The following is a 144,179-nucleotide window of genomic DNA, read 5'->3' on the forward strand; positions in this document are numbered from 1 at the left end:
TAGCAGAAAGAATGATACATTGAGGTTCTAAGATAAGAAAGTGTCATTTTTCCCTGTAAAACAAAAAAATAATATAGGTGGTTAACTAGGCCTGTGGTCCAGAAGACCATCGAGGAGCCAAGCTCAATTTCCCAAATGCCCTATATCACTGTTTAAGTCACTTTCTCAGTCATATGTTAGGAAAATTGAGGCTAAGGGAATCAAACCCTTGACTACAGTAAGTTGCTCATAAAATAATCATAGTCTTTATTCTCTGTGATAATTGCCAGACTTAATTTTTTGTACAAACACTGGATTTTGCTGTTAGTGAAGTACTGTCTACCATGACACTGTAGTATACTGGCCCTTTATTTCATTTTATGTTCTTTGTCTGAGTGGTTTTAATATACTTTTTCTCTATTGTTGTGCCTAATTACTATAACTATAATTTATCATGGAAGACAGTGCCAAAGCATCATGGGAAAGTAATACACATATGTCCAAAAAGATGATGAGAGTCTTATATGGCATGTCACTTTTACAGTATTGCATCTTCAAGGTGAAGAATGGTACATGGGTTGAGGGTTGGCTTAATGGTTAAGGTGTTTACCTCACAGACGCAAGATATGTGGTTGGATTCTCACTTTGGGGAAATTGGCTAGACTTAAAATGGCCTGCAAGGACAGCTAGCCAAGTACTTGCTTATGAACCTATGAACACATATATGTATTTCCTGGGTGTATGTTCAGCTGAACATCAAACCCTATCCACTGAACATTCATTCAGTGAACGTTCATTTCATTGATGGGAAAGTAATCAGTTGGCTACCACTTCTCTGTGTGTACCATCACAGTGTTTTAAAGCCACCCAGGTGGGGGGCTTTGCCCCCACACCACTAACTATATATACCAACTCCAAGACTGCACTACAGTGGGGAAAGGGCAGACCAGGAAGTGGTGGCCAACTAGTTGCTTACGCTGTCAATGAAATGAACGTTTGCTGAATGAATGTTCAATGGCTAGGATTCAATGTTCAGCCGTTTGATGGAAGTTCCATTCGATGGTTGAAAATAGACCCATATTTCCTGATATTATCATATTCTGAGAAGCAGAACTGCACAATTCCTGGTTTTAAAATCAAATTTACTGGAAGGAATTTTGAAATTATATGTCATCTTTCAAAATGTAGTCCCCCTCCTCTCATTTCGAGTCCAATATCCTAACCTTGAAAGAACATAATTCTAGGCAGCATACTTTTTAATAATGGAAAAATAAAATATCTTGAAATAACATACTTAAGCAAATATATGCATACATAAAACAGTTTAGCTAGCCTAAATTTCTGAAAAGAGTTTGTAGACAATGAAGAATGTTCCATTGTAGTCCTGTTTGGTTATGGGACAGACTATCAAGAATCTTATAGCTGAATTTTTCTCTTCAAACATCTCAATAAACAGCTCAGCAAATGTGTCAAGCACTGTCAGTCATTAGGGAGGACAGGTGTCTACAGGATTAAAGATGTGCCACTTCCTCTGATATTCTGATCTTGGTGCTAGTAAATAGTAGGGGGATATGGGGAGGGGGCTTGGTCTTCTACAACAACACTTGTTAGTTGTCCAGTCTGTTGACTGTATGGCTAATAAGTCACAATGTGGGATCTCGACTTGTTGGCTTGCTGGTGGGCTGATCATCTTCTCAGCTTTAAGTAAAGTAACTTGTGCTTAAAGAGGTGGCCGTTGGCATAATGGACCAGATTCAAATTATTCTGCCATTTAGAGTTAGATACTCCTGAGCTGAAATCGACTCATTGCAACTTTATTTCTAGGCCTCACATTACAGAAGTAGGTGGTCAGGCCTTTCTTCCATAGAGATATTGCTACTGCTGCCCAGCTGTGACCCGACCAAGTTTTGCACTCAGTCTACCAGTTGGTAATCTTGCACCTTAACCTCTGTGCTATCAGGCTAGTGTTTATCTTACCATAGTTTGGGCATGCATTTCAGAGTTTCAGAATTTAGTTGGAAAATGAAGTGAATTACCTCTTTCCTTATTTTGAATGCTTTTTTTCATGTTGTCTGCGTGTTTTATATGGTTCTGATTAGTACAGTAATGACCCTAATCTTGTAAAAAATGAAAAAAAAAGATGCAAGAATGCAGTGCCTTACAGTAGCAGAATGATATAGCCATTGCACCATACAGACTAAGGAAACATAGTTTACTGTTAGTGGCCTCCACAGTCCACGTCTGTGACCCACCTGTACCCACCTCGATTATATTTCTGGTGTGCAAATAGACAAACGTTGTTGAATTAAAATTTCTTGTTGAAAACAGCTGCTCTTGAATTTAAATATATGATAGAAATATTTTGAGAGAAAGCCTTTCTTAACTCTAATCTTACATTATTGAAAGTTGGTGCCCGGTGTGAGAACTCAGAACTGACTGCTGCTCTGACTTTTATGTATTAGTCGATTAACTGCTTATGTTAGGCAAGCATTATTTAAAAATGAAGCGAGCAAATGAAGTTAAAATGATGTGTAATAGTTCATTCTGTGAGCAGAACAGCTTTTCATTAGATTTTAAGTTTCCACTAAAGGTTGTTTTAACCTACTTTTTGAAGCCTTATTTGCATGGGCTTAAATATGAATGATATGGTAATTAGATGCTAATAACCCACTTGCCTCATAGCCCAGAAGGGTTGCTTCTTCAAAGGCAGCCTTTTTATTTCAAATTCTCATTGTTAGACCTAACCAGGCACACTTCTGTTTCTGTCATTATTCCAGAGCATGACAAATGAGCAGAATATATGATGCACAGGTCTGGGAGTACAGAATAGAGCCGACGTGCTGTGATATGAATAGCAGCTAGGTACAGAGCTTCACAAGTTAGTAAGAATTTATATTTCTAAATCTTGTGGGCAGTATGGAAAATTACCTTCTTTGTGACAAACATAGGCCATTGCTGAGGTAATACAAGTACCGAATCTCATAAGATGTGATAAGTGAAAGTTATCCAGCCAAGTTCTTAAATGGCTTTTGTCATTCCAGGTCTATTCTAACAGTGATCCAATTGCCGGAATTTTGTCACCTGTCATTTGTACTTGATGCTTGCCTCTGGCAAGTTCTGATTCAGGGTCTTCTAGTTTTTGGCATGATTTGAAATTATGAGAAAAATTATTTATAGCATTGGAGATGAATTAGATCTGTCCTCGGGTTCAAATCATCTTCACTTCATTCAGAGACATGAATAGTGGCTTAACAGTAAAACAGCTACATAGTCACATAGGCCTGCTGTCAGCTTTCTTACTGTACACAACACGTATGTCCCATATTTGGGACCTAAGGTTTAGTGATGGAGGGCAGATGATGTCACAGTTTGTACCAGAAATGTCTGTTCTGGCAGTCGGCACAGAGGAATGTCTGTTCCAGCAGTCGGCACAGAGGATAAAGCTCTGTTAATGATCTGTTTCTTGAGGTTCAGTTGCCATTGTCTAACTGTGTGACTTTGAGCAAGTCCCTTAACCAGATGTTGCTCCTGGGCTGAGTCTGAAAAGGGTCTATGGAGAATCTGTGCTGTACCCTGGAAAACAAATACAAATAAAATAAATGCGTAGTCCTTTGGAGATTGAAAGCAAAGGCAAATATGAGACTCCTGCATCAGGTTTTCAATCAATCTGCCATGTCAGTGCCCTAACAATCACTCAGATCTGGTTACATTTTGATGTTATGGGTCATTTTACTGCATCAGGCAGAGCAGGGAAGTTGTCAAGTGTCTGTTGTAACTACACATTACAGTGTCACAATGTGACACCGTCCTGGATATGGTGCATGACCAGAAGATGGAAGCGAATTCTGATCATACTGCTATCTTTTTTTTTAATATTTCCTAATTTGTATAAGATGGGTATTAGAATGACACCTTTGTGTACATGACTCACATGTTCTAGCCCATAATTTACCCAAGCCCGGCTGTTGGCAAAGAGGATTAAGACTCTAAGCTGTTTTTGACAATGTGATTCATGTGGTTCAGGGTTTAATTCTGTCAGCATCCATTTGCCTAACTGTGACACTGAACAAGTCACTTAGCTTGACAATGCTTCCAGGCTATGTCAGAAAAAAGTCCATGTGGATCAGTGCTTTACCTTTGTTAACAAACACAAATAAAAGAAATAAGCAAATAAAATTAAAGGTGAAGGCTTTACTTGGGTGACAACACATCCCTATGGCAACCTCGTTAAATGTACATTTAGAAATTATTGAATATCTGTGCCAGGGCTAAAATTAATACACCTGCAAAAAGGGGGCAATATTTTTTTTTCAGAATTGTACTCCAGTGTCGTGTCTGGAATGATGAAGCCCCTTCATTCCAGATAGTGCATATGTTGGGACAACATACTTTTTTCAATACCGAAAACAAGTTTTGATATGACAGTTGTTGTTTGTCTTTCAGCTTTTCCCAGTTAGGGGGTCACCACAGCGGAACTCCGGTCCGCTAATGATTGGCAGTAGATTTTAATGAACGCCGAGGTGCCAGCTCGATGTCCACCCTTCAACGAAGGCACGCCCATTTACGCATGTCTTTTGAATGCCCATCCAACCATGGGGAGGACATGCAGACTCCACACAGAAGGTACTCCCCGCACTCCAGCTGAGAATCGAATGGGAGAACCTCTTGCTGTGAGGCAACAATGCTACCGCTGCACCACCGCATGACAGTACTAAGGAAAAATCACATTCTGAAAAAATAATTTCACAAAATGCATAACTTGATAAAATAAAAGCATCGTAAATATTTTGTGGTATTTTTTTTAATTTAAATTCTAGCACATCTTATTGCGCAAAACTATCACAAAAGTATACATTGCTACATGGTATGTGCTTGGCTACACCATTTGATAAGATTATGTATGCAGCTGAGAACGAATCTTATTCATATGTGATAGACTGCAGCAGCAAACACAGCTTCCCTTTTTAGCATGCTCTCCTCACCACCAGATGTGGAAATGGACTCTTACAGCAAGTAGTAACATTAAAGGGCTTCCTCGCCTTTAGATCTCTCTCTCCCTATAGCTGGTTTCTTCAGCAGTGCATTCACCTATTATAAGGAAACATCTAATGCAAGCTTCCAGTGCTGATCATATACAGCAGGGCATAAGCACAGTACCCTTATCTGTATAGTGGTGTTCCATATTTTCTCTCTGTATCCTGGCTACATCAGTTAAGAGAACTATGGGCCCAACTCCAAAGGACTTGCTGTTGGTGTAAATGACTTACTCCTGTGTAAACCTTACATCCAAGTAAGTCACTTAAACTGATGGAAAGCCTTTTGGAGTCTGGCCGTGCAAAGTGAGAAGTAGAATATTTTGGGAAGGGGGGTGGAGAGCAGCTTGCACTCCTGTTGGAACAGTCTGCTCCAAGGTTCTGCAGCTAGTTTGCACGCATGCATGTCCCACCTTAGTTCAGGCAGCATTCTTGGTTGAAATGCTAGATTTCTGGGCTGTTGAAGTTTGCAAAATTATTCCTTATAAACAGCTCCTTCAGCTTCTACCTTACCTCTTCAACATGCATTTTGAGTGATTTGTGAAATCGGTGCAGTGCATAACTTCAGGCACTGGACTTTTGTTATCTGTGGTATTTTGCAGGTATATATCTTTAAATATCTGTGACATGACAGGCAGGAAAGGTGTGTCATGTGGTACACCTCTTGCTATGAAGATAGTAACAGTAAAGATCTTATGGCATCTGGTCACACAACCAAGTTGTCAAAATCATTACAGAGCATTCTAATAGAAATTACAAAGATTACATAATATCAGAAGTGAAACGTTTAGTTGTTCTTGAACACTTAGGATTCAAATGTTTGACCTGAAAATGTACAGTGTACTTAACATTTCTGGATGTTGCCTGGAAAGACGCCTTGAAACCATTTAACCCTTTCACCTTTAACAAGAGGAAAAAGAAAAAAATATGAACAAAATTGGAATAGCTCACAGATACCCTGTACAATTATGAAAATAGCTGCATAGAGACAGCTACACCTACCCAAAATAAATCTAGGACAACCTCCAAAAACAAGACACTCTTGGGGAATTCCAGTGTAAATATATTGCGTAACAAAGAATTTTGTTTAAAAACAGGAAGTGCATCAGCAGTAAGTTATAAAAACTCCCTCATCAATCTGAACAACAATGTAGGGCACTAATCACATCCAACAAAGCCAAATTTCAAATAAAAGCAGCCTCCCAAGCTAAGGACAAATATAAAGCTTTCTTTAGTTATGTCAGCGACCTTAAAGGTAATACCCAATAATGTGACAGACTTGCAGTGAATGGCACCACCAATTCACAGCCAAAGGATAGAGCAAGTCTGCTGTGCACTAAATTTAGCTCCAATTTTATCCCAGTATCACTTCCAGTAACCACCCCTAGGAAATACCTTCCACAATTTCTCTACCAATAATATCCCAGGATGTTTCTTGAGTAGTATGAAACATGACCTATCTGGCCCAATAGAATCTCTATTTAATCATAGCCTCCAGAATGGGTTTCTACCATATGAATGGAGGACTGCAATGGTTATCCTTCTACCTTCTACAGACCTGGAGAACTACAAACCAGCAAATCTGTCTAGACTCGTATGCAAGGCCATGGATCTGATAAATAGTGACAAAGGAAACCTTGAGACACTGGATCCAGCACAATTTGCTTTTGTGAAAGGCAGGTCATGCCTACTTAATCTGTTGGACCTCTTCAAGTAGGTCACTAAGGCTATACATGAGGGCAAAACAATGCATAGTGCCTACCTCCACCTGGCCAAAGCATCCAGCACTATATTTCACTCAGGTGTTGTAGATAGACTTGTAAAATTAGACAGAAACCCATATATCTCCCAATGGATAGCCAGCTGTCTCACTGATAGGACACAAGAAGTTAGGATAGAGGCATCCATCTCCATAAAGTTGCTAGTCCCACATGAATCTGTGATGGGGCCTCTCCTTTCTGACATCTCCTTTTCTGAAGTTAAGATGGACATCAAAGGCCTCTGGCTAACCAAGTCTGCAGATGACTACAAACCAGGAGTGGTCATTGAATCCCCTAAAGAGACAGATACCCTTCAAGAGGGACTGAGACACAGGGAATAGATGCCAAAGCTATGAACTAAAACTAAAACTAAAACTCAATGTGAATAAAATGCATAATAGTACCCTCTGGAGAGACAAAAACTCCTACAAATTACCACATTGATAATACATCCCTAAAAGTAGACATCAGTGGTCAGGGATCTTGGAACGCATGTTGACAGTAACACTGACCTTTGACCACTATATGTCTACTATGGTGAGAAAATCATTCTATGCTGCAAAACATACAAGTAACAGCTTGGCATCCAGGTCCAAAAAGGTAGTTCCACTATACTCAACTCTCATTGGATCAATTGTCAACTGTAATGTGCCATTCAGCATGTACTTAACTAGGCACTTGCAACTACTTGAGAGACCACAAAGCTTCTTTACAAAAAGAATACAGGCAGTAAACAAAAGTTTTTATGCAGACCATCTCAAAGTCCTATTCTGTTATGTGTTCTGTTATAGACTGTTTCTCAGTGATCTACGCCTAGTCGACCAAGCATTCTCTGATCCCACACTTACAGATTTGTTGCAAATCTGCAAAACAAATAGCATCAGAAAAACCCATTCTAAGGACCTAAACTTCACCTGCAACATAAACTGGACATGTTGGAGGGACAAGTAAGTGTCTCAAAGATTACCCCTTCTCTGGAACAGGCTTCCTAACCATGTGAAGCAAAGCTCATCCTTAACTCAATTCAAATGTAATTTGGACCAATGGATGGAAAATCACAAATTCCCATGGTCTGGCACTTATGTCCCTAATGGACGGGGGCATCATGTGAAAGCTTTATGTGTACAAACCAATATTGTAACTGTAAAATAACTTGGGGATTGACTCTTTAGCAACATTTTGGTAAATTTGGGGAAAGTTTGGCTAGACTTAAAATGGCTCTTGGTCCAAAACCCTAGTAAGCACCTATGAACTTATAAAACCAGTACTATTATGAGACCAGAAGAACATCTGCCATTGAATTATTATTTCTTCTTTGCAGCAGATTAATGTTCAATGGAAACTGTTAAGTGTTTATAGTCCTAAGCTAACAGAGACACTGACTGCCACATTAGTGACTCAAATAATTAATTAAATTGTATGATTAATTGATAAGAGAAAGACAGATCTGTAGTGTAGAAATTTTTGACAAAGGGTAGGCAGATAATTAGCTAATAAGCTAAAGCAGTGGATGTGTGTAGAGTAAATGACAAATATGTAATTAAATTCATTCATGCATGTAGCACCTTATGGTATATATTTCCATTTGACACTCATAGTTCCTTGTAACATTGTAAGATTATTAGAAGCGGACATCCTTAATGAAGTGGCTTGCCAAGTAGTAATATGTAACTATGTGAGATGGCAAATTCTGAGGAGCAAAATGACACTGAGACTGGTGGTCTAGGGCATACCGCAGTAAAGATAGTATCTGTTGATTTTCATGTACTATGCATGTTTTCACATATGTAGTAATAGTCTCAGAACTGAATGAGCTATGTGTTATTGAGGGTCTGTAGTAGGAAATCTGATGGTAAGAGACAGAAAAGGCCAATATCACTATGAATGTAAATTGTGCTCTACTGGAGATATCATTAGCTGTTTATTAACTTTTGTAAAAACGTGCATAAGCTCCATATTTTCATAAATTTTGCCAAATCCATGTGACTTACAAACTATCAAAAAGTGTCAGCTAAAAACATAAACGATACTGAAGAAAGTTATTACTGACACTTGGTATGCAACTTGTACAGTTTCAGAAGGATCCGGCTACTTCTTTATTTTCTTGTTTGAAGGGGAGGATGGGGTATGGTTTAAATTATTGATAGTTGCGTGTTGCCACTCTCACATCTAATAATCAATGTTGCTGTGATGCCTGTGCACCGGCCTAGCAATCAGGGAGCCTCAATATTCATCACCAACACCACTGAGAGGCATCCATATAGGGAAAGGACAATAAATACACACATTCCTGGGGTAGGCTGGCACAGGTTCTCCAGCTGTGCCCTTTATACCCAGACTATATGGTATAAATCACTGCCACCACCCACTAATATTTATCAGCTACCAAAAGGCCCTTATGAAAGGGTGTCCAATTATATTGTGCAATATTATTATCCAAATGGTAAGTGCAACTGAACAGTCAAGGCTTAATGCATTGACTTGGCCAGTATTACTATATACATGCTTAAATTATCTCTACACCAAAACAGCCACAGTTGAAAGGTTTAAAAATATTTAATAATAAATAGTAAAACACAAGACAATACTTCTTACTACATAGTGCTAGTCAAGAGTACAGAGATCACAGAGAAATACTTAAAATAATGCAGTAGAAAAGTTCTAACATCAATGCAGAAAAACACTTAGTCTAATCTTCCTATTTCCTAGCTATTTCTAAGAGAAACACAGTTCTAAGATAAACTTACATATAGAGCAAGGCAGTGCTGGTGATGTTGGATGTTCTCAAGACAAATCGTCTCTGATTGTCTCTCTTTAAATTGATAACACAGTGCTGCTTTACATTACATCATTCTTAACAATTTTCTTTTTTGTCATAAAGTTAGGGGTTAATAGCCCTTTTGATCTTGCAGCTGGTCAGTAAGCCAGAGCAATAAAATAAATTATGCATGTAAATTCTAGCCATTAACTCTGGCCTCAAAACAATAGGCAGAATGCCTCACTCTAGACATCTCGGCTCTGAGTTTTAGATCAATTAATTTTACCATGCTTGACTTATCAGCTTTCTTACAGCAGAGTGCACTGTTGTTACATTTTTTCCAGTTCAACATCCAATACAGTCTTTTCATATGTAAGAGAACAAGCCTGTGCCTGTGGCTTCCATTAATATTTACAAATGACAGAATTATCTACAAAATTCTATCTAGCTAGTCTGGCAGCCTTCACTTATCTTCACATTTGCCATAACAAATGATCACACAATAATAAAACATGACCAATAGATATTCAGGTTGCTTTATTCCATCCTGGTATCTTGGTCACAATGACCATCGAAGGAATGGAGGTTGTGGTGACAGTGGTACCAGTGTAGAATAAAGCTATATGAACTTCTGTTTGTCTTGCTTCTTCTAATGCTCCTTCCTGCTACATCTTTACTGATCTACTTACAACCTCTTTGCAAGATATGTTACCTTAACTCTCTTTTTCTTTTTTGCCTGAATACCTATCCATGCATATAGTGGAATAAATCTTGCAGTTGGTCCTGTTTTTTGTTTATTGTGTTATGCACAACACTTTCATTATTCTTTTTGCAAATTATAAACATCCTTTGTCAGTTACCAAGGACTTCAAGATTACACTGAATCAGAGAAAGGTAAACTAAATTTATTCTCTTTACTCTGCATTTGTGCAGCCACATAGATAATGTATTTGGTGTTCAGGGTAAAGGATGCGTGGGGGGAAACTTTTCACATTTGGAAGTGCAGGGAAGGGTGCCTCCCCCTTCAAAATGCTTAAGAAGCTTTCACTATGCCTTTATTTGGTGCAGATAACCGAGTACTGGAACAGTGTGGCTGGTAAATTGGGTGTTAGCCAGACTGTTTTTTTAAAATAGAGCTCCTATTTCCTTGTTGAGATTACTTCTGTAATTATGCCAAGAGGGAGAGCATTGAAGATACCAGTATCAAATATTACTGAAGATACCAGTATCGAATATTACTGGATGATATATTTTTTTATTTTTTAACAACTGCGTAAATGCTTTGCACTCCCTAAAGTATTACACTATAACATGGTGGCGCACAGATATAAACAAAGGGTGATATGTGTGTGAGGGTACACTATTCCATGAAATATCCCATCATGTATTTTACATGGCTAAGCTAAATAATGTCTAAAAACTGCAAGCATCTTCTAAGTCACACATCATCTACCCACTTTACCTTAGTTGACAAGAAGAAATATGCAAACTGTTCCTAATGAATTAGTGCATCTTTCAAAATCATAACATTTATCTTCCTCATCTTTTATGCTATATAAATCTCTGCTTGCCTGTGTGTATTTGAAGTCCTTATGATCCTTCCAGGTTACAGGTACACTACAAAGCCAGGATATGGTGTATTATATTAATGTGTGCTTTTATTGTTATGCTATATGGTGATTTGTACTTTTTAGTCATTAGTACATCTGCATATAAACAGTATGAAGTTTCTGATAGTTTTTTCTACTTTTATTTATGTATTTATTGATGTATACATATATGTATGTATGTGCACATGGAATATACATGCTATGGGTCACAGATAAAGGAAGAAATGCTTTATAATCTCCATAGATCTGGTAAAATGTAAATTTTCTATAACCAAATTTAGTTCTATATGGTCAATGCATATCTCTGCTATGCCAAACAAAAGAGGGGTGTCTTTGCTGCCCACTCAGAAGTTTGACTGGGAATATAAGCATCAATGGAGAGTGACAGGTTATCTTGCAGTACTCAGTCAAACTCACAGCAAGGTGCTTTAATCATTACTATATGATAACACATGCATTTATAAACATCACAACAAGTTGAGGGTTGAGTGTTCTGGGATTAGTGGACAAATGGCATCTACTAAATCAGTGCAGAATGTAGAATGTTGGCTATTGATTGGCCTGTGATTTCTTAAAATGCCATCAGTGGTAATGTGACTGAAATCACATCAGTATTGTGCACTTAATTCCTTCCCTATATCAGGATACCTGGCAAGTGTTTCTTGTGTGAGTGTGTTTATGAATACATACACATACGCATATACATGAGTATATTTCTATATCTATCTTTATATAGATAGATGTAGATATCTGTATATATTTATATGCACATGCATGTAGATTGGTGTGTATATTACATCTAGTCAACCATTGTAGCTAGATGACATGTGCATATAAGTTTCTGAGCATGTACGGGATCAGTGCCATTTTGTATAGTCATTCAGCATGAGTGCTAGCTTGAATGGAGATGCATATGTGAGTGTGTTAGAAGTAATGAGTCAGTCAGTAAGCATATGAAGTTCAAAGTATATGTTCCAGTTACAGCTCCTGATGAGTTTATGTACAGTAAATGACTTGAACCCATCTTGTGCCTTAGTGTCTCATCTGAATACACGGGATATGTGACATGGTGTCAGAAGTGGGATCTAAAGTTGAAGCAGCTCGCAAAACATGTGGCACACAGAGGTGGAATAATAGACAGGAGTGAACTCTCAAACAGTTTAGCAGTTATTCAAAGGTACGTAAATTTGTTTTAAATGATTTTTAGTCGCCAAACATGTGGTATAGCATTCAAAATGTTTAAAATAATTAGTTATTTGAAATGTCTGAAATAGTGACATAATGATTGAAGTGTTTGAAATAATTTCTGAAGTATGTTTGAAAAGGCTATAACGTCCAATTTTTTTCACAATATATGACTTTTTTACAGTAACTAAGATTTTTCAAAGTGTCCAAAGTGTTGTTATGGCAGAGGGATTTTGTCGACCTGAACTGCTAGCGTTTGATGATAATATTGATGAGAATTGGAGAGTGTTTGAACAAGAATATGATATTTTCATACAGGCTGCATTTTCTGATAAAGACGCATGTATAAGATAATTTATACTTGTCAATTTAGCTTGCCAAGTAGGCACTGAGTGAGAACATTAATTTGTGTATGCACTTATTGTATATGCAGGGGAGGGGGAGATCTGACATAATTTGATAAAGTCTGAAATGTGGGAAGACCCTGAGTGCTTAAAATGTAAATTCAGGGATACATGTAACCCTCAAATGAATACTACAATGGAAAGGCACAAATTTTACACAATAAATCAAAAGCTTGGTGAAACTATTGCAGCATACATTTCCAGCTAAAGAAATAAAGATAAAACATGCAGATTTGGTGATCTAAGAGATGAGTTGATAAAATAACAACTTGTGTGCGGTGTTATAATGATGCAGTGAGAAAGATTTTCCTTCGAGATAGTAAATTAACATTAAGCAAAGCCATTGAGATTTGACAAATGCATGAGATTACAGAAATGCATATAAATATGCTCACGAGTGAGAAAAGTATGTTTGCAGTGTCTGCTAGTGTGAAGTGCAAATGTTGATAGTGTTCAGCAACAGAAAGTTAAGATTGAAAAAAAATATAAACTGAAGAGGGCCACTCCCATCCTCATTGTTAACTGTCTCAATTGTGGAGGCAGTCATGAGCCTAAACAGGAAAAGTGTTTAGCTTTTTGTCAGCAATGTCACATATATAAAAATTGGAATAATTTCAAAACACTTTGCAAGTCTAAAGTTTCACAGACTTATCTTAAAAGAAAGTATCCAAAGAGGCAAGTAGCTCAGATAGAGACTGTAGCAAACTCTGAGGGCTGTGAGCAAACTTTCTATGTCAATGGCATCTCTGTCATCAATGAAACAGTTAACATAGTAGATTATCAGTTATCAGCAGAGGATGAAATATTTTGTACTGTACAAATTAATGGGAAACCTATAGCACTTAAAGTAGACACTGGATCAAAGTGAAATGTTATATCAGCACAAATGTTTACTAAAGTAAACAGCTGGTGAGAAACTTGATTGCATTTCTACACATATTTCACTGCTGTAGCCATGTACCCTTTTATACTTTTACAGAACTTTGTCATAGTATGTTATATTTCTTTTTCATCACATTGTTATGAACCCATCTTGAGAAAACCTTTATCCAACACCCCCCAGGACAGGAATATTGATTGACCACATGTTTTGTATGGTCTTACATCATTTCTTGGATGCTGGTGGCATACACTCTATTGTTAAGAACAGTTGGTCCAGGGTTTCTGATATTGTTCCCTAGTCTTAATAAATTTGTCACCATGCTATCTTTTGTATACACGTCATTGAACAATATTGGTACCTCTCCTGAGCACAGGATGGCCATTCCACCCACCTTTGGCAGCATGAATAAGTGTGGTCCATGTAGCCTGTGTTGTTGTGTCTTTGAGCGACCACACATGGTTATTCTGAGCCATTCCGTGGTTATTCTTTTCCAAAGCAGATATACCTGTAGCATGACCATGGTGGTCTGTGTGGTTCTTTGTTCTGCATAACCTGGTTTTATATTGGAAAAACTGAGAAAAGGTTACAGAAAAGAGACTATGAACATTTACATTCCATCAAAAGTGATGCTGAAAATAATTTTTTATTTAAACATTCTATTTCCTGCAAGGATTTTAAAAAGTTAACTTTTTGTCATATCGGAAAAGCTCTTCCATATCAATGTGTGGGGGTTTGATTCTCAAACTACCTTACTATGTTGGGAATTGTCATGGTAACTGATGTTTAACGTGGCTTGAATGAATATGTCTCTCTTACTCCAGATTTGAATAGAAGGTCTGACAAGTTGAAGCATTAACACTTCCAGCCACACTTACATTTTTAGCATATTTAAGCTGGTTTTACATGGATTTTTTTTTATTCTGATGATGATCTTATAATAGGAACAAAAGCACTAAATCATTACATTTTGTCAAGTACTACTTGTCGCATGTTCCTTTTTTATTTATTTGAGTTTCATACTTGTATTTGTTCAGAAAATGCATATCGCTACAATTATGTTGTTAACTTTTTAAGTGAATTAGAGTAGTCCACCTTTTACCTGTCTCTGATTTTGTTTCATATTTCTGTCCTGTCCCCATTAACTTCTTTTTCTGGTAAATCACTAAGAATTACAGTCTGTCAATAATGCAAGTCATTAGAGTTTTATAGTTTTCATTGTCTAGAAAATGCACGTCCATGCTAAACCTACTGTTATAGGTTATTGGGTAGTTACTAGACGTACAATCCAGGAGACCATTAACAAGAGCCTAGGTCCAATTCCTAATTGCCAAAATGCACTGTCAGGTTAAGTGACTTGCTCACTCTCACACAGCAGGCAAATAATGGCTGAGAGAATCAAACCCTGTGACACAGGAAGCAGCTCATTTACAGATGAATGTATGTTGCTTATGTGAGTGTGAACTTTTTCAATGAGTTGTCTAGCACTTACAGCCATAGCCGGCCTTAGGCATAGGCCAACTAGGCGGCCGCCTAGAGTGCCGCTTTAGTAGGGACAATTTTCCAGTATTTATTTGGTGTAGGTAAACCAGGATGGGGGCACTGGGTGGTGTGCTGGGGGGTGCCATGGTGCCCTTTTGCCTAGGGCACCAGTTGACCTAAGGCCACACCTGCTTGCAGCTTTGAGAAGTTAAACTGCTGCTTGCAGTCAGAAGTACAAGGTTTGAATCCTTCTCCTCCATTTGCCGCCTTTGTAACTTTGAGCAAAATATTTAGCCAGACAGTGCTCTCAGGTCTCCCCTGCAAAGGGGCACTTCATCCAGTATGTTTACCTGGTTAACAAATAGATAAAATAAAATAATATCTAAAATGTGTCCCTCCCATTATTTACTTTTATATTTATCTCATTTGTTTACTGGGATAGTCCGACTGGGGAGAAAGCTCTCTGATTACATTACAGACACAAGGTCCAGGGTTTGATTCTCATGTGAGGTAATTGGCAAGGCTTAAAGTGGCCCACAAGGGCATTTAGCCTAGTACTAATTTGTGAATATCTGTGAATATCTTTTTCAGCAAGGCTCAGGAAGAAAAACTCCAGAAAAGTTTAAACATTACTTTAAGAACACAGTAAACAGTGGTATACAAGTAAACAGCAAATATACAGCATTTAACCAGAGTATCATTAATTATTAGCAGGAGCATCTAAAGCGCTACAATACATATTTAGTAATGAACTTGGTAGATGGAGAGAAAGGGGAAATGGTGGAATAGTATTTTGAGACTTGAGAATGAATGTTTTAGGATAGGTAGAAGGAATAAAAAGGGGAGACAGTAGACAAGAGATTTTGGACCAATAACTAAGGGTAATGTGTTTGGAAACAGGGGAAAATAAGGGGAGGGATATTATTTTTGGCTTGGTCAAGAATTCTTGAACAAAGACATTGAGAGGTATTTTAATTTGTTCCTTGTAAAATTTCTGGCTTTCTGGCAAATTGTTGAGAATTGCAGTCATTAAATAATGACAGGCATGTGAGTTTTCCATTTCGGTATCCTTCAGAAAACGCTTCATCATATATCCTTCAGAAGACACTTGTGCAATTACAGACACACACACATGAATGCAGAGAAGGCTTCTGCTTGGGCACTGTTAGAACCACAGAAGTGAAATGAAAGTATTAGCTCTCATTTGAGATTAACCCAAGACCTCCAGCCATCCTGAAAGGGCAAACTCAATTCCATTAGTCCAGTGGTTCTTGATGGTCCAGTTGCAGTGATTCTAACATGGTTTGTGGACAGTCTCCAGTTTAAGTCCCAAATGAACCTGATATTTGCCTTTCACTTCTGTGATTTCAGAAAATGCTCGCTAATTCAAAGCTCTTTATTCTAGCAACTTTCTAAGTAAATAAGAGCAAACGTTTTTAAGTCTGCCTCTCATTTTGTCTTTTTTCTGATTCTTGAGCTAAGAAGTTGAGAGGGCAGAGAGGAGTTGCAATAGGTTATACTGTATGATCCTGAGAACACTGAGCAGATACATTTCTAGACCATAATTTATAAATGTATTCATTCACTTGCCCTCAGTCAGATATTGAGGTGTAGAGTCATACAAGTGGCTATAACTGGTGTGTATGTGTATGTGTGCTCATACACACGTGCATGTAGAAGATATAGTTTTCCCTACTTTTTTCCTTAAATTTATGGACTGTCCTTCATACAATTTGTGACTTTCTGTAACTGTAGAGGCTAAATAATAACAAACACGAGTTTCAGCCTTCATACCTTTCAAATAATGCATGTGAATGCAAAACCTGCTATACCAGCAGCTTTCTAAGTATGTAAGACCAATTTTTAAAATGTCTTCCTAGTTTGGGGTGTTCATCTCAGATTCTTGAGTTAAGAGGTTGGAAGAACATGGAGGTGTGTAATGCATTACATAGGGTTGCCACCTTTGGAGAGCGCATAAACCTGAAAAACCCCACCCTTTGATCTGTCCATTACCTCAACCATTTCCGTAAGAATTCTGCACTTCTTCCCTTTCAAAGTTAATAATCATGGTAAATTAACAAATGTATGTGCTGCATATGTAAAAAGATATTAGCGATACTGTTTTGGCAAGTGATATGCTTTATTACAGCTATTAAAATGGATAAGCATGGAGGTCTAAAAATTATAGGTTTGTAGCTTCATAAGAGATTACTAGGCTAATGTCCCTAGGGCCTTTACAAGCCTAGCCATGTAAAAAGCCCACGCACCCTTATTGACCATAGTTCGGTGGCCATTCTTATCAGAGCAATTCTGTGATTAGCATAGATTGCCATTGTCCATGAGGGGCATAGGAGCCATCCCCCAGGGTGAATTTGTGATCACCCATCCAGTTGTCAAGATTGAGCTTGAATAGGGTCATTGAGGGGCTCTGCTTCAGATGGAGTAGGAACTTATTCCAGAAGAGTGGCAATCTCTGGGAGATATATCTGTCTCTCCAGAATGTTCTGTTAATGTCACAGGCTATGTTGAGATCCCTGGAGTAAGTTATTTGTCCCATTTGATTTGCAGATGTGCAGCATTTCCATTAGGGCAGGCCTGAGACTGCTCTGTAGGCCAGGCACAGTTAATCTCTCAGCAGCCTGTATGATACAGAGTATAGTGACAGGGCTTTCAATCTTTCAGTGTATGTCATGTTTCAGAGGCCTGTTGGTTAGAAACCTCTGTGGTCTCTCCAGTTGCTGCAATTCTCTAATGAGATAAATACAGAAAGGAGCATTTTACTCAATTAATGGTCTGATAAGGGTCGAGTACAGCAGAGTTATAACCACTCCAGTCTTGGGTACGATTCCCTTATTTATGAGATGTGCAACATAGAATGCTTTTCTTGCCACTACTGACATATGGTGATCAACGTTTAGGTTGCTATCAACCTGTGTTTCAAGTCACATACCACTGAGTTTGAGGTTTGCTTTGTGTTAGTCTGCGAGTTTGGCACCATTCATTTTTCTGTGTCAGCCCTTGCTGTAATATATTAACATTGTTGGGGGACTCTATGATTTCACCCAGTTTACAGTCATCTGCAGATTTGGTAAGCCACAGGCCATCTACATTCATCTGGATTTCAGAGAAATAGATGGCAAACAGTAGAGGGCCCAGCACAGATCCTAATGGTACCCCACTGGTAACTGGTCTACTGGTGGAGGTGGTCTCCTTAAGTTTGACAGTATGCATTCTGTCTGTGAGCCAGTTGGCTATCCATCTAGTATTATACTGGTTAATCACCAGCTGGAAAAGTTTCTCTATGATACCTGAATGGTGGATTGTGTCAAAACCCTTGGCTAAATCAAGATAGGTGGTATGTACTGTTTTGCCCTCATCCAGGGTTTTGGTGACATTCTCAAAGAAGTCCACTAGGTTTAATAAGTAAGCTCTACTCTTGATGAAACCAAACTGGATTGGGTTAAGAGTTTGAAGGTTGCTTATGTCCTTGTGAATAAATTCCATGATGATTCTTTCCATGGCCTTTCAAATAAGGCTGGTAAGGCTTATGAGTCAATAGTTGCCAGGATTAATTGATGGGACCCCTTTGTGTAAGGGATCACTCTTGCTCTTCTCCACTCTGTTGGGACAAAGCCAGTTCTCAGGCTGAGATTAAAGATAGTACTGAATGGTTCTGCTAGGTCATGTTTTACATTAATTAAGCAGACTGGGATTTCTTCTGGACCCATACAGAACATGTTTTTGGCCTTGAACAGTGCTTGTGTGACCGGTTCTTTGGAGATACTTGGTAGAGGACTGGTATCAGGAATGCTTTGGGGAATGTCTGGTGGGGACAGGGGGTGATGTTATTGCCAAATCTATTGGCTACCAGGTTGGAGATATCCTCAGGTTCACTGGGAGTGGTACCATCCACTATAAGTTTGGCACACATCTGGGCATTCTCTTTTAGGTTTTGTATGTAGCCAAAGAATGCCTTGTGATTGTCTTTAGCTAAGGATACTAATTTAGCCTTGTAACTCGACTTAGAGGACTTAATAAGATACCTGATTTGCTTGCTCAAGCAAATATATACTATTAGTATATATTATATAACAATAATAAATATAATATATAATAAATACAAGTAACAATATTATTAGTATTGTTTTTTTTCAAACACCTCTATAGAATTATCACTTGACATAGGCAAATTTGCATTTGTATAAAAGTAATCAAACTATAGAAACATAACAAACATTATACTTCATATATATTGTTTTATATCATATAACCTAAACAATATTACATCAATTATTCAATTCCTGCTTTTTTTTTAAACAAGAAACATCTTTATTAAACCATCACTTACTACATAGGCAATCATACATTATACATCACTTATAATCTACCCAATTTTTCTCACTCAAACATTACATAGCTCATTTAAGTCCTGCCACCGTTTAAACCGCATTCCTCCCTTGTATGTATTGTTCCCACAATTCCCATTTATTTCCTATGTAGTTTGTGTCTACCCTTTTCTAAAGGTCTCAATTCCAGTTGTTTTATCTCTGTTACTATATTCACTACTTCCACTATAGTTGGTTTAGATTTTGATTTCCGTTTTCTAGTAATTGCTTTTTTGGCAGCCACCATAATTAGACACAGCTAGGCCTTACCATGTCTAGGCAATTTCAATTCTGTATCATGGCTCAGAAAAATCATCTCCCTCATCAGACCAGTCTGTCCATGTAGCATTTCTGACAGTGCATCCAGGAGGGAATCCTTAAAGTCAGCCAACTCACTACACTCCCAGAAAATATGTTCCCAGTTACCTCTTTCTTCCCCTTCAGACCTGCAACATTTACTATCTACCTGAGGAAAAATTCTCTTGAGTCTACTTAGGGTATAAAAATATCTATGTAAACATTTCCAGACAAAAATCCTAAATCTTCTAGATTTTGTTGCATATTTGCGAGGCATACACACATCCTCTCACTGTTTCTTTGCCAATTACTTATCCAATATCTCTTCCCAATCCTTTCTAACCTCCTCTGATTGATTCTTATAGTTATCGTGCAATATTTTATATGCTCTACTAATTATTCCTTTCTTAATGGCAGCTTCTCTTCTTGATTCTATTAAAAACTCTACCAGTGCTGGTTTTTCATTTAGCAGACCCCTATTTCTTTCTCTTTGCATATACTTTGATGTCAATCCCTGATAGAGAAGTCAATCTCTAACCTGCAGTCCAAATAAATTCTTGTTTTCTTCCCAGTCTATTATTTTCCCTCTCTAGTTATTTTCTCCCAATACTTTGATTCCTTTGTCAGTTTTCTCCAGTACATTTTGGCCCCCTCTTGCCTAGCATCTGTATCCCTAATTGCAGCCATCCCTATAGGCAGAATCTCCTTTCTCCATTCCCGTGTTGGTTTAGTTCTTAGAATACTTTCTGCTACTTTATGAATATAATATTCTGCATGAGTATTGCTGTTCTCCTTAAAAGCCTGCATCCAAAATCCCAGTCTTTCCTTCTTTCTTGAGCTTTCCCCGTGTTTCATCATCATCCTTTTCCACTTTGAATTATAGTTTTCTGTTTGTGCTATGTCTATATACATACAAATACATTTATACACATATTTCAAGCATGGGCATTAATGCCCTTCTAGCCTGCCAATACACCAAAACACTTATTCTCATTATAAGTGTTCAGGCTGTTCTTAAAATTATCTAAACTAGTACAAGTAAGGGCCCAGGACAGAGCCCGGCGGAGCACCCTGACTGTAACCAAGGATTTCACCCATCAGGTTGCTGTAAGATACTTGTCATGTCCTATTTGTAAACCATGCAGCTATCCATCTTATCAAGAGTACATCAATGCCTAGTTGTACTAATTTATTGATCAGTGGTTTGTGTATCACCCTGTTAAATGCTGAAGTTAAATCTATATAAATTACGTTACAGCACACTTTTTCATTCATAGCTACTCTTATATTGTTTTAGAACATCATGTTACAGATGGTAATAGATCTGTTTTCAACATAGGCATGCTGATATATGGTTTCAAGTCCCAGCCTATCCAGTTCTGACAATAACTCGTCCAATATTACCTTCTCCATTATTTTTCCACAACATGAAAGTAGAGTTAAGGGTCTATATGACTCTGGGTTTGTTCTACTTCCCTTTCCCTTGAAGATAGGTTTAATAAGTGCATGTCTCCAATCTCGAGGAATCTCCCCATATTTGTACGACCTAGTGAATAATAGATATAATGGTACTGTAAGTTCTTGCTGAATGTTCTCAGGTCATTGCTACTAATTCTGTGTCCTCCCTGTGCTTTGTTTGGATCCAGTTTGTGCAGTTCTTTTTCAATATAATCTAATTTGATTTCAGTATCTGGGGTTACCTGGATGTTACTAGAACAACTTATCACCCCTTTTGTGGAGCCAAGCTGTTTTGCATAAGATTTTGTAAATATATCTATAATCTGTTGTGTCTGAGAATGAAGTTTAGAATCTGCACACAGTTTATTAATTTGAATGTCTTTACTCCTTCCACATCTTATGTATCCATAAAAAAGTTTCCTATTATGCTCAATATCTTTATATAAATGTTCTTCATATTGTTCTTGATCTTGTCTCACACTATGCTTAATCTATTTGTCCAGCTTGTTTATTTCAGTTTTCAAAGTTGTAGTTTGATCTCTCTTCCATTTCTTATATTTTTTATCTCTCATCTTAATCAGATATCTTGTTCTTATGGAAATATATCCTCTGGATGTTGTATGCCAAGACTCTGATGTTACATTTTTTTTTTTTTTTTTGCACTCAAACAATTTTTCTCTCAAAACCTTCCACATTCCATCTGCAGTTTTTCCACTGAACACTTCAATCCAGTTATTTTTGCAGTGACTGTTTTGCTTCCATATAATCTGTAATTAACCTACTGTGCATTGGTTTAGATTTCATTTTGGCAGAATTATCTAGCAACAAATTAACCTTTATAACCCCATGATCACTGCACATCAATGATGGTAAAACCTAACTTGAAGTAACAGTAATTTATTTAGGAAGACAAACAATGCAATGTCTAGTATGTTCCGTCCCCTGCTAGTTTTTTTTTTTTTTTTTTTTTTTTTACAGTCCAAAGTAATTGTTGTTCCTGAATATATGTCGTGAATAATTACCTTGCTAACATTATTGAATCAATATTATTCCAGTCTATTAATGGTACATTTAAGTCCCCAGCTAATATTATTCTTCCTCCTGTGTTTCAAGCAAGAAATGTATGAATTCCTCTAGGTCATCTGCACTTGACTTTGGTGGTCTATACACTCCAACAATTGTTATATGTTCCAGGGTTGTCTTTATTGTCACAGTTGCACAGTCTATAGCATTAGTGTTATCATTGAACATGTAATAATCACAGGTCTCATAATTATCTTTAATTCCTATCATAACACCGCCACCTGATTTTTTGTCAGAATGTCTGTTACAGTAAAAACATTTACACCCTGACAGAACTGGTTTACAGTTATTGTCCTTTAACCATGTTTCACAAACAATAACAACATCAATGTTGTGGGAACGTAGCAAATTTTCCAATAAAAAAATTAATTATTAATGCTCCTAGCATTAACAACCACCAGAGATGCATAGTTGCTGTGAACTGCTAAATTTTCGACCTGGCAAAAATCCTGCCTAGTGTTTGTCAAATATTGCAAAATATCTGCTACAAAAATTTTCTTCCCTGATCTTGACAAATGCATGCCATCCTGTCTGAACATGTGTGCCCAAAATTAGGTTTGGATGTTCTACACATTTCCATTTTTTAAAACAGGACATTTTTTCCATGTCGATATTTATCCCAAAAATCTTTTCATTCACAGTGACCTGACTATTCTTTCTATAGGTGATTTGTGAAAAATACATCCTAACACCAGTACAAGCTATACTATCTAAGGGGGTTGTCAGTTCCCTACTAACAGTGGGAGAATCCTTGTGGATGACATCATTAATACCAACATAAATAAAAATGGATCCGTACTTCCTTACATCAAGGCATTCCAAGGCTTGCCTCATATCTTCTATTTTTGCTCCTGGCAAGCATAACACTATTTAATGTTCATTATTTTTTCTGCAAATATAAGTATTAGGTGCTGCGGTAGCATTGTCGCCTCACAGCAAGACGTTGTCCCGTTCGATTCTCAGCTAGATCGTCTTCTGTCTGGAGACATGCATGAATGGGCATGCCTTCGTTGAAGGTTGTGCATCAGGGCTGGTAACTCGGCATGTAAAACTCCACTACCAAACATTAGTGGACCAGAGTTCTGCTGTGGCGACTCCTAATCGGGATAAGCCGAAAGACACAACAAGTTCCTCTAATACTTGAATCTCCAATTACAAGAATATTTTTGCTGGACAGCTCTGAAGAATCTTTAGTTTCTAATACAGTGATATCTGCTCTATCAATCATTATGAAGGTTAGATCTTCATCACCATTAGTCTTATTAATCCCACTGTTTTCATTGTGTATTAAATTCTCATCCAGCTGCTATTGTAAATCCATAGCTTGAGCCATGCAGTCAACATCTGTCTCTCTCCTCTTTTTCTTCCAGTAATGTTCTTCAATCCTTCCATGTTTAATTCCTTTTCACCAGCCCCTTGCCTCTCTTTTCTACCTTCTCTGTTGGAAAAGTGATGCCTTTTTCTGTAGACTGAAGGTTTTCTGATAGAAAAATATCATCATTCCCTGTAACCTGTGTGCTACATAACAAAACCGTATCCTTTTTACTACGTATTCTCTCTCCTTTACAGTCATTAATCAGTTTCTTTTTCTTCCTTGTTATTTGTTGAGAACTTCTTCCTTTCATTTTTTTTGTTTCCTTCTAAACAAACTGAATCCTCAGATTGCTGAATACTTGCATCCAGAATTCGAGAGTTGTCAGTGACATCAACTTGTTTCATAGGGGTTGAATGATCTTTGCAGACAATAGATTCATTTCCTAAATGTGTTTTATTTGTTCTATGCCTAACATTATTTTGATCACCGGTCCAGTCAATATATGAAACAACATTTCTCCAAGCTATATCAATTGCACAAGTGCAATCATCATCATTAAGTCTAGATTTACTTCTAACGGTGGTAAGCAAATCATCCAACTTTTGACACGAGGAACGCAGATCAACAGTGTTATCTGCTGTTACCTTTAAATATGCATAACATTTCTTACACTGTGCAAGATATTTGTGCATTAGCAAATTGTTAATTGCGTACTCGTTTAAGGAATCCATATTCAGCTTCAACTGAAAAGAATAATCAGCAACCGTAACCGGAGAATTCAGAGAGAACTTAAATCAACTTCGATGACAAACAAATCACAACAGCAGTATACAACTAAATAATAAAGTATAGTAAAGTTTTTCTCACCATTCAAGTTCTGCAAATCATACAAAAGTTGTAATTCCTTTACATAGTAGCTTCTGCTCACTATCAGTCACAGTTGCACTTCTTTTTTAACAGTTGTTGTTTGTCATTCGGCTTTTCCCGGTTAGGGGGTCGCCACAGCGGAACTCCGGTCCGCTAATGATTGGCAGTTGATTTTCACAAATGCCAAGGTGCCAGCTCAACATCCAATCTTCAATGAAGGCACGCCCTTATGCATGTCTTTCGAACGCCACCCAACCGTGGGGAGGACATGCAGACTCCACACAGAAGGCACTCCCCGCACTCCAGCCGAGAATCGAACAGGAGAACCTCTTGCTGTGAGGCAACAATGCTACCGCTGCACCACTGTGGCAGTCTGTAAAGATCAATAAATCACAAACCCAAGGTAGGATTGTTTAGATATATTCAGGAGTTTCCTCTCTGCAGTCTGTGTGAAATTATAGCTGTCTAGGGCCCTTAGGGTGGCTAGAGCTTGCCTATCTAAAACCTATCGCTTTCTAACAACCAGCAGTGAAATTAAAGGTAAAACAAAATATGAATCAAAGTAAATCTTGTTAACAAGCTATCCCTTCCTACCTACAAACAGTTAAAAACAGTGATATAGGAATCCTAACTGTGTAGCTCTGAAATATCCCTTCCAATTGGGTAATCCTAATCTACCCTGTTCTACTGGAAGAATCAGTTTATCCCACTTGACTCTTGCCATCTTCCCCTCTCAGATAAAGTCCTTCAGCTCTTTATTAATTGTTACTCACAACTTCTCCTCCAGTTGATAAAAATATGCCTGACCTATGTATAAGACTAAAGGGACTAAAAACATTTTAACTGCATTTATCCTACTATCCATATTCATATAACACAGTTTCCATTTTCTCAGTTTATGTGTTATTTTTTATTTAGTCTCTTCCCACATATCCTTAGCTGTCACACTGGAATCAATTTGATTATTAGTATTCTACTGAAACAGGGACAAAAAGAATGCATCATATGTGTACACTGTTTCTTGCAATGTATATTTTACAACTCCCCTGAAGCCAGGTTTTTGTCATTATCTACAATATTATCTATACTGAAGATGAAAATGTATATGTAATTTTACCAGAGAGAACACAGTTTTAACTGGAAGACTGATTGGTTGTTTTGCTTTTATAAAAAAAAAAAGGCTCTGACTTTTTTTGTGTATTTCCTCCGAGATGCATCATGAGCAGGAATCTTCTACTTACTCTAACTTTCTGTTAAAGGACACAGTTCAAATCACTCAGGATGCCAGTTAAAACAAACAAAAGACAATTCCAGCAAAATAAACACAAATAGGACATCTAAGTGAAATGGTTAATATTTTGGGAAATAAACTTTAGAAATATGTGATCCCTCAGAATACCTGACAAGTACTCCCCAAAATTTAGTTTCATGACAGGAACTCTGATTTCCTGATTGACACCTGACTAGTGGGAACCATAGCATTGCGTAATATGGTTCTCAAAGCAGCGAGCTGATATATACTGCTGGGGCATTACTAATACATGTGTTCATTCCATTTGAACACAAGCAAACATCTGATGCATATGCAGTAATACAGAGTGCTGTAATTGATGATCACATCTGTGTGTGTATATATTCTTGCATTCCTGAGTCATTAGGGTGTAAAGGAAGAAATTGTTTGTAAGTAGGAGCATTATCATATGAACCATGTCATTTAGCTATGATCCTTGGTTTCCTTGTGTTATTGACTATTGACTGTGTGTTTATTATTTGGCTGTGAATAAACTGAACATCATGAATTTTACATGTTTAATGTTAATATTTTAACAATGAATACATCTTTAATTTATCTTGTTTTACAGGCATGTGGGTGTGAAATGCACTGTGTTTGGGTTACAGCAATTTGGTAGATGAGTAGGGCTGTGAGTTTTTAATGAGAAGATTCCTGTATTGCAGAGTTTGTTCCCTTCAGTCTTCATTTCTCTTCTCTGCAACTCAAGTCCCTTCCCTAGACAATGCTACTGGAGCGTTCCTGAAAAAGGACAAACATCCAGTGTGGGATATTGGTATGACTGGAGGACCCTGGTCTGTTACCCTCCCTAAGGCCCCATTTGACTATGATCTGGATCTGAATACAAATAAACACACTATTTGCATCACATGAACACAATGGGCAGTGCTTTGTGCCTTTTGCATAATATAATCCTTTTTGCTGATGTTCTCTAGTAGAAGGTGCACAGTGACACTCTGCTGGTACCTGGTGCCCTTCCTATCACAAAATTCCCATCCCCCTATCTCTGTGCACTTTTAGATGCCATGATCAACATGCCATTGAAATGAATGGTTAGAAAAAACTGCTGTTTCAAGTAACCAAAAACGTGGAATCTAAACACAATTAAAACCAAAAAACATAACCTTGGGAAACAAAAATAAATTGCGTGATTTCATTATTTATTATGTCAAGAGCTTCATCAGAATAAATTAAACAATGAATCACACACCTTTTATAATATACTTTGTAAGTCACATGATAAACCCAGAAAACTGATTTTCCTGTTTTATAAACAAAATATTTTGTAACATACAAATATTCAAATGTAAATCCACAAGGACTTTATAGTATGCTGTAAGAATCTGTAAATGTTGGTGTTCATCACAATGACTAGCACACTGAGTTCGTTAAAACAGATGCAGGATTCTGTTTCTGCATTGTGTTACTCTGCAATGCAGATAAGAAGCAGTCTGTATTGAACTAATTACACACAAATCGTTTGTGTGTGTGTGTGTGTGTGTGTGTGTGTGTGTGTGTGTGTGTGTTTGTGCACTTGTCTGTGCCCTGACATTCAGTTTAGAAGAAAATTCTACTTATTAGATTAAGCACAAGAAACAAAGCTTTCAGAATCAAATGTATTATGGTTTTATAATTTCATCTCTAATGTAATATTATGTGCCTATATAAAAATGATATTCTAAATATTTTAAATGCAATGGCACTATGACCGTAAATGCATACAACATGGAAAGAAGTTCACATTAAAATTTATTCCAGAGCTGTTCTGCTGTATTTGGATACATAAAAACAATCTAATCTAATTTTATAGCTGAGCATATGGGTATTACTCCCTAAGAATATCATTAGAATCTGTTGAACTGTTTTGAATATGCTACCCATGATATATATATATATATATATATATATATATATTTATATATATGTGTGTGTGTGTGTGTAAAGAGAGAGAGAGAGACTGAGAGCCAAAAAAACCCAAAATAGTCTGTAAAACACTAAAACCAGCACTGATATCTGGAGAAAGGTAAAAGGTATTACAATTCCCATGTGCAACCTTGATTAATCTTATGTCTCTTTCCTTCTGACTCTTAAAAACAATTGCCCTTTTCTTCTCTTCCAACTATACTTGATCCTAATAACATTCTCAGTTTTACCTCTTTCAACTTTATTTGGCAGACTTTCCTGACTTCTTTTATTTTCTTTTCCTCAGTTACTTCCCTTCTCCTTTTCAAATTACCAAAACCTTATTCTCCTTCCTGTCGTTGCCATTCATTACTTGTATCCATCATTGGTTCCTCTTTTGTAGTTCTTTCAAACTAATGCGAAGGAAAGTTCCATTGGTTACTAAACTGAGCGACAAAATGCTGACAGAAAAAAATCCCAAATTCCAAGCAAAGCAAAACAGAGGCATCAAAATGTTGAACAGATTTGTTTCTTCTAAAGTAAAAACAATAGTAGTTGCATCAATATTCCACTCTTACAGATTTTATTAAATAACATTAACCACTTTCATTCACATTGCAAACGTCTTCAGAATGAAACATTTAAAACAATTAGTCTACTGTATATAATTCAACCCATTAATGATGCCAGACTCCTAAATCAATACAATTAACACACACATTAATATGTTTATATTCAAATTGCTAATGTATTCCATTAACTTTTAAAAATATAAAAAAAATATATAAAAAGTGATAAAATTAAATGTAAAACTCCACTAACCAAAATATTAAGTTGAGTTGCAGCATAAATTCTTGCATATATGGAGGTATAAATATTAAATAGTATATCTATGTATGTGTGTATACATATATAAATATATATATATATATATATATATATATATATATATATATATATATATCCCCTGCATTTTATCGAATGCCATTTCATCGATAAACGCAGGGGATATGGTTTAATGTTGACTGTACGGATAGTTGAGGTGTGGAAATGTTCATGGTGTGTAATGGCAACTACAGATAAGTGAGGTTAGAAAGGTGAAAGTGTTTGTGCATATGTATGTAAATTGGGGTTAGGGGTGGGGATGAGTGAAGGATGCATATGTTTGTGTGCGAATTTGCGTATTTTAGGATTAGGATCAGGGTTATGTTCAGAGATAGATACAGTGCTGCTTATGTACGTATGTATGTGAATATTTGTACGTCTCAGTGTTGTAGGAAGGTTTTTCATGAAGGTAAGGTGTAGGGTTGGGTTGAGTGAAGGGCCAGTATTAGGGTTAGAGTTAGTACCCATTTCTAAAGAGGGCAGGGGTGTTGGGGATAGAAGTTCTTCCTTCAGGAGAGCGGGATAAGATTGCTATTGGTTTCAACTTAGTAATGTCTGTTGAATTTCCTCCTTTGTGCAGAGGGATAATCTGTGACTTTTCCAGAGAGAGGGAATGTAGGATTACAGGACTGAACTATTTCTAAGGCTTGAGATAGGGTAGGCAGGGCTATTGACTGCTATTCTAAGGTACTTGTTTAGAGGGTCATCAGATGACACAGAGCATGGTTTGAGTTTGAGTAGCTTTAGACAGGAAATGAGCATAGGTTTGAAGATAAAAGTGGATGTGGTACTACATGGCTGCTGGGGAGGGGTAGGATTAATGCTAGGGCATCCTTGATTAGAGATGCTATACTGTCTGTGAAATAAGACTTGAACTGTAGTACAGTTTTGAGTGATCAGTTATTGGTAGAGGACTTAGGGTTGAATTTATTACCAGGAGGAAATATTTATTTAATGGCTGTCCCAAATTTTTTATGGTTGTGTTACTGTTATTCTGAAAGTTATCTATACAATTTTTGTTATTAGTTACTTTTTCGTATGATTATGAAACATTCTGAAGATATTGTGGTATTTTATATTTTTGCCATTCTTTCAATGTGCTTTATCTATCCTGTATTAGCATATATTTTTAGATAGCCAGATTGTATTATTTTTAGTCTCTTCCTTCTAGGAGGTGCAAGGATATTCAGGAAATTTGTATTGAATTAATTTACAACATCAACTAAGGGGAGGATTTTTAAGAAGCTTTAGTTAAGATACGATATAATAGTCATAACATTTCTGGGTTAAACTTGGATGGTTGCATGTTGTTTTACAAGCATGCTGTTTATGTGGATGTGTGAGATGTCTGGTTTAATTTCTCCAAGTCTTTTGAGTTTCTAATACCATGATGGGAATGGACCACATTCCTAAGTTAAAGTACAAATAAAGTTTGTGAAATTAGTATTGGTTCAATCTTTGATGTTAGCTAAAAGTGCTCTCTGCAGCACTTGCAATGTGCCCAGAATTGACGACTCTTGTAATTCATACGCAGTTACATGTATCTGTAGCATATCTAAATAATACTGTACATTCTTTTTTATGAGACCCATTGCTCCTACTATGTTGGAACTGTCTGGGTGTCTTCTGTCCACATTGTTCTTGTTTTCGCCTGCAAATCTTGGTATTTTATGACTTTGTGTCTTTTTGTACATAAGACACTGGAATCACTGGGTGTAGCAATTTCAGTGATCAATGCTACTTTTGTTTTCTTTTCATGGACGACTGTATCTGTTTTTCTCACATTTATTTTTTGAACTGTTGATAATGGATGATCCCATGTGATATAAACTTAATTTTCTGTTATACTCTGTGGCTAATGTTTCCAATGCTTCTCAGCTACTTCAGTATTATAATGTCTACACAATCCCCAATGCAATAGTCTTGTCACATTGTTATGCCTTTTAGTAGACAGTCCTCCTGCCATTAGTGCATCACAGCCAGCACCAAGATGTGTGACTGTTTCCAAGTCTGTTTTACAAAACCTGCATTTGTCTGTTTCTCTCACACGTTCAATGGACTTTGTAAACCAATGTGTATGTAGTCCTGGGCTGCCAGTATTAAAGTTTTAGATTAAATTTACCTCTCCTTACCACTCCTGTGTCAGATCCTGATTGATAGGAGGGTGTTCCAGGAGTTTTCTGTACTTGCAGCTGTATTTATGCCTTTTCTACATTTCTTGCCCTCTCCTCTGATCCTTCTCCTTAAATTTTTTCTTTTGATTTTGGCACATTCAGTTGCTGCCTGAATTTTATCTACTTCTTGCATAATCCGCCCATGAGACCCATTGTGTCAGAGTCTAGCTAGATTATTGAACCTATCTCCACCTATTTACAATCCATATTTAGCATGTATTTATGTGAAAATTGGTTATAAGCTTGTTATAATATTTATAAAGACTTAGATTATTTGTTTGTCACTTTGGACATCAAGTCTCAATTTACTGTTATTCCTGTAGAATATGGCATTGATGCAATTAGGGAATTTTTATGCAAGAATACTGAAATGTATGGTAGGGACATTGAAACATGCTGTACTTTACTTGAAATTATTTTGAAAAAAAATATTTTTCTCTTCCAAGATGCCATTTATCATCAGATAAGTGGCATTGCCATGGGGACTCCCATGGCAAATGCATATGCAAATATTCTTATAGCAAAGTGGGAAGAAGAACATGTATATAATGCCCCTATAGAATTTAATACCAAAATATTGTTTTACAAATGGTTTGTGGATGATATTTTTTTGATATGAGATGGTAAGAGTGTACAACTAGAGCAATTTATTGAATCTATAAATTCGACAGACTTTAAGTTTACAGGTACATTTTCTAAAGATGGTATCAAGTATCTGGACATTACATTAATTAAAACTGAGAATAAACAGATACATACATCTATAGGAAAGATGTATATAAGAATAAGTATATTCGTAAACGTAGTGTGCATGCCCCTCATACATATAAATGTGTTGTGAAGGGACAATTTTTAAGAACTTGTAGATTAACAACAGCTGATGTAAAATGTAACAAAGAACTGGATGCTATGCAAGATACATTTAGAAGTAGTAGGTATAATAATTAATTTTAACAGAAAATAAGGTATGATGTTATGAAAAGAACTACAGATGCAAGACCTTATTTTGCTATAAATCAAGTGAATGATATAGTTGTTAATACTAGAAATAATACATTGTATACTCATTATGTTACCATCTTTTCTATTTTTACAGTCTTTACAGATGATATTATAGCTGGTAGGTTTAATTTCACAGTCATTTATGTTGGGTTTAAGCCAAGTTACAGTGAGAATATCAGACTTGTGTTGTGGTAATCCAGGAATATAGTTCAGCAATTTTATTTCTTATACTTCTAACATTTATGGCAGAAAGTTAGATTACTGGGTTTGGGAGTTGACTGTTGTAGGGTTAGGGTAGATGCAGAACAGAATTGTCCTGATGTTTGTGATAGGTGGGGCCAGGAATAGAGAGAATGTCTCCTCCTAGAAGGATTTTAGTATATTGGGAAATTATTGATACTTGGTTTTGGTGACTATTTTTCCACTTAATTTTGTTTTGACAGTTAATGAGTATATATTTGAAGTAAGGGTGAGGGCCATTACTAAATAGGTTTGGTGTGATGTGTGAAGAGTGTATGGAGGAAATATGAATAGGTGGTTGAGACAAAGTTGAAGAAATGTATAGAATTATGGTAGGATGAGAGATGGCCCAGTAGCAGCTGAGTAATAAAAGATAAATTGAGGAGGAGCGGAGCATGATTAAATAAAGGAATTAGTATGTTATTGTTGGCAGATTTGGGAAGTAGGGATCAAGAAGGGAAAAAAGCTGCAGGGCAGAAGGATATTTAGCGGTGTTGGAGTCTGAAATCTGATAGAGGGTAAGTAGGAAATAAGGTTTTTCTGTGAAGGTAGTGTGACCATAGGCTATTGTATGCAGACAAAACTATCAGTGAAAATGTTTGAGAGATGGCACTTATGGCAGAGTTCCTGAAGTATCAAGGTCAGTTGTAGTGACCACAAGCTCTGCATTGTGAAGGAAGTTGATGATATTTCAAGATGTTGGGTGAGCTATGGGAGAAATGGATCCTGAAGATAGTCAAAGCAATATGGAGAGAGAGATATATCCCAGATGACTGGAGAATAATCACTCTAGTGCCAGTATACGAGAACAAAAGGGGACCTTTCCAAGTGTGAGTAGTATAGCGGTATCAAACAACTTGAAAATGCTGGATAGGGATCATAGGAAGTTACTAGGCTATTGGCCCTGAGGCCCTTATAAGCCTAAAACAAGAACAAAGTCTAAAAACAAATACCATCCAGGTAAAAACAGAATTCATGGCAAAAAGTCCACAGGTCCTCAGGAAACAACTTTAATACCAAAGCAAGCAGTCCTCCAAAGTAAAATGAATCGAGCGCTTTCGCCATGATTTCCCTTATAAGCCTAGCCAAGAGTTTAGCCCTGAAAGGTGACTGATAAACAAGTAGACAGAGAAGCAGAACGTAAGATGGAAAACGAGCAGTTTGGATTCAGATCGGGATGTAGCACAACTACCCCATTGCTTGCAGTGCGACTGATAGTGGAATAAAAAACTTGAGATGAGGGAAAAGTCCAACTTGTGCATTCCTAGATTTGAAGAAAGCCCATGACATAGTCCCAAGGAAGCTGATTTGGCCAGTCCTGCAATGGTTCAAAATCTGAGAAACATTAGCAGAATTAGTGTTAGCTATGTACAAGAACCCAGTGACACAAGAACAGGGTTCAGACCCACACAGGGGTCCCCAGTGGGAGTGAGTATGCATCAAGATTCAGCTCTGAGCCCACTTATGTTCATACTGGTGACAGACTACATTAGCTGCATACAGACAATGTGGCATTCCAAACAGACTCTGAACAGCAACTTCAGCAAATGATAGGTTAATGGATTACAAAGCTAAATGGACATGGGATGAAACTGAGTACAGACAAAGCAGTTGCCATGTCAGCAAATAGGGAAAATCGGAAGAAGCCGAAACCTGAGAAGTGAAAACAGTAAGACAGGTTAACAGTTCAAGCATCTGTGAAAGGTGAAGAGAAGGGGAATGTGAATGAGGAGGTCAAAAAGAATCAGAATGTCAGGAGGTAACACGTGACCGAAAGGATTCCAAAGAAGCTGCCGGAAAGTAGATTACATCACAGTGGTAGGGCCTATACTTCTGTATGGCATAGAAATGTAGCCAGCAAAGGCAGAGCAGATGAAGAAGATACAAGTGATGAGGATGAAGTGCCCGAGATGGGTGGAAAATACATACCTTTGAGAAGATGAAGAAATGATGACTTTAGGGGAGAATCCCTAGTAAGTTCAATTGCAGAGATGGTTAAAGAGAACAGATCATGCTGGTTTGAGCACAACTACAGGAAGGCACATCACAATTTGGTAAATAAGACTTGGGAGAGGCCAGAAGAAAAGTGTAAACGAGGATGTCCAGCAAAGAGATGGCTGGATTGCATGACAGAAGACCTATGGCAATCAGCCATGACTGTCAAAGAAGGTAGGAGAGAGTGGAGCGAAACCAAAAAAGGGAGTGAGAGTTAACATGACACCCCAACTCCATGTAGAAAAAAATGGGAAGAAGCGTGTTGATGATCTGCAGCTGGTGCAGACCTCCTTCTTTCATTTTCCACTCTCATTTCCCACCTAAGTTTCCTCTTTTCAAGCCACTGTGTCTCTAATTTCCCTAACATTTCTCTCTCCTTTTCTTTCCTACTGTATCCTTCCAGTCATCTCAGTTTCAACTTTTCTGTTGTTGTGAGCTCATCAGTGTACTAGAGGCTGGATAATACATTTAATAAACTTGATTTATATTTTATTCTTTACCTGCAGTGTGTGTAGGGGTATTCATTCTGGAACTATCTGGCATTTTGAACAGCCTACAAAGGAGCTTCCTAGGCCTCATACAAGCCTAGAGTTTCCCGCTGTTTTCTTTGCAATCTGACAGCATCCTTCCTTACTTTTAGCTCTCCCAAGCTCAACATTTCTGATCTTTGTTACACCATTTATTATACTTGATTTGTTCTTTTTTATCTTTTGTGTGTCTGTGTGTGTGTTGCTGCTAGCAAGCTTTTTGAAAGTCTACCATGGGGCTTTCTTGGCCTCATACAAGTCTGGACTATGAGTGGTTGCTTTCGAATTGTTTTCTTTGCAATCTGACTACATCCTTCCTTAATTTCTGAATTCCTTCAATCTAACAAAAGATCTTTTTTTAAGTCAGTATCATTGTCCAGATAAATTGCATCCTATTGTATCCTGTCAGGTATAGCATATCCCCTTATCCACCCATCTGTATAATCTGTCATTTCACTTAGACTGAGCATGATACCACTGGTTCATAGGTGTTTACTAGGCTTATAACCACAAGGGCATTTTTAAGCCTAGCCGTGCATCCCAAATATCTGATAAGTCCTGGTACCCTTGATAAGTGTAAACAATGGCTTGGGAGGTGAAACATTTAGAAGCAGGGGCCTGGGAGATGAACCATTTACAGGTCCCCTGTGTCCATTAAAGATGTAGGTGCCAAACCAGGGATGAATGTGTGCTTAACCTTTACTGGACTTGGAGTAGGTACCTTTCTGGTATCTTGTGGACTTTGAGATTTCTGTTCATATAAATAAGACTACAGTTCCTTGTAATGTTAATGACTCAACCATTGATGCTATAAATGCTAGTCAAAACATAATGTCAGAAAGTTTAGATGTGGATAATATGTTTACAGATCAGGACAAGGGATGTGGACAATATGTTTACAGATCAGGACAAGGGATGTGGACAATATGTTTACAGATCAGGACAAGGAATGTGGGCAATATGTTTACAGATCAAGACAAGGGATGTGGACAATATGTTTACAGATCAGGACAAGGGATGTGGACAATATGTTTACAGATCAGGACAAGGGATGTGGACAATATGTTTACAGATCAGGACAAGGAATGTGGACAATATGTTTACAGATCAGGACAAGGGATGTGGACAATATGTTTACATATCAGGACAAGGGATGTGGATAATATGTTTACAGATCAGGACAAGGGATGTGGACAATATGTTTACAGATCGGGACAAGGGATGTGGACAATATGTTTACAGATCAGGACAAGGGATGTGGACAATATGTTTACAGATCAGGACAAAGGGATCAAGAAGATAAAGACAAAGTAGTAACAACAATCAGATTCAAATTCTAGGAAAATGATGCTGACGGCAATGGGGAGCCAGTTTTTTTATATGTCATTTCAGTTTCAGTCCAGTCAAAAGTCAGGACTCTTGTCTGGTCACTGACCTCATTAGCCAAACATACTTTTTCTTGGAGGACTCCATGCTTAAGAAATCACTCAGACCTATTTCTTGTATTGGCAAGTAAGTGAAAAATTGCAGTCTCCAGTCTGTGAAGCCTAATGACTGAATTCCCTAACATGCTAAAGAAAGTGTTAAAGGATCAAATGTCACAAGATTCTTCAGTTTTTCATGAAGGTGTAAAGGCCCTTTTCAGAACTACATTGTTTCATGCACATGAAGCAGTTGGTGTTACATCTGAAAGCTGCCATAAACATAGTGTAACAATTTGTTTTAGTGAAATTCTCACTTCCCTTAAACAATCTGTTTTAAAAGGGTCTTTTTGGTCAATAAATGGCTGTGTGAGTTTTCTGAAGGGAACAATCTTAAATTGGGAAGCTTTCTTGCAACAGCCTGAATTATTTACACTGATGGAATTCATTTGAATTATTCTGGTGGTAAATATTTTAGGCCTGGCAATAAAATCAAATGATATCACTATGAAATCTAGGGAGTTATTAAACTTTTAATAGTCTATTGCAAATGCCAGAAGTCAGAATAAGAAAACAACCAACCTTCAAGTTGTTATTCATTTATACGACACTAAAGTGCTAGTTATTATTAAAGTCTGACAGTGTAACAGCATTAATATTCCCAGATTTCAAAAATTGTAGAACCCAAGAAGTAACAGTTCAGGTAGTGATATTTTCATTTTGTGCATGATTCAGTTTTAGGACAAATTAGACACTTTCAACAAAAAAGTGATGTCTTTATGGTTACTACAGAAACACAGAGGAACAGTCAGTGTTTAAAACTAACTGCTTGCTATAGGAGTCCCAAACGTAATCTGGAACAGCAAAGAACATTCCTTTCAGAACTGGGTAATCTTTCAGAACATAATAGCAACACTGCTTAATCTGACTTTGACTTCCTATACATATTTTGGAGCTCACTTTTTATTCATTTAGGGGGAAATTTTTGGATAAACTTTCCTTGCAGTTTGCTTCAACTAATTGATTTTTCTAACATATAATAACAATATTTTAGACTTTTTGATTTCTTTTTGAGTCAATCACTCACATATGTTTTTTTAGCCTTGCTTCTCTCTCTCTCTCTCTTTTTTTTTTAACAGGGTCATAAAAATAACATGTTGACTATTTCTCATGCCTGTATGCAAACTATATATATTCTGAATTTAATCCTTGTAGTGATGATCTTAATTCTTATCCTTTTCTGGGACTGTTTTGAATCACAATGTACCTCCTCTTGTTTGAAACAATAAGTGTATCAACAACTTACTAAAGAAGAAACAATGGAGTGTAGACCACATAAGACATATCACACTAGGAACACCAAAACCTGCTTCAATGCTGCCTGCAGAAAATTGATGTCAGACATTTATGAATATAAGGCATATTATGAAGAAAAACTTGTTTCTTGCAATATGTTAAACAGCTATATGAACTCTGTTTGTGATTACTACACCCATATAACAGTGCCACTATAATTAGCAACACTGTTGAAATGGCTAATGCTTTTTTTCCAAGAGCTTTCTTAACCTGGTTACCAATACCAACCTTCTGGCCCTATTTGTTTTACTAGTCTGGACATATTGAACCTCTTGGCTACTTTAGATAACACTCATCATAGTCCAGATGGTTTATTTTATCTTCATATGACTGAAAATATGGTTGAGGCTTCCTTAAGGAAAATAAAATGTAAAAGTGGTAATGTGCCAGACAGGATACCTGGTATGCTATTTAAAGATCTTGGCTCACATATAATTCCCCCACTAATTAATATAAAACATGCATTGTTTATTTTTCCTGGAAAAGGCTAACATCATTCCAGTTCATAAAAATGGGAATTGTATCATGTTAGCAGGGCTGTGTATAATGGACTGGGCATTAGTGTGATATATTTAGATCAGTGGAAGGCATTTCATTTTTATGGAATGCATGTTGAAAAATGGGAAGCCATTATTCACAGTGGGGTGATGTTCACTGAGTGGTCCCTCAGGGATCATTTTTATTTCCTGCACGTTTCAGCATGGTACTTTTTTTTCTTCCTACACCTGAAAGCATTTGGGTTGACATATATAGATGATATCAAGTTAGGATCAGTTATTGTTAATGACACCATTTACAGTATGGTCATTAACTATATTTCTAGTATAAAAAATGGGTTAATAGGAATGAGTTGAACATCAGTTTCAGTAAATGCAATTTCATGATTTTTGGGTTCATGAAAATCAGTCATAACATCTTATTAGGGATCACTTCTATTGGGGGTACTTCCTTATTTAAGGATCTTGGTATCTACATTGACCCCAAATTGAATTTTAAGTCAATTGCTTTTGTGGAGAAATACAAAACTCTGTAAATATGCGGACAAATTTTTTAAAGTTGTCAATCTAGACCTTTAATTTTACTTACAGAATGATTTGTAACTTGTGTTAGGTCAATTATCGCCCCAATTATCATTTGAAATGTTATGTTTCCCTCTTGTTCTAGGGGTGATTCAATTCTTCTGAAGTTTGTACAATAAACATTTACTAAATGGTGCTGTGATGGTCAAGATGATATCTAGTCTGACAGACTTCAACACTTGAGCTTCTTTTCCATTCACTACCACTTTATAACAGGCAGATTATCCCGTATGTTCTAAGATTTACACCATGATGAGTAATAAATCTTGCTAGGTTTGGAGTTAACATATTCAAAAAAAATCATGACAGGATGGTAATCTTTGTTCCCGTCTTGGTTCTTGCAGAACTGCAAGACATTTTAAATGTACTTCTTACAACATTGATGATTTGTTGAACTCCCACTTCATATAGATAACTCCAACTCTGTGAAGATGCGTGTGTGTGTTACTGCATTCTTGAGTTGGAGGTCTAGTGTATTCAGTAAATGTGGAGTCTGTGTTCTAACATGCCCTCTGGTCTAAACAATGTATACCTAGAACTAAGAGATGTAAATTCAGTGAATCGGACAGAAGTTATAACCTAGATAATGAAAACATAAGGATCAGAACGAATCGCCTTATATTATTGTGCGGCACTGAAATTATAGTGTTCGTATTGCGTTTGTAAAGGTGATGCAGAAACAAGGGAACAAGGGTCAATACAGCAGGTAATATTTCAAGGGGTGCTGTTAGAGTAAAAGAGTTGATGGAAGTGAGAAAAACAAGGATGTAAAGTTCATTTATCCATAACTATAAAATGTATCTCTTCTTTGGCTATTGTCCCTCCTAATGAAACGCAATGTATTTCATGGGTACCTGCACACCTGTAGGTGAAAGCCTTTGGTATTTAGGAAGCCATGGTGCTTCATAGCTTATCCTTTTATGCATAACTGGCTCCCTTGTTGTCTGTCTGCCTGTTTCTCTCTTTCACCACACTGAGCCTTCCCTACACTTCTGCACACTCCCTAATATAACACGAACACATGCAGCATACTACCTTTTTCATAAAGACAACACTTTTAGTATTTTCCTTTCTCTACTATGTTTCTGATTCTCCTCCTCCCTCTAAATGTACACACTTCAATCTTTACATCCTTCTGTTCCTCACTTCTTTCTCTTCTCGCTCTCCTTTCACTATAACAATACTCGGAAATATTACCTGTTCTATCGACCCTCGTTCTCTTGTTTCTGCATCAGCTTCACAAATACAGTATGAAGAATATAATTTTAGTACTATGTACTCCTTCATTCCTCTTTTCCCTCTAAGCTTTATTTTTTGGATCACAGAAGCATAACCGATATCTGCAGATATCTCAGTGTGCAGAGTGTTACTGGAGATATGCACATTTCATTATTAACGATAACTCTGTTGAATGGTTCAATCATTTTAATGTAAATTTACTTAGAAAATCAACAGCTGTTATCCTTATTAGGATAAGTCATTAAGACATAGCTAAATGTGATCTCCACGAATGCAAAGCTTTGCACATATAGTTGATACCTTGCTAATGGAGTGGAAACTACTTCAGTAAAGGATTCTTAGCAGTAATAAAATATTAAAATTGCCTTCTGGATTGATACGAGAAATTGCCTGGCAACAGTATTATATACACAAATTATTTACTATGGCTCAGAATGTACAGCCTCCTGGGATGCACACAAACATATATATAAAAAGACTGAAAACTCATTTGACTGAAACTCATAACACTGACACATTAAAGTAAGAGGTATATGCCCTGAAAGACCAAATGGTACAGTGGTTAAGGTGTATGCCTTTCAACCACAAAGTCCAAGGTTTGATTCTCACCACAGGAAAGAGCTTTACAGATATGAACATTTATATTTTATGAACCTATACCCCGGGTATCACTTCTGTGTCACTGTTAGACAGAGGCACAGTATACTAACCTCGAAAAAGGGCATAGCAAAATTAATTTAAAATGGGTGGCGAAAGCCAAACACACTCTGGCTAGGCTTATAAATGCCCTAGGGCAGATAGCCTAGTATGAACCTATGAACCTTTTCCCCACTGTAGTGTGATCTTGGAGTTGGTATATATATATAGTTAGGGGGGGTGGAGGGCAAAGCCCCCTACATACTTTAAATAAATATTGTTTTCTGCAAAGAGCTATTCATTGCAGTTATAAATATCCATGTGTATGGTTTAAAATGTATAAAGTATGTGGGGGGCTTCACCCCCCCCACCCCCCCAACTATATATACTAACTCCAGGATCGCACTACAGTAGGGAAAAGGGCATATATACCTTTTACTTTAATGTGTCAGTGTTATGAGTTTCACTCAAATGAGTTTTCAGTCTTTTGAACTTTCAGTGTTTTGGTCTCAGTCAAATGAATTTCAGTCAAGTTAAGTAAAGGTCATAGGAAGTAGACCCATATATATATATATATATATATATATATATATATATATATATATATATATATATATCCATAATTAAAGAGAATGTATGCTCAGAACAGATCCCTGAGCAACAATTCAATACGTTCATTACTGCCATGCTAACGTTATCATACATGAAAAGAACCATTCTTTATTACTTTCTTTCAAACTATTAACATTTTATTGCATTACCTAATATTACCTGCCTGTCTTTTATCATAACTGTCCCTTTTGAATTTGCTTTACCAGCACATTTTAGAAACTATCATTCTAGGATTTTCATATTTCAGCACTTTCTGTTCCTTTTTCCATTGACCTCTTCTAGTACATGACATTTCTTCAATAATTCAACTTTTTCATCTTCATTTTTAACTTGGAAATTTATATAATTAGATTATAGTTTTGCCTTTCATGTTTCTTACATTTGCCTTATTCTTTACAAGTAAGAAGAAATACTGAGCCTTCACTTTGGTACAATCTGTACTTTCATGTCTTCCCATTATTTTAAATTGTCCATCTCTGTGAACCTCTTTTTAATTCTGTATTCTTTTTGACAAGTGGCTGAATTCCCATGCATTCTGCTTCATGCCCACACTGTCATTTACATTTTTTTTATATTCAGACTCTTCATTCTAAACAACTAAAAGGAAAGAATAAAAATGTACTTTAATGTTGTCTCTGTCTTGCCACTTAGTCCTGTTTCCAGTGACTCTTCTTATCATAGTTTTCTATCAATACGTCCTGTGTATAGGTACCTTTGTTACAAGGTGTCTTCCTGCTTGCTCCACAATGTCAGACATTTCTCCATACTTTTTCTTTTGACAGTGCTCACATTGAAAATCACGTCTCCCAAAGTTTTCTTTCTTTCTGTCATACTGGTCAGCTTCTATACTGATTTTTGTAGACCACTTTCTCCTCTTGTATTTTATTACTTCAACTTGAATTTTTTCCTTGATTTCTACCACTTATCTGTGCTACAGTCACGTTTAAACTATTTAGTTGGTCCTGACCTCAATGGACTACTTTTATGCTGTGATTCTCAGTAACAGTTTTTTTGCAATATTGTATATTTTGCCACAATAATTGGTTAATGTCATCTGTGAATTCTTCCTTGTTTAGAGTCTTACTTTCTTATATTAAAACATTAGTTTATACTCTGACTGCAATTTATAGGTTCATAGCTTAATACAAGGCTAACTGTAATTGTGGGCCATTTTAAACCTGGCCAATTATTGCTTAAAATTAACCTATCCCATTGGAGTTTAGATTCACCTAATCCTTCAAAAGATCTGTGTTTATATATACTTTAGTGCTAATTTCAAGATCAAAGCTTAGATATTTGGAGGGACTCGTGCATTAGGATTAAGCATATTTAGGAGCTGCCTCTGAGCATTAGTAGTACAGGGGGAAGTCCGGGAGTAAATGTGCTATTCCTCATCCATTGATCCAAGTTAAGCTTGAATGTTGTCAAGGATGAGCTTTATATAGATGGGGGAGTCTTGCTCCATAGCAGCGGTATCTTCTTAGAGATATACCTGTCCCTCCAAACCATTCTGTTAATGTTGCAAAAGAGGTTTAGGTCACTGGGCCAAGTATTTCTGATGCCATTTGACTTGTGAATGTAAACTAAGTCTGTCCGTAATGGGTCAAAGTGATGCCTGGAATGCTATATATGGGTCACCTCTTAGCAGCCCCTAAGAGGCCAAATGTAATGATATGGCTTTGAGACAATCCATGCAGGACATATTGTTTAGGCTTTGTATCCTTTTTGTAAGGTATCACTGCGGTGTTCCTGGTTGTTACATGTGTTTGCACAGATACATGCTAAAATGGGGCATTACACTTAATAATTGGCCTAGTAAAAGCATTTAAAGGATGATAATGACAGCTTCAGGCTTCTTAAGGATAGTTATGTCCCACTTTGTTTCATTACAAAACAGTATTTTAAGCCTCTGGGTTTTGTTTTGATCAGTTATTATTTGATTAAACCCAAAAGGTGCCTTTTTGAGGGGCAGCCTGAAGCACACACTCTGGTAAGGTAACTTCCTAAGTGTCATTAGGTAGACATGTAGAGGCTAAAGGAATCAAAGCCATGAGTGCAAAATGTGTATTGCCTCGAAATTATCATATCATATATCATATATCATATCATATCATATCACTCTAAACTATATGTACTCCCACCTTACTTACTTCTCTTACAAACTTTCTTTCAGCTTTTTTAATGCATCCCCATGTGTTAATGGACTATTTTTTTATTTTTATTTTGCATTTTATTACAAGGCCTCTGCCTTTTTTGCTGCTGGAATAAAGGTATATAAGTGAATTAAATTCTTCAAAGTATGGTTTTGCTACCAATATCCCAGCATGCTGCAATCAGATTTTGCACAGTGAACCATGTTATTCCCAAAGAAAAAAAATAGATGGATGGTACTGGAAGAATGGGAAAAAATGAAAAAAAAATGTGCGAATGGAATGGGGTTGTTCTTTTTTGTTCTGTTTTAACAGTATTTTTCTTTACTTATTTCTACACATCTGATATTTCAGCTACCTATGTGAGACGGCTACTGTTTAATGATTTAATACTGTCAAATGGACCTTTGCTTATTTCATTAATTGTCTAGCACTCTTTTCAAAGCTTTCCAAGTCATTGTTACAGTCAGTAAATGATAATTAAGCATTCCCTAATTTTGTACAATCAAATCCTTAACTGCTGAATGTTTTTTTATTGCAAAAAAAAAAATAGTTATTTTAGTCTCAAATGTAAGGAAACTCATGCAATTTATACTCGAAAAAAAATTCTGGAATATGTGGAAGCCAGTGGAAAACTGGGCAAAAAGAAGTTTTATTTTACAGACGGAATGTCCTAGCAAATAAATTCAGTTTTTTGTTAGATTAGTAGTACAGTAGAAAAGAAAACAAAATGGCAAAATATAAAACATTTGGAAGACATTAAATATAATACTTCACAAGAGGTTAGAGAAAAAAAATTACACAAAGCAGAAATGATTTATATAGTAGCAGCACTGGTAAAACACTGGTTAGGTAAAAGGCATACAGGTTAACAGTAAATCCAGACAACTCTAAAGAAAAAGATATTTACCCTTGGATTACCAAAGGAGGTTATTACTGCCTCCTGTAATACTCCTTGTCTATTTAAGTGGTATTAGTGTGTCTAGTAAGAAAAGTATGGATTTTTTCTTATGACCGTGATATGCAATAAAGTATAGAAAATATGAAAGGGAAATTGATAAAAAGGAAGAATGATTTCAAATAAAAGTAGCTAAAATCCACTATATAGTAATGAATCTAGGAAGCAGTAACTCAGGAATACAGAGTCTGTGTACTGTTCAGCTGTGGGTAAAATGACAGCAACAAGGTTAAAAAAAAGAAAACCTGTAGTAATTATAACAAGACTATCTGATGCAAGACGAAAGATGTGAGGTACCAGAATGCTTACTAAAAGGCATTCACAGTACAAAAACAGGAAGCTGTTTATGTTTATAGCAGGCTGCCACATGATCTCATTTAGAGTAGTGTGTATATTTTGGAAACCTCTGTTTTTCACTGTTATAGAATGGAAGATAAGCTTTTGATAGGTGACCAGCAAACATTGTGCTTGTGTTCATCAGAAGCCATGCAGAGATTAGAAAACCTTCAATAAGAGAGTCAGTGTCATGACTGAAACATTAAAGTACCAAAGTGGAATTCACAGATTTATAGTACTTAATGTATCTTTAAGCCCTAATTATACCTCCAGGCATTTATTTAGGGTCTTCTTAATGACTATGCTAAGCAGATGCTACAGAAAGGTTTCATCTTAAGGCTTGTGTGGTGAGGAACACAGCTGTATTGACATATAACTTCTGTCTAGCACAGCTAGAGAGATATTTAATGTTACCCATATAACTACTTATGTAGTAATATTTATCTAAATATCTCATAAAACAAGTGAAACAGACAGAATTGCTTAGCCTCATATGCATGTTCACAGATGCTTGATCAAAATGCCGCCAATAGTTTGTGTAACTTGAGCGATTAAGATTTATGAAACCATATAAAATAAAATTTGTTTATTGCAACTTACAGACCCAGAATCTAAATGGATGTGACCATTGTAAACACTAGTTTGTGCTGAATAGTTTCACTTTTACACTTTTTTAGAAACACGTATTGTTCTAGAGATATGAACATTTGTTTGAACTGTGAGGGTATAACATGACTTTGCCAAAAGATTCAGGATGTTACACTAAAAGTTAGATTACAAAATTATGGATTTTAACTGGAGGGAATAAGCTTTAAAGTGATGCATGAGAACACAAGAGCACAGCTTGAGAATAGATCCTGGAGACAGATGTTAGAAGATTCAAGTGAAACACAAATATGTGTGTCTCAGGGAAAGGTTAGTGGGTACTTGGATTTTTTTTTTTTTTGAGTTAAAACTGTAATTGAATTTAAGAATACATGGGGTCGATGTAAGTGCAAAGATATTTGCAAACCGTCCTTTATCAAGGCTTCATGGGATATCTGCAAAATTAATCTGAAAATATTTGAACTCGTTGTCTATTGAATGCACAATGATGTGTGCGTCTAATAATGCTGTTAAATAGGAAACCAAACTGCTCTAGATATAGACATAGTTGGCCTTTTTTAGGGCTCATCATTATAACAAAAGTGGGAAATGTAGATGTTTTCTGAAGATTTTAGTATAAGAAAAAGCCACATATATTTCCTTTGGGGACAGTAAACAAATAATTTTTTTGCTTTCATAAGCTAGTGTACAGAAGCATTGCTTTTTCAGTGGGGATTTTGAAGATTTTTTATGATATGTCAATAAATAGAGCTTTGTAGATATCTTTGCCTAGATTTCTGTTTTTTTGCAAGAGCTTTTCTCTTTGCATCTCATGTGGGACTGCTTTGAGTTTTTCCAACCTTATTTGACACCCAGCTTAAAGGTAAATATATCAGAGGCTTCGTGGTAAGTTAAAAGTTTCTGAATGAAGCTAGATTTTCTGCTATACTGATAGACCCCCAAAAGGATAAACATGTCTATTCATTTGAAGTGTGGTTTTTTTTTGGCTTGAGAGTATTTATTAAGGACTTGGATATCATACTGCATTCATATGCTGAAACATTACTTTCTTTAAGAGGATTTGTAGATCTCCCATAAGTCACACATTTTTGTTTTATTAAGGCCATTGTGGTTGTGCCCTATATGCAAATACTTTGGGGCTTCTGTCTTTGAATACATAATTAAGGCATTTCTTATAAGGAGGGGGGGAGAAAAGGGTATTGGTTATGTAAAATATGAAGCTCTTTCAACAGGTAGATCAATGGGCAGGCAAGGAGGGTCAAATGGTACCCCCCTTCTATCAACATCTACGTTTATATTTTTTTCCAAATAAGTGGTGCTAGCAACTTTAAGTGTATTTACTGATCATAAATTCTGATTAGGTTTGTGATGACTTGTGTGTGTGTGTGTGTGTGTGTGTGTGTGTGTGTGTGTGTGTGTGTGTGTGTGTGTGTGTGTGTGTGGTGGTTAGGGGTGGGGTAATATTTCTCCAATACTGTATTTAGTCGATAATCCAACAGGCAGTAGATATGCCTATGCAGCACATCTGACTAGTAGGTGATACATCTCGCTGCTTTTGTGATGTCATATAGAAGAAAGGAGAAGACATTGTCCAATGCAGCATTGCTCAGTGCTTATAAGAAACATTAGTGCACGTCACAGAGGTCATCAGGAAGTAGCAGGGGAGTGCTAGACTTGTAGCTCTCAGGTGTGGCATTTGGCATTCTACATGGTCAGTCAATCAAAAGTGCTTTGTTTAAAAATGAATTCAGTTTTATGGAAAATCCCAGCTTTCAAAGGTTCTTATAAAATATTATATGGTAACTGCATCTTCCCAATAACACTGAAATGAATTCCATTCCCCCAAAACACACTTTTTTCACATAGTGATTTTTGGTAAACTGGCTATGAATTTCTTGAAACAGCTACAGATAATAATATGTAGAGAAAGCTGTTAAACACAAAACTAGGCACAACATATAAGCAATCACAAGAGATGAAGCAAATCCTACATTACCGAAACTCTCACTGGGAATCTTCATAGCTAAAAGTTGGCAATGTTTACCACTGAATTTAATAGTACTTCACAAAATTGTACAACCTTCGAAGTAAGGATAAATTCCTTTATCCCTCCAGAGTTTCACTATCTCACAGAAAATACATGGTATTATAGTAAAGAGGTGAGAAGATTTAAAAATGTGTGACCATCATTGTTTCACTCAAACATGGTATGACATTTAGAATGTATTCAGTGCTGCTTCCCTCATAAACCCATGATTTGCTTTCCTCTTTGGAAATCTCTGCTGGTTTACAATTCAGCAATGATCACGCATAAAATCAGGAGTTCTGTTCTGTTTCTGTTAAGTCACTCTCAGTGAATCCATCCATAGCAAAATATCTTCACCAAATTATCTGGTTTGCAAAAGCGATTTGGTTGAAAACAAACTATGCTGTTACACAATATCACAATTCATTGAGTTGCTGACATCATCAAAGTTGCAACCATGGTGGTAATGTATATAAAAGGGTAATGCAAAGGGTGAAACCCTAGCATAGCGACTGGTCGAGTTGTCATTCTTCCTCTATTTACCAATGAATTATTTCTTGTTTTAATATGTCTGTACTTCATTTTTTGATTTTTCACTGATTTTGGCACCCCCCCCCCCTGTATATAGAGGTTTCAGTTTTCTTGGTTTTGTTGCCCTGATGTAAACCCTAAAATCACAGACACTGAGCTGTGTGATCGATCATTGTCTGAGCTGTGTTGCAGTGTCAGGTGCACAGGATGCTCTAATTTCTAGACACACTGCACATGAGTTTATCAGTTATCACTAGAGTGGGAGAAACATTGTACTTAACAGAAAAAAAAATGCTCTTGCAATGACGGTACAAACTGGTCATTCTTACGTGCATAGTATGGACTGGGATTAGTCTTACTTAGGGCATCTTGCTTTACTGTGCACTTGTGGGTAAGGATGTTTCACATTCTGCCCTTTGCATTCTAGGTAACATAACACATTTAATAGAACACACTGTCTTAATCATTAATGTGATTTCTTTCCTCGTGTTCCATGAAGAAACTTCTGGTTATTCATTTCCCACTGGTCCATAAATTCTAACCTGATAGTGCAATTGAATCTCACAGGGCAGAAATGTGGTTAAACTGTTGACGTATTTATGCAAATTAATTTGTAGCTGATATAATTTACTTGCTGTGTCATGAGTCATTGGCAGACAGCAAACTTTACTGCGAGGTAGTGTGTATGCAGTAACAGAATACTAAAATTAAAAAAGAAACTAATGCTTAAAAAAACACGAGTAGAAATAATCTCTACCAGGAAGACAAAAAAGTGCCTGTGTCTGTAGGAACTGGTCTAGACTATGCCACATTCCTTTCAGCTAAAGGTATACTGTCCTCAAACAGCTGTTTTATTAAGTACAGCCACAGCTTTCAAATCAATAAGGGCCTGAAAGCTCTTACTCTGTGTTTTCAGATTTATTATGTCTGGAGATGATTCAGTGAGCGAATAATGCTCGTTGTTTTTCCCATATGGTTGAACACACTGCCAAACCACAGGACTAGTCGGCCACACGTGCATGTGGGGCTTGAGTGCACACATACACACTCAGGCATACACACACACACACACACACACACACACACACACACACACACACACACACACACACACACACACACACACACTCACTCTCTCTTTCTGGCCAAATGTCAGTATATTATTTCATACAACTCAGATAACATTACCACCATTTTTTGTTGAGTGAAATAGAGCAGTAAAAAGCATTTTTGAAACACGTATTTGTTATTAGTGAGGCTATGACTGCAACAGCTTTGAAGAAGTAACAGACTGCAGGTTCAAGCTTCGAACAGTTTAATAGAACTTAAACAGTAGTCAGGAGACAGTTGCACATTTTAGAAAACAATAATTCATAACATTCTTAAATTTATATTTACTGTTCATCATAGCTTATGAGAATAGTTTGTAGTGTGTGTGTGTGTGTGTGTGTGTGTGTGTGTGTGTGTGTGTGTGGAACACCACAGTTATTCACTGAAACCAGCTAAAAGACAAACTTGTTATACACCTTTCTGATGTCAGAAAGATGCTTAACAAAAAGGCCACAGAAGGAGAGCAATGGGATGAAAAGAGGTTAAAACAACTTAACCAATTTGTCTGAACTTTTTTTTTCAAACAAAGCATTTACCACCTTCCCAATACTCTGCTTGGGTGGCCACTCTCTGTGTGGCAGTAGACAGTGTGTTATGGCTTTCTAAACTATAAAACACTTACCGCTACTGCACAGTTTTTTTTTCTTTTAGTTCTAACTTTTATAGTTAATGGGAACATGTAAATGGTCTTTACACTCACAACTTCTCAAGGCAAATTTATTTTTTGACATCCATGTCTCGAACACATGATATCCTGTTATGAACAGAAAGCCAAGGGGTTTTGCATGTTGTAATAGCTAAGATACCTGCTGGAGTGACCCGCAAATATTATTAATGTATCAGTGGTAATAAGTTAAACCAACTGAAATCCTTTATAATCAGTTTTACAAATAGTCATAAAATTAAGAAGAACTGAAAGAAAAAAAGCAAGTAGTGCCTGGAAACAGTAACATATTACTGAAACAAACAAAAACTAATTCATGAAAATAAACATAAATATAATAAAATCCATAAAGTTGATTAATAAAACATTTTGTGGCACAGTTATTTGAGTTACAGAATGCTCTTGAAGGAGCAGGCCATGTTCTGCCTAGAGGTTTGATAATCTTTCAAGTGAATAATCCATCTCCCTACCTCAAGCAAGACTACATTGAAACAAGCAAGGATAGAGTATTAACTGAAGGTTGCTAAGGATTCCAAAGAAAACAACAAATCTTCTTCAGTTATATCAGAAAAGTAAGAAATAATGTTCAACACTGCACTGAGCTCATCCATAGTGTCACCCACTCAGACCCCAAGGATAGAGCTAATATATTAGCAAACAGATTTCAATGCTACTTCAACCTACATTGTTGCCCCCTCTATCCCTGAGAATTTAGTTTCCCCTCTGATTACTTTGGAACAAGTCTTAGAATCCCTGTCAATGGCTAAAAATAAAACTTCCATGGGATCAGACAACATACTAGCCTGCGTTCTCATTAGTACCTCTACTTAAATTGTTCATCCTCAGTCTATCTACAGGGTTTGTTCTTGATGCTAGGAGACTCCCCTTTACAAAGGTGGCTATATATATCCATAAATTTTAGGCCCATCAGCCTTATATGCAAAGCCAAGGAAATTATCATAACATAGCTTATTTATGCAAGCATAGGCAACTTAACGGATCTAGATCCCAGTCAGTTTGCTTCTGTGAAGGTTGGGTCCTGTCTCCTAAACCTAGTAAGTTTCTTTGAAAATGTTACAGGAACTGTGTACAATAGTCATTCTGTCCATACAGCTTATCATGACCTAGCCAAAATGTCTGACACTATCCACCATTATCTTATTATTAAAAAATAGATAAACTTAATGCAACCCCCTACATTGTCCACTGGATTGCAAACTGTCACTCCAACAGATACCAAATTGAGAAATTTGCTGGTCCCTAATAGTTCTGAGCCCCCTCCTTTTTGGCATTTATTTTGCAGACATCAAAGCCAATATCCCAGAAGTGTGGGAGTCAAAGTTTGCTGATGACTGCAAGCAAGGATCTGTTATCTGTTCGTCCACTGATACAAAACAGCTCTATCATGGGCTGGAATATGCACATACATGTGTATCAAAATTGTCTCAAACTAAATGAAAGATTGCACCGTATAGTGGCATTTGGCTGAAAAGTTGCTCCCACCTCATATGTTATAAATTGTACTCCTCTTCAGATAGATTCAGTCATAAAAGACCTAGGTACTTATATCTTCTCTCATTTGATCATCTTGTTTCCACCACAGTCAAAAAATACATCTATCTGGCCTGGCTAATTTCCAAGGGAATGGCTTCAAGATCAAAGGATGTTATCCTTCCACCATACTCTTCCCTTATCACACCCATCACTGTATACATTTCCTTCATTAGTATGTAAAAATCCAAGCATACCTCTCAACTGGAAAGGCCACAAAAATGTCTAACCAAGAAAATTAAAGGTCTTGCATCCTTTAACTACCCTGTTTAGATTAGCACTAATCTCCTTATAGTCAGCCTACAGGTTGCTGCAAGTTGACCTATTTGTTTGCAAAACCAATGGCTTTGTAATCACCCACATTAAGAATCTGATTATTAATTACAGCAGTGTTATCTGAATTTAGGAGGTGAGCTATGTAAATTGCTTGAAAACTGTGGCAAGAACTTTTAGGTTTGTCTGTACATGGCTATGCACTGCATGATCCCTGTGATCTCTTGCCTAGTATGTTCCTATGTTCCATTCTAACTTTTGTTTTTCTTGAGGAGAATCCATTTATTTACCTTTATTTCCTTCCAAGAGTCAATATTGTATCTTGTTTGATGATATGGAATGTGAACTTGGTGAGTTATTTTTTCATGGGATTGGTGTTTTATCAAATGTAAAAGAAGTGACAACTATTACACTTGGCAAAGCAAACCATGAATGGTAAACTGCAGTCACTTTGTTCACTGCTAAATTATTTTTTCCTGGTGCTGAAACAGTAGAAGTAGTTTTTGTCTCATATAGCTGCAGAATTTGCATTGAATTCTCCACAGGGGAATGCTTCTGAGCTGTCTATGCAGGATTCCTCAGAATTTGCATTGAATTCTCCACAGGGGAATGTTTCTGAGCTGTCTATGCAGGATTCCTTTTGGGGGGTGTCTCCCACTAATTTTGATGTCCCTGGCCTGCATCTCAGAGTCTATAATCCTCCTTAAAGCTTTATTCCCTGAGACTATGCTTCAGTTCTACCTCTCCTGAATCATTGGTGTAATTGATCAACATATTCTACTTGTGGTTTCCTTTGTTCTGGGGGTTCTGTGGTGTTATGTTTAGTACAATACAGGAACTAGGATGGTGCCAGCATTGTTTTCCTTGATCAGTATGACGGGATTTGGTGAACTCTGGTTTAAGCCTTGTCGGTAACCATGTTTGACAAAATCTCTAACTTTTGATGTTCTTGAGAAACAAATACATTTCTCCTGGCTCTCTTGCAATTCATGTTCCTTGAGATTTTATTGTGTCCTGTTTAGTAATGCAAGGGTGCATGCTAGCAGAATGCAACAAATAGTTGATTTTTGTTTGCTTTCTGTACAGATTGTTAACCAATATAAGGGGTTCTCTTTTTTTCAAGATGGTAATATAATTGAAAGCCACTTTATCCTTAGTGTGGTGGGTAATGAAATTTAAAAATGAGGTATAGCTCTTATTGTGTTGGAAGAAGTGATCCAAACTGTGAGGTAAATCATTCAAAGTGATGAAGATGTCATCAATAAATATGTGGTTCTACCCCATCATTTGAAATGACCATGAGATGTATATGTCTTGATACTACCAGTGCTGTGTTTGTTAAGCTTGATGCCGTGGCTGCATCCATAGTAATACCATACATTTGTTTATACTATATTTTATTAAAATAGAAGTGGTTGTTGATAAGGATGTCCAGTAGTTCACCCAGAGTGTTGAGCTCGTCTCTGTGTATATTGGTGTTTTTTAAGAGTGATTCTTTGACTGAACTGATTCAAATGTGATGTGGTAGAATCATGTGTACAGGGCTTCCATTTCTATTATGACTAGGAAATTGTTCTGTGTGACCCTGATAATTTTATTTATGTTTTTCCCTAGGAAGTCCAAGGTAACTGATATACAACAGCTTTGCATATAAGACACTAGATTTTATGTTTTGAGTAAATAGAAAGAGCCTTAGTAGTAGATCCCCTTTCTACAACAACAGATCAATAAGAGGGGACATAGCAGATTCCCTTCTCATAACAACATATCTTATAAGAGGGGTCAGTGATTTTCCTCTGAGGTTTTGAGATGCTGAAAAACTTGGGAATGATGGGATGTTTTACAGTGAAGAAGTCCAAGAGATCCTCTTAGGGTAGACCTTCTTGGCATAGATGAAAATTCATTTTTTGATGCTTAGGCAAGACCTCTTGACCTCTTCTGGGTTGATATCTTTATAGTATCTTCCATCTTCCAGCACCCATGCAATGTTAATGTTTTACACATTTGTGTCTGTAATGAATGTATCTTATCCATTATCTGTCTTCATGATTTGACAGTCCTTATTCTTAGAGGTTTTTCAGTGCAGTAATCTTATCATTTAATATATTATTTTACTAGTTTCCTTCATATGTCCTCTTCATATTTTTTTCTTGAATGCCCAAATGTTGCCATGTACTGAGTGGCAGAACATGCTAGGTCTATTCCAGCTGAATCCCCATTAGTCTTGCCATCACTTTGGAATTGGTGAATCATCTGGTCATTTTGTATGTTATTCTTCTCATGAAAAAAATATCTTTAAATTGAGCTTCCTGTAGTATAATTTGAGGTCTGTAAATGCCTGTATAAGACTGCTTCACTTGTGAGTTATTAGTCTTAGCACTTTCTGTAATCTTGTCATCTATCAGTAGTATTTAGTTTAGTTTGTGTGACAGATGGGCTTATCTTTTGATATGTTATCTGCTTCTTTCTATAAAGGACTTGACATAGTTTGAGTTATTGCCACTGATACCTGAATAATATTTACTAGTCCTTCCAGCAGGTATCTTGGTTATCATAGCATGTAGATATCCTCATTAGCACTTATTCATTTGTCTCATTAACCACCTCTCTAAGCATCTTCATGTAGGTTTTTTGTTTGCTCATAGGTTTCATTACTTACCCTTTCATATACATTTGCTCCAGTTCCTGCCAACAGTTATTACTCCTTCCACATTTATTTTTAATTTCCCCTGACATCATCTGAAGATATTACTAGAGGTGAAAGTTTGACAGATGCATTCCAGCAGGATATCCCATGTATCCCCATAGGCTTCTATAACCCTCTCTTCATCAGTACAGTTATTCAGCTTTCTCTGCTACTGAAGGTTATTGTTCTTCTCATATATATCTATACAATATTTTGTTATTATGGGGAATAGGAAATATATTCATTTTTTGCTTGAGAGAGAGAAAGTCATTGATTAAAACAATTCTGATATACTCAGTATAATAGCATTCCTTTGTACATAAAACTCAAGAACTAGCTTTGCAAAAGCAAGCTACTATAAGACTGTAATACTTACCTTTTTTAGGAAATTGTGCACCAACTCCAAGACTTACTCCCACTTACACTACACTTAGGCAGAACTCCTTCAGCCAATCAGATAGAGATTTCTACTTATTAATGGTTGCTGATTTAGGCCACTGACTAGTCACCTGCTGCTCATCTTCACAACACTGTTGGCCAACTTATTCCTCCTTTCCCATGATAGCTTAAAGGTTAATGTTGCTTTTCAACCAATCCATCCTCATATGCTGAATATCAGTACAACTTCTGAACAGTCCTACTGTCCTTAGTCAAATCCATCCTCCACACCGTTGTTCACCTTCCTTTTTGCATTGGTTTCTTTTCACTGTTTATTGACACTACGGTTGAACTTAAATCTGATAAACCTGTAATAGCATAAAAGCACTTAACACTTGAAATAAAGAATCTACAATTATTTGGACAAGAAGAACAGAATCGTATTTTCCTTTCAATTTTTTTAATCTTATACTTCTTAAATATGGCTAAAATATCATTTTGGAAGCCTTTTATCATTACTACCAAAACGACAAGAAAAGAGCTGAGGGATTCCAAAGTTCTACCATGACAAGTTTTTCCTGGTATTATATCTATATATATGTAACTAATTATGTGTGTGTAAATTACACACACACACACACACACACACACACACACACACACACACACACACACACACACACACACACACACACACACACACACACACACATATAAAAGTAAAAAGGTCACACAGACAAACCAGTTAGTATAAACTACATGAAAAAACTAACCAAGCTAGAGTTTTTACTGTGTGATACCTTAAACCTCCTGTAATAAAGGCCCATGGGATATATGCAAATGCCATCTTAAGGACATCATGTGCTTCAGCTATATGGCTTCTGAATGTCCATGTCTTTTATTTTTTAAGTTTTTATGGATGCATTGAGGCCAATAAAGCCAAATCCCACTAGCTGTAGACATGCATGTTTTGGCCAAGTTATGACCTCATCAGCTCAGCATAAGCAGACTGTTTGGCTATAGTTATGGACATCAGTTGGGTTTTTTGTACTGACTGATTTGTTTGTGTGACCTTTTTCCTCTTTGATTTGGATGTTAGTTGGTTAATGATTATGGATATCAACTGGGTTTAAAGACCCTGTGTTTATGAAGTATAGCCAAACCAGTCCACTTATGCTGTGCTGATGAGGTCATAAGAAGGCTGGAACATGCATGTCCACAGTTAGTGGGATTTGGCTTTATTGGCCTGAATATATACAAAATGACTTAAAAAGAAAAAAGTAAAAAGTCATGGACATCCAGAAGCCATATAGCTGAAACACTTGACCTTAAGGCATCATTTGCATATATCCCATTGGCCTCTATTACACAAGATTTAAGGTATCACACAGTGAAAACATGTCTATGCTTTGAACGTTTGTGATATTCTATAAAGGACTACAAAGTTCGAATGAGATATAGATGAGTAGTACTGTACAGGAATGCACAATAGTGTTTAGTAACTTGAACTGCACTGCTTATTACTGCATACTACAAGTAGTTGCACTGTTCCATAACTACTACCTGGAATAGTATGCAGTCTGTTCACAAATAGCTATAAATAGATACTGTGTTGGTGTAAGGTGTACAGTTCTGCCCACTCATCTACCTTCAGCATGCAACCTCTGATCACTGTATGGTATTCATGCAATGCAGAGCATAGTGCTTCTGTACTATGTATCATTGGCATCCTCCCACTGCAAGCTGCAGTGAATTCATACAGCACAATGTAGACTTGCTAGGCATTCTTAGTTTACCTATGGCCAATTATGTAGTGATCATGCAGTGCAGTCTACAGTGTTGCCCTAATGTTGTACCCTCAGTATGACCTCACTGCAAAGTGTGCATTGTCCATAATACAGTGTGCACATTGTTACCTTGCTGTGCAATCATACAACAAACTGCAGAGAGCTTTTCCCTAAGTATATCGTCTTAGCACACTGTACCCCATTCATATAACATACAGCATACCCTGGCTTCACAGTGTTCAGTATAGGTACATCATAATGCATGGTACAGCTTTGCAGTGCAGCTATAGCATATCTCCAGTGCATATTGCACAGTATAAATATAACACAATGGTGCTGTGCTGTGTACCCACAGCATACTTTCAAAGCACACAGTACAATATTAATTCAACACAGTGCTGCCTTGATCTGTAACTTCAGCATTACTCATTGCACACTGTACAGTATCATACCCCGGTGCTGCTCTGATATGTGCCATCTGCATACCTCCATTGCACACTATACAGTATTCATACCACCGTGCTGCCCTGGTATGTGCCCTCAGGATACCCTCCTTGCACACTGTGCAGTATTTATGCAACCCTAAGTATCTTCAGTACACCTCATAGTTCCCAATAAAATAGCCAAACAAAAATATGGCCCTGGTGTGCACCTTCACTGTGCCTTATACTGGACTGTGTAGTAATCATGCACCACAATGCACACTGCTGTCCTGCTGTATACTATCAGCATGTTGTCAGTGCATACTGTACAGTATTTATACACCACACTACTCCCCTGTTGTACACCCTCAGCATACTTTATATCAGCTTATGCAGTAGTCATAAGATGCACTGCACAGTGTTGTCCTGTCAGTATAATGTCATTGTATACTGTACAGGATTCATACAACTTTATGCTGTCCTGCTGCACACATTCAGCATACAATCGCTGCACACTTTATGGTATACAGTGTTAACATGCTATGCCCTCTCACCCCCCCAATGTCCAATAAAATAGCACATTATACAGTATTCATATAACACAGCACTGCCCTGATGTGTACTCTTAGTATGTCATCACTATACATTAAATACTATTTATACAACATAGTGCTCATTGCTGTGCTGCTGTACACTGAACATTGTACAGAATTCTGCACATTGCTATCTCAATTGTACCCTCAGCATATCCCCATTGCATACTCTATTCTGTTTATAAGTACCACTCTCAGATTTACCAATCTTCCATGCAGGGCTAGCTTAGTCCTACACGTAAGTGACCATTTAGGAGCAGGATGGCAGTGTGCCATGCATATTAATGTTGCATGCTGTCCGAGCTCCTAGGCTTACATGGAGCATGTAAGAGTGCAGGTGGAGTGTCTGAGAGCAGAGCTCTCAGAATAAACATGTCCCTGCAATGTAGAACAGCAAAAAGGGGTATGCAATGAGTGAGACTGCTCACAGGTGACCGCATATCCCCACCAATAGTCCCCCTTGTGTATAACAGCAATAGAATGTAGAAATAAAATGAAGAAACACTTTTTTTTCATTAAAAATCCAATTACAGCTAACCATAGGTGAGCAGGTGTGCCCATCACTTAGCTACGGTTAAAGCAAATTAAAAGGCTGAAGTGGATAACAAGGAAGATATATGCAAATGAAACAGCATGAAATAGTGTAGTGGGCAGAGCATTCGCCTTACGAGCAGGCATTCCCGGTTCGAGTCCCACTGCAGCACATTCCATTTTTACATTGCAAAGCACGTTATGACCAATATGTTTGTTGCATAACCCACTAAATAACATATATATTACTGGAGTACTGCAGTAAATGCACATGCGCGGTGTCAGTGTCATAATGGATAAGGCGCTAGTAAGAAGGTGTAAGCACAAATAAGCAGTAGTAAGCATATTTAAGTACTAGTAAGTGGCCTTAAGCCCGTTTGCGCAGCAGTAAGCAGTTCCTACACTGGCTAAGCAATTCTAAAGCTAACTCACTGTAACCAATGTAACAGCAGGTAAGCAGTGCTTACCATTGCACAAACCCACATACAACTGCTCAAAAGTGCCTTAATCACTCTGTATCCAACGGTGCTTGTTCTGCCCATCAACAAAATAAGCAGCCATGCAGGTCTCAAACCCAGGACCCAATACACCATAGTCCTAGTAGTTATCCACCAAGCCATCACAGAAGTACAGAAGAATGAGGTAGTAGCAAACAAGTCCTCACCATAGTATAACCAAACTGAACCTGTGAAAGGCATCAGTATACAGTCATATGTGCCATAACCCACATAACATAAATATGTGAACTGGAGCACAGCAGTAAGCCCAGAAGTGAGGTGTAATTGCAATAGAGTGTTGAAGTCCCCAATAAAACACAAGGACCCCACAGAGTGTACGTACATATCAATCAGGGATACCAGGCATACATATAAGATGTAATGAATAATACAATGCCAAAAAGGCATTATAATGAAGGTCTAATGTAAGCAATGCTAAGCATTAAACAGGCCAGCTAAGGAGGTGTGAGCAATGTGTAGATCAGCTAACTCTTTAAACAATGCCAACCTTAGGTAAGCAAGTTTGCCCATAGCTTAGCCTTTTCAAAACTGGCCAATCACAGAAAAGTGCAGGAAATCAGCCCTACTTAAACCCAAGAGGCGGGAATACATCTCATAACTGGTTGCAGCTTTCCCTTGCAGGCACTATGGTAGTAAAGGGAGAAGGAGTGTGCTAACGGGTGCAGCGCTGGTACATTCAGGAGTCCAAGGTCATGGCAGGACTCCTAGTTAAAGACCATGCACACAGACTGCTGCAGGGCCAGTACCAGGGCTCCCAATATAAGGTGGAGGCCTGGGGCCATCTTGCCCGTGACCTCACCAGTGGCACTGGCATACACTGAGCTAGTGAGCAGGTCCGGCACCACTATGCCGACCTGAAGTGGCAGAAGGGGGACCTCTTGGAGGAGTGGCTCCAAAAGGCTAGAGCATCAGGGGATGTTCCAGATGTGTGCAAGTATCACCCCTGTATGTGTGTCATAATTGCCAACTCAGGTATATTATGGATAGGTATGGCTCAATATTCCTCGTATGTCCCCCACAGCTGCAACGGACAGGCCACGAACCAGGAGGCCCACATCAGTCACATGAAGAGGTTGCGATGCGAGGCAGGTCAGTAATACTCATGCTTTTACTATCATAGGAAATAAAAATAAAAGTAGTATTAAATGAATTGCTAGTATAAAAACCTGTATTGTTCAAGGCAAGTGCTGCATACATTAGAGAATATGGCATGCAGAGTCTCATATTGTTTGTATGTCAATAAAAGTCTAATATCCTGACAAAACAGGTCTAACTGCTGGACTGCATGTGTATATTATTGTATCATATGGTAATGTAGATTTGCAATCATGTAATAGTACTGTTGTATTAAGCACTGTTACCCACACCACGCATCATAAATTGAATGTGTAGAAATGCCTGTATATGACAGGTGTAATCCCCATAAGTCATTTAGTACAACTGAGAGACACATAGACAGTAAACGGGAAATGCAGACAACAAAAACTAAATGCAACTGAGATGTGAACTGTTGTTTTTTTAGCACACACAGCCATGGTTTGAATCCTGCCAGAGGTAGAATTCTGCATACAGAATCATATCCCACAACTGTACATATATGTCCAGAATGTCTATTAAAGTGCCCCATATCTATTGCCTATCAACCTGTCCCCCTGGGAAATCAGTGGGATGATCCCAGATGTATAGGCAGCAAACAGGAAATACAACTGATTGACACACATCTATGACAACAAACCTGGCACACTAGCATCTCCCCAATACCTTATGTGACTACGAAGCCACGTATGTCCCATTTACACCCCAGCTTGTAAGGCTGTGGTCATTGTATGTACAGTAACAGAGTGAGATGTATGTGCATAATAGTAATGTGGAACCTGGTACTATGTGTGGGAACATTCAGGTAGTGCTAATAAACATTCCTCCCACATTTCTGTCAGTTACCAACACTGTGCCCAGAAATACAAGAATGATATGCAGTTGCTCTGAATAATGAGGTATTACACATCACTGTCACCCACAGTGTCCTGCAACATATAACTGTCTAGGAAACTGTATAAGAGAGTTGTTATACAAGGTCAGAATGCATAAGCACAGGGGATTAATAAAACACAAAGCAGATTGGAGATATACAGCAATATCAATATAGCAGACACAACTGTGATGGACAGTGTTTAAGTTGTAGCAGACACAGCCATGATCTGAATCCTGGGGGTGGAATTATACTGCATACAGATTCATACCCCACAGCTGTACACATGAGGCCAGAATGTCCAGTATATGTGCCCATATCTGCTGCATGTCCCCCCGGCAAGTCTGTGGGATGATTCCAGATGTGTAGCCAGCAAACAGGAAATACAAGTGATTGTCAACCATCATGCAAACACACCTGCCACTGTAGCAGCCTCCAAAACTGTTAGGAGAGTAATATTTCAAGTATGTTCTGTCTACACTCCCATGTTGTCAAGCTGTGACCAGAGTGTGTACAGTAACAGAGTGAGATGTATGTGCATAATACTAATGTGTAATCTGGAACTTTCTGTGGCAACAGTCAGGTAATGGTAGCAAACATTGCTCCCACAGGTACGTTGGATATGAACACTGTGCTGAGAAATACAGACCAATATAACCTGTACTGGTACTATCCACCCTGGCATTATTGGGAATTGTGAGTGTTGCAGTTTCTTGGAATAATAAAGCATCACTGGTCACTACCACCCACACTGTGCTACATAATATAACTGTGTAGGAAAGCATGTATATGTGTGTGTCAGGTCACTAAAGGTGTAAGAGGTTAATATTCTAGATATGCCCAGGCACACCAGCATGCGGTCAGCACATGGCCAGAGTCTGTGCAGAAAGAATTGGACAGCATAGTGCAAAACATCAACCCATAATCCGGGTGTATGTGTACAAACAGTTAGTGTTAACAAACATTCCCTGCACAGGTATACCAGGTAAGAGGTGTATACTGCAGATAAAACTGGTTCATGTGTAATGATGCCAGCCATATCACTGTCCAAAATAAGGCTATAGGGTAGTGTAGTAAGCCTTGTAAGGTACAGATAACAGCACTGACTATGAAAGTAATGCAGACTACAGGAATATACTACTTGTTAAGTGACAGCTTCCCCCCCACCTTCTCTCCAACAATAATCAGCATACCCACCCAAACTGATATGTAATGACTCTGATAATGTCCAGTTGTTTGATAAATATTTTAATGGTCCCCAAGCATGTGCCATATTGAATTATTCCAACATTGTTGGCATGGTGCCATCAGCGTACCTGCATGCTGTTCTTATTACCACTGTGGTCCCATAAATGCATGTGTTTTGTTTGCTATGCAACTGTTCCGTATCTGGTGTTTAGGTTAATGTGAATATCTATGCATGCTGTTATACCTATCCCTAGAATGTGTTGACTCTTGCTAACCCATATATGATGATGAAATCTAAACACTATAGCATGCTTGGGAAGGCCGGTCCCAGCGGACCCACCTGTCCTACCTCAGCTGGCTGTGGCACTGGGCACCAGCATGTCTGGGGCCTAACCCCGGACCTCCCTGTCTCTTGGTCCTGCACAACCTTCGGGTGGAACCGCCTCAGGGCATGGGGCACACCCCCTCAGGAGTGGGCGTGGACAGGCACCTGTCACCCATCTCCAGGTCGGGCTCATGGTGCGTAGAGTGATCAGTGAGCCATTCAGTGATCTTCTACACCAGCTCGAGGGCCACGTGTCATGATTAGAGAGTTAGCCTGGCTCTGTGGCTCAGCCTCCAGCACAGCCACCTTCGGGGCTGTGAAGGTGCAGAGGTGACTGCCCATGGGTGGGGACATCAGTACCACTGTTACCACTAGGGGGCTTGTGGGCTTCTGATAGCCCAACACTCCTCCCCATCAAGGTGTTTACCCACCCATATGTGTCATATATTGCCCCTGTATGCGTCTTGTGTGTCTTGTCTGTTAACCTACCCCCCAATATACCTACTTCCCCTCCCCAACATCCCACTCTCACCTGAAAAAAAGAAAAAAAGGGCAATCTGTTCCCACAAAAAAATCTTGCCCCATACATAGCTGTCCATTGCGCACACGTGTCCACTGGACACATGTAATCCAGTCTAATTGGCATCACAACTTATTGTTGTCCTCATCCCTCTCGCAGGGGTTTGAGTGTCCAAATCCAGTGTATATGCACAGCTGTTGCTGTAGAAGAAATGGGCTGCTATGGACTTTCCCTACCCCCTTCCTGCACATACCTAGCTATTTTCCCTACTGTCTTTCCCTCTTTCTGCCCCTTTTTCACCACTTTCCTATCAACCCTTTTTCCTTTTCTTTTCTTTTAAAGAAATTAGCGGAGGGTAAGCGGGAGTAAGCACTTTTAAGCAGCAGTAAGTGGGTCTAAGCCTGTTTGCATGGGGGTAAGCAATGCCTACACTGCTTAAGCAATTTAGAAGCTAACTGAGTATAAAAAACTGTAACCGGAAGTTAGCAGTGCTTACCTCCACACAAACCCTTGCAAACCTGCTTACAACTGCGTTAAAGTGCCTTAATCACTTTGTATCCAATGGCCGGTGTTCTGTCCAGCAACAAAATAAACATCCTTTGCAAGGCTCAAGCCCAGGACCCTGCACACCATAGACAGTGATTTACCACTAAGCCATGCCAGATATACATAACCCTGATGATTTCAAAAACATATCATCCAGCCCAGTCATTAAACAGTACAGAGAATGTAGCCCAAAATGTAGATGTATGTGTAAATATATTAATATCTAAATAGATACAACATATCTATATATGTATATATATATATATATATATATATATATATATATATATATATATATATATATATATATATATATGAACATATATCCTTGCGAATGCCTACATCAGTACATATATATGTCTGCACCTATATGTCTATATATACACAGCAAGTTACATATATGTAAGCAGATATATATCTATGTAGGTATATACGGACACAGTTTTATATATATATATATATATATATATATATATATATATATATATATATATATATGAATATGAAAGCAGATATATATATCCATATAGGTATATATATGGACATACATGTGTAGATATCAATGGGAGATTAACTAAATCATATTTGTCCACATGCCCCAAACGATATACGTCTTGTACGAATAGGTATACCCATCCCCCACAGCCCAACACATCTGCCCTGCAATACACTAACAAGTGTTGCAGATGCCATAACCAGGTCCTGACACGACATGGCCACAAGATGTTAACAGTACCACATCCCACCTGTATGATGTCAGGCTGGTATTGGTAACATATCATGCAGTACAGTCTGGCTCCCATAGGAAATGTAAAATGTGGAAGCTAACAACATCCCCAGGATACATATACACAGACACATATATGTAGATACAGATATACACACACACACACACACACACACACACACATATATATGTATGTATATATATATATATATATATATATATATATATATACATACATATATATAGATATACATGTGACTACACATACACACACAGAGATATGTACAGTAAGATACTTGTGTAGTAGGCGCACACAATATGGAGCAGCCGCTATGCCTACAGTTAACACCCTAACAACTGGACACTGGATGAGCCACTCATACAGATTCATAACCCAGAGGCTCCCTACACTCTGAAACAGAATCCCAGTCCATGTTAGGCAGAGCCCCTCACTGACTCTCTTCAAGAGATCGTAGGTTTACCCCGGGGGTCATCTCTGTGTCACTACTAGACAGAGGCACAGTAAACTAAACCCTAAATGGGCATAGTATTCTCATTCCAAGGGGTGGCGAAAGCCACACACACTCTGGCTAGGCTTATAAATGCCCTAGGGCAGATAGCCTAGTATGAACCTATGAACCTATACAAAAGACATTCAGTGCCTGCACCACACACAGGTTTGCAGAAATGGAAAACCTTTATTTGTGTTCTGTTAAAGTTTTATATGCCATGTCATATAGCTGTTCAGACACTGACATCCATATAAACAGAGTAATGCAACTGTGAAACAGTTATACTAATACAGTAGCCTGGAAAGGTTCACAACTGTTGTTGTCCAGGCCAAGCCCTCCAAATCATACAATAGTGAAGACAGACTGGGCCACAGGATACCACACAATCAACAGTAAGTGATGCAAGTGTGTAATCCAGCAGCCTCTGTCTACACTCTGTACACAATCACTAGGTGGTAAATACTTCGGTTGACCAAACGGGTTGTAACTGTTACATAACAAGGCATAACTGACATCATCACAGGCACACTGGCAAACAGAACAGTCTGTATGGCAGGAGACAGTAGGCCTGCAGTAACCCACTTTATGTAAGTAATGTCAAGATAGGTGAAATGTATGGTACTGTACGTCCAGATACCTTAAGGCAGCTCACCCTGATACCCCCACATTTTGTAACAGATGACATATGGTGCATCCCCCCCCCCCAGACTCAATAATACAGGGCCATATACCACTGTTACATACACTGGCCTCTGGAGTGCATATGGCCACACATGTAGTATGTAGGTGAAGCCCACACATATGTGGCCCCAGTCCCACCATATTTGTGGTAAATACAACAGCAGTGGACTGCTGGCAGGAATGGCAGCATGGTATACGTATATGTGCATATGTATCACTATCTGCATATGTGTAGACATATACTGCTCTGTATATGTATATGTATATATCTGGGTGTGTATATGCATATCTATGTACATTTACACACCCATCTATACATGTTGATATGTACATATGTAATTATCTATATAGATGTCTGGATAATCATATGTACATATATATTCACCATATGTCCTGAATATGGGGTGTAGCCCTACTGCCCCTATAATCCCAACTTCGTAGTGCAAGGGGATGTCAGGTATGTAGAGCAGATATTAGTAGACTATTGCTACTGTAATAGGGATTGTCTTCACAGACATGGTGTGTGTGGGAGGTCACATCTGCTTTTCACATGTGCGCCATTGGCTACTGACAGACATCTTAAGGACATCATAGTACAGTACCGCTGCAAGCACGTAATGCTCCTGTGGACTACAGCAGAGATATTGGCCAATAGATGTGGACATTCTGACACACACTGTACAGTCCAGAGGTATACACAGAACCCCTTAGTGCACAACATGTGGACCAAGCCTGACAATATGGATGTTAACAGCCATGTAGATGGGTATAACACACAATGACTGGTATACATTCACCCCCATAGGTTATGCATTCACACACCCTTGATGTCCTGATGCACAATAACTGCTGGTACAGAGGTGCCATGGCCACATACTACCCACTAGATATTGACATACATTTGTACAGCATCCCACCGCTCTACACGACTGTTAAGAGAGGCCTGGCAGCAGTACATCTGGTAAGTATCTGGACATGACATCTCACTGGATAAGTACACTAAGCTGTTAGGCATGTAACAAAGCACTGTGCAGACTGGCTCAACATTGGTCTACATCTCCTATGGGGGAATACACATGTACCTGCATATATAGCAGGCTCTACAGGCATGTCACAGCACAGGGTAGATACACTTGTGTGAAAGTACATAACCACAACCAATGTAAACACAGCCACAGCCACATATGTTAAGCTAGCATAATATTACAGTATATGGACTATCTGTCCAACACCATACTCATATGTGCCACTCACACACTAACCCTACATATACTGGGCCACTACACAGTGTGGCCTGATGCCTGTCTGTGGTATGGGACGTGTGTGTATGGCCCTACAAACATGTAAGCCTATACAATACCATACAGAGGAGTAGCATGTAACATCAGATAGGACTTGACCTAGAACAATGACATCTACCACAGTTTGTACACAGGCCAAGGTACATATTAACAGTACACACGCTGTCAACATTCACCATAAATACACAGACCTCAGTACTGTAAAAAAAACACAGAATGTCCAGGTTATGTCATCAAATATAACCCCTACTGTACATAACGTGTAGCAGTCTGATATCTCACTGGCTTGTTATCAGATATGATGACACTAATCATGGTGTACAGCACATATGCACCTCTTAATGCATGACATATGTACAAAGGCTGACAGAGTTGTGGCTGGAAGCACATGCACAGGGCCAATATTGACATATTGCTGTGATAACATCATGCATTTACTGTTGTAACAGAGTTTGTCGCAACATATGTCCTATGAGGAATATGAAGTCCGTAACTGTCACGGCTTTCACCGTCTACGGACTGCAGTCCTCACACTACCTTCTGCAGTTCACAGATACATGCTCTGTGAGTAACACATGAAACCAAAGGCACCACACACTGCCCAGTCTGCAAATGATCCTACAGATAGGGAGTCCTCATAAACATAGAACTGACATGGCAGGTATTAATACATGTAGGACAGCCATATCCGCACACACCCTGTTAAACCAACATTACTCCAAATGCAGTATAGCAGCCCTTACAGTCTGTAGTCAGGTCAGGCACACACCCCTCCTGTGTGTTCGCCTATTTCCACAGTGTATGTTGTCAAAGGTAAATCCCCAATCCATCTGAGATGCTGTTTGCCAAACAACAGCTTGAGTTCCTGCTCACAGTAAATGAAAAGGCCCAACACCAACATGATGTTCCTAGATATTGGAGTGTGTTTCCATGCAATTGGCTATGGGAATGTTACCACAGCTGTTCCACATGCAATCAGCTAGGGGAGGGCTACAATTCATGCAGAGGCCATCAGCTGATCATGAGCATTACCTAAAATACACATGCTGCTGCCTAAGCAAAGCAGATGTAGGTCTACACATCCACCAGTGAGGGAGTGAGAGAGGCAGACAGAGGCAAAGACAAGTCAGTGAGGGGTGGGAGAGTAAAACTTATGCATGTTTGTGTCACACACCTACCAGCACAGGGTATCAAACCTCTGATGACTTTGTAGTGCTATCACAGTTCTATGCAGTTATTGGATGCGCCACATAGGTTACTTGTTGTGGAGCCCTCAGAACATATATGTGAGGTGAGTGACATTCTGCAACAGAGATATGGTAGCTATACGTTAGGTGATGTATATGTGGCTGTACGCATGAACAGGTGCCAGCGTCAACACAGCCATACTCTCACAGGGGTGCACACACATTGACACACTTGGTAGGGCAGGATTACAACTCATCACTAGTGAGATTGTTACAACACATTACTGTGCAGGTATCACATGCACCACACAGGTTATGCGGAGATTATATGGGCAAAGGGTATGGGGGAGGTGTCTGACATCAGACAGCATGCTTCAGTATGCCAGTGGGGGTTGTAGTGAGTGTGGATGTGATCATACGCATCATACAATACACATGCAAACGCACAGGGTGCCAGTACTGACGTGCATGGGTGCATTTCTGCATGGGTGTGTGGTGGTCAGCTATGCCAGACGGCTATACAAGGCTACGTAATGGGTATACCTTGGCATCAGGCCACATGACAATGGTATGCATGTGGCTCAGGGCTGTAGTTTCTGCATTTGCCCACACAGGTGGATATTGTATCTCCCATCCAGTCACCTGGGTGACTATTGTGTGTGGCCAATGGTGTGCATCTCTTGCCATGTATGTGTTCCTTAGTCCATGACATGGACAGTGTCTGGGATGTGCACACCTCCCACATGCATGTACAGTGACATGTGGAACTGTACCTGGGGTGTCTGGCCCATGTTGTGTACACAGATTATCATCAGATGTGCCAGTCTTGGCCACCTGTGGCCAGAACTGGTAATGGACAGCAGGTTTACCCTGCACCTACATTGATAGCATGCTAATGGCATTCCCTGGTGTCAGTGGCATCTGTCCATACAGGGCATGTTTTCAGGCATGGTATGTCCTTTGTGGGTCACGTGATGGCACCACAGGTGTTTCAGGTGTCCAGTGGGGAACTTGGGGAAGGTGCACTGTCTGCATGTACATGCCTATTGGACAGATTGACAGCTCTTTTTCTATTACCCTTTTCTCGTAACAAACACACACACACACTATTTCCATCCTCTCTGTCTTGCTCCACTTTTTTATCACCTTTATATAAAAAGATAGAATAGAAAACTAACGATGTACCTCTTTCTACATACTTTTGACCATGTATTTGTCTTCTTCCACAGCTTTTTCGCATTATCACAAAACAACCACATATGCAACTTGTCTGTCCCTTCCTGCCCACACTTTCAACATGCTGCAGTTTCCTCCAACCTCTGTCCTTAATTTTTCATTATGTTCTATAGCATGATGCAATAGCTTGATTTGTAGGTAATACTCAAGATCTCCTTTTTACATCTTCCTATTCACTTCTCACACATCTTTTCAAGTAATACTTCAGTCCTTACTCTCCGTAGCTCGTTTATATCTTTGTTTTTCATCGCTTCCTCCACTTCATGCTTTCTCAAATCCATTTAGATCATCCCAATTATTCTCTTTCTTACTTGAAGTCATCCGTGCTTATCGCTGTACAATGCTCTTTACTTCCATTCAGGGTCAAAGTCCTGTAAAGTAGTAGAATTTAACAAAATGTTGACAGTACAGTAATATGTGAACACAGTTTGCAAAGATAAGGCAGGGTTATGCAAAATACAATATGTAGTGCATGGAATGCCATACATATGGTCCAAAATGTAAAAAAAAAAGGACATGCTTATTATGCACCTTGATGATATCAGAAAGATGTTTAACAAAAGTTTGTTAAGCACCCCCTAAGCTCTCTTAGGATTGTGTCTCACATTAGGGATTGCCAGTAGAAAGTGCTGGTGAGACAATAACAGTGGCAGAAGGAAAAACTGCTTTAAAAACTGTTAGAATTTTACTCTGTCACACTTAAAAACAAAATGTTTGAAAGGAAAAAGTGCCTAACAGCTTTTAAAAGCATTAATTTTTCAGGAGGAAACCTTATTTCTACTTGTCTGTTTAGCAGATGTAAGTATTTTCTTGGCTTTGAAAGCTAACAAAACCCTCTGAGCACCTACACTTTTTTTGTAACTGGTAATAGATTGAGCAAATAAAACCATGTACTACAGACAGTTATGATCAGTCGCTCTGATTATAACCCTTATTCTGTGATCTTGACACTGATGCCAAGACTTACTTCCAGGGCTCTGCTTGTGAGGTGAATTTCGTGGCATCCATGTCTAAAATGTGTAAGATGGTTGTGATCAAAGACCAGATCATAATTCTCTAAATTTGCAAACAGTTTATACTTATACATAACTGGGATAAATAGGGTATGTATTTGTACAAGAAAAGAGAAATAAATTGAATGATGAGTTCACTTTGATCAGGAAACAGTGATAGACAGCTTTGTGCCACACTTATGGCATATATTTATTTAAGTTTATTTAGCGAGGTAGTGCACTGATCTCGTTGAATCAGGTTTAAGCCAAGCTTACTGGTACAGAGATGCCAAAGAGAAGAGCATGACGGTATAATACAAAACTATTAAACAAACCAGACTAAGCAATAATTACAAATGTCAAATACATAAAATAAAATGTACAATTACTAGAATGAGAGTACACTATTTATAACCTATACAATACATACAATATCTAGGTGCAAAGAGGAGGTGCATTTCCATGGTTAAAAGGAGATGTGCTTTGGGGTCATATAATAGACTAGGTGTAAAAAGTGTTAGGTGAAGTGGTAGGGTTTTAGCATTTACAATGGCTTTGTCTTGCAAGAAAAGCTTTAACTTGAGGTCTGAAATAGGAGTAATTAATAAGGTATTACAAGCTGTTTGGAAGGGATTGCCAGAGTTTTGGAGCTAGGAGGGAAAATCCATGATTAGTGCATTATAATTTTGTTCTAGTCTAGCTAGAGAGTAGAATCAGAGCTAGTATGTAGTGGTGTACATGTGTTAAGGTGACAGCATTTGAAAAGAGGTGTACAACAGGTGGTCATTTTGTTTTTGTGATAGCAAAATCATGGCATTCAGACTTGGAGGACTCAGCAATGAACATAACTATTGCAGGGTGGTTAAGTTTCTTCTAGAAGTAGAAATCAGTATTACAGTTGTGCACAGATGATACCTTTATCTGTGGCTATTTGAGCTGGTGCAGAGAGGCGGGCTGATATTTTTATGGCTCAGAATAATAGATGATTGGCTTTGGTTCTTGTTTTACCTATATGGGCTTGGAAATTAAGAGCCTGGTCTAGCTAGATACCTAGGTCCTAGGTAATTGAGGATGGATGTTGTCTTAGGTGTATTACTGTTTTCATCCTTAATTTGGATGCTAGTCTAGTCTTTGTTATTTTCTTTGGTGTGCTGAAGACAGCATTTTGGTTTGGATAGGGTTAAGTAGAAATGTGCTGTTGTTGAGCCAAAGGAAGGGAACCAAGAAGTCATTTTGAAGTCACTCTTTGTGGGATGGGCTACATCTATGTTTAGTCATATCATTGGCCTGCAGTGTGGTGGACAGGTTTGGAAGGTAAGTGGGATGCCAGGATGGAACCATGGGGTACCCCCATTGTGTAGGGGGGTGTCCACTGGAAGTGATGTCCCAATTTTGACTCTAAAAGATCTATTGCAGAGGAAGTTTTGGAACAGCCCGAGGCTGTTGGGCTGATTAAAGTTTGTACCATGTGATGTAGAATAATGCAGTGGTCAACCAAGTCCAATGCATGGGTTACATCAATAACGAGGTACCAGTAAGACTGCCTGCATCCATGTTAGATTGTATGTCATTAGCCAGAGACCAGATATCTATCAGCATGCTTCTATCTGACCTGAAGACATGCAGACTATAACAGAGAAGATAAAGCCTGAATTAACCTGATCCAAGTGCCAAAAGTCTGTTGACCCGAATTAAAAACAGCAAAACCAAGAAAATATTGCAGTTGTTCCTTAGGTTTAAAAAAATAAGAAGTTTCCAATAACAAGTCATTGTCGGTGGCCACAATCCAACCGAGAAGACACTCCATATTATCCGTATGGAAGGGAAAATATTTTGGCGAAGCAGGTATTTAGTCATGGATTATATACTTTTGATTTTTTCCATTTTTATTTCTCATTTTTATTACATTGTTCCAACTTTGATTTTACAATAAATAACTTGCTAGAGTGGAAAAGAGAGAAAAATAAAGGGAAAAGGAGGTAGCGGGACATATTGTTCCACTGTCCACAAAAGTGCCCTTGTGATACTGGAGCTACTAATACTAGCGAACATTTTTCTATGTTGTTCCTAATTTGGAATAACTTTGGAACAACTTTCTAAATCCTTATATGGACACAATCAGACACTAATAGGGGCTCAGAGCTTCATAATAATTTTAATTTTAATGCCATGGACACACATTTTAATTGGTAGTTTTTCCCAGATGTAATTATTCACTCACAATTTCTATATATATATATTTTTTCATCATTTTTATTTTTGTACATTTATTTATTTATTTGGATTTTATGTATTAATTTAGGTGTATTGTTCCCCGGCTTTTGGTCCTCCTTTATGATTTTATTTAATGAGGTATTTTTGCCACTGGTTGAGTACAGACTTCTGTTAAGTGGTGTACGTTTCAACATGAGTCCGATGGGGTCACAAAGGTTTGTTTCTGCCCTTATGTTTTGGGTAAAGGAAACCCATTTTCTCCGTGGCCTCATCCACTCAAATACTGGAACACTGCACACTTGATGGTCCACCCCGTCCAGAGGTTTGAATAGCATGGGATTGTATTAAGCCTTTCCCAGACTGGTTTCAATAAACTTGTACCCCCTCATGTAACATCATCTCACGACCACCTTGTCGATAACTGTCTTTTCCATTTTTTCCATTCTCATGTTTTTTCCTACATCCTCAGGATTGTCCCATTGACCTTTACTCCCCACCCATTACTCATCAGCATCATTGCTCCTGCCATTTTCCCCTAAAGGCCTCTACATGGCCGCCCTCCTACTTGGCCTATTAGATGGACACATCTGTTCTGTCACTGGTACAACCATTCCTAGATAGGGTGGTTATGACCAGCCTAGTCCACCCTAATACCAGGCATGTCACCATTCCTGCCAATTTCACTTAATGAACCTCCTATCCTTTTCCCATTGGTCTAGGTCCCAGCTTGGGGTGGTTTTGCCTTGTCCCACACCCCTATTCACCTCACTGGACCAAAGGTAATACATTGCTTCCTATCCATTTTATAAAAAAAAAAAAACCCTCCAATCACTCCCGTTCTGCACAAAGACTTGGCCTATCACAAACCATAATGGCCATGCTTAAACCAGTGATACGGTTTGGATGGCAAAGACTTCTCATACAAGTTCTAATGTTTTAAGATGCAAGTGTTTAGCGCTGGTTTATGAATAGTGACACAATTAAATACAATGCATCACCTCATTCCCATTGTTTTAGACATAGTTAAACAAATATATTTGATCATTAATGTATTAAACATAGTAAGAGAATGATGTGAAAGACAGCACTCATATCCCTATAATAATAAAAGTGATATCAGAAAGACAATAACTCATTATTGGAAACTTCTTAATTTTTTAAACTTAAGGAACAACTGCAATATTTTTTGGTTCTGCTGTTTTTAATTCATCTTAACAGATTGTTGGCACTTGGATTAGGTTAATTCAGGATTTATCTTTTAAAGTTCTGGCATGGCTTTGGTCACAATCTTCTTGAATAACTAAGTGTAGCCTGCACACCGTATGTACTAATTGTGAAAACTAACATGGGAAGAATGGAAACTGGACAGAAATTTGATGTACCTGAAGGTTTGTGTTGCTTAGGTAGAGATTGTACAATAGTTGACTTCCAAAGTGGTGTTGTTATACTAGATATGAGGCAGAGGTTGTAGATGTTTTGTAAGGAGTAAATTAGGTATTCTCTGCAGCAGTAAATAAACCATAGGCAGAGGTTATCTGTGGCAGATGGAGCATCCCATGAGATTTGTACAAGAGAAAAGATAAGGTCTTTTTCTTTGACCTTTCTAATATAGAAGGGAGAAATGAGTGGAGTAGAAAGGGTTAAGAGGTACATGAGGTCAGTATGGAAGAAAGATGGAAAACAGTTAAATTTATATAAGAAGGTGAGAGTGGGCCTTTTGTGCAATGTACGTTTTTTTCAGAGTAGTTGGAAGATGTGCCTTTATAACTGTTAAGGAGGTTTACTTTATGTTAGAATTGTTTTGATGAGTGTAGAAGGTTAAATACGTTTGTCTAAAGTTTTGTTTTGTGTCTGTGGATATATTGTTTTGCTAGTTTATGTAAAATGATGAAATGTTAATGTTATCCTGGTTGGGGTTACTTTTCCATAGTTACCACACTTCTTTCTGTATTTATGCAGTTGTTTTCAATTGTATGTAAACCATTCATTTTTGTGTTTAACTCATTCAAGCCTATAGCGCCTTTCTGTATCCTTCCATTTAATACCCATAGCTTGTTATGGTGTCCAGACCTTTCTCGAGTCTGATGTTTTAACTAAGTGACTTAGCAGCTTATAAAAGGCAGAATTAGAAAGGACAAGGATTTATTAATAAAATGACACTAAGATTATTAATCTAGGATATCCTGCAGTAGAAAAGCCTTGATTATAATATGCTTTTTTTAAGATGATTTTTCAGAAAATGGTCTGGAATAAAATGATGTGTGCAGGCTGTAAGAGGTTCAACATTCCACACCACACAGGTGTTAAGGAGGCTTGCTACAACTGGAAAAAATTGTCATGTGCTTGAACTGGGATTGTAGAAAGAGCATGAATGACCAGTCTAATATAGAAAGGTAGATTTGAAGGAAGTGAAATTTAGTAGATTTAGCTCTGAAGGGGATTACTTTGGGGAGGTGTTTAATGGTGATGTCACTTGTAGTGAAAGTAACTGGGCAGTGTTCACTAAAGGAGGTGTGGATGGTGATACAGTAAGTATCTGTGGGATCATTTATGCTAGGATGTGAAGACGTGTCTGGGGATCTGAGTGCAGTTTGAAAATCGTTAACTGCCTTAGGATTTTTGCAAGGTCCAAATCAGTGAGAAATTGTTAAGCCATCATTAGAGGGTCCTAGGAAGTTCAGGTTAAAGTCACCCATACAACTTGTGAACCACAATATGAAAGATTGTTATAAAACTGACAGATATAGCTAAGAGGTAAGTTAGTATATGATGTCTAAAATACCGCAGTCCTTATTTGGATGTCAGACAGTTGGCATTAGATTGTTTTGATTAACACTTTAAATTAATATGCAGGCATCTTTCATATTGATTCCAAGTTTTGCCTTTATTAGTTAATAATTAGGTACATTTGCTATTGCTTCAAAATTGTTTTAATACAGTTAATATTTGGGTATATTTAGTTATTGTAAATGAAATCAAAATGTTAATAAACAATGTCCTGTGTCAACTGAAAAAATATATAAAAAAATAAAATATATATATGTATGTATGTATGTATAGCTCTGGGTGAAGTGACATACCAGCCATCATCTCCTTTATGCAGGTAGCTTTCTTCCTGCAGCTTCGTACTTAATAATACCTCTTCCCAAACTACACCGTGATAAAGTAAGTTATTTCATTGAAACGTTATCTTGCTGAGAAGTGCCTTGACCAAACAGTTACTAGTAGGTGTCAGTAGAAATGTTCTCACCTTTGATGCAGGAATATCAGAAAGCTGTCGATTCTATTCCCGCATCTGTTGTTTAGAGTCATTTTCCATTACTGACACTTACGCATAGTATAATTGTAGTGTTGTACTCCTAAATGCACCATCCATCAGATGAGATGTTAAACTGGGGCCCCACCTGCCTGGGATGCCAGTAGCTCAGATGGATGTAGAAAATCTCATGGCACTTATAGAAAAGAGTATGGAGCTTTATTTAAAAATATAAAATAAAGTAACTTATTTATAATATTTCTAACACAATATTATGGAGTGATATGTAGAAATAGGTTTTTGAAATGAAATAAAAATGTCTTTAACATAATGCAACATTTTACCAGTAAAACACATTACCTTCACTTTCCACATGACCTTCACTTTCCTCCAGAACCACAAGTCAGTTTCCCTTTCAATCTCATGCTTATCCATTTTTTTATTAATTAATAATTTACTACACATAGCTAACCACACTTTCCAAATAAATGCATTTTTTTATTTATTCTGGCGACTATTTTCCAGTTCATTTCCACATAAAATCCATAACATGGTACATTTGACATCATAGACTGAATTGTTTTTGCATCCCAAAGTTCTTTACAAAATTTCCATAATTTCCATAATTGCTTAATCCTCTTACATTCCTAGAAGCAGTGTTTATTGCTACCTCTTCTTCAATCCCATATTGTTTGTATTTCCTTACAACTTTATCTGGCATCTTAATCATAATCAAACTCCACAAGACATCCTCACATTTCAATATATCTCACTTGACTTGTAAATGTCTAGTGTCACGTCTAGACATTTCTCAAGTTGCATCCCACTGATGACAGTCTCTAATATAGCCTATTCATATTTACATTAATAATTCCAAAATCATGCTGCAAACAACTTATTGAAATATTTCATCTGAAAGATCACATAATTAACAATGCAAATGCTCTAATGCTTACTGATATAATGTTTATTTATATTGCCATAAATTTCATATTTCTCTAACCATATCAACAATCAAGTGACAGAGCTGCTTAGTCTTACATGAAAGCACTCAGCAGAATGAACAAACTGTAGCTAACAGTTAGTGTGTAACTTGAGTGGTTGCTATGATGCCATAAGTTTACAAAATATTACAAACTTAATATGTACTGTACCTATTGAGACTTACAAAATCAAGTTTAAGACCTAGAATCTTAATACTCCCACTATAAAATAGTTTATGCTGAAGAGGTTACCATTTACACTTCTTTGGTACCCCCCATGGTTCCAGAGATATGAATATTTATTTGAAATGTTAAGAACATAATTTGATTTTATCAAAAAACTTAAGCTCCATCCACTATAATTTGCATTGCAAACTTTCAGAGCTCCGCTGGGGAAATGAGTTCAATTTTTCCATACATTGACCAAAATATATTTCCATTATATTGGTGAACCAGTGCTTTCTATGCCTTTCTTGTAGGGCATACCAATATTCCAGCCCCTTAATATTTTACTATTCTCATTCATTTTACTTTCTTCAAATTTAAGTTTTCCTTTTCTTTGATTACACACAGTAAATACATTATAATGCCTCTGTATTTTTTTTGTTGTTCATTATAAACATATTGTCCTTCAGTATACCACAATATTAATGAAAACTAAAACCTAAACCTTCATTTTGTTTTGTATTATAATGAATTACCCTTTTAATAGGATTGAACCTTGACCTCAAAACAATGAAACATATATGCTATTTTTCCCTAGTGTATTGGGTAAATAAATTCCTATCTAGCTAAACTCTCCTTTTAAAATGCTCTAATGCTTATATATATAAACACACTAACTGTTAGGGACAGATTCATCACCCAGAGACTCCCTATGCTGTGGAACAGAATCCCGGTCCATGTGAGACAGAGCACCTCGCTGGCTCTGTTCAAGAGGAATCTTGACCAGTGGATAGGAGATCGGGGATCATCTCTGTATCACTGCTGGACAGAGGCATGGCAAACTAATGGGTATAGTATTCTTCAACCTAAGGGGTGGTGAAAGCCACACAACTCTGGCTAGACTTATAAATGCCCTAGGGCAGGTAGCCTAGTATGAACCTATGAACCTATAAACCTATAAAACTGAATGAATTAGATACACTTTTTTGCAAGAGATAATTTGTATGCATTCTAAACATGTACCATGTCTTTAACTTCATTAGCAATATCTTCATGTTGCCTTTTTATTTCTTCTTTATCACCAATCAACATTCACAAAACGTCAGTCTCTTTAACTGTTCCACCACACACGTTACATTTTTCTTTACATACTTTTAAGCCTCACATCTTTTATGTGTTCTTCAACATTCTTTTTGCAATTTTTACTCATGCTGTAGAAGTACTACATCAGATGAATGATAAAGAATGACAACATTATTCATTATTTAAAGTGCTTTCTTGTATCCTTTAGCTTTTGTTCCACAAAATGTCCTAATGGTTTACCATGACTTAACCAAATGGCAATCGATCGTTGGATAGTCAAAATCATGGTTTGCAAGAGGCACTTAATTGACCCCGGTACGTTGACTACGCATGGTCGAAGTGCATGGTGCACTCGACCATTTGATAATTGATGTACCCACACTGTGAACGGAGGTTGCGCTGCAATGAGGAACAGGGAATTAGCCCATTTCCTCACTGTAGTGCGATTTTGGAGTTGGTATATTTAATATACACGGGAAGTGGGGTGCAGGCGGGTGAAGCCCTTCTGCAAAATAGTAGAAGTAATGTACCGTTGAGTGTAAAATTCAATGGTACATTAATGTGCATAGCAGGAGGTGACTGACATCACCTTCTGCTATGTCGAATGTATCAAATGATGCATTCATTTTCGTTTTAATTTACTATTTAGGATTTCAAATCCAATATTTAGGGTCGACGTTATACACATTCGACCCACGTTGCTTCAAAATTTCCATAGTAAACCATCCTAACTAGCATTAAACTCATAGGATACCCCTGTCTGACACCATTCTGTCTAGTTTAATCTTTTCAACAACCCAACCATTAACTAAGGGTCTCACTGATCAGTGTTCATAAAGTGATTTAATATTTGCATTTTCATATGTTTCCATAATTCTCCACAACTCACTATGATTAACATTATCATATAATTGCTTAATATTGCACACCGCCATTCTTCTTTTTGGTTCATTCTTTTTCAGTAAACATATTAAATCAAAGTTCACATTTCTGTACCACCTTAATATTGTAAATCTTCTTTCCCTGTTCTTTCTGCTTTTTAAATTTATTAACAAACTGGAAATCACTGATGACTGAAGTCACTAAATAATGGTAATATCAAACTTTATACCCTTCAGAAAATGATTGCAAATACCAAACATGCTATTCTATTGATTTTCTCAGTTTATAAGTGTAATATTTAAAAATTGCCACTATTTTTCTGGCCTTTGTCCCCAATTATTTTTGTCTTTGTCCAGAATTATTGTGCCTGGAGGTTTAAGGGTATGAGGATATGTTTCACTGAGTTTACTTTCATTGGACCACAGCCCAATAAAACTAAATTTTTGGAACACAAATTATGACAAGTTGGACACAGGTGCTAAGATAGATCCAGGAGAGGGTAAAGTCCATATCCAACACACTACATACTCCACATACAATCCCAATATAAGTGGCATGGCTGAATAAATAATAAATGATTATAACACTTGATAACACTTGATCTTTACATTGATAACTGACAAAACCTGAAGAGCAAAAAAAAAAAAAGCAGTCAATGAAATAGTTTGTCAACCAGTTGCATGATAACCATATCACAACATTCTGTTAATCTCTTTTCACATTTTTTTTACCTCTTAGGCTATGTTTAGCACGTTTTCTTTTCTGGCATATTGCTACTGAATGATCTAACAGATTGCATAAATAATAGCAGTTGAGTTGACCTCATAATAAACAGTGCATAGGTTCATAGGTAGGTACTAGACTATTGGCCCTAGGGCCTATATAAGCCTAACCAAAAAATGTACCCTGGCTTTCGCCACCCAAGAAAATTATTTTCCTGTGCCCCTGTCGAGCAGAGACACAGAAGTGATCCCTGGGGTTAATTTCCCATTTCCCATCTAATCATCAAGATTTTTCTTGAAGAGTGCTAATGAGAAGCTCTGTTTGACATAGATAGGTAGTCTGTTCCAGAGTATGGGAAGTCTCTGGGACAGGAATCTATCCCTCCAGCACGTTCTGTTTATTGTGGTGACAAGGTTTAGGTCCCTAGAGTGTGTAGCTCGGAGGGATTGGCAGTTCTTTAAGTGGAGCATGTCCAACAGCTCTGGGTTTGACATAGCTTTGTATGTTAGGCAGAGATCGCCCCTGAGTAGGCGATATGTGATGGAGTAAAGCTGTAGTTTTTTTAGATGGTCTGCGTAGGGCATCTGTTTGAGGCCAGTAATCCTCTTTGTGAGGTATTTCTGTGGTCTTTCCAGTTGTTGTAGATGTCTTGTGAGGTACATACCAAAAGGGGTGTTGTACTCTATAATGGGTCTAATGAGTGATGAGTAGAGGGGAACAATGACCTCTTTTTTTCTGGATGAGAATCCTTTTGTGATGAGATGAGCCACGTAGAAGGATTTCCTGGCATATTTATTTACTTTTATGTATTGTAATTTGATAACCATTTAGGTGGGTAGGTACAGTGGTACTCATGCTCAAACAGAGCAGTGAATAACAGTAACAATTATCAAGTGATATTGGTAAGATTACAATGTATAATGGAGGACAAATGTGGCCAACAATAACACTTGCTGTCATCATCTGCAAATGACCATAGTGAGATAGATTTTTCAGAGGGAACAGTAATATTAAGTGGTTATTGCATGTATTTACAGTATTTTCAATATTTATATCAAATATTGGGTAGAATTTGACATAGAGGGTTTCACAAGGAGGAAGCGGTAGAAGTCAATGTCTTAACTCTAATGTTTCCTAGTCTCTGAAACTGATGCAGCTGATTCATTGTTTAGATGCTCCTTAAGTTTTTTTTTTCAAGAAACTTTATTAATCTTTTAACTTTCCAAGAACAAATAATAAATGATCAAATAAAGTAGTGATATAATATACATGATAAAATAATAAAATTGCAAATTAGAAGTAAAGGTTTGATTTAAGCTCCAATAAAGAGATTTGGGATGTATCTGTTGTGGAGGGTAGTTGCATGTGGCAAGTGTGAGTTTTGTTAAGGGTGTTTGCCTTCTGCAAGAGCCAAAACAAGGTCCTGCAAGTAGTAACACATTGTCTGAGGTCTTATGGAGGGAATAGGCTGCTTTTCTTTCCAGAAGCTTGACTTTCTTAGCACTGTCCAAGTGTGTGGATTTTAAATGTTATTGTACTGAGTTGTATATTTATAGGGAGCCTATTAAGGCTTGTAAGTAGATCACAATGATGTCTTTGCAATGACTAGCCAGAAGGCAAATCTGATTAATTTTGTTTACTGCAGTTTGGAGTTTTTTTTTTTTACAATATGTGTATTGATGTATTTTTCTGATTTTAATCTTGAGTATCACTCCTATATATCTCTTAATAACATAACAAAGGCCCTTGGCTTCTGAAACTCTTTAATCCTGTTACTTGGTTTCTAAAATTTTTCCACAATGTCTAGCAGTAATACTGTGCTGACTGCTAACTGCCTCCAAGGAAGAGTTCCTTCCATGCTGACATGTATTTCTAGTCTCAGAAGAAATTACTACTTGTTCCAAAACTCCCCAGTTTCACATGAGATGCCTTGTTACCTAACTGAATGAGAGCACAAATGTTTTAGATGTTCAACTGTAAAGAATGAATCAGAATTCTAAAAGTAGTATCTGTCCATGAGGACTCTTTTCCTAACCAGCACACTTTACTTACAGATTTCTCCTCATGCTGTGTTCAATTCTAGCTCCTTCATGGACTAAACTTTGCAAAGAGCATCATTTACTAGTGTGTTCTTCAGCCTCAATTACTGTATTCTTTTTCAAGGTACCTTCAAGCAATGTAACATCTTACATTATTAATTCTTTAATTAGATTAATTCTGCAAGAGCAGTCTCAGTTTTCTTACTCTTCAGTGTTTCTCTAGGCTTTATTTTTGAGTTCCCTATATTTCTTAAGGTGATCACCATTTTATCAGGTATTCCTTCACCAGTGAAACCAGTTTTGAGTAGAATTTCTGGATTTTTCTTTAGATGCTGCATAATCTTCTATTTCGATTAGAACCTTAAACATACCATTGCAAGACTGATCCTCTGTACTACCCTCTCAGGCTGAGGTGAGAAATGTTACCTGTATATCACAGTTTTCTTAGTATAAATAATGTGTTGAACTCAGTTTTCAAAACTAATAAGCAGAACATCTAAATAGCCATCTTACCATTAACTTGACACAACAGTCGTCACTCATTTCCCAGTGCTCACAGTTTTAGTCTCTCTAAGACCATATGTAGAAAGTTCAGGGTGCTATTTGCTAGGGATATTTATTAATGTGTACTTTATAAAGGTTTTTTTCAGCTTCACTCTGACCGTCAGGGTCATAGTCTCTGCTTTTACCTAGTTTTAGTGAGAGAGAATGTCAGCTCTAATAGTTAGATTGCCATGGTAACACCATTAGAGTTGCTCGGTCAGATGGCAACTATTACTTCCTTCTCATTTGTAATTTGTATCACCATGATGTTGCTATATATATATATATATATATATATATATATATATATATCTGATTCAACCCAGATCAAGTAGATGTTTTAACAGTTTTTGATTGTTCAGCTAAATGTCTGACAACTGAGTTCAACATTTCTTAATTTAATTAGGACTTAAAGTTATGGATGTTAATGTCTTTTACCAAATCAGCAGAAATAACAGTACAAATATCTTCCCCAACTTATTTTCTTTACATCTCAACTGCCATAATTTAGTTATATGTCTTTTATCCTGAGATTGTCCGATTTTTGCCATAACATTGGACTTGCTTAAGTGCAAATATATTATTAATAAACTGAACTAAAACTATAAGAAGATTCCTTAATAGTAACTATAAAGTCAAATATCTAAAGATCTAGTTGTTCTTCTTCTTTCGGCTTTTCCCAGTTAGGGGTCGCCACAGTGGACCTCCGGTCAGCTAATGATTGGCAGTAGATTTTTACGGTGCCGAGGTGCCAGCTCGTCGCCCAACCTTCAACGAAGGCACGCCTATTCACGCATGTCTTTTGAACGCCACTCGCTAGTATTTTGAAAAATAAAAAAAAGTTTTCCCCTTTTTGAACCTCTGCACTTAGTTTTATAGGCCATTGTTATAAATTTCACTAATCAGAAAATTGTGGGGCATGTCTTTTTCACTATACACCCCATGGTTCCTCATCTTCCTCCTGTAAATCACTCATACAGACTCTGGCTTTTACAGGCTGATTAACAACACATACTGTTAATAGTGAGTTAGTTTTTTTTTTTCATATTTCATTCATACATTGATTTATTCTGCAATATTCCACTTATTTCATTTCAGGATGAAGGGGAGCCAGAGCCCATCTCAGTGAAAGTTTATGAACTAATCGTCAGCAGAACACCGACACATTTTTATATTTAGTATTTTTAAAACAGAAAGTCATTGATCATCTGTTTATGTATGACTCAGGTTACAATGGCAAGGATAAATAAAAAAAATATATAATATGTAACATACACTGGACATAGTGCTTCAGTTTTAGTGCCCTTTATTTACTGTTGGTTAAAACAAAACCCAGCACACTTTTGCTTTAGCTGTCATTCAGCGTAATAAAAAAATGTTGCAGTTCTCTTATTCTTCTTAATGTATTTTCTCTTTGAACACAGTCAAATCCACAATATGTAATACAGCCAGGTTCTGGTTGTCCTCCTTGTATGCCCACAGGTATGTTCCTGTTACTCCAGAGTTGATTCTAGGAAACCTTCTGGCTGATATTCTCCCAAGTCCCTTAGTCTTGGCCACAGAAAAGCCTCTCAATGAGAGGTCAGTATCTCTGCTCCTTTGCCTCTATAATTTTTTTTAGGAAAGGTAGTGGTTGCTAAACTGTAGATAGATATATATGCACACACATACATGTATGTCCACACATACACATAAAGACACCTTATATATATATATATATATATATATATATATATATATATATATATATATATATATATATATATGTATGTATATATACTCACTCATGTCGAGACACCCATACATTGACTTTTAAAATGTTGACATGCTACACACATGCACCAAGACACAAACTTTAATTTCAAAAAACCTACAAAAAAATGTTTACAAGGGGACAAGCCATCCTGCACCCCACATGTTCAGAACTGCATCTCCTATGCTGCCTGCTAATTATATATTCTAACTCCAACATTGCACAACATCAGGGAATGGTCATATTCCCCAACCCTGAGAATTGTGCTGTCGTGCACACCTGTCAACCAAATGCAGAAAATTAAATAGATGTTGAGGTAGGAAACTTTGGACCAAATACAGTCCACCTATAGAAGTACACTCACACATGTACATGTACACACACACACACACACACACACACATATATATATATATATATATATATATATATATGGGTCTATGTTACATTACCAAATTTTCAAATTGAAAATCAAAGGAGAAGACAACAGCACCAAAACCGCATAAGCCGAAGATTGTTTCCCGAAGTTCAAAACAGAGAAACAGCAGCTGTTTTAAAAAAAAACACAAAAATACACCTTCTCTAGCATTTTTGCAGGGGGTCTACACCCCCCACACACCCTGCAATTTATATATACCAATTCTGAGATCACAGTACAGTGAGGAAAACAATATATTTCCCGATCCTCACTGTATTGCAGTCTCCATTTATAAGGTCCGAGTGCTGCAGAACAAGCGCAGCTGCTAATTTGCTGTTTCGAACTTCAGGAAACTAAGTGTTTAATCTTATGCTGTTTCAGTGTTGTTGTCTTGCTCCTTTAATTTTCAATTATTTGAAATTTCGGTAATATAACATAGACCCATATATATATATATATATTAGGTGTACCTAATTTAAATGAAAAGGATTGTGCAGTCAGAAATTTTGTTAGATGTATTGTGGATTTCAGTAGGTGAGAGTCGTGGTTTTTTTAGGTTTAAGAATGTGTTTCTGCGAAGGGTTGCACTAAGGAATTTTTGTTGGTAGTTTTGGTGTTACTGTACTCAGTACTGGTCCAGTTATCAGCATAAATCAGCAGTGATTTGTATTTTTTGGATGATTTCTCCTTCTCAAAGTTGTTATGGCTATGGATTTTGTATATGGATGTTTATGGGTGGGAGATGGAGGATTGCATCCCCTGCCACACAAACACACACAAATATCACTGTCGAGTGTTTGCTTTTATTTTCAGATTTTTGTCCTGTATTTGTTGCTGTGGGGTTAGTGAATTTACTGTAATCTGCAGTCGGTGTGTTCTTTTGTACTGTGTCTTCTCTGTAGTTTTCTTTGAACCAGAACTTATATGTTCAAACTATATAAAGAGAAATGAGTAACTAGTCAGCTAACATGTTTTAGTGATGTCAAAAGAAACTGAATAACTGCAGAAAACCCATGCAGACACAATGGGAATTTGCAAACTAATTGCAACAGTGACCAAAGGTCAGAAATGATCCAGAAATGGTGTTGTGATGCAGAGATCTTAACCCCTGAGACACTGTTCTGCCCCAAGTCCCATTGTCCTCATCAATTTTCAACAAGTCACTTTAAATATCACCTTTAGTTTCCAGTAAAAAAGGACCACAGGCTTAATGAGATCTTCCTTGTCAACCAAATGCAATAAACAAGTTTAAACATTGTGATATTATTGTGCTGTGCCATTACAGAGTCTGTGTTTCAGAAAGGAATTTGGTCTGTTGAATTTGCATAGCCATTGTATAATCTATATGCTATCACGTATAGATATGTGCATAGGAAATTTAGTGTATTATTGTAAATAGAACTCACTTATTGACTTAGTCACTAGTTTTCCCGCCCTCCAAATCTCCAAGATTCCTCTCTAAAGGTAACCTTTACTGCTCCTGTGGGATTATAAGAGTGTTTCACTAGAACTACCTGGTGATTAAAATGCATACAAAACAAGGAACAAATATGATTAATAGGGTATTTTCTATTTTCCCGGGTTTGACTATGAAATACCTTTTGGGGAAATCACAGCACATCTAAGCCATAGGTTTTATCAAACAAAATTCCTGTTGTACTCAGATTCGGCTGCACCTTAAAGGAAAATTCCACCCTCTGTTATAATATAACAATAACCCTTGGCTAGGTCTGGGTAATGCTGGATTTGTCCATGGTTAGTATGGTTTGGTCACTAGGGTGAAGCCCAAGTGACCAAACAAAGACAGCCATGGGATCGGACAGATGGTGTGCCTCATATGGTAGCGGCCTGCCAGGCTCCCATTGTGCACTTCTGTTTTGTTGGGTAATTGTGATTTTTTTCGTGTGATGGTGAGTCATTTTTGTGTCAGTTGAGTTGCTGTATGTTGTGGCAAGATGTACATGATGTCTGTTGTAGTCCTCGATGGAAATTATTGAGAAAACATTCAGAGTGGTGGAAGTTTGGGCCTGCAGTGGCGAGCAGGGCAAATGAAGAGTGCGCCAAGCAGGAGATATGGATTATGGACAGCATCTATTCTTCGTTGGAATGTGGTGGTTGGTGTTGGAAGATGGAAATGGTCTAAATTGTGGTTTGCAAGGGTCGGAGATGTCGGTTGGAGAAACTTTGGACTTGGTTGCTGCTGGTGACGGTGATGGATATTTGGGCCTTTAGGTAACAGTGGTTGCAAGATATGTGGTCCAAAGGAAGGACTTTGGTTTGGAAGCTGCTGGTGATGGAGTGGCAGTTCAGTCCTACAGGTAGTGGTAGTTGTATGTCGGTGGTGTCATGAGGAAAGTCAGAGGAAAATCTGGCATATACTGTTGATGGTGATGCCTGGAAAACAAATCTTGTCTGGTTTATGAAGCTTCACGGTCTTCGGTTGTCTCTTTTCACTGTTGCTATATATGTTATTTATTGTTGCTTCATGTTATTTGTTGTTGTGTTTCTGACTTTATGTGAATGAGCTTGGAGGAATGAAATTTCATTCAGCTGATACTTGCATCGTTGAATGACAAAGTTACTATGTTGTGTTATTGCCATTATACAATGACATTAAGAAAAAAATTACTTTTTTTAAATGATGTCCTTATATAATGGTGCAGTGGTGTTCTGTTTTAATTTTTATGTCTTGCGGTTGCTTGATATACTGTGCATGCATATGGGACTTACGTTTCCATGCTTACACAGCACACTGGTAGTTTGGAAAGAAATGTAGATGAGGAAGGAGTTTGAAAGGTGCTGTGTCAGCTGTGATGTTTTGCATACAGGAAGAATCGGGCACATTTTTCTTTTTTTAGTGTACCTAATTCTTCTTAATTGCAGAACATTGTGGCTGACTTGGTAGCTTACGAACACTTGTCTGGAACCATATGTCTCAACCTCTTAGAGCAAGAAATCTGGACAAAGTTATAAATAATCCAGGGATAAAGGTCCACAAGTAGGAACAGTTTTTAAGTATTCCTGTTAAAAATTAAGCAGATTGATAGAATAACAGGTTTTGCACTGACATTAATTTCCTGAAGGGTATGAAGTCTGAAACTCGAATGTCTGTCATTATTTTCTAAATTTACCCTTCAATTATTTGCCACACATGCTTTTATGAGAAACAGACAAATCTGAAGCAAAAATATGGCCATTCTGTGAAAGTATGTACAGTTGAGAGTTTTGACTGGAAGTTGTATATGCTGATAACAAAGTATGGCTGCTCAATGATACTTTAGTGGCCAGACATTTACTGTTGGTATATTTTCGATTTACAACGGGCATGGTTGGGCTGACCAATCAGCATGCTTGTTTTGGAATGTTAATGGTCAGTCATCGCATTGCTAATATTATTCTAAAGTTGCTTTTTCTGGTAATAACTACTGGATGTTGTTTAGTGGTCAGAAACCCCTAAGTAACTTTCATTTTTTTTTATTTTCACTTGTTTCGCTGTCATAGATAATGAAGGTTTAACATGCTTATTTTTACTGAAATTTTACTTTGTTTGAGAAAGAATTTGTTTTATACTGCCTGACACACACCAGTTGTCACTGCTGCTCACAACATATATTTTTTTACATTTCATGATTGTTTCTTGCTGAGATTAGTATTGTGCTATAATCCACTGAAGTGGAGCGATTTAATTATCGCTAACATCTTTATATAAAGAATGTGTTGTTTTACAATAACACACACAATAATAATAAATAATACAAATTGGTATCATTTTTGCCCAGTGAAATGATGTTTTTATCTGTGCAACTACAAAATCCAACACAATATAAAAACCTGCTGTCAGCTATTACGTGCCTTATTAGCAATTTGAAATGACAGTCAACAGTAAAAGAAAACACACATTCACAGCAAGTGTGTGCAGGAAGGAAAGTATAGAATGCTTTTAAAGACTGGATTTGAACACTCAGCAAAACAAATTTTTCAGCTTTTTATTGAAGACAGCATAGCTAGGCCATTCATGGCTTTTACAAGCTTACATTATGTATAGATCACAGTAATTCAGTTTAAAAGAAGCACTGACTGTTTTCATAGACCATCTAAAAAGCTTGTGCTGCACAGCACCATAACTTCAACTAAATAGATGATAAAGGCTCCTTTATGATGTCTCGGTTGTATCATAGTATAAGAATGCAAACCCTTTTTGGGAGGTGACAAAGAGTTTGAGAAACAAAATCACATCAGTGTGGGTTGTCCTCAAGATGACCATTTTTGGATATAAGAATTAAAAGTACAATAAGAAATACTTGAGTGTTCCTGATGCATTAGAAGTATACCGGTTATTAACAGCAGGAAAAACACTCTTCTACCATTTGTAAATATTATTATTCACAATCATTCAAGGCAAGAGGTTGATAGCAATTCAGTTTTGCATTTACTGCATGAATCAGTGATACTGATTTGCCTATACTACCCAACAGAAAAAAATACTTAGCCTTTGCAGTCATTGAGCTAATGTCCCTTCATGTTATACACATCCCTTTTCTAGGTGATGGGGCTCATGCTAATTCTGTTAATTTATGCACTTTTTTCAATCACTTGATATATGTATCAATATTTTCGGAGTGCTGCCCACCACATATCTCTCCACTTTAAACACCGACAATCATACATAGGTTCATAGGGTCATAGGTAGGTACTAGGCTATTGGCTCTAGGACCTATATAAGCCTAGCCAAACAGTACCCTGGCTTTTGCCACCCAAGAAAATTATTTTCCTGTGCCACTGTCGAGCAGAGCCACAGAAGTGATCCCCGGGGTGAATTTCCTATTACCCATCCAATCATCAAGATTTTTCTTGAAGAGTACTAATGAGGAGCTTTGTTTGATATAAATAGGTAGTTTGTTCCAGAGTATGGGAAGTCTCTTGGACAGGAATCTATCACTTCAGCATGTTCTGTTTATTGTGGTGACAAGGTTTAGGTCCCTAGAGTGTGTAACTCGGAGGGATTGGGATTTCTTTACGTGGAGCAAGTCCAACAGCTCTGGGTTTGACATAGCTTTGTATGTTAGGCAGAGATCACCTCTGAGTAGGCAATATGTGACAGAGTAAAGCTGGAGTTTTTGAGACGGTCTGCGTATGGCATCTATTTGAGGCTGGTGATCCTCTTTGTGAGGTATTTATGTGGCCTTTCCAGTTGTTGTAGCTGTCTTGTGAGGTACATACCAAAAGGGGTGTTGTACTCTATAATGGGTCTAATGAGTGATGAGTAGAGGGGAACAATGACCTCTTTTTTCCTGATGAGAAACCTTTTGTGATGAGGTGTGCCATGTAGAAGGATTTCCTGACTACTGTGGTGATGTGATTATCAAAGGAAAGACTACTGTCCACCTGTGTCCCAAGGTCTCTTATCACACTTTCGGTGTTAAGCAGACTACCGCCTATGTGGTAGTTTATGGGTACAGAGTTTTCACCAAAAGGGATGACAATGCACTTTTTGACACTGAGCTTGAGGCCATGGCTTTGAAACCAGGCATCTGTCTCAGTGAGGCCCTTTTGTAGGATGTCCACATCGTTAGGAGTTTTGATTATGGCTCCTAGTTTGTAGTCATCTGCGAACTTTGTTAGCCAAAGACCTTATGTGTTAGCCTGTACTTCAGAGAAGTAGATACCAAACAGGAGAGAACCTAGGACTGAACCCTGTGGTACTCCACTTGTCACTGGTCTGAAGTTGGATTTAGAGTCTGCTACTTTCACAGTGTGGGTTCTGTCAGTGAGCAAGTTGGCAACCCATCTTGTGACATAGGGATTTATACCTAGTTTAGTGAGTTTGTCTATAATTTCAGAGTGGGGGATGGTGTCAAAAGCTTTTGCGAGATCTAGATAGGCTGTGTGTACCACCTTACCCTCATCTACGGCTTTGGTGTCCACTTCAAAGAAGTCTATCAGTTTTAGGAGACATGATCTGCCTTTTACAAACCCAAACTGGGTAGGGTCCAGAGTTTGGAGATTACCAATGTCATTGTTTATAAGTTCCATGATGATATGCTCCATAGTCTTGCAGATCAGGCTCATCAGGCTAATGGATTGGTAGTTCCCGGCGTCCTTGGTGGCTCCTCCTTTGTGGAGTGGGATAACCGTTGCTGTGTGCCATTCAGTGGCCACAAAGCCTGAGGTGAGGCTATGATTGAACATGGTACTTAAGTGGGGTGACAGTTCATTCTGTAGTTCATGTAGAACGCAGCCTGGGATGTTGTCAGGTCCAATGGATGCTGTGTTCTTGGCTTTGGAGAGTGAGTTCTTTACCTGTGCAGCCATGATTACAGGTACTTTGCATTCTTCCAGTATAGAGATGGGCCCATTAGGGGATGAGAGAGGGGCAAAGTTAGCACTGAAACTACCTGCCAGGATGTTAGCAATATCAGTTGGTTCTGTATATTTAGTGCCATTGTGCTGTAACTCAGAGCAGATCTGAGTGTTGCCATTGATATTCTTGACATAGCTATAGAATGCTTTGTGGTTGTCTTTAGAATCAGTGGCGATTTTGTTTTCGTAACTAGCTTTGGAGGATTTTATGAGGGATCTCAGCTTCTTGCTGAGGCTGACCACGGAGTTCCTCCAATCATGGGATTTTACTCTTTTTTTGCAACAGTTTCTTTCTTCTGTTGTAGAGTTTGTTTATAGCAGGGGACCACCAGATTGGCTTCCTTTTTTTGGAGGATAGCATCTTGGTTCTGTTAGGAATTGCACAATCCATGCACTCGTGTAAGTGCTTATAAATTGTAATTGTACAGGATTCAGCAGTCGTATCGCTATTGTCCGTCAGCATGGGTGTCGTAAAGTTTGCCACTTCTGTCTTAAGAAGCGTGAAGTTGGCTTTGGAGAAATTTTTTACGGTGGTTTCCCTAATGGGGGGTGGGGATGGGATGTAGATGTTTAGGGTGATTTGCTTGTGGTCAGATCTGACCAACAAGGAATTGCCCTCTGGTGTAGAACACCAGTTGCCCATGTTGGTAATGACCAGGTCTAGGATATTGCTGCCCCTGGTGAGGGTGGTATGAATTCCAGAAAACGTTGAGCACAAGAGTTGGTATATGAGTAGTTTTCCCAGTTAATGGTGGGGGAGTGGAAATCGCCCATTATTAGAGTGTTAGGTTGTACCCTAATATTTTCCAGTGTATCAAGAAATGAGGAGTGGGAATCCTGGGGCATGGTGGGGGATCAGTAGCAAGCTACAATTAGCATAGTGGTCTTGCCCAGAGTTGTGGATATCCTTAATGAATATGGACATGCCTCTGCCTTTAATGCTTCGGTCCAGGTTAGGTGGCCAAAAGGTGTGGTATGAATTATAGCCTGGTAATTCAGGGGTGCTCTCTGGAGCCTTGGACCAGGTCTCTGTCACTGCACAGATGCCAATGTTCTCCATTGTAAGGAGTGCCTTGAGTGAGTGCATTTTGAGGTTTAGACTTCTAGCATTAAGTAGCATTACCCTCAGGTTTTGCTTGCTTGTACCTGTTACAGTGGTGAAGTTGTCATTTGAATCTTGTCTAAAAAAGGCACATAGGGGTGGCAAGAACCTTAGCCAGTATCCAGAATCCCAATGGCGACAGGTGCAGGCTATCTCTGGCAAAGCATCATGGTTTGTTGATCATGTCATCCCAGGCAGATACTGGATTCCCCTTAGAATGACAGCAGAAGCTTAGCCAATTGTTGAAGTCATTCATTTTGTCCTTGTACTGTGGTATCATTCTGGGTGATGGCAGGATGCTACTCAGGGCTAGGGTCATACTTGCTTGGGCTACAACATCAGAAAGCTCCTCAATGTCTCTTTTCATGCAGTCTAGGGAGGTAGGTCTCAGGTCATTCACACCAACATGGACAATGACAGAGACATATTTATACTTGCTGTGGAGTGACCTGAGTGCATGCGTTATGTGGCAGATCCTGGCACCTGACAGGCAGCTGACAGTAACTCTCTCCTTGTTTAGCCTGGTGAGTGGAACATCAGTGTGCCTGACTATAGAGTCACCTATGACTAGAGTGTTGGGTACTTTGTTATGCCTTATGGGCTGTGGTTGAGTGGCCCACTGAGTTTGTGGGCTATGTGTCATTTGGGTTGTGTTGGGGGGTGGAGGTTGCTTGCATTTCTGGCTTGGAGGTCCCTGTTGCTTGGGTAGTTTTTTTTTTTGAGACCCTCTGCGAATGTAAGTGTGTGTTTTGTGTTTCTATGTGTGTGTTTTGGTGGTGTAGGTTTTGAGAGACTATTTGATGAGTGTGGTGTGGTGCAAGTGTTTATCTTCTCCTCTTGACTGTCTAGTCCAGTCTTGGATGAAGAGAGCTTTGCTTCCAGTTTGGTTATACAAGTGCATCTCTCACAGGTTGTAGTGTTGGGTGGTAGGAGGAGAGGGTTGTCTGTGTACATGTGGCAATTGCTGCATTGTTTCAAGATGCCCAGATTAATCAGGTAGATGGGAGAAAACACAGGAGCTGACCCTTAGACATGCCTGGATAGTAGCTTATTTATTAAGTACTAAAAACTGCTTTCCTCTAGACAAGTGAGGAACGTTGCGTGCTGTAGTAATTTGTAGCTTATTTAGTGCTTACAATGAGTTCTGAACAAGTGCTGAGCTCAAAGAAACAGATTTGAGTGCTGAAACTAGAAAACTGTCTAGTTCTAAGAAACAAAATTAAGCTAGAAGGCTTCCCTCTAACACAGAAAGGCGTGGGGGCTCAGAAGCTTACAAACAGTCCCGGATACAGCAAATCTGTATCTGGACTAGACAACTTATAGTAAAGGCAGGAAACAAGCTTAGAAAATATATATATATTTTTTGTAAATGGGAAAGGAGGAGCAGAAGCTAACTGGGTTGGCCTTCTCAAATGTTCTCCCTGGAATAGGTAGAATGAGGTAATGACACTAGACTGGAAGGAGTGTCCTAGATCAAACTTACAGTAGGGGCGGGCAACTGCATAGCCACCAAGTTAAAACCAGGATACCAAGAGGGTGGGACACAAACATCAAAACAAACAAACCCAACCAGATGCTTAACAATTGTAGAAAATTCTACTTAATACCTCACACACAGTGAGTAAAATAAAAGTGCTATAAATAACTCAGAAATAAGTAAAAACCAGGATACTTAATGTTATATATCACAGATTAGTTAGCTCAGAGCCCTTCCCCTGACTTCCTCCGATTAGCTCAGTGTGAAATGACAGAAACAGTCACAAGTTAACTTCTTAAGTAACAAAGTTGAAACCTGAAACAACTTTAAAAAAAGACTGAAAGAACCAATGATGTGCTTACTCCAAGGCATAGTCCAGGCAACCTCAGTCAGCCAATGACCATAGACAATTCACTCTCACTGAAATGCTATACTGGCTTTGGCTAAGCTATGATGGCCTGGGACATGTGCTCAGACACACAGCCTCTACTAACAAACAACTAGGCCAAAAACACAAGCCTGAATATGGACAATGGTACACTACCAACACTACTTAGGTAGAAAAAACTGCAGAAATGTTTAAGCAGATAAAAGATCAAGGAGACTCTAGAGAATGCTTTGAAATGCAAACAAGTTTTATGATACACTCCTAGCAGGAAATGTGCTTAAGAAATGATAGCCATGGGCCTGACAAAAGGAATGCTTCATTACTGAAAAAAATACTAGGTCTTTGAATATTAGGCCATTTTATACTTAGAGATAAGCAATCTTTGTTTAGGCTTGAAAACAATAGGATATTAAAGCAGATTCCCCAACCTGCTGACTCTTCCAGTTCCTGTTCTTTGATAAAGCTTAAAAAATTCACCCTTGCAGCTTTAAAAAATAACCCACTCAACTCTTTTCCCTGTTCTGCTTCCTAGCTTTCTATACTGTTTTTGTTTCACTTTGCAAACAAACTTGAAAAACCTGTAGCTGGCTCTGAAATTATGATGTCACATCTGCCATCTGCTCTTGCTCTAGCTATCGGGATGTTTCCTCCCTCAAATTGATGTAATCCCCGTCTGATTTGCATGCTGTATAGAAGAGCCAGTGTTCCTCCCACATTGTGATGTCAGACCTGCCTTACCCAGCCCACTCAACCTAATAAAATCCATGTGGTGTGTGGAACTCCTTTTCATTGTACGTGTATCCTGTCGACTGCATTTGTTTGAGGGACTACTGAAAAGTTTGTTTTGCCTGCATTTTCATCTGCATTTTTTGCTTCATTGGTAAGATAAGTCTTCCTAGTGAATTAAAAATGTAATTCTACACACAGCCCCTGTTTGAATGCACTTCTAGCCCTATTTTGTGCTGCCTGATATAGTTTATGACTCTCTTCTGAACAGGAATACTCTCTTCCTCCCTATGAGGATTCTGCTGCTGAAGAATCTATCCCTTCAGCATCTCCTCCTGAGGATTATTCTTTTGGGGAAACCCTGCATACCACGAGGGAGCACTTCCACTGCGAGAGCCAAGACTACTCAGAATCTAAGAAAAGGCTCAGAGACTTTCCTTTACTACCTCAGCACAGGCCTCTTGCTATCCCCCCTGTTTTAGACTTTGTAGATGATGTATTTTCAGAGTCCGGCCTGTCTCCCCCTGCACCTGTTAAGCCAGACAGATACTACAGGGTTCCAGATTCACATAAATTTATTTATAAAAACCCTGCTGCTGACCCAGAATCTATTTCTCAGGGTCCCAAAGGGGTCAAGGCTTCCACTGAAAAAAACCCTATCCCCTCTGATAGGGATTCAAGGGCACTGGACAGATGGGGGAAAAAGGTTTACACTTCTGCTACCTTGGCTGAGAGGGCTTTAAATTGTCAATTTCATATGCTTAAATATCAGCAATACTTAATGTCACTGCTTAAACAGAAAATATTAACAAATTCTGAATGTGCAGAAAACAAGGAAATGCAGGATTTATTGCATGCAACTTAACAAGTGGGAAGGCATACTTTGCAATGTGGTTTTGATTCTCTGGAGGCCTCTTGCAGGGCCGCTGTTACGGGTTCTGTCATTAGGAGGCATGCTTGGTTAAAGGAACAGAATCTGCCTGATCATGTTAAAGCAAAATTATTAGATGCTCCATTACAGTATGATACTTTGGTGTTAAAGCAGAGGAGGTGTTGAAGAAAATGGAGGACAAAGCAAAATCTATGCAGACAGTTAAGGATTTCTTACAGGTGCAGCCACCCAGATTTAGCAGGAACTGGCCCACAAAGAATTGGTCCTTTCCAGTGTCAGACAGGCCACAAAGAGGCAGATACAGAGGCCTAAACAACGGGGTGCTTCTACCTCCAAAAGTGGAGAAGACAAATCACAGCTATACAGGAAACAGTCCCAATGACTTTCCTCTGTCAGCACCAAGCACTTATCTTTTGGCAGCCCCCTTAGGGGGAAAACTAGCACTTTTTTCACAAAATTGGCACATGATCACCCAGGACAAATGGGTCTTGAATATAGTGTCTCAGGGCTACAGGTTACACTTTCACACCCTGCCAAGGGCAAAAGGTATGCCAGACCTGCCATACAATCAATGGGCAGAGGCACAAAAGCAAGTTTCATCCCTCATGGACATGAGGGCCATTCAGCGAGTACCACAGCAAGAGCAGGGACAAGGATTTTACTCAAGACTTTTCTTGGTACCTAGAAAGGACAAAGCCTGGAGACCAATACTGGACCTGTCTATTCTAAACACATTTCTGGACGTTCCAAAATTCAAAATGTTGATTCTGCAGCAGCTTCTGCCCACGTTGGGCAAGAAGGCTTGGCTTGTAACATTGGACCTAAAAGAGGCATACCTGCATGTCCCAATCAGACAATCTTGCAGAAGATACCTCAGATTCATAGCTGGCTCAATGCACTACCAATTTTCTGCACTGCCCTTTGGCTTATCTACTGTGCCCAGGGTCTTCACAAAATGTCTGGCACCAGTAATTGCATTTTGCAGACAAAGAGGAATTCAAATATATCCTTACTTGGATGACTGCCTTATTCAAGCAGAGAACAAGGACATTCTACTAAAGCACCTGGCGTTTGTAAAAAGATTACTAATTTGCCTAGGGTACACAGTAAACGAAAATAAATCAAAACTAGTACCCTCTCAAGAGATAATATTCTTGGGTGCAAGCTTAAATACAACTGCCCAGATGGCTTATCTCACGCCAGACAAACAAAGGCAACTGACTTCTTACTTCAAAATGTTGGCAACAAAGACCCAGTTATCTGCAAGAAAAATTCTGCAGGCTTTGGGCTTCATGGCATCTTGCATCCTGCTAATTCCATATGCCAGACTGCATATGAGGAAACTACAATGGTATCTAAAAAGTGTTTGGACTCAACATTGCCACAGCCTGGAAACATTAATTACCCTCATTCCCTGCCTGCAACAAGAGTTTCGATGGTGGGCACAGGCCTGTCACCACAACAAGGGACAGCCATTCACTTTACCCACAGCCAGGCAGACACTAACAACGGGTGCATCAGATTATGCCTGGGGGGCCCACATGGCAGAAAAATGTATTCAGGGCACATGGCCCGCAAGCCAGATGCATCTTCATATCAATCAAAAATAAATGCTAGCCGTTCAAAATGCCCTGACAGCTTTCCAGGACAACTACTGATAAAGACGGACAATACTACAGTCATGTGGTACATAAACAAGCAGAGAGGCACACATTCCTACCCCCTCTGCAGACAAGCCATGACTTTCTGGGACACAGCATTGACTTATCAAGTTCACCTGCAAGCACAATTCCTGCCAGGAAAGGTAAATACTCTGGCAGACGAACTAAGCAGAAACCTCATGGATCCCCATGAGTGGAAACTGGATCCACAAGTCTTCAGCATGATAACAAGGAAATGGGAATGCTCAGACATAGATCTGTTTGCCTCCCCTCACAACTGCCAACTACAGAGATTCTGCACAAGGACTTATCACAAGCAAGCATAGAAAGTGGATGCCTTATCCTTCAGCTGGAAAAACCTAACAGTATATGCCTTTCCTCCACTGCCTCTCCTCCCCAAGGTACTCCTGAAGGTCAGACAAGAGAAGCCAAAAATGATACTGGCCACTCCAGCACTGGTACCCAATCTAAAGAACTTGCCTCAAGGTCCAGCCTGGACATTGCCTCAAATTCCTCACTTACTGACCCAACAAAACAATCGGATCCTGCACAGCCAACTCAGGACCTTAAATCTGGCAGCATGGCAGATAATGTAGCCATTCAGAACACTCCTCTCTCCAAAGCTGTGATGGATGTTATTTTGAAGGCCAGGAGGCCCAGTACCAGAAAATCTTATACAGAAAAATGGAAGAGATTCTGTGCTTGGAACCAGGCACAAGAAATTGACATGTTTGTTGCAAACATTCCTCAGATTTTACAATACTTAACTGAGATGCTGGACAGAGGCCTATCCTTTTCATCAATTAAGATCCATACCTCTTCCATTTCAGCCCATTATAATATGGAACCACCTATATTTTCTCATTCTTTAATAAGGCAGTACCTCAGAGGGGCCAAAAACATAAGACCTCCAAGGAGAGCACCAATACCTGCATGGGACCTCAATTATGTCTTGGAAAAACTCACACTGCCTCCTTTTGAGCCAGCCTCAACAGCTGATATAAAATTCTTATCCTGGAAAATAGCTCTGCTCCTAGCAACAACCTCTGCAAGATGAGTCTCGGAGTTACAGGCACTCATGGCTGTGGAATCTTTTATCATTTTCCATCCAGACAGGGTTTCTCTGAGGACAAACCCGACATTTATGCCTAAGGTGGTGTCCAGTGTGGCCCTTAACCAAACCATTCACTTGCCTACCTTTTATCCAAACCCACAGAACAAGGGTGAGAGTGAGAGACTTCTGCATTCTATGGACATACACAGACAGCTACGCTTCTACTTGGACAGAACTAAAGCTTTCAAAAAGACTGAGCAACTTTTAGTGGCATATGCTGCAGGATCACAAGGAAAGGCTATCTCAAAACAGACTATTTCAAAATGGATAGGCCATTGCATTTGTTTCTGCTATTCACAACATGGCAAATCAGTGCCTAAGGACATTAGGCCACATTCAACCAGAGCAGCAGCCTTCCTCAGAGGAGTACCAACCAAAGACATCTTAGAGGCTGCAACTTGGAGTTCAGTGCACACCTTTACAAAGCACTACCACTTACCTCTCTACTCTAAATCCAGAGCAGGCTTTGCCACTGCAGTTCTGTAGGGCCTCATAGCCTCTCCTAATCCTATTTAGCCCCAGCCACCCATCCTCAGCTTTGGGATTCAACCCAAAAGTAATGACTGCAACAGTGAAACACGATGAACATAGCACAGTTGTGTACCTACCATACATGTAGATATGTGTGTGTGTGTGTGTGTGTGTGTGTGTGTGTGTGTGTGTGTGTGTGTGTGTGTGTGTGTGTGTGTGTGAATGCAAGCAAGGGGCAAGTGTGTGTGTGTGTGTGTGTGTGTGTGTGTGTGTGAATGCAAGCAAGGGGCAAGTGTGTGTGTGTGTGTGTGTGTGTAGAATGCAAACAAGGGGCAGTGTGTGTGTGAGAATGCAAGCAAGAGGCAAGTTTGTGTGTGCGTGAATGCAAGCAAGGGGCAAGTGTGTGTGTGTGTGCGTGAATGAAAGCAAGGGGCAAGTGTGTGTGTGTGTGTGTGTGTGTGTGTGTGTGTGTGTGTGTGTATGAATGTATGTGGTTATGCTGATTAGAACTGGAAATTCCTGTGTTAACACTAATGTACAGTAGACAGTTTATTGGACTGTGCTGTAGAAGCTGAATCTGTGGACAGGTTTACTGGGCTGTGTAAAGTATGGCTCACTAGTGTTGGATTAAAGTACTTTAATAATGTTGTAGGTGGAAAACTGTTCAATGGATGCATTTAATGTACATTTTGAATGGAGCGGCTTGATGTGTAAGATCTGTATAGGCATGTGTTTCTGTTTCTGATGTCTGCAAAGCAAAAGTACATAATTACTTGTGCATTCCTCGGACGAAGGCCTGGGTCATTCTTGGTGTTGCCAAACAAACTTGTGGTTGTGTTTGAAAGGGTGAGTGTGTGAGTTGAGTGAGTGTGGTGTGTGAGTTGAGTGAGTGTGGTGTGTGAGTTGAGTGAGTGTGGTGTGTGAGTTGAGTGAGTGTGGTGTGTGAGTTGAGTGAGTGTGGTGTGTGAGTTGTGTGAGTTGTGTGAGTGTGGTGTGTGAGTTGAGTGAGTATGGTGTGTGAGTTGAGTGAGTATGGTGTGTGAGTTGAGTGAGGGTGAGTGAGTGAGTGAGTGTGGTGTGTGGGTGGGTGAGTGGGTGAGTGGGTGAGTGTGGTGAGTGGGGTGAATGTGGTGGGTGGTGAGTGGGGTGAGTGTAGGTGGGTGGTGAGTGACTGTAGATGGGTGGTGAGTGAGGGTGGTGAGTGAGTGAGGATGGTGAGTGAGTGGGTGTGGGTGGTGGGTGAGTGAGTGTGGTGGGTGACTGAGTGGTTGAGTGTGGGTGAGCGGTTGAGAGTGGGTGAGTTGAATGTGGGTGTGTGAGTTGAATGTTGGTGAATGAGTGTGGTGGGTGGTGAGTGTGGGTGAGTGAATGTGGGTGAGTGAGTGAGTGAAGTGTGGTGGGTGGGGTGAGTGTGGTGAGTGTGGGTAGGTGAGTTTGGTTGGTGAATGGGTGTGGTGGGTGAGTGAGTGTGATGAGGGTGATGAGTGAGTGTGGGTGAGTGAGGTGTGGTGGGTGAGTGAGTTGAGTGTGGGTGAGCGTGAGTGAGTGTGGATGAGTGAGTTGAGTGTGGGTGAGCATGAGTGAGTGTGGTGAGTGAGGTGTCTGAGTGAGTGGTGAATGAGAGTGAGTATGGTGAGTGAGAGTGGTGGGTGTGGTGAGTGAGTGTGGTGGGTGGTGAGTGAGTGTGGTGAAGTGAGTGTGGGTGAATGAGTGAGTGTGGGTGAGTCTCATTTTTGGATGTAATTTCTAAATTTTGTATTGTCATATTGCTTTACATTGCCCTACCGATATGTGACAAAGTACAGGCAGAAGCACAGTAACAGCTGCAAAAACTAAGAGCATAAATTTGCAATAACCATGCGTTTACATTAATTGCATGTTTTTACATAAGAAGCAGATGTCTGTCACAATTAATCGACAACACTACATCAGATTACAAGAAGTATGCAATACCGTAATTTTTTAAATTAGGTCTTAAAAAGCATGTTGGTGCTGTCATGCAAGTCTGTAAAATATTTCATGTTTATAGTGTGTCATTTGTTAGCTATTTAACCAAACGGGAAGGAAAAATAAGAGGGAGTTTGATGCTTTGCAAAACTGTGATTATTCCCAGTGCTACGTAGCTTGGTTCTAAATTTGACAGGAGGAGTGCAACAAAAAAAGTGTCCCACTGTAAGGAGGGAAAGGCTGACAAGAAAACAGTACATTACTCTGGTCACCTGCTGTGAGCTGTCAATCACATGCAGACAATGGGTCAAATTACCCTTAGATCTTTGACAGCTAGGGAAGGTAGGTGTGAAGTGGGAGGGGAGATGCCTTGAAGAACTAGATTTCAGCCTTCACAAAAGAAAGCAAGTTAACATTTCTAAGAAACAAAAGCAATAAAATGCACTTTTCAGTTCTTTTCTGTAGCATTTGCACTGCTTGTGTTTGAAGTAGTCATTGAAAAAGGATGACATTTTAACCAAAAGTAGGGGACTTTAAGACAGCAGTGAATGCCTGTTAAGTCAATGAAGTGACAGCAGCTTAAGGGAAAATGTGGCAGATCTGATGCAATTTTTTGGAGACAAACAATGCATTCTGGGATACTTAGAGGCAGAGTAAACAGTCTGAATTATTTCAAAATGCCAGCCCATATGTGGTCAGAGTCAGAAATTGCATATAAAAATATCTAAAAAGCTGTAAATAGTCCCAGAGTGCTGTTAAAATGTAGGAAACACCAAACCATGATGAAATAAATATGTTTTTTGAGTCTGAGGGTGCGGTTGTCATATTCTTTTACACTGGCTTCATTATGAGATAAGTCGGTAAATTCCTGAGAAGTAAATTAAAACTGAGGGTCAGTAGCTGTAGTGCCGTGCCTAATCATAACAGTTTAGTGCTATAACTTTGAATATAAGTGAACTTGTGCAAATTACACTGAGTATCTTATTTCACAGTGTAGATTAAACCCAGCATCTAACTTCATAGTGTAGAGGGATTGAACCCTTACTCTGACCTACACAACTAGGATCAACAAATGAACCTGGCCCCTGAGAAACTAATTAAATAGATAGGAAGGTGAACCAGTATTTCAGGATCATGTAGGGATGGGGCTTCTGGCAAAGGCTACTGCTTTCAGTAGAGGTTTGTCTCCCAGAGGCTGCCCCGTCTCTGGAATAGATTTCCAGTACATGTCAAACCTAGTGCCTTGCTAACCCTCTTCCAGCGCAACCTTGATGAGTAGATGGCAAACCACAAATTTGTCCCAGGGGTTCTACCTTTATCCCTCACTGACAGGGGCGACAGGTGCTGACTGAGGTTTCCTTTTTGGGGATAAATTCTTAGCTAAGCTCGTAAGGGCCCTAGGGCCATTAGCCTAGTAGCCTCCTATGATTCTATTGTCCGGTGGCTATAAAATGCCGAACACAAATGGGATGATCACTGGCAGATTGTTCATTGCCTTGTCTGCTTGGATATCACTGCACACCATGCCCACTGGTGGGGTTGAAAGTAGAGCAAGAGTTACTAGATATAAATACGTCATGCAAGCTAACAACAGAAATAAAAACTAAATCAAATTAATAAAATTCAGAAATTGCCAATACAAATACTCTGAATAGCAAACTTACAGCAGCAGTTAAGAAAAATATAGCAACTGTCAGACAAATATGCTTATCTAATATTAATATTTATCTCATTAATCATTAAGGTAATAAAATAATTTGCAAAACAAGAACTGTGTATAATACAAATACAGTGCACAGAGCACTGTGATTATGCTTCGCTCTGATATCCAGATAAAGACCAATCATTTAAGCACTTCTATAATGTGAGACCCAATCTTAACAAATGTTAAACATCACCTGCTTAATTTGTTTAGATTGGTGCTTGTTGTAACCAGTAGCACATGGAGCAGATGAAGCTCCATGCACTAAGAATTATGACAGGGTCTCTGATCATAACACTAAATTGTGTTCTCAGTATGGATGCCAAGGTTCACCTCCCAAGCTACACTCATGAAGTGAACTTCTTAGCATCCGTGTTAAGAACACATAATAATGTGGTTATGATCACTGACTCACTTATAATCCTCTATGAAGTACATGAAGCGTCATGATTACACTTGAAAATCTGGAAAAAGGCAAACCAGATAAGTGCTTCACTAGTGTGAGACCTGATCTTAACAAATGTTAAGCACCCCCAAGCACTTTTAATATTGCTTTCTGCACTAGGCGCTAAGTGTTAGCTAGCAAATGACAGTGGCAGAAGCTAAAATAGCTTCTTTTCTGTCTGCTGTATACGTCTGTAATAAGTGTCTAACCTTGTCTCTAAATCTTGCTCTCACCTAAGGCATGCATTGATTTCTGCTTGACAGCATTCACTAATTGCTTTACCAGCGTTGAAAGCCAGAAAAACACAGTGTGCTTTTTTTTCAGCACCGAGTAGTGCATGGAGTAGATAAAGCTCAGTGCAATACAGAGAATTATGATTGGGTCTCTGATCCTAAACAATTGTGTTCTTGACATCGACACCAAGATTCACCATTTGGGCTTCATTTTCAAGGTTACTTTCTTGGTATCCATATCTCAAATGCCAGTTACAATCAGACCTGATAATAATCCTTTACAGTAATGAAGGGTGACCATTGAACGTATTACGAATATAATTGCAATCTTGAGGTTAATAAGAAACTAAGCACAGAATAGCCTGGATATACACATATTTTGAAACTGCAATATAACAGAGTATTTCCCCAGGTGTAGCAAGGGTAAGCAGAGGCACAGCCATTGATTTTAGTGGTGCAGAGAATGAAGCCCACTGAAAAAAAATGTCTTAAAATTTAACACTTCTTCTTTCAGCTTTTTCCCGGTTAGGGGTCACCACAGTGGATCATCTGTCCGCTCATGATTGGCAGTGGAGTTTTTTATGGTGTCAAGTTGCCAGCCCTGTGCTCAACCTTCCACAGAAGGCACACACACACTCACACCTAGGGCCAATTTAGAGTGTCCAATCCATCTACTGCATGTCTTTATGATGTGGGAGGAAACTGGAGCACCCAGAGGAAACCCACGTGACCACAGGGAGGACATGCAGACTCCAAACAGAAGGCACCCCAGCTGAGAATCGAACCAGAGAACCTCTTGCTGTGAGGTGGCAACGTTAACTGCTGCACCACCGTGGCTGCCCTTGAAATTTAACACTGAGGTCTGTAATTTTTTTTTTTATTTGTCAAAGCTGCAGTTTAATTTTTGAACTGTCAGGACTAATAAATTCTCACACTCACAACATGGAACCAAAGACGAATATATGGTAAGTTGGTTAGGCATATGAAAGTAATAGTTCAAGCAGTGAGACTGACAGATCTGAGTAGGAGTGAAAGCTGAGTATACATTGAGGGTGTATAAATGAGCAGGGAGATTGCTAACATCAGGACTCACCATTCATGTTTGTGCTGATTGTGAGTGGGGGACAAATGCCTGACACTAACAATGAACAGGAATTGCTCTCATTCCTGTGAATTAACAATGAACAGGAAGTGCTGTCATTATTGTGAATGACCTGCAGTTAACCTCAAGCTCCATAGCTGCATTGTAATTGTCTTCCCTATTTTAAGTATTCAATTTTTATGATGATCATGAGTCTGATTTTAAACAAGGTTAAAGAAAACTCAAATTAATGTGACATATCTAAGGGGGCTTCTTTCTTTGAATCCACCAAAGTTCTTCCTCTTTTTTTTCTGAATTAATAATTGGCAGGAAATTAAGGAGCAGTAGCCCTCCATAGGTGATACAGTCAGAGTCCAAATTGGACCAATTTTGTCTTTGTTAAAATAATCTTTCTTTTCATTTTTGCCAAATTTAAATTGTTAAAATAATACAGTAATGCAGAAAGGAATGCAAAAGTAATTGTGATATTTATAATGGGGGATGCTGCCTCATTAACACCTGCCATTCTTCCAGTTGTTTTCAAGTTAATAAATGGTAAGGGGTAGCAGACCCCCTTACAGTTGCTACAAGTGTTACAGTCATACAATGCAACTTGTAGTCATCATTACATTATTAAAATGACATTGAAAACAATAATTAGTGAAGTACAATGCATTGCCTTAAAATGTGTGAATGTTATCATCAGATTTGTCTTTGGGAGGGTATATCTTATCACTGTACATCCCAGTTGTCCATGGTGAGTCCTAATCTTAATGATCACCACTCACAGCTTGGGGATGCTTGCACTTAAAAAGGCAATGGGCATAGTAGATATGATTCCATTGCACACTAGATAATCTATTGAGGAAGACAGACAGCAGAGGAGATATCAGAATGAAGGCTAGCAAGTACCAGGTAAAACAGAAGAAAATAGCCCCGTACCAAGTTCTAAGGAAGTAATGGTAGCACTTTCACTTTATATGTCTAAATTTGTGATCAACCTAGGTGTACGTAAGAGTAGAAATTGCATTAGACTTTATCGCAGTAAGTAACGTTTGAGTGTCTGAATAAATTTTAATTTATGTATGTTTTCCGTAAAACCTGAAAGGAATTCTACAACAGTTATAACCAGTAATATTTCCACATAGCAGTTACCACAGCACAGATATTTGTTACACATAAAGCAATAATGTTGCCTGTAAATCATTTTAGGTTCATTATTGCTCAGTTTAGCACATATTCATATTTTACAAAAAGATCTGTGTGCGTCTGTTGATATATGTTGCAAATTGTTTTATACATTGATACATTGTAGACAGGCTACTGCCTAATTGTATTCTAGTATAAATTAGTAAAAAGACAAAGTAGTAATTGAATGAAATATGACTTTTTACTAAACTGGTGTTAGAAATTTCCAGAGTCACATTTACAGTTTGACAGGGAAAATTAAAAATAAACCCTTCTTTTTAAAATATGAAGGAAAACTGATCTTTATAATTAAGGTGGTAACCTTCAGAGTTCAGGAGAAGCTGAGAAAATTCTGGTCTGGAAGAAATTATATGTACACGAGGCCTATAAAGGACATTATTATAATCCGTCTTGTTATTGCCAGAGACCTTCACAAGTTTTTAGTATGGAGGCAAACATTAAGCAAAAAAGGAGCGTATATGCCATGGAACTTCATAAGAAGAGGTTGGTGACTGGCATAATGGTTAAGGTGTTTACCTCACAAACACAGGGCACAGGGTTTGATTCTCACCTTTAAGGGAAATTGGTTATGCATAAATGGCCCACAGCAGCACCAAGCTTAGTACTTACCTATGAACCTAAGACTGTACTCTCTTGTCTAGAGAGGCAGTTAGCTGTTTAGGCAATCACAACAACGTTCACATCATCTAAACATAATAATAAAAAAGCAAAACTTATTTAGAAGAACGTGTAATATCTTAGAGTTCCCAATATGATCAGGGATAAAAAGGTATGTTGTGTTCTATTCTTTCTGAGTATATTTTTAATAATAATGTATCTTGCTTCATTAAGGGAAGAAAAATAACTGTACAGGCATGTATTAACTTCATGGGACATTCCTGAATAATATGATTGCTATAAAAAATTTTAATCAGATACCAAATATTTAAAATGGAATATTTCTGTTTAGTACTTGTAACAGAGAAAGTTGAATAAATATACCAATAAGTAAACATATGATCCTGCAAATCCTGTGTGTGTGTGTGTGTGTGTGTGTGTGTGTGTGTGTGTGTGTGTGTGTGCTTCCAGCAGTTGGCTAGCATAGGGACACAGCCTATAAGACTAATGCCGTATATCCGTTTCTGTCTGGGAATAAAGCTGGCTCATCATAGATGTGTAGTAGGCTAATGGCCCTGGGACCTTTACATGCCTAGCCATAATTACCCTGGCATCATGCCACCCGGCCTTAGTTCCCAGTGCCTCTGTCAAGTAGAGCCACTGGAGTGATCCTCAGGGTGAATTTTCTATTTCCCATCTACTCATCAAGATTACTCTTGAAGAGGGCCAGTGAGGTGCTCTGTTTGACATGTGTTGGAAGTCTATTCCATATCATGGACAGTCCCTGAGTTATGAACCTGTCCCTCCAGTACATTCTGTTGATTCTTGGTAATGAGATTGAGGTCTCTGGAGCATGTGGTCAGGAGGGATTGGGATATCTTTAGATGTAGCATTTCTAACAGAGCTGGGTCAGACATGGCTTTGTAAGTCAAGCAGAGATTGCCTCTAAGTAGGCGATATGAGACAGAGAATAGTTGGATTTTGAGTCTGTCCATATAGGACAAGTAGTTAAGGCCTAGGATCCTCTTTGTGAGGTACTTTTGCGGCCTCTCCTGTTGTTGCAGATGTCTAGTGAGGTACATGCCAAATGAGGTGTTGTACTCGATGATTGGCCTAATGAGAGAAGAGCAGAGGGAGACAATGACCTCTTTCTTCCTGGATGCAAAACCCTTAGTAATGAGATGTGCCACATAGAAGGACTTTCTGACTACAGTGACAATGTGATCAAAAGAGAGATTGCTGTCAACCTGTGTTCCCAGATCTCTTATACTGCCTTCTGTGTTCAGTGGACTACCATCGATGTGGTAATTCATGGGAACCGGGTTTTTCCCAAAGGGGATGATGACACATTTTTTGGCACTGAGCTTAAGGCCATGGTTCTGACACCAGTTGTTCTCAGTGAGGCCGTTGAGTTAATAGTAGCTCCCAACTTGCAATCATCTGCAAACTTTGTCAGCCAGAGTCCCTTCGTGTTCGCCTGGACTTCAGAGAAGTAGATACCAAACAGGAGAGGACCCAGGACTGAGCCCTGTGGGACTCCACTTGTGACTAGTCGGCAGTCTGACTTGGAGTCAGCTACTTTCACACTGTGGGTTCTATCTGTGAGACATTTTGCAACTCACATAGTGATATAGGGGTTGATGCCTAGCTCAGTGAGTTTTTCTATGATTCCTGAGTGGGGAATGGTATCAAAGGCCTTGGCCAGATCAAGGTAGGCTGTATGAACCATGTTGCCTTCATCCACAGCTCTGGTGACTGAGTCAAAGAAGTCGACCAAGTTGAGCAAGCATGATCTACCCTTCACAAAACCAAACATTGTGGAATCCAGAGTTTGGAGGTTCCCTATATCCTTGTTTATTAGGTCCATGATGATGTATTCCATAGCTTTGTATATCAGACTCATCAGGCTAATGGGGCGATAGTTCCCAGGGTCTGTAGTTGCTACTCCTTTGTGGAGAAGGATGACTGTAGCAGTCCACCATTTGGTAGGGACAAAGCCTGAGGTGAGGCTGTGATTGAACAGGGCACACAGGTGAGGTGCCAGTTCACTCTGTATTTCATGTAGAAAGCAGCCAGAGATATTGTCAGGTCCCATAGAAGCTGTATTCTAGGCCTTGGACAGTGCTGTTTTAACCTGTGCAGCAGTAATACTGGATGCCTGGCAATCTACTGGTATTGTGATTGGTCCTTTGGGGGGGAGAGGGGTAAAGTTGGCACTGAATCTGCCGGCCAGTATATTGGCAATTGATTTGGTATAGGAGGTACCATTGTGCAGTAGCTCAGCGCAAATCTGGGTATTGCCGTGGAAATTCTTACCTAACTATAGAAGGCCTTGTGGTTGTGTTTACTATCTGCTGCAATTCTGTTTTCATAGCTAGCTTTAGATGATTTGATGAGGGATCTCAACTTTTTGTTGAGGCTGATAAGGGAGTTTTCCAGTCTTGGGACTATACCTTATTCCACATCAGTTTCTTTCTCCTGTTGTAGAGTTTGTTTATAGCAGGGGACCACCAGATTGGCTTTCTATTTTTGGAGGAGAGCACCTTGGTTCTATTGGGTATAGCGAGATCCATGCATTTGTGTATGTATTCATACAGTGCATTGGTGTATGATTCGGCTATTCTGCATTTGCATGGGTGCCGTGAAGTTAGCCACCTCTGTTTTTAGGAGCCCAAAGTTAGCTTTGGATAAGTTTTTCATGGTGGTTACCTTTGCGGGAGGGGGAGCCCAAAGTTAGCTTTGGATAAGTTTTTCATGGTGGTTACCTTTGCGGGGGGGGGGGGGGTAGGAGGAGGTGTGGATTTCCAAGGTGATTAGTTTGTGGTCAGATCTAGCAAGAGGAGTTGACTACTGGTGTAGAGCAGTGGTCGCCCATGTTAGTAATGACCAGGTCAAGGATGTTGCTGTAGTAGGGGTAGGAACGAGCTGGTCCAGGGCATTGGAATTAATGAATTCCAGAAAATGTTGGGCAAGTGTATTGGTACATGAGTAGTTTTCCCAGTTAATGGAGGAGTAGTTGAAGTCATCCAGTATGAGAGTGTTAGATTGGACCCTAATATTCTCCAGGGTGCATAGGAACATGGAGTGTGAGTCTTGGGACATGGTTGGGGATCTATAGCAGGCTACAATATCAATCGCTGTCTTACCCAATGTTAGCTGCAACTGAAGTATCTCTGATGCTTTATGTTGGGCTACCAGTCTGGATATGTGTGCATCCTTTATGAATATAAAAACACCAGTACCTTTGGAGCTTCGGTCCAAGTTCTTGGGCCGAAAGGTGTGGAATGAGTTATAGTCTGGTAGAGCAGGGGTGCTTTCTGCTGCCTTGAACCAAGTCTCTGTTACAGCACAAATGTCAATGTTTTCCATTTTAAGGAGTGCTTAGAATGAGTGCATTTTGAGATTTAGACTTCTAGTGCTTTGCAGCATGACTCTCAGATTGCATTTGTAAATAAGATAGTGGATATTAGAAAATGAATTAATGTCTTTGTATGTTTGTGTGTCCATGGCTTACAATCAACTGCTCAAATCTCTGAAACTTGAGTTACAGTTGCCTGAAGAAAATATACCAACCTGGCATCTGCTTGAACCTCACCGTTTACTTCACACTGAAGTGAGATGGTACTGGCCACAACACTGTAAATTATGAGTGGTCAAAACTCAATAAATCATTGAGAAAAAGTGACACGTTACACAAATGTGCTTTCTCAGAAATGCAGCAAATTCTAGCTGAGAATAAGTAAGGGGCAGATGCTACAGGTACAAACACTTATATATGTCTCAGACTTGGCTTATAAACTGAGAGTCTTAAGTACCTGTAGTAAGAAAATGTATGTCCTCCAGCTGTCCTTTACAACTTAATATGAATACAAGCATACATACATTTTGATATAGAAGAGCAGGGAGAGATGGACTTGCCACCCTGCAGGGCTCAAGTTAAGTCTATCCCCAAGTTTTACTGGATCAGGCTTAGTGATCCAGAAGTCAGTGAAACTCACCTCAAGGATGCCTTATAAGCTCATAAATCATATAATAATCATTTGTATGTAATCAGAAAGTCAACTGCATATTTAGTCAAATGGTTGGTGTGTGTGTAAAAAAAAGTAGCGATTACAAACATACTTAATCACTGATTTTTACATATGTGGGATGGTCAACTTATTGTTTTAAATGGTGCAGGTGCACAGAAGTACACAGAGGAATGAATGTTTATGAATATCTGAGTGGAGAGGTGGTGGAGTGAAGCTGTGTAAGGTCATGTTTCAGTGCTGAGAACATACTCGCGAGTGTTCACTGGCTAGTGTTAGAGTAAGCTCTAAAGAAGGGGCAGATTTTGTGTTATGCTTGTATAATGGTTTGTGTGAAGTATATGTTTGTGTTTTAGTTGTCAGTTGAACCATGCAGTGCATACCCAAAAAAAGGACTTGCCAACAAATGCAAGCCTGCCTTTGCTCTGTTGTAGCAATTTAGTTTAGATCAGGGACAGTGTTTTTTAGTTATGAAAGTACAACTAATCAGCTAGATCAGGTAAGAGTTTTTCTGAATGTTGGATTTCTGTCCTACAGTATTGATTTAATTTTCCTGGTGACTGAGTTCTGTTTGCTTATTGGTAATTACTGTTTTATATTTTTAATCATTTTGCTCAATATTAAATTTTTTTATTAACTTTTGTGGCTGGACAAGCAGTGTTTTTCTTTAGTGATCTGTAAGTCCTTATGCTTGCCTTGATAACTTCTCGGGCCAATCTGAAAGCCTGCCTACTTAGGTCATTTGCTACTATTTGTTTTTAATATTTAATTTCTATGTTTGGACACCCCTTTAGAAGGGCATGAAGATACACTGATTGGTAGCGGCATTACTGTATTATTTTGGAGCAGCAATATCCTAGACCTGGTAATTACCAACATGGTCAACCTGTGCTCCACACCAGAGGTCAATTCCTTGTTGGTCAGATCCGACCACAAGCTAATCACCCTAGACATCCACATAGCCCCCCCATTAGGGAAACCACTGTAAAAAAAATTCTCCAAAGCCAACTTCATGCTTCTTAAGACAGAAGTGGCAAACTTCACGACCCCCATGCTGACGGACAATAGAGGTATGACTGCTGAATCCTACACAAATGCACTTTATAAGCCCTTACATGAGTGCATGGATCATGCAATCCCTAATAGAACCAAGATGCTATCCTCCAAAAAAAGGAAGCCAATCTGGTGGTCCTGCCATAAACAAATTCTACAACAGAAGAAAGAAACTGTTGCAAAAAAGGGTAAAATCCCATGATTGGAGGATCTCCCTGGTCAGCCTCAGTAAGAAGCTGAGATCCCTCATAAAATCCTCCAAAGCTAGTTACAAAAACAAAATTGCCACTGACTCTAAAGACAACCACAAAGCATTCTATAGTTATGTCAAGAATCTCAATGGCAACACTCAGATCTGCTCTGAGTTACAGCACAATGGCACTAAATATACAGAACCAACTGATACTGCCAACATCCTGGCAGATAGGTTCAGTGCTAACTTTACCCCCTCTCATCCCTTAAAAGGCCCATCTCTATACCGGAAGAATGCAAAGTTCCTGTAATCAAGGCTGCACAGGTAAAAAACACACTGTCCAAAGCCAAGAACACAGCATCCATGGGACCTGACAACATCCCAGGCTGCATTCTACATGAACTTCAGAATGAGCTGGCACCCCACCTAAGTATCATGTTCAATCATAGCCTCACCTCAGGCTATGTGCTCACTGAATGGTGCACAGTGATGGTTATCCCACTCCACAAAGGGGGAGCTATCACAGACCCCGGAAACTACTGCCCCATTAGCCTGATGAGCCTGGTCTGCAAGGCAGTGGAATGTATCATCATGGAACTTATAAACAATGACATTGGTAATCTCCAAACTCTGGACCCCACCCAGTTTGGGTTTGTAAAAGGCAGATCATGTCTCCTAAACCTGATAGACTTCTTTGAAACAGTCACCAAAGCCATAGATGTGGGTAAGGTGGTTCACACAGCCTATCTAGCTCTCGTCAAGACTTTTGACACCATCCCCCAATCTGGAGTTATAGATAAACTTACTAAACTAGGTATAAATCCCTATGTCACAAGATGGGTTGCCAACTGGTTCACTGACAGAACCCACACCGTGAAAGTAGCAGACTCCAAATCCAACTTCAGACCAGTGACAAGTGGAGTTCCACAGGCTTCAGTCCTGGGTCCTCTCCTGTTTGGTATCTAATTTTCTGAAGTACAGGCTAACAATGAAGGTCTTTGGCTAATGAAGTTCGCAGATGACTGCAAACTAGGAGCCATAATCAAAACTCCAAAAGATGTGGACATCCTACAAAAGAACCTCACTGAGACAGATGCCTGGTGTCAAAGCCATGGCCTCAAGCTCAATGCCAAAAAGTGCATTGTCATCCCTTTTGGTAAAAACTCTGTACCCATGAACTACCACATAGGCGGTAGTCTACTTAACACCAAAAGTGTGATAAGAGACCTTGGGACACAGGTGGACGGTAGTCTCTCCTTTGATAATCACATCGCCACAGTAGTCAAAAAATCCTTCTACGTGGCACACCTCATCACAAAAGGTTTCTCATCCAGGAAAAAAGAAGTCATTGTTCCCCTCTACTCATCACTCATTAGACCCATTATAGAGTACAATGCCCCTTTTGGTATGTACCTTACAAGACATCTACAACAACTGGAAAGGCCGCAGAAATACCTCACAAAGAGGATTACCGGCCTCAAACAGATGTCCTACGCAGACCGTCTCAAAAAACTGCAGCTTTACTCCATTGCATAAGGCCTACTCAGAGGCAATCTCTGCTTAATGTCAAACCCAGAACTTTTGGACATGCTTCACTTAATGAAATCCCAATCCCTCCGAGCTACACGCTCTAGGGACCTAAACCTTGTCAGCACAATAAACAGAACATGCTGGAGGGATAGATTCCTATCCCAGAGACTTCCCATATTCTGGAACAAACTAATATCTATATCAAACAAAGCTCCTCATTAGCACTCTTCAAGAAAAATCTTGATGATTGGATGGGAGATTGGAAATTCACCCCAGGGATCACTTCTGTGGCTCTGCTTGACAGCGGCACAGGAAAATCATTTTCTTGGGTGGCGAAAGCCAGAGTACCTTTTGGCTAGGCTTATATAGGCCCTAGGGCCAATAGCCTAGTACCTACCTATGAACCTATGAGAAGGGACATAGCTGGAAATCTGTGACAGGCTTTCCCAAAAGTGTTTGGATGTGTGAGATTTAATTTATTTAAGTGTGAATATATCAGAGATCTTAAAGTGGGATTCATTGTTCTGAATTGTGTACTAAAGAGTTATATTTGGAGTGGACAGAAAAATACAGTCCAGTTCCAAGGTTATAGAGCTTGTTCCTGTTGTGCTGTTAGGGGAAAATTGTGAAATATTACTCTTGTTTAAGTGACGGTCTCACATTGGAATGAGTAGTGAGGATGGAAGCTCCTTAGTTACTGATCCAGGACAGTAATGGATGTCACATTAATTGGTGGCAGTCCAGTGGGATATTAACTGGGCGTCACATTAATTGGTGCCAGCGGTGTGGGATTTTTAATTGGAATTTAGTACCTGTGGGTGGTTATTAAGGTGTGCACTCTTGACAGACACAAAGTAAACATATACAATCTCAGTTCACCACAGTTTTATTTATTTTTAGTTAGTCAGGGACAGCAGGCAAAGATGTCAGCAGAAAACTATAATAAACTGACAAAGAACCAGTTGGCCAAGGAGTGTGAAGCCAGAGGACTGGTGCATGCCAACCTGACTAAGGAAGCAATCATTTCAGCATTAGTTACAGCTTCAGCTCAGAACAGCCATTTGGAGGATATCCAATTTTGTATTGGGAATGTGCAGCCTGCTGGGACAGAACAGTCCACCTTTTCTTTAGAGGGCCTGAGAATCCATCTGGAGTTGGAGAGACTGCACCTGGAGGCTGAGGAGAGAATGTGACACACGGATGCTGAGGAGAAACCACATCAATGTGAACTGGAGGCCAAACATTTAAAAGCCGAGGAAAACAAGAGACAGCACCAGCATGACATGGAGTTTCTTACCCTTTGAGAGGGTCATGGAGGTAATGAGGAAGGGAATAACTGGACCCCAGAAGCTGTAAAGGTCAGTAAACTTTTTCCTCAATACAGGGATGGGGATGACTTTAGATAGCTTTATTCACATATTTGCAAGGGTATGTAGACAGTATGATGTTGACCATGAGCTCTGGGTTTGGCTCCTGACTCCCTCACTCCATGGTAAAGCTGTTCAGGCCATGTCAAAATTGTCTGATGTAGATTGTTTGAATTATGTTAAAGTTAAGAATTGTTTAATAGATTGTTTTAAACTAACACCTGAAGCTTATAGAAAAAAAGTTTCATGAACACAGACGTAAGGCAGATGAGTGTGCATGAGTATATTGGTGATTTAACTACTTACTTTCCAATACGGGTGTCAGTCACCACTTTTGAGGGACTGGCAGACCTTTTTGTGAGGGAGCAGGACCTCAGTACTTTGCCTGATGACATGAGAATCTGGTTAGAAGACAGTGTGTGTGACTCTGTGGAGTAGATGGAGAGAAAAGGGGATCTCTACTTAGCAAGCAGAGCACCAATGTATAAGAAAGGGATACACAATGCTGCACATGGACATAAGGGAACCCATGGAGGGCAGTCTAAACCACTCCAACAGAGCACACCAGTAACAGGGGGAACTACTAGACCAAGTACATGGTTAGGGATTAGATGTTTCAAGTGTAACCAGAGGGGCAACATAGTCAAATATCCATTGAGGCAAGGTGAGAAACAAAAGGTGAAGCAGCCAGCAAGTGGTGATGATAAACTGCCTGTGGTAAATTGTTTGGAAACAACAGGGGTGCCAACCTTTCACCAAAATGTATAGTTTAATCTTAGCAGATGGTAGAGAGGTTACTGCTAAGAGACAGACAGCTTCTGATATAGCCATTGTGAGACCTGCAGTGGTTAGAGAAGAACAGTACTTGCTTGAACAGTCCACTCCAGTCTGAGCTTTGGGAAGGGCCCCATTACAAATACCTTTGGCTAAGGTTCCTCTTGACTGGGAGGGTGGAGAATGAAGCAAACAGGTAGGTGTGTTTGAGGATGTTCCTACAGATGTCCTGATAGGTAATGACTCTGATGATGCAGGACCTTGTGTACATGCAGTGACGTGCAGTCAAGCTTGGAGACAGGTATGTAGGTCTGGTAGCCTGGGGAAGATGCAGACAGATCTCATACCTGAAACTGGGACTGGTATGGCAGCTGTTTCAGAGAAGGAGCTATCCTGTAGCAGTCATTCTGAAAGTGAGCCACAGCTGCTGGTAGGTATTGATGTTCTCTTGGACACTGTGATTGCAAGGATGGAGATGAGTGATAGTACCCAGACTGACAGTGAGGCACATCAGTCTGACGTTATTAGGCTTCCTGTGCAAGGGGAGCTTCTGTTTGAGAATATTCATGCCAATGTCCTGATAGGGAATGACTGTGATGATGAAGTGCATTGTATGCATGCAGTGACATGTAGTCAAACTTGGAGACAGGCGTGTAGGTCTGGTAGCCTGGGGGAGACACAGGCAGATCTCAGTCCTGAAGCTGGGACTGGTGTGTTGGCTGTTTCAGAGATGGCACTATCCTGTATCAGTATATCTGAAAGTGAACCTCAGCTGCTGGGAGGTACTGATGTTCCCTTGGACACCGTGACTGCAAGGACATAGGGGAAGTGATAGTACCCAGATTGACAGTGAGATACAGCTGTCAGAGGTTATGAGGCTTCCTGCAAAAGGGGAGCTTGGGAGGGTCACAAATGTAGAGTTGAGACAGGTTCAACGTATGGATTCTACATTGCAAAGCTTGAGGGAGATGGCTAAGGAAGCACCTGACATTCAAGGAAGCGGTAAGTCTGTATATGGGAACAAAGGTATGTATTCCTTGTGCAGGTGATATTTGGGTAGAGAAGGAAGGTTTATTGCATAGAAAATGTCCTCCTAAGGGACGGCTGAAATTTTAGGTAGTATGGCAGTTAGTAGAGCCTAGACCCTACTGTCTGCCATATTCATTTGGCATGTGATGTTGATATAGAGAAGGTGGCAAATACTTTGCTAGGGATTTTCATCAGGGTAGATGTTCCAAGGGAGATACTGACTGATCAAGGTGCCAACCTCATGCTAGACCTGTTGACTTGTTTGTGGAAGCATTGTGGGATGAAACATTTAAAGAACACCCCCTACCATCCCCAGACTAATGGTCTTGTTGAGAGGTTAAACTTTACATTAAAGACTATGCTATGGGCATTTGCAGACCAATTTAAAAGGGAAAGTTGATTTTTTGCACACAGTAAGTTTCAGATGGGTATGTCAGAGGTCACTTACTTAGGACACATAGTGGGGGGTGGTAAGATTAGATCAGAACCTGTCAAAGTGGAAGATGTTCAAGTGTGGCCAGTTCCATTTAGTAAAAAGCAAGTGAGAGCATTTCTAGGGACACTGGGGTACTGTAGAAAATGTGTACCCAGTTGTGGTGCAATGGCTGCACCTCTTATTGAGCCAACTAGGAAAAAATAAACTGGATAAGTTAGTGTGGACCACAGATGTTGAACAGGCATTCCAAACACTTAAGGAGATTTTGGGAGGACCACCTGTGTTGGACAGCCCAAATTATAGTAAAAAAATGTGTTGTGTGAGTAGATGCATCAAATTGGGGGTGGGGGCTGTGCTCAGCCAAGTTTCCTCAAAAGGAGAAAAATGTTGCAGTGAAGTTGTTAATGCCAATGCAAATGCATTGCCCAGGAGAGGAGTGGGTTGATATTTCCAGACATCCATTTTTCTCAAGCATAGTTTTTCAAGGGTCACTTGAAAACTGTGCTTGAGTCACAGTGTTGAAGAAATGTGAAGAAATTAGACAATGCCATTTGTGCTACCATGTCTCACTGAAGTATTGTATGCCAGCATGACTATTGTAAATAAATTCTTAAATGTTGATTTCTAATCTCTTTAAATGTAATGTTTTAAAGACTTGAAGAGTGGCCTTTTACATTTCTAACAGCACATTTGTGAAGAGAGATTCTAAAGGCAAACTGTTGCAGATACAGCTGATCAGCAGAGGATGTCATTGGAATGTTGACAGTTGCTGTGTGTTACTGTCAGAAGCTGAAAGACAGGAAGGAACTTTTAGAAAACAGCTGTAGGTTGAATTTAAAAATATGAAATTAAAATTAGAACTGGAACAGCTGACATGCTAGTCTTTAAAAGAGCCTGCTGAAGTCAGTTGTCATTTACAGTTGTCAGTTGAACCGTGCAATGGATACCCAAAAATGACTCTCAAAGAACTGTAAGCCTGCCTTTGCTCTGTTGTAGTAATTTAGTTTAGATCAGTGTTCTTTAGTCAGACAGGAAATTAAAACTAATCAGCTAGATCAGTTAGTTTTATCTGCATGTTGGATCTCTTTCCTACAATATTGATTTCATTTTCCTGGTGAGTTCTGTTTGCTAATTGGGAATTACTGTGTTATATTTTTAATAATTTTGCTCAATATTCAATATTTTTTATTAACTTACATTGTGGCTGGACAGTCAGTGTTTTTCTTCAGTGATTTGAGTGTGCTTATACTTGCCTTGATAACTTCCTGGGCCACTCCAAAAGCCTGGCTGCTTAGGTCATTTGATACTATTTGTTTTTAATATTTAATTTATATAATTGGACAACCCTTTAGAAGGACGTGAAGACACTGTAATTGGTGGCAATGTTACCATATTATTTTGGGGAACGGACACAGCTGGAAATTTGTGTCAGGCTTTTCCAGAAGTGTTTAGATGTGTGAGACTTAATTTAAGTATGAGAGGTCTTAAATTGGGACACATTGCTCTTGATTGATAATAAGGAGTTATAGTTGGAGTGGACAGAAGAAAACATTCCAGTCCCAGGCTGTAGAGCATGTACATGTTGTACTGTTAGGGAAAAATTGTAAAATATTATGCTTATTTAAGTGACAGTCTCACATTGAAGTCAGTAGTGAGGAGTGAAACTTCTTAGTTACTGATGCAGGATAGTAAGGGATGTCACACTAATTGGTGGCAGTTCAGTGGGACATTATCTGGATGTCACATTAATTGGTGGCAGTCTGGTGGGATATTAACCGGACATCACAGCATCACTTTACAGTCAGTTATGTGTGGCACTTAGCTGTTGATGTTAGTCATGTTGAGGTTTACTAGTGGAAGAAAATTGTGGGTCTATTGTAAAATACTATTTTTGTTGAAAGTCAAGATTTTTATTTTATAGTTATTTATAGTTGATGTAATGTGCTTTAACTTTTGTGTGCTATGCTATATGAGGGAGTTGGTGCTTTGTGTTGTCGCTGTTTCATATATATATATATATATATATATATATATATATATATATATATATATATATATATATATAAATATGTTTATGCCCACTTTCAAATATCCCTGCTAAGTTGTGCTTTCTGTTTCTCACCATCAGTCACTAGCACTTCAGAAAAAATGTATCATCATCTGTTAAGAGAAAATTCACAGGGCACATGATGCCAGGCAAATCTTAATGCATTAATACAATGTTATGTTGCACTGCCAGTTTTTGGTAGTGTCAAGTAGTTTGTTTAAATGAAAAATTGTCCTTATTCCTTCATTTGCTGTTTATTCACTTTTAATGCTACACAACACCACACCCTGACTACAACTTCCTTTTACAGTAGGTCACCAAAGGTTTCCTTCTGTCTGCCTGTGCTCTGTCATATAACAGATTTAGTGCTAGTTCAGAGTTGCAGTATTATTACATCTTAACAAGGATTCTGCTACTGTGTTTCTTGGTGCTTTATTGCTTTTTCTCCCTTCTTTTTTTCATTTTTTTGTATGTTGCTGTTTGTTTATTATTTTATTTTACATTTGTTTACAGGGTTAGTCCAACTGAGCGGTGGGCTCATTTTCAGTGGAGACCCAGGGAGAAAAGCTCCACAGTGAGTTTATAAATTTTACATACAGGCAGTTAAGAAATCATCAGTGGCAACTAAAACTATAGCAAGATAGCATTTACAATAAATCATATAGAAAAAAAAATTCAGGTGCAATGTAATAACAAAATAATGCATCATAATTCTTGTTAGGTTGTATTCAGTATAAGTCCAACAAAGAATAGGATGAGGATGAGGTGTTTGAAAGTAGGACAGAGGGATGGAAGTTATGGGGATAGACAGGGGAGGAGAGGAAGATCAGGGAGAAGGAAAATAGAAGGGAAGGATATAGAGGGAGAAATGGGGAATAAGGAATTACAGAGGGCTAATAGAGGGGGAGGAATAAGAGATAGGGGGTATGGTTGTTTCAAAGGCAGGGGGTGACTACAGTGACAGGACCATTTGTTTATTAGGTATCTTTGAGTGGCTAGCTTGAAATGCTTGGTATAGTCAAGGGACCTAATTTCTTGGGGGAGTTGGTTCCAATTTGCAGCGGGGTTATAGTTATAGACTAAACTTCCTATTTTTGTTTTGGGTTTATAAATCTGTAGGAAGCCTTGGTTTGAGCTACGTAGTGTCCTGGTTGAGGAATATTTAGATATGATAGATAGAAGGCTAGGGCAGAAAGATGGTTGATAGAGTGGATAATTTGTAGCTGATGTAGTAGGAGCAGATGGGGTAATTCGAGCCAGTCCAATTGTTTAAGGGATAAGCAATGGTGAGATTTGTAGGTTTGGTTTACAGCGAATCTGGCCACCTTATTATAGGTAGTTTCCAGTTTAGTAATGAGTGTGGTGTTAAGGTTTGTGAATAATTGACAGCTATAAAGAAGGGTGGGAAGAAGAAATGCATGGGAGAGAGTTATTCTGGCTGTGCTGGTTAAATGTCTTATGTTGCGATAAAGGAGTCCAAGTTTCTGGTGAGTCTTTTTGATAGCATTGGCGACTTGGAGATCAAATCTAAGCCGATCATCTATTATGACTCCCAGCAGTTTAGTGCTGGGTTCAGCAGTAATGATGGTGTTATTGCTTGATAGGATGGAAAATGTAGTTTTGAGATTTATGAGGTTTTTGAGGAGGAAGAGTAGGAGCTTTGTTTTCTTAGGGTTAAGAATTGATTTGTTATCGCAAAGCCATGTGTCTGTGGCATTGAATGATGCTTGAATAGTGGAGTAGAGGTCAGATAGATTGTCTGCAATGGTGATGACAGTAGAATCATCTGCACATTGTACAATTATGGAGTGAGGACATGAGGTGTAAAGTAGGTTAGTGAAAATATTAAAGAGCAGTGGTCCAAGTATGGATCCTTGGGGGACTCCCATTGGTACGTTAAGGGGAGGATAGTGCAGAGTGCCATTTAACAGCTTGCTGGTGGTTAGAGAGATAGCTAGAAAACCATGATATGGTGGGAGGAGAGAATTTTAAGTGCAATAGTTTGTCCAAGAGGATGGGATGGAAGACCATATCGAAGGCTTTGGAAAGGTCGAGGAATAGACATGAAACTAGTTTATTGTTGTCACGAGCCAGAGATACAGTGTTGATGAAGTATATCAGTGCAGTTATGCTACTGTGTTTGGGACAGAATCCATGTTGTGTGTGTGTGTGTGTGTGTTAGAAGGCTCTCTTGAAGAAGGTACTGCATTATCTGCCTGTGATTGTATTTCTCTAGTATTTTAGAGAGGACAGTATAGCAATTGGTCTGAAGTTTGATAAATCAGAAGAATTACCACCTTTGTCTATAGGTAATGTGAAGAATGTTTTCAGAGATGGATCGGTTAATCAGGATGGAAACAGGATAGGCTAGAGGTTCAGCAGCTATCTGTAGGTAATAGAAAGGAAGATTATCTGCTGAGGGGGAGCGAGGTTTGAATTTGGAGAGTAAGGATTTAATATAGTTAGTTGAAACAGACTTATGGGAAAAGGTGTTAGAAGGATGGGGAGGAGATGTAAAGATTTTAGAATTGTTTGCACTTTTTGTAGTAGGAAGAGTGTTTATTATGTTAGTTATTGAATGAATAAAATGATTGTTAAATGCGGTGGCAGTTTTTTCTACTGTTTTATTAGGGCATGGGTTGGGAGGGGAAGTGTTTCCTGGGTATAGTATATGGTTGACTGAGTTCCAGAATTTTTTGGGGTCTGTTTGTAGGGTAGTGGGAGGGTTAGCATAGAAGTTAGACCTGTCTTTGTTGATAAATTTCTTTATTTGATTCCTAAGTTCTTTATAGGTCTGTAGGAGAGAAGGGGTTTTAGTTCTGGTCCATAGTTTCCATATCTTATCACAGTTTTGCATCAGGGTACGAGTAGATTTGGTCAGCCAAGGAGCAGAGTTAGTTTTTACTCTTAGTGTGCAAAGGGGAGCCAGGGAGTCAAGGATGTTAAGGAAAGTGGAGTTAAGGGAGTACGAGATATTAAAGATTATGAGACTGTGGGACTCTGTTTCCATGGCAGCGTGAGACTACACGCAGTAGGTCAAGGGTCAGAAGAGGTGTGCAGAAACAACGAAATACTTCAGCGTCTTCTGCTGAACAGGAGACAACTGCTTCTCTTAGCAAGAATGTTACTTTTTTGAATTCTGCTGATACGGTGAATGAAAGTGTGAACAATTTATCAACTCAGGGTGGGGTTGATAACTCCTTTCAGAACAGTAAAAGCAATCGGGGAAGGAACGGTCGTAAGGGCAGGAATCGTTTCAAATAATTTTACAGTGAGTCAAAATGACATACGAACTTTGTGTATTGTTAATTTATCTGATTTGTCTCTAAATGATGATATGAAGGCTGTGTTATTAAAAGGCTATAAATTTGTGCCAATGTATTTTCCCTCCTTTGGAGATATATATTTAGAGCTGAGAGCTTTTATTAGGAAATTGTATTCAAATGTTTTTTTTTCAGAATAACACGATTAATGATATTAAAAATACTTCTTTAGATGTGATTGATTCTGAAATTGATGAAAATTGTGAATTTGATGAATTGTTAAATGTATCTATTTATAACTATGATACTATGGAAATGGATAATGATGTTGGTGGGGTTACTACCGAATTTGATCTTTACCATACGGGGTATGGAAAACTCGCACTGCCCCAATTAGCATCTGATAGTAAATTTTCACCCGTAATGAAGGTGCCAGCAATTACTGCTTTCTCTAAAGTGATATTTAAGGAAATATCACTATTTGTTAATAATTTCAATAAGAATAGAAAGCAGTTTAATTTAAATAAGAATGAATGGATGGCTTTGAAAAATGTGATAAAAGTAAAGAGATATTGTATCCTTAAATGTGCTGATAAGGGTGGAAATTGGGTCATTTTACATAAATCAAAATATCTTGAAATGGTGGCTGATTTGTTAAATAATGCTTCTGAATATAAAAGATTAAGAAAGGATCCAACATTAGAATTTAATGATGAACTGATAGCATTATTAGAGTGAGGGGAACATCTTGGCTTTTTTGATAGAAAGGATGTGAATAAACTATTTATTAAGAAACCTCAAATACCTATATTTTATGCTCTACCAAAAAATACATAAATGTCTTGAAAAACCTCCGGGTAGACCCATAGTATCAGGTATAGGCTCATTTTTGAGTAATGTTAACATTTTCTTGGATTTCCACCTAAAGAAATAGTTGAATAAAGTTACAGCACATATTACTAATACTCAAGAACTGTTAGATATAATCTCAAGACTATTATTGGGTGACAATTGATGTGAAATCACTTTATACAAATATTAGTATAAGGTGGGGTTTGGAAGCAATGTTGGAAATGTTAGGAGATGGACCCAGGACTACTTACATAATTAGCCTTTTGGAATTTTGTCTAACCCATAACTACTTCAGTTTTAACAATTATTTTTTTCTGCAGTTAAAGGGGACAGCCCTCATATGCTGTCATTTATATGGGATTTTTTGAAAGGAAATTTATTTACCCTACCTCTTTTTATAGGAATAAAGTTATATTATATAAACACTTTATTGATGATTTAATTATGATCTGTAAGGGTGAGATTACTGAATTTTTGGATTTCTTTGAGATTTTGAATACTAATGAATGTGGATTGGCTTTTTCATATGACCTTAGTAGGGAAAAAATCAATTTTCTGGATGTAATGCTATATAATGATTTAGATCAAATAGGCTATAGGCCTTTTAGAAAAACTACTGCAGTGAATATGTTTTTACATGCTACTAGCATGTATCCGGAACATTTACTACGGTCTTTACCTTTCAGTGAATTTCAAAGAATATTAGATCATACGAGTGATCAAGGGAGAGAAAAAATGAACTAAATAATGTGGAAATGAGATTAAGTAAGAGGGGTTATGATAAAGGTGAATTATTAAAGTGTAAAAAGAAGATTCTTGGGGAGACTCATGAAAAATTATGTGGTTACAAAAAACAAAAACAAAAATATACCAATGAAAAACGGGTAAAGATAAAACATACTGAAGATAATGATCTACAAAAATAGTTTTTTGTGACTACATTTTCTCCATTTTCAGATGAAATAAGGAGAATAGTGAGAAAATATTGGTATTTAATTAAAGAAGATGACAATATTGGTCATCTGTTCCCTGAGCATATTACTTTCTCCTATAAAAGGGGAAAAAATTTGAAGGAATTATTAAACTTTAATTTCTTGAAAGGGAATGAAATTGATAGCATGACTCCAGGAACATTTCTATGTGGAAATTGTAGTTTATGTGATAGGGTAAAAAATGTGGATACTATTAATGGTGTTTCCTTTAATCCAAAGTTCTATTTTAACTGCAGATCTATAGGGGTAGTATATGCATTATGCTGTTCATGTTTAGACACTTGGTACATTGGGCAAACAAGAAGAATGGTAAGAATTCGTATTCTAGAGCATTTAAAAGACATCAGAAATCATAATGAGGGTAGCCCTGTGGCCCAACATTTTGCTGAAACACATGGTGGTTCCCCTAATTGTTTGAAATGTTGTGTTTTGGGCAAGCCTTTTTCCATGGGAGGGAATGAATATCTTTATAAGTTACTCTAATTAGAGACTAAAATGATTTTAAAATTTGGAACTTTAAAGCCCTTTGGACTTAATTTAGAACTGGCTGTTTAGTTAGTAATTAAATGAATTAATAGTTAAATAATTATTTATGGTTTTGTAAAAAATATATAAATAAATAAAATATGTTTGTGATAAGATTTATAAAAAATTTTTTCAGTGAAACGTGATGAATTTGATGTAACATTGAAAAATTGATGAAATTGAATAATTAATTAATTGGATAAATTGTTTGCGCTAATTGCTTATCAATGTGTATGCATATGTATAAAAAGATGTTTGAAGCATACACACTTTGTGATCCGTGAAGGCGAAAGGCCGAGGTACCAGATCTTGTGCAATAAAAGGAAAAAGAATACTGGTAAAGTGCCTGGATTTGTGTTTTTTTGTTTTGCTTGTGACCTGATTAAGGTATTTGGAACCGAATTAAGGGAGTGGACTGAAAGATGAGGTATTACGGGAAGTGATGAACTTGAAAGTTCTGGTGAAATGGGGAGTATATCTGGTAACTGTGACAGGGCATTGATCACTAAGGGCATTAGGTAGAGTGTGAGGGTTATGGTAGTTTTGGGGGTGAGACAACAAAATCCAGTCCAGAAGAGACTGTGAAGGTGTGATTTGCTACAGAGTATGTTGGTGTTGGTCACATTCTATCCACGTAACGATCAGACTTCCAGCCTAAGCCGATCTATTTATTTTCCATTATTTCCCAGCATCTTACGACCCTGAGCATGGAAAGCAAAAATCAGGGATCATAAGATTGTATCTTTCAGGGCATTTGGCAATTGTCCTTCTGCTCTATTGTCTCCCATGTTGGTTGGTAGGTTTTGTGAAGGGGGTCTCATTCAGATGCTTGAATTGTGGTTGTTCCTTTAACAGTTTTGCTACATGCATTCTTTTGTTTTATTTATTTATTGATTTATTTTACTGACTGAACTTTGTAGCAAAGTTTGTGTACCTGAATGTTTTGTTTCAGAGGGTACCGCTAATAAAGTGGCATCTTACAGAAAGAGTGGTACATTACTTTTTGTGTTTTGCTTGATCACTTTTTCTCTGTATTGTATCACCCCCTGAGTGAGAATAATAAAGTCATGGGGCTATAGGGTTTGGGTAACCCCACCTGCAAAAAACATATGACTTATTGTGTATATATCATTTGCCCACAGCTACCTTAACATCAAATACATGTGTTTAGATGCTGAGCAACTTGTTTGTGCAATTGTTGACATGCGTTTGTGTTCAGAGTAGCTGGACTTTGATTATTAGTAAAGGAAAATGATATGCAATGCCTGCTTTTCTGTGCTACGAACACAGAAGTGTACAAGCTGTGGGTCAACAGTGGTGCTGTCCTTTACTTGTGGTCTTAGTCATAAGTGTCTCTATTGTAGTGGGACATACACCAAGCAGACCCACCCACAGATGGACAAGTCCTAGCCTATCACAGCTGTTTTCTCCAGCAAATGGAACTTTGAACATATGGGCCATAGTCATGGCTCCATTTCTCTCTACAATATGCCTGACTAGTGTTTCATTTCTCCTTGAATGATGCAGCAGGATCTGGCATTTGCAGCAAATGTCTCACCATGGCATTTATGGGTGTACTATTGTAATCTGTCACCCATTATGGGCCCTTTGCTGCATCCTTTGTGAAAACAGTAATGCTGTTGTCACTCCCCCCCCCCCTTATAATGGAGGTGCAAGGGAATCTCAAGGGTTCTGGTTGATGTTGCCCTGATTTATCAGCTATTGGCATACATCGACTCTTGAAGTGGAGTGCATTACAAAGTGAACAGTAGCTTAGCTGTCATGCTGTTTCCCATTTCACTATGCTTGAAATAAACTCAGAGTACAACAGAAGCTTTGAACACTTAACCTAAAATACCCTGACCTGAAAAGTTGGCTTCACAAAATTGTTTTTACTTCATGTTTCATTTGAACCAAGTAGTTTCATAACATGAAAAAGAAACACAAACAGAACAAGCAAATTCACTCCTTGCTGAAATGATTAAAAGGTTTTAGGCCTGGAATTATTGACAAACCTCTCTGAATTAAATGACTTTACTGACATCACTGTCTAGTACCTATGGCAACTTGGCTGATATTAGGTTTTTGGCATGCATTCTCTTCCAAGTTTCTGTTCCAGATTTTTGTGCCAAAATTTCTTTTTACTGTTTTTCTGCCCTTGCAAGATGCCCAGATTTCATTCACTTAATTTTTGCTAGAGCTTTCTTTGATTTTGACAAGAAAAGCAGCCTTGTTCTCATCAGTCTGTCAACAAGTTTCATCAGAACACTTGAATACATAATTGTCAGCTTAGTTTAGTACACATATGTTTTATATTCTACATGACTCTACCAACACGAATCAGATATTAAATAATGGAGATTTTCAGTAAACTACCTGAATTACATTCTTAAATAAGCACCCATTAAAGTAGATACACCTTAGTATTTACCCTGTAAACTAAATAACTGAACAATAACACGACATATAAGAACTATATAAAACAATCTATTTAGATAGAGTAAGTGGCCATTGCTAGGAACTTGACTGAGCTCACACATTAAAATATTAACTCACGGTAACCTTCTTGAGTTTAATTTTAGGAACTGATATAACATTTGTTCTACTGCCACACTAGTTCAAAGATAGAAAAACAAAACTAGCAGCAGCAAATTTAGTTTGAGTGATATTCTTGATGGCATAGCAACAATAGTTTAAACTAGCTTTTCAGCTGTAATGCACAGTTCTTTAAGGAAACTTATGACACGGTCTGCAGTTACTCAAACTGCAGCTGATAAATGTAAAAACAACTGACAGCTTTCCTCTCTCTCTTTATATATATATATATATATATATATATATATATGGGTCTACTTCACATGGTTGACAGTTCATTTGATCGACATTCATTTGATCGACAATTCATTTGATCGACAAGCAGTTTTATGTGGGGGGCTTCACCCCCCACATCCCCCTAACTATATATATCAACTCCAGGGTCGCACAACATTGGGGAGGGGGGCAAATCTGCCTGCTGACCATATGAATTGTCGACCAAATCACTGTCGATCAAATGAACTGTGAAGGGGACCCATATCTATATATATATATATATATATATATATATATATATATATATATATATATATGTATATATATATATATATATATATGTGTGTGTGTGTGTATGTGTGTTACATATATGTAGTGTGTGTGTGTGTTACATATACAATAAGATCATAGGAGGTTACTAGGCTAATGGTCCTGGGACCCTTACAAGCCTAGCCAAGAGTTTATTCCTAAAAAGAAACCTCAGTAAGCACCTGTTGCCCCTGTCAGTGAGGGACTCAGATGGAACCCCTCAGACAAATTTGTGGTTTCCCATTCACTCATCAAGATTGCACTTGAAGAAGGTCAGTGAGGTGCTCTGTTTGATGTGTATGAGAAGTCTATTCCAGAGACAGGGCTGCATCCGGGAGACAAACTTGTCTCTCCAGCAGGTTTTGTTGATGACACATATTAGATTCACGACTTTTGAGCAGGTAGTGCATGAGGAGTTAAACTTGCAGATATGGAGCATCTCTAATAGGGCAGGATCCAAGATTGCCTTGTTGGCGAGACACAGATCACCCCTGAGCAATCTGTACGATACCGAGTAGAGTGATAGTGATTTGAGCCTGTCTGCATAGGACAGGTGTTGGAGGCCATGGATTCTCTTTGTGAGGTATTTCAGTGGCCTTTCCAGTTGATGCAGATGTTTGGGGAGGTGCATCTCAAACGGGGGATTATACTCAATTATTGGTCTAATAAGGGAGGAGTATAGAGAGGTGATAACCTCCTTTTTTCTGGCTGCAATCCCTTTACATATGAGATGAACCAAGTAAAAGGTCTTTCTGACCACTGCCACTACATGATGGTTGAATGTGAGGTTATCAGCCTGAGTGCTCAGGTCTCTCACCGCAGGTTGTGTGCTTTGGGGGTTGCCGTTGAAGTAATTGGCAGGGATCGTGTTTTTGCCGAATGATATGATGATACATTTTTTTGCCTTTAGCTTGAGGCCATGACTTTGGCAGCAGTCATTAGTTGGTGTGAGACCCTCTTGCAGTATGTTAACATCATTTGAGGAATCAATGACCACACCCAACCTACAGTCATCTGCAAACTTGCTCAGCCACAGACCTTTTGTTTTTGTATGGATCTCTGAGAAATAGATGCCAAATAGTAGGGGCCCCAGCACAGATCCCTGGGGAACTCCAATAGTGACAGGTCTGCTATCGGAGGTGGAGGTGCATATTTTGACTTTGAGTATCCTGTTCACAAGCCAGTTGGCCACCCACCTGATGAGATAGAGATTTATGCCAAGTTGTGTTAGCTTTTTGATGATGTTCGAGTGGAGGATTGTATCAAAGGCTTTGACCAAATCAAGGTAAGCTGTATGCACCGACTTTCCCTCATCCAGGGCCTTGGTTACAGTCTCAAAGAAGTCAGCCAGGTTCAGTAGGCAAGATCTGCCCTTGATGAATCCAAACTGGGTGAATTCAAGTGCTTGGAGATTGTCCATGTCCTTGTATATGAGCTCCATAATAATATGCTCCATGGCTTTACAGATCAGACGTGTCAAGCTAATGGGGTGATCGTTTCCAGGGTCAGTAGTGGCACCATCTTTGTGCAAAGGGATGACAATGGCAGTTCTCCACTCTACTGGAATGAAGCCTGTACTTAGGCTGTGGTTGAATAGGGTGATCAATGGTGAAGCCAGTTCTTGCTGGAGATAGTATCCCAGGATGTATTCTGTACCATCAGGTCCTATGGAAGCTGTGTTCTTTGCCTTGGATAGGGCCTTTAACACTTGATCTATGGAGATGTGAGGTGTAGGACAAGTATCAGGGATGTCAAAAGGGCCTTTGGGGGGACAGGGGGGTGAAGTTTGTACTGAACCTATCTGCTAGCAGGTTGGCTAAGTCAACAAGATCAGTGTAAGTGATGCTGTTAAGTACTAATTCAGAACAAACCTGGGCTAAGCCGTGGAGGTTCCTGACGTAACTGAAGAAGACTTTAAGTTTTCCATTTGTTTTGGAGGCTTGTTTTGATTCATAATTGGCCTTGGAGGTTTTCACTAGTGATCTAATTTGCTTGTTGAAGCTAAGGAGGGAGTTTTTCCAGTTTGGAATTTGTTTCTTCCTTTTGTTGTAAAAATACAGGATGTCCACCAAACAGCTTTGTGTTTTCTTGAGGAGCAGGTTTTAGTTTTATTGGGTATGGCGAGTCCATGCAGTTGTACAGTTGCTTGTATACTGCATTGGCGTACTGTTCAGCATAGTTGTCTGCATCCTCTGGGGGGGCAGGGGTGTAAAGCTACAGATACCCCCTCCCCCCTTAGGAGGTTGTAGTCAGCTTTTGAGAAGTTTTCTAGATGATTATGGCTGGGGGTGTGGAATTGAAACTTCAAATGAGACTGTCCAATGATCTGATCTCACCAGGGAAGATCATACTATTGGAGTGGTGTAGCGGTCGCCCATGTTGGTGAGAACCAAGTCCAGAATGTTATCTCCACTCGTGGGAGATAAGACGAGCTGGTGTAGTCGTTATAATTGGTGAAGTCAAGGAATCAATGAGAGAGTGCATTAGTGCAAGAAAAGTTCATATATATATATGTGTGTGTGTGTGTGTATGTGTGTGTGTGTGTGTATACATATATACACACACACATATAATGATATGGTGTTGTTTAGTGTTAAGTATTGGACTTGTGTCATCACTGGGGGTCTTGGCATTCACACATGTGCCCCCTGCTCAGACTGGAGGAAGTCATGCCCTCCATCCTGTAAAAGATGTTAGAGGTCAAAAGATAGGGAGGGAGAGTAAAATTCAGGCATAGAACTGAAAGAGTACAGGAAGCTTGAGAGAGTGAGACAGTCAGTCAGATCCCTAAAAGAACACAGGAAACTCAAGAAAGAGGGAAAGAGTGCATAAAAGCCAAAACTGCTATAAAGATGTCACCAGACTAGAAGGAGAAAAGACAACTGGAACTCGGAGCTCTCACAAACAAGAGAAAGAAAAAGAAAATCTGGATCTGGAACTCTTACCAGTATGAGAAAGAAAAAAAGAATACATCAAATCCAAGATTATACTGTGGTCTAAAAAGTAGAAAGCAGCTGGAAGCTGGTTGAAATCCATTCAAGATACTAGGGTTATCACCTTTTCAGTGGTTCAAAGCGGGACAAGGGATGTGGTTACATGTAGATGGTGTGTCCAGTTACATACATGCCATTACCATGGAGTGGTGAAGGTGCTGATACAGTTAATGACCGTGTACTGTTATATAATAACAGCATACTGAAATACTTCTCATAAACAATTTAAAATGATGCACTTATATCAGTACAAAATTAAGTTTTACTGGAAAAACACTTGTGCAGACATTATTGCCATCCTAATATCCCAATGCATTATGCTATATTTTCTAATTATATTGTACAGGAAATATTTAGAAACTGATGTTTAGGCTGTTAGAAGTTTAACATTCCACAGCTATTAGCAGTGGTACAAAGGGTGTTCCTTAGCAGTTGTGACTATGATTGTTGTAGAAATTTACATAAACAGCCTAAATACACAGGCGACTTGTATTTTGAGAAGATGAGCTAGAAAGTATAAAGTGGACAAGACATCTTGAAATGTGCAAACACAAGTGCAAAAAATAAAACTAGCACATAATCAAGTATACCAGTCTAACAATAAATACTGTTTAAACAATTAGCAGATGTAGAATTCCATACCTTTTAAACAGCTCGCTCATGCACACACTTCACCTGTAAAAATTAAATTCTTGCAAATTATCCTGAAACAACCTCTACAAAATCTATCAGCAATGCACTTAACACATTATATGTACCTCTGAACATAGAACAAAAAATAAATGCACGCTTTCACCTTTAAAAATGACTGCTTGCATATCATACCCAAAAATGTCACTATAGAATCTAGCTGCAATGCCCAGTGCATCTTATTTATCTCTGAGTCCAACTTAAAAAATTACCATTTAAAAATTACAACATTGAAATGTTAGTTGTACTTGCTACTACAGTGCAGAACAGGAACAACACAGTGCTTAGAAGGCTGTAGACTGGTTGGCTGGTTGGTTTCCTTCCTTCTGGGTTTAGCTGATGGGCTAGTGTCCTCCTGAGCTGGTGGGCTGACTTCCTTCTGAGCTGTCTGGCTGCCTGGTGTCCTTCTGTGCTGGTGGGGTGACTTCCTTCTGGGCTAATAGGATGCCTTCCTTCTGTGCAGGTGGACTGCTTTCCTAACCCAATTGCTTTTGTAGCCAGAGGTTCATAGGGCTCTTCCTTATGCGAGTACCACCCCTCTACAAATTGCATCCAGTCGCTGAATTTTCAACAGACAGACGTAACAGGAAACAACTCTCCCTGCTGGTCTGGGTTAATGATATAATTGAATCACCAAGAAAAAGCTGGAAATAAGTTCAGTTTTTAAGGTCATCCTCAGCGATCCAGTGAAAGTGGAACTTTGCACGTACCACTGCTTTATGTTGTGGGTGATGGAATGGACCACCCCAAAATGTGAGTGTCCTGCTGATAGTGGGACTCATGGTACCTTACATGATACTCAGATTTTTGGGTCCTGACTTCTGAGAACATAAAAGGTGTAGAAGGAATATTAAGGAGAGTTAAAGGCCTAAACCCTGTCCACAAAAAGTGAACATATGGAAAATCATATTTTCAGAGAGAAATGCTGGTATATGCATGAACTCCTGCATTTTTATGCTGAAATGATTTGCTGAAATTACTGTCTTGAAAAAGTTATTTTCTCACTTTATATAAACATGTTAAACTTGGATTCAAAGACTCTGTTATGTTATTTAAAAGATTGCACAATACTAGAATGGTAGCATTCAGCAGGCAACAAAAACAGTTTTTCCCATAAACTGCAACTCGATTAGACTCCTGACTTGCCTGCCCTCTACCTAAGTAATTTCCTCTCCTGATAACATTGTCATGCTACAAATTCTGAATTGTGATTTGCCTTAACCATGTTTAAAAACCAGAGTGGCATGCAGATTTCCAGGTTATGCATTCCTGTTAAAGGTTCTGAACAAAGTCCTTAAGCTTTACCCTACCATACCCAAAGAAGAAAATCAGAAAAAGAATGTGGATTTTAAAAATGGAAATCAGTGAAATAGCTGTTAAACCAGGTTGAAAAAAATGAGAGAGTTATATTGCTGAATGCTCATAACCAATACCACATTAATCCATCCATCAGCAACCTCCTCTTCTCATTTTTGCACATGGGGTTGGTGTGTCACTTCAACGATGACAATCATCTTGAGCTTATGTTTACAGCAAGTGGCTAGCCCTGCCATGGTAATACCACACTAATGAACATGAGTAAAAAAAAAAAAAATCTGAATAAAGAGTGTGTTTGGGAAGCTTTTGTTGCAGCAAGAAATGTTATTTAGGAACACTGATTTAAGAAATGCAATGAAGTATTTTGTGGTACTAAGTTAATGAAAAAAGAATTTGGACAGGTTTGCATTGTACTCGGTGAAAAAGTATGACTGCATAGTTCTGCCAAACTGAAGTTTTAACAGAAATGGTTTAAGAAAATTTCAACTGTGAGCACTTTTTTATGTTGTCTGGTATTCTGAAACAGTGGGAAGTGATGCAAAAAATGCAAACCTACTGACATTTCTACATTGTTTTAATTTCCCTGTATCTTTCAAAAAGAGTGCATCTTGTGAAAGGGTGATGCAGTGACCTAAAAAGACCACCAAACACGTGTTATTGTTAGTCATCTTATGCTTGCAGGTGCATGTTTAAGTACCAAACACGTGTTATCATTAATCATCTTATGCTTGCAGGTTCATGTTTAAGTACTAGCTCATCAGGTTCATTAATGGATACTCCTGTAGTATTGAGAAAGGACAAACCTAGATATTAATAGATGAGTTTGTAGAATTGGAAGGGATTGGATGTGTAGTAGTGACAGATGACCTGGCTGACTGGCTTTCTTCTAGGATAGTGGGTTGGTGGGCTGTTTTCCTTTTGGGAAGTAAAATCCTTTCCTTCAGGGCTGGTGGGCTGGATGGCTGCTTCCTTCTGAACTAGTAGGCTGACTGGCTTACTTGTATCTTGGCTAGTCAACTGATTGAAGGTGACAGCTGAAATGAAATCAGTTATTGCTCAAATGAAAGAAACTTTTGATAATGCATATGTATAGTAGTAATAAAAATGGAAATGTAAAATTACATCATTTGGAGGAGGAGGTTCTGAAAAGGAAGAAAAATAAGCTAGACAAAGATTTGTACAACAACAACATTTTTATGGAAATCTTCAAAGTCATGTTCAGATACTTTGTTGTTGATTATAATTAATCTAGAGAAGAATGGACTGCACTGAAAACATTTCTACTGAATTCATTTCATACTTAGATGTCAAGATAATTAAGGACAATGAAGGAAAAGGGTTTAAATCTACAGTATACAAAAAAAAAAAAACCCACTTACTCTGATTCTCTACTGCATTTTAATAATTCCCACCTCCAAAACACAGAGAATTGCATGATTGCAAAAATCATGCAGCATTTCATTAGAAATTTTCATAGACGTGATATGAAATCATGTATTCTGGCGGGTTCCCTTCACATGGTCGACATTTCAGAATGTCGGCATTTATATGGCTGCGACTATATGATCGACATTCGAAATGTCGACCATGTGGAACCGGCATCTCCATGCAGTGCCGAATGGAAAGATTTCCATCTTCTGCACTGTAGTGCGATCTCGGAGTTGGTATATTTAAGTTCCAGGAGGTGTGGGTGTGAAGGTAAGTTTTTTTTGTGCTTTTTATTTTTTACTTGTATGGTCGACATTTCGAATGTCGATCATATGGTCTTGGCCATATGAATGTCGACATTCTGAAATGTCAACCATATCAAGTAGGTCCATCCTGGCACACCATACACCAGAGTTGAGAGGCAAGTAACTTTAGCTGTTCTGTTAAAACAAGTAACAACAGTTTTTCTTCACCTTCTTTAGCAAATTCATTTTCAGTGGATTTAGCCAGTGAAAATTTACAAAATGCTGCTTCCTCCCCACATGGATTTGAGGAGTTGATGTATTCTGAACAACACAACAGAGGGAGGAAAAGAACATATAATGGCCAGTATTTTCTTTAAGAATGACAGCAGAAAGACAACAGAAAATAATTGGGTCAAGAAGGTACTGCTGGATAACAGTGTTCTTGTTTGTGACTATTAACTGAGTGAACTGTTGTCTGCCACTAATACATCCAATATTGGTTTCAAAATGAAGTATATTGATTTGACTGATCAAGTGAATATGCTTCAACACAGTCTTGTGTTTGTTCCCACTAATTTGCCTATGGAACACATTATTAAAATAGAAGTATTTATATTTGTTAGCTATTTATATTTGTTATTTCTATTTGTTAGCTATTTATGTCTGTTATTTATATTTGTTAGTTATTTATATTTGTTATTTATATTTGTTAGCTATTTATATTTATTTATATTTGTTAGCCATTTATGTTTATTTATATTTGTTAGCTATTTATATTTGTTAGCTATGTATGTTTGTTATTTATATTTGTTAGCTCCATTTACATTATTATTTTGGTGAGTATCCTAACAGGTAATCCTGTTACTGAAACTGATGCCATTGATACTGAATCGGACAATTTCTGCAGTGATTCTTTTAATTCTTGTGTATCTGAAATGTGTTTGATAAATGAAGTGAACGGTATACACCTATCGAGGTGAATATTTCATCTTTTATACCACCTGTTCAAAATGCCAAGATATGTAACTTTTTGGGCATATTAAATGTTTGTATTTTAGATGCTTTGAAACACTTAAGAAAGTGCTATTGATTATCATTTCTCTAAAGAAGAATGGACTGAATTAAAAACTTCATAGTTTCATCCCACATTAGTAATTAAACCTTCATATAAGGGACAAAGTATTTTACTGATGCATTTAGTCCAGTATGAAGAATAATGCTATGAGAACTTAATGGCGACAAATATTTATGAAGCTGCAGTTTAAAACAAATAATAAGCACTAATCCAGGCATTCTTTAAAGTATTCAGTTGTATTTATTACTGCTTGGTAGTAACTTGATTAAAGTGTAGCTATCATTCTAAGTCTTTTGGATTAAGCACTTGGGCTTCAGACCAGTTGTTTTACATTAGGAAGGTTTGTGGCCTGCACTGTGGTGGCAGGACAGGTAGCTTACATCCTTCTAAGTTGGGAACTGCTGATTGAGGGCTCAGTGTCTGTTATTCTAAAAGTGTATTAGTTCTGGTTTAAGCACTTGGGCTTCAGGCCAGTTATTTTACATTAAGAGGGTTCGTGGTCTGCACTCTTGTGGGAGGAGAGGCTGGACTCTGCCCTTCTGAGCTGGGAATTTCTGGTTAAAGGCTTATAGTGCCTGCATATTTAAACTGCTTCTTACTGTAATTGGTACACCTTGTTTGCTGTAGCATAGACTAGATCCAGGCCTGCTGAATCTAGCTTTGTTTGTATGCTTGTTTGCTTGTTATTTCCCTGAAAAGCTAATTCTACCTAAAACTCGGCTTTTCAGCACTTCTGTGGATCCCTAGTGATATCTGCATTGCTTACTGTACTTATTTCCTTGTTTCACTTGAAAGAAAGTTACTGTTTGTCATTTTTGCATTTAAGTTACCTGTAACACATTGCATTTAAGTTACCTGGCACTTGCTCACTAAAGCAATTATATAAGTCAGCACTAAAAAAATTAAAAGCACTACACCCTCACAAACTCCCCTTGAGTACCTTGTTCCCCATTGGCCCTTTTTTTCAATTATAAAGGAATTCCCAATACTATTCTAGCATGTCCAAAGGTCAGTTGTCAATCTCATCTCCAGTCCAGCTGGTGAGTATGGGAATCTTGAGGCAATGTTACAACTGCCTCATGTACACAGACAATCTTCTCCTCCTCCCAACAAATTCCAACACGTGAGAGATGCAACCATATAGCCAAACTGGAGGCTAAGCTCTCTCAACTCAGTACTGGCATAACCAGTCAGGAGGAGAAGGAAACCACACTCACTACAATTCCAGTCTCACATAGACCTACCACGACAGCAAACCAAACAAATAAACACACAAAAACATACTCGGAGGCTCTAAATAAAAATTTGCCTAAGCAGCAGAGACCTCCAAAGCAGACACCCAAGCAACCGCTACCCCAAAACAAAACACGTGCAACACATAGGTCACAAAGCCAGTGTGCCGAACAGTCACAGCCCTTAAGGCTAAACAACACACCTGATACACTTGTAATAGGTGACTTTATCGTCAGGCACACTGACGTCCCGCTCACCAGGCTGAACAAGGAGAAGGTCACGGTGAGCTGCCTGTTGGGCGCTAGGATCCGCCGCATAACACAAGCACTCAGGTCACTCCAAGGCAAGTACAAATATGACTCAGTCATTGTCCATGCTGGTGTGAATGACCTGAGACGTACCTCCCTGGACTACATGAAAAGAGACATAGAGGAGCTCTCTGAGCATGTAGCCCAGGCCGGTATGACCCTGACCTTCAGTAGCATCTTACCCTCACCAAGAATGATGCCACAATATGAAGACAAGATGATCAATTTCAACAATTGGCTTAAGTATTGGTGTCATTCAAAGGGGATCCAATGCCTGTCAGCCTGGGATGACATGCTCAACAAGCCACGATGCTTCGCTAGGGACGGCTTGCACCTGTCACCCCTGGGCTGTCGGATATTGGCAAAGGCTCTTGCTACCCCCATAGTGCCTTTTTTAGGCAAGGCTCAAAAGACAAACCCACCTCCATAGGTATCACAAGGGATAAGAAACTAAGAGTAATGCTTCTTAATGCCAGAAGTCTAAACCTCAAGATGCATTCACTCGAAACTCTCCTTAGCATGGAGAACATCGATATTTGTGCAGTAACAGAAACCTGGTTCAAGTCTCCCGAGAGCACCCCAGCACTACCAGGTTATACCTCATACCATGCTTTTCAGCCACAAAACTTGGACCAAACCACAAAAGGAGGGGGAGTATAAATATTCGTCAAAGATACCCATGCCTCCAGGTTGGTGGCACAGCACAAAGCATCAGAGACTATCCATGTGCAACTAACAGTGAGTCAAACTGCCTTCCAGTTTATAGCCTGCTACAGACCACCCTCCCAAACCCAGGAACCCCACTCTGCCTTCCTGAGAACACTGGAAAATATGAAGGTCTCTCCAAACACCATTATACTGGGTGACTTCAACTACCCAAACATAGACTGGGAGCATTACTCTAGCTCCAACACCCTAGCCCAAAGGTTCCTAGAATTTATAAACTCAAATGCTATGGAACAACTTGTTGCCACTCCCACAAGAGGGGAAAACATACTGGACCTGATCATCACCAACATGGAGACTTTATGCTCCAGAACAGAAGTGTATCCCTCACTGGTAAGATCAGACCATAAACTAATCTCACTGGATATTCACATCCCGACCCCACCCCCTGCCCAGAAAACCACAGTGAAAAACTTCTCTAAAGCAAATTTCACACTCCACAAAACCGAGATGGAATCCTTCAAAGCCCCTGGGCCTGTGGAAAATATGGCCCAGACCGCAGAATCCTTTATAAATGCATTCTATGATCCCCTTCAGGAATGCATGGATCATGCAATCCCAAATAAAACCAAGACCCAATCCTCCAAAGGCAGACATCCTGTCTGGTGGACCCCAGCCATAAACAAACTATACAATAGAAGGAGGAAGCTACTACATGATAGAGCAAAATCCCAAAAAGGGAAGGCATCTCTGATCAGTATTAGCAAAAAACTACGGGCACTCATAAAATCATCTAAGGCCAGCTTCGAGAGAAAAATTGCACAGGACACTAAGGATAATCACAAGGCTTTCTTTAGTTATGTTAGTAACCTGGGTGGGAATTCCCAGATATTCTCAGAATTAGTCCAAAATGACAAAAAATACACCAAACCCACAGACATTGCCAACATGCTAGTTGACAGGTTCAGAGCAAACTCCCCCCCCCCACCCCACCAAAAGGGCAAATATCTACCCCAGCAGAGTGCTGCCCCCCCTGACATCTCAGATGCTCAGGTAAGAGCCACCCTCTCCAAAGCAAAAAACACAGCATCAATGGGACCAGACTGTGTCCTGGGCTGTGTCTTACATGAACTCCAAGAAGAGCTAAACCCAAACATAAAACTACTGTTCAATCTCAGCCTTACTACAGCATATGTACCCAAAGAGTGGCATACAGCAACAGTGGTCCCTCTCCACAAAGGTGGTGCCTCAATGGATCCTGGAAACTATTGCCCCATATGCCTGACTAGCTTGGTCTGCAAAGCTATAGAAAGGATCATCATGGACCTCATAAATAAAGATATTGGGGACCTACAGACACTGGATCCTACCCATTTTGGCTTTGTTAAGGGCAGATCCTGCCTCTTAAACCTGGTTGATTTCTTTGAAACAGTCACCAAGGCCATTGACGAGGGGAAGGTGGTCCACACAGCCTACCTGGACCTCGCAAAAGCCTTCAATACAATACCCCACTCGGGCATTATAGATAAGATCACCAGCTTAAATATAAACCCCTATGTCACTAGATGGGTTGCAAACTGGCTCAAGGACAGAATCCACATGGTTAGAATTGCTGGAGCCATGTCAGACTCCAAACCAGTTACAAGTGGCATCCCACAAGGCACAGTCCTGGGACCTCTCTTGTTCGGTATATATTTCTCGGAGGTACAGGCCAACATGGAAGGACTGTGGCTGACCAAGTTTGCAGATGACTGCAAACTGGGCACCATAATCGACTCTCCAGCCGACACAAGCATCCTCCAAAAGGGCCTCATAGAAACAGGACAACTGGTGCCAGAGCCATGGCCTCAAGCTAAATGCCAAAACGTGTATAGTCATCCCCTTTGGCAAAAACAAAGTGCCCACAAATTACCACATAGGTGGTAATCCATTAAGTACAGAAGAAGTAATTAGGGACCTGGGAACCCAAGATGATTGCAATCTCTCATTTGACAACCACGTGGCCAAAGTGGTTAGGAAAATATTTTATATAGCCCACCTAATCATGAAGGGATTCACATCTAGATCAGGGGAGGTCATCGTGCCTCTTTACTCATCCCTCATCAGGCCCATAATTGAATACAATGCCCCTTTTGGGATGTACCTTACCAGACACCTGCAGCAACTGGAAAGACTCCAAACGTACCTCACCAAGAGGATCAAAGGGCTCAAACCGATGCCATATTCTGCCCGGTTAAAGAAACTCCAGCTCTACTCAGTGGCATACCGCCTGCTAAGAGGCAATCTGTGCCTGACATATAAAGCCATGTCCAACCCGAAATTAATGGACATGCTGCACCTCAGAAAATCCAAATCCCATCGAGCCACGCGCTCGAGAGACTTGAACCTCAGCACTGAAATAAATAGGACATGCTGGAGGGACAGATTCATAACCCAGAGGCTCCCTTCACACTGGAATAAAATCCCAGTCCAGGTTAGGCAAAGTCCATCATTGACTCTCTTCAAGAGGAATCTTGATGAGTGGATGGGAGATCGTAGGTTTACCCCGGGTATCACTTCTGTGTCACTGTTAGACAGAGGCACAGTATACTAACCTTGAAAAAGGGCATAGCAAAATTAATTTAAAATGGGTGGCGAAAGCCAAACACACTCTGGCTAGGCTTATAAATGCCCTAGGGCAGATAGCCTAGTATGAACCTATGAACCTATAAGACAGCATTATCTTGTCTGGTTGAATTAATTAATAAAGATATTAGATTCTTTTTTTCCACAAAAAGCTGGTAAAACTTTATTGGAAGTCAAGAAAGTTAAAATATCAACAATTTATTGTAAATCTAAGACACATACAAGGTTAATAAAACCACCAGGAAGACGAGTAATTTCTGGCTATGGTGGTTGTATTGAAACTATGGGTAAGGTAATTAACAGTTAGTTGATACTGGTTGTGGTGAAATGATCTTCTTTTATTAAAGACATTTATGATTTGTTAAATAAATTGAAGGATATTTAATGGTCTCACATATACTATTGGATGCCAATAGTTTATATTCTAGCACTGTATTACAGGCACCAAAGATTTTAGGTGCCTCTCCTAATGCTAATTATATTAGGAATTTAGCTAAGTTTTATTTAAAAAAAATATTTTATTTTTGATGGGCATATATAGCATTACAAGTGTGGCACTGCCCCAGTACATGTGAATTTATTTATGGAGTTGGTAGAACATAGGTTCATAGGTGTGTACTATGCTAATGGCCCTAGGACCTTTATAAGCCTAGCCATAGGATTACCCTGGCATCATGCCATCCAACCTTAGTTCCCAGTGCCTCTGTCAAGTAGAGCCACTGGAGTTATCCCCAGGGTGAATTTTCTATTTCCCATCCACTCATCGAGATTTCTCTTTAAGAGGATCAGCGAGGTGCTCTGCTTGACATGTATGGGAAGTCTATTCCAGAGCATGGGCAGTCTCTGGGTTATGAACCTGTCCCTCCAGTATGCCCTGTTGATTGTGGTAATGAGGTCTCTAGTGTGTGTGGTGCGGAGGAATTGAGATTTCTTTAGATGTAGCATTTCTAACCGAGCTAATTCATTTATAGGTTATTATCCTTTTCATAACACATAACAGTTTAATCTTGTTTTATAGATGATATACTCTGTGTTTGTGAAAGTAATATAAGCAACAGTGTTAAATTCTCTGAAGTATTGAGTAATAATCCTTATGCAAAGTCCATCACTCATAAAGTGAATCGTATACAAATAGGTTTTTTTGGATGCTACATTTATAGATAGTTCTGGATTATATGTTATTCTGAAGTTATATAGGAAGTCTACTGCCTCCATTATACTGTTACATAGGTCTAGCTGCCAACCTGCACATAAATTCTCTTCCATATAGTGAATTGTTGAGAGTTAGAAGAATTTGTAGTTATAGATCTGACTTGTTAACAGAAGTAAAATTTGCCATACAAAGTTATATTGTATTTAACATTTGTTACCAGGAAAGTCTGACTGGGACAGAACCCATTTTTAGTGGATGCCCAGGGAGAAATGCTCCCGATGCATGTCTTTGGAATGTGGGAGGAAACCCACATGAATGAAGGGAGAACATCCAGACTCCGCACAGAAGGCACCCCAGCTGAGAATCGAAATGCGGAACCTCTTGCTGTAAGGGGACAAAAGTGACTGCTGCACCGGCGATACTATCGTTATGATAAGGTTGAAGTCTTGAAGGGTTATAATAGTCTCAGTTTTGTATAAGGTAGAATTATTAGAACAATCCCATGCCATATCACAGTGAAATTAATATTATAGATTTTATGTAGGCAAACAGGGTATCACTTCAAAGATATTTTGCTTTGTTTCAGATTATAATAATATTCTTACACCAAGTTATTAATCAAAAGATGAGAAAATGTTGGAAGGGTATTCAAGATAATGGTATGTTAGCTAAATTATTTCTTAAATATTTTCCTTGTCTGTTAGGAAAGGTAGAAATATTAGAGACTATTAATGCAAAGTCATTATATGACTGAGTGAGAAGTATTTACTTTACTTTCCCCTGTGTATTTTATTTTAGTTGTTATGCAGTTGTTAGAGAGTCTCACAAGATAAATAATAAAAAATGTGAGGTTGCACAGGTTTTTTTTCACCTGATTCAGTAATCGTTATATATGCATTAAGGAATCTATGTGATAGAGTACATATTGGTCAAATGTATGAAAAGTTTAAATCCAGACTATATCAGGGGCATAAAATGTAGTAAAGAAAGCAGACCTGTAGCTATACATTTCTTACAGCACCATAAAGGCAATTCTAAGCTTTTTTATGGTACTATTTTGCAAGAATTAGCCATAAATGAATGGGAAGGGTATACTATTAGAGAATATCTTCTGTATAAGGGAACTTTATTTATTTTAAAGTTTAATTCATTGTAACTGCATGGTTTGAATAGTGAGAGTAGTTGGAAGAGCGTATTATAATATGCTTTAGTATTACTTTCTCTTTTAGAAATGCTTTAATTGGTGTATTTTATTTTATTGGTTGTTTTCTAAGTAGATTTTTTTATTAATGTTAATTATTTAATATATAAACAGTGCTTGGTTTGGTGTTTTATTTATGCTCTTTGAATGCATTTACAGTGGTACTAAAAGGTGAGTTTTAATAAAATACTCGAACTATTACAGTTGTAGTGTTACTGATGAAGTGTCACTGCATTCGAATAAACAGCATGTGTGAAAAAAAAATCATAAGCCGATGAAGGCGATTCATTGTAACAGTGAGTAAAAATATTGCTTACATGGTTATCTTTTTTTCTTTCGGATTTTTCCTGTGTTTAAAGCAAATAAAAATCACTCTCTGATATAAACCCGATAAATGCTTTGCGAAGCTAAAAGTGAATGTTGCTGTTTATAATAAACACAATTGGAATGGATTGCATTTAGCTGGAACAGTGTGTGAAGATGTAAGCCCAGTTTACTGGGAAGTCAAACAAAAGAAAATATTATATGTAGTGTATAAAAATAAATCACATGTAAATGACGGAACTTTATACAGTGCACTACTTAGCGAGCTAGGGTATAGTCTACAAAAAAATATAAACAAAAGAGTAATGAATCATTGATACTGAGTAAATCTTTTGCCTGCCAAAATAAAGATAATAACCCAGAGACAATACAAGAATATCTCTGACAATAGAGAATATAAATTTCAAATTGTCTGATGGCCTTTCTTAAGATGATCTACTGTGAACACTGGTAAAACTTTATGAATGCAACAGTCACTGATGAAAACACTTACAAACAAATGAACAAATAATTCATCTAGTAAGTGATGAGATACGTTGTCAAAATGCAAGAAACTGAGTAAAAAAGTAATGGAGGCCTTTTCAGGGTCAAAGCTATGACAGCATGCCAGCATTCAAGACCTACAGTTTTAACTACTACAAAGTAAAATGACAGAGGAAGAAGTAATTGCAATACTCTGCCAATATCTATCAGCTCTGCTAGTAAAAGACATTAGCATTGACAGTGAATCTAGAACTACAAAGGCAGCCAGAGTGTTCTGTCTCTAATCAGAGAAAAAGTATTAATATTGGAACAGATGGTTTCTGAAATGACAGTTTTTTTTAAAGTTGATGGCTGACATTAACTAATGAAACAGCTGTCAAAGTAAAACAAAGAAATTGTTGCTTTATCCAAAATATTCTCTGAACAAGCTAAAGCAGCGAAACAGAACAATAATCCTGAGAGGGATGTAACTGTTATAAATGAACACATGAATTTGTTATATATTTTCTGAAAAAAGAATATGCAATTAAGGAAAGCTGTGTAAGGTATGACAAAAAGTTTGAGCACCCACAGAATGACAGTGCTTGGATGATCCATAGGGAAAAATAGCCTGTTTAGTAGAGCTGGAAAATATGGTTCATACATTGCTAAAGGAACAAAGTAAGCTAGTGTTTGAACTTGAAACACAGAAGAAAAGTCAGTTTTAGAACCAAGATAATATTGTTTACAGAGCTAGATGAAAGAAATATGTCAAGAACATCAAACTATTAATAACACTGCTTTTGACTTAAAAGTAAAGTGCCTGAATGTGCCAACCAAGAGTAGTTACTAAAAGTACTACCCCAAAATATTGAAAATAAAGTAGCTGTACAAAAACTCTTGCTCTTAGCAATGAAGTGGCCACTTCACTGAAGCAAAAGCAAGCTACTTTGGTTCAACGTCTACAAGAAGAGAAATCTGGAAGCATAAACTAAAGTCACCGGTTAGCACTTAATCTAGAACTTAAAAAGGCTGTATGTAAAGGGGTGTATATCATTTTATTTAAAACTCAACTTATCTAAACTCATTCCATCTAAACCAGCAAATCTCATAAAAAAGAAACAAGAAAAAAATATATTTTTGAAAGGTGGCAAGTCCCCTACAACTCCATGTGGGGGTCCACCTCCACCCCCTTGACTTATATATAAAAACTCCATGGCTGCACTGCAGTGGAATAAAAAAAAGACGCTGGATGTACAGCACCATCTTACACAATACAGTACAATATCACTTATACATCTTTGAGAAACCTCACGCCAGTGGTCAACAACTCATTTTACACTGTACAAATCATTTGTTCTGTTTATGAGTTTTAGTGGTTTAGATAAGTTTTGTATAGATAAGCTGAGGTTTGATTACCTGAGTTTTAGCTAAAATGACAGAGACACACTGGAAAGAATTAAAGAGAAGAATAACAATGACTTTAATGCACTTGGTGAGTCCAAGAAGTGGAGGCAAAATTGAAAAAAGAATGACGTCCATGTTAATGTATTTGAGGAAGATGTATTGGAAGGTGGATGGACATCATGATGCTGTTCTTAAGCTAATCGCCAAGTGCAAAAAAACTGGAGGTTCAAAATTAAGCCCAAAGCAAATCATTGGAGGAAGAAAACAGTAGATTAAAACAATGCATTGTGACTCTTGCATCTAATTCTGAAATTATACAATAAATTCATATAGCTGTAACAGACCCCAAGTCTTCAAGCTGAAGGAAGGTGCTTCAAACTTCTCAGGCAGAGAGAGGTGACTAAACAAGAGGACAGCAGAAACATTTGTGGTCTGATGGTTACAGAAACAACAGAACTGCGCTACAAACAGACTGCTGAGCATTGTGTGATTGTAGTGATTGTAGAACAAACAGGTACAGAACCTAAAGAAACGTCTAAGTAAAACTGTGTTTGTGCAGAGTGCTACAGACATATGTAATGTTGAATATAGTCAGATTATGAACTTATTACCAGTGTCTGATGTACATTCTTGTCAGAAGGTGCTAAAAGTATCGAAATGTATACATAAAAGGGTAAAAAGAACAAGAACAGCTCTGTTTGCCCTACCTTTTTGCAACACCAAAAGAAGAATGTCCTGTATAACAAAATGCAGTGAGTGAACCAGCAACTGAGAAGCAGCTTGTGGAACAAAATGAAAGTGTACAACTTTTTGTTGTGAAAAATTGTACTTTGGTGTAAGGAAGTAGATGGCACAGCCAAGCATGAAGCTACTGTAGATGTCCTATACTGCAGCAGAGGCAGTGTCATTCTAAAGTCAGAACTGAAGAATGAAATACCCAACTAAGGTCTAAGCTGGAAAATTACTGAAGTCTGAACTGAAGAATGAAATGCATAGCTAACGTCTAAGCTGGAAAAGAACGAACTAGAGAGACAACATCTGACCCTGAATTGATTCCAGCAATTCTGTACAAATCAGAAAGAGTGAGAAACAGTAGACAAGGGCAACTGACCATGAAGGTATGCTACAGAGGGCACATGATATCCAAGATGAGGCCTACTATGTAGTTGATAAACTTCTTGGAATGAGGAAACAGGTGAAGGAGCAAACTGAGCAACCTA

This window comes from Protopterus annectens, chromosome 13.part0 (genome assembly GCF_019279795.1).
Source record: "Protopterus annectens isolate FY-2018-M chromosome 13.part0, PAN1.0, whole genome shotgun sequence".
NCBI classification, from domain to species: Eukaryota; Metazoa; Chordata; order Ceratodontiformes; family Protopteridae; genus Protopterus; species Protopterus annectens.